The following is a 117568-nucleotide window of genomic DNA, read 5'->3' on the forward strand; positions in this document are numbered from 1 at the left end:
GAAAATCTTTAAAAATTGTAATAAACACATGTGCAATTTTGAGCTAAATGTACTTTTCTTTTGCTATTTTATTCTTATTCTACTACATTTGCAGGTAAATATTTATTTTGTATCGTATTCCTGCAGAAACGTGAATAATGAATAATATAATGGTGAATAGCACTTAATAGTAATAGTGAATAATAATAGATACATAAAATTGTCTCAAGAAGACCGTGGTGCCTCAGAGTTTGAAGATGAGTTGTGGTAAAATGTGCTTTCTATAATTTAGAGAAACCACCGCTACAACAAAGTGTTTTACATTACATGTCAATATAAACTACTGGTGGAGTGAGGAGCAGATTCCTGCAGAATGCATTTTTAATAGTTGACGGAAAGGGATCAGATAGCGAGTTGATTCTTCAGCTCCAATTTATTTGACAGCTACAGTTACTGGTTAACTTTAAAGGTTTCTTAAAAGTTAAAGGTTAAGCCTTCAGTTCACAACCTTTCAAAAAAGCAGCGTCAAGTTGGAGCCGCAGGTTCACATTTCTAAAGGTGAAGACCTTTTCTTTTATGGTTTGAGATGTAAATGAACCAATGTTTGAAAGAAATCCAACACAATAATACAAACATCTTTAGCAGAAGATATTTATTTGTCATTCCCATTAATCACATCACAAAACCAATAATTTGGACAAAAGAACCTTAGTTAGGAAACCAGAGAACTGAACACTCATTAATCAGTAGTATCTAGTAAAACGACCTCATCATACTTCTATTTATGAAATATCACATGTGCCTGCAAAATATTATGTTCAGATAGATCATGTCTGAAAACTGCTGAAGCTAACTGAGTTTTTTTCTCTTTGCTTTTCTCTTCTGGTGCAGCATGGTGACCCTCATCGTCATATTCTCTGCCTTCATCATCCTCATCTTAGTCTTGGCTTTCAAAAGTAAGACCCATGAATCCTTCTGAGATCCTGTTGTCATTTGTGGTGGCTCTGTCAGGCCCGAGGTGATCCATGGGCGTGTTCAGCACATGCTGTTTGTCTAGCCAAATGTTTCAAACCGTTTATGTACAGTATGTCTGTGTAGTTTATGTTGGTTTGTAGAGGAATCCATGGTAACCCTTAAGTAAGGAAGAGGTAGAAGCACATTTGTTCATTTAAACCTGTTTTATTATTTTACTATAAAATTATGGCTACTTTAGTATATTTTTGCTGACAATACCTAGAAACTTTATTTTTTATCTTGATTTTTAACAGCATTTTTGATTTTACTTATTCTGTTTGGAGTGGTTTTACTTCTTCCACTACTGGGTTTGGTTTCCTTGTTTTCAAAGAGATCATAACAAAAGGATTGTCATACAATTTAGACTGTAGACTTTTTAGATTCAGCAACAACAACATGTAACTGGGCAACCTGCCTCCTCATCCCACAGATTCCTCGTCCGCGGTTTTGAGCAGTGACGCTGCTCCCGTCGCCAACTTTGGCCAGGATGAGCTTCTCAGCTGTTATCTCTCTGTTCCTGCAACAAGTGCACAGATCAGCCTCACGCAGGTGTCGGTGACCTGGGAGAAGACAGACATGAACGGACTTGTTTACCAGTTTGTGAATGGAGCTCCGAATCTTGTGAACCAGAACTCCCAGTTTGCAGGCAGAACTCAACTCTTCCCCAATGAGTTGGCCTCAGGGAACGCCTCTCTGCTACTGAGGAGCGTGATGAGCAGTGACCAGGGGGTGTACACCTGCACCATCAGCTCCTCTGGTGGTGGAGGGAAGGTCAACATTAACCTCAGAACAGCAGGTAGGATGAGTGTTGGCAGTGTTTACTTTGAAAATGAATATCTCTGAGCACACTAGTTCCACTTTAACCTTCAACCCTACAGCTTTGTTCACAGCAGATTTAGATGTTGATATTCACAGTGGGACATATTGTCTGTATGTATTCATGATTTATTTACTCACCACTTCTACTGTTTCAGCCTTTTCAGCCCCGACGTTTACATTGTCAAATGGTTCCCTGGGTGCTGTGGCAAACTGGTGGTCCCCGAAACCAAACGTGACGTGGAAAGATGCTAATGAAAACGCCCTGGATGGAAACACAAGCTTCACACAAAACTCTGCGGGGATATTCAGCGTCGTCAGCACATTGCAGTCGGTCAATATGAGCAGCACCTACACCTGCAAGATTGCTAATAACTTGGTGGCTGCCGTCTCAAAGGCAACTGTAACAGGTACACATTCACAGTTCGATCGTGTTAAGTGTTTCCAACGAGCTCCAAACCTCTTTGTCCATGTGTCATGAACTGGAACGCTGATTCATGGTAAAGAAAGAAGGGGCTGTTAGAGAACCTTAAAGGAGCAGCCCGCAGATTTTACACAAGGACGAGGACCCAGCCCTGTGAAAACAGAATCATGTCTTCTGTGGGTTAGTGTTTCAGATTAGTTATTAAGAGGCAGTGGAGATGTCATGGAAGACTTACATTAACTGAGCTGCATTATGGGAAATGTAGTCAATGTAATCAATTCCTTTGACTGATCCATATCAGGGAATTAAGATTACTTCAGTACTTTTTGTACTTAATTTGTTTCTATCCTAAATCTACTCATGTTTTTCAGAGTCTGGTGTTTCGGGGAACTCGTACTTCGTGTACAGTGCAGCTTCGTCCCTGCTGGCATCAACGTACCTGAACATTCTGACCAGCATCTATTATCTGACCTGATTATAAACAAACAGGAAAACATGCATTAAACGAATGCTATTAGATTATATAGTTATATTTTTGTGTGTGCCCATGCAGCATTCAGGAATTATTTCAAGCAGTTTCTCATTTCTGAACATTACGTTATCTGGGTATTAACTTATTACAGTGAGTGTTGTTACCGTGTAACAGCGTTTAACATTATATTAATATTCAACTTTTACATTTTCTTCTTACAGGCTACATGTTTTCTCTGGTGGCCCTGAGCGCTCAATACGCTGCAACTTAAGAAAACTCATACAAACAGAGAAAACACGTGCAAAATTTTAAAAAGCGCTGTAAAATGAGGAAGACTGTTGTGTCTGTGTTGTTAAACTGGTGAAGTTTAGTTCATATGTTTGTAGATGTGCATGTGTTTTGTCTGTAGATATGAGTCACTGTGTTATGTCTTATTCAATAAAACTCAAATTTCCCAGTAGTCTGTGTCTTTACTTTGATGTAATTAGCATAAACCAGGATAAAGATGTGTTTGTGGACAAACTGGAGCAAAATAAATAAATAAAACGTCAAATTACAGCACAGAGGAAACAAGTGCCCCTTTTTGCCCCTGATGCGTCATAACATCAACTGATCCACTGATGCTGTCAGGAGCATGTTGTTTGTCCCACCAGTAGATGGGGACAGTCAGGAGTCCCGGACTGGAAGTGAAGAGTCAGGAAAAGTCTGTGGACCACCCCTGTTGGGCCGTGAGAGCTTTCCTATTGGTCTGATAGGGAGCGAGGTGTCATATGTCCCAGGGAGCAGTGAACGCAGCGCAGTTCTCCCGAAGAAAAGTTGGACTTTAAATCATCAAGGTGAAATTAAAACGTGTTTTTTATCAAAGTGCAGAAAACCGATGGGTTCGTTCTTCATGAGTGGTTAATATGTCGAAGACAGGTGGTGGAGAAGTTGGTTTTCCGCTCTGACTCTGGTTCGTGGACTTGTTGAGTCTCCTGGTGGTTTTCATTGGTTTGTTTTTGGCACCAGAACCAAAAACCATGTCTGAGCCTGAGCACAAGGAAAACGAACCAAACGGCGAGCTGGTGAACCCGAGGGCGGTTTGTAACATGTGCAGACGGTTGTACCGGGACCCTAAGATCCTCCCGTGTCTGCACACGTTCTGCTCGGACTGCATCGGCCGGCTGGAGCCGTTCTCCGCGTCTGCGCGCAGTCAGCGGGACGGTGACGCGGCGGAGGCGGAGAGACCCGCGGTCACCGTGACGGTGCTCTGTCCTGACTGTGACTTCGAGGTGGACATCCCCGCGTCGGGGCCGGCCGGGCTGAGCACAGACCACCTGGCGCTGGATGAGGTGTTCCTGGAGACCCTGGTGAGGGACGGGCCGCTGGGCTGCGACCTGTGCGGCGAGGGAGGCGCAGAGAGCCGCTGTGAGGTCTGCTGCGTCAACCTGTGCGAGTTCTGCTGCCAGGCACACAGGTGGAGTCTGTTGTCATCACATGGTCACAGTCTTTATTCTGTTGTTTAGTAGAATTGATTTTAATTCACTGTCACAGTGACAGGGAACCCTCTGCATCCTGTAGTTTAACTCAGCTGCAGTCTGCTGTCTCTCTGTTGAAGTGTTTTAGCAGTTCTGGTTCTGTTCTGTTTTCTATTTTGAATAATAAAGTTATACGCTAACTCTCCTCTTACAGTAGCAGAGACGCTTAACGTGAGAGCTCCAGCTACATTTGAACCCCATCTGAACATCTCCTCCTCCTTCCTGTCTCCAGGCGCCAGAAGCGAACAGCATCTCACTCTGTTCAGGCTCTGAAGGAGCTGAAGTCCCGTGGTCGTATCTGCCGCCCTGTCCTCTGCTCCCTCCACCCGGGTCAGGAGCTCCGTCTCTTCTGTGAGCCCTGTGACCTGCCTGTCTGCCTGGAGTGTGCTGCCACGCTGCACCGCGACCACCACTGCTGCCCCACACGTGATGTTATCAACCATCACGGAGGCCGCATCCGAGAGCTGGTCACTGGGCGCCTGCGACCTCGCCTGGAGAGACTGGAGGAGTCACTGCACAAGGTGCCACACCAGTGATTCTCGCTTTAAGGCCATGCTTTGATCCCATCCCACTGTTTCTGTGGATGACATTTAGAGGATGAGGTGGAGGTCGAAGTGTTTTTGTGTTCTTTTATGTGTCTGTATCACAGATCTTCTTCTTCCGTTTCCTTCACTTTGTTACAGGTGGAATTATCCCAGGAGGCTCTGCAAGTACGTGTGGATGCAACAGCCATCGAGGTGAGAGCGTTTGCACGAGGATATGCCAGCGCTGTGGAAGCCCACTGCCTGTCTCTGCTGCGTCGCCTGGAGGAGCTCCGTGTCCAGCGCAGGTATGAAGCAGCAGCCCCAGGTTTCATGACAGTGATGTGTGGAAATGAACATGTAAGTAGCATGAGGAGAAGTTTTCTAGAACCTTTATTCATCAAGCAGACTCCAACATATAGGAGGTTATTTTATTTTGCTGAATTACAGAACTATAAGTACAAAAACCCTAATGCAGTCGCTACTGTACTTAGTGCCAATGTTTATTTTGGCCCTCAAAACAATCTCTATATGACTTGACAGCATGTTGAACCTCTTCAAGTACTTCTGTCAGTACACTGTATTTAAAAACTAAACACTGGGTTTCTGCCGACCTCAGTGTCAACATGTTTATTATTGATGTTTTATTGTCTTGGCTATAAGCCGGGTTTTTATTTTTTACAAAACTCTTCTCTTGGGACAAATAAAATAGATTTTATGAAGTGACAACATATTGGCAACATATCCTGAGCTCATTGTTCAGTCACAGCTCATTGAGTTTGTAAAAAAACTAATACGCACTGTTAAAAATCGCAGCTCGTCATTCACACGGTCTCTGTTCGCTGTTCTGCAGAAACCAGCTCCACCTGCAGGGGGCGCAGCTGCAGCAGGCTCTGCAGGACGTGCGAGGCAGCGTGGAGTTCGCAGAGAGACTGCTGAGCTGCGGCTCAGATGCTGAGATCCTCAGCGCCAAAGGAGTGACCCTGAAAAGGCTGACCGGCCTAGCAGAGAGCAGCTACGACCCCCACCCTGCCGCTGTGGCCCCCGACGATGGCAGCAGCATCAGCTTCATGCCCAGGGAGCCTGCAGGGGAGGTGGACGGCTACCCAGTGGTCGGAGTGATTAACTCTAAGACAGTGGACCTCAGCAAATGCACCATAGAAGGAGAAGGTAAGTGTGTTTGGACGTCAGACAGTAAATGTTACGGTGGAGGTGGATGAGGGGGGGAACAGATTGTTGTTACCTTCCTGGGTGCCTTGAGTCAAAGACAGAAATTCTTCTGGGACTGAAGGAATGCTGAGATGAATCAACAGGCCTGAGGGCTGAAGGCGGTGTGCTGGGGGATGTTTATACAGCAGCACAACACACACACTACAAGTGGCTGCAGGACATTTCCAAGCAACAAAAATAGCTTCTGTTAAAGGCAAAAGACGTAGTTTAGCCTCCAGGGTTTTATAATGGAAGAAAAATACATGCATACTCTGAAAGGATCACAAGAGTTTGACAGACAGGTTCTATACTGTGTGTTTGTTTGTAGGACGCCTGCTGCAGTAAGTATAAGAGGAAATATCCAACACTATAAAGCAGGGTTATTTCTCACCGACGACAAACATTGTAATTCATTCATTAATGGACCATGAAAGTTGCCGCCCTGATAAATTGCACACAACACACATTGTAAGGCTAATATTGCCACATGGCACTCGTGTTGTCCTTTGTTCGCACCCTTCGAACACACAGTTTAGATTTGTAGCAGCTTGTCTCATCGACAGCTTTTCATTAAAGTGGTGTTTACCTGTGTGTGAAAAGGAAAACCTCAGCAAATAAAAGGGCTTCTCTACGGAGGCCTCCGGGCGTCAAATTGCACAGAGCATGTGTTGTTGTAATGTTTGCCTAAAGGTCAGTCATCAATGCGTTGAACCACATGTTTGTTGTGTCTGTGGTTTGTGGGTTATGTAGTATTTTAACCGTCAGTGGCCATTTAGCGACACTTCCTCTTTTTTTTAACACTTCTGTTTTTGTGTTCAGGACTGTGTTACACAAATCTGCAGTATTATGGGGAAGTTTTGTTTATTCATTTATTTTTCTTAGAAAGCAGAAACTGACGACACCCCCTCCCTGAGTGGTGGGTTTGGGACACAGGGCTGTGCAGCATTACTGTCCATAACAGCTGCATCTGAACTAAAGACAGCAGCTGGGATGTCCCATACCACATGTAAATTAGTTTATGTGCGTTTTTTATTTTACTTTAGGCTGAGGTGTGCGACCGTAGCTGCTTCTCGCTTTTATGCTAAGCTAATCTAAACACAGTCCAACTTCATGACGGTATAAACTGATATAAATCTCACTCTCAGAAGAAGTAAACATGTCTCAGGAAAGTTTATTTAAATATGTACTGCCACAAATGACTGTAGTCACTGTATGAGTAGCGGTGCTTCAGTTATCTGTTGACTCTAAAATGCCAGACAACAGATTTTTTTTAATTGTATTTGTTTTATTAGGGTGATGTCTACAAATTGCCTAATTAATAAAAGGTTTTATTTTACTAATACGTGACAAAAAAGCAGCAAATCTTTACAAATCAAAAAAGGGTTACACAGAATAGTTGCAGATTATTTTTCTGTTGATTGACTAATTGATAGTGTCAATATATATAGATAAATAATGTATATCATAATATTTGTACTACAGTGGGACACCATATATATAGAAGTAAAAGTAGCTTCATTAGCAACAGCAGCAATTCTAACAGCATCCAGTCAGTAATGAAAACCCAGCGTGGGATCATTAGTTATCAAACTGCTAATAGACTATGACAAGAAAGTGCAAAGCAACATTCATCACTGTGTGAACACAAACAATATTAACTTCAACACGTGTGTCCCCAGAGCCCAGCAGGACAAGTTAATGAAACACTAAATAATGATGTAAGGCTGTGGAAAAGTCTCGTCAGCAGCAGAGAAGCTCAGCTGTGTCTGAAGTAACACTTATATTGACTACGACCACCATTTGTTTAGAGGGAAAGTGGCTGACATAGGCACTCAGTGGGGGGATGTTTGTGTGTCTGTGACTGAAGTCTTCATGGCAACAAGACAGATGTCCAAGCGTCTCCATTTTGTGCTGTATATATAAGATGAAGAGCCTCTTTTAGTATCTGTATGGTGAATCGTGCTAAGGTAAATCATAATGATGCTGCAAACGTGGATGTTGTTTATAGTAATGTGCTGTTTACTGATCATCCAGTTCTCGTTGTAAATGTATTTTTAAAAACACCTGGAAGGATTTTTTTATTTCATCAGTCTGGACAGACGTGTGTAAACTACACCGTCACTGGTTAGTGGAGGTAAACTGTGTGTTAATGTCTGTTCTGTCTGGCCTCTTGTGTATCTGTGTATAAACCTCTTGTGGTTACAGGTCTACACCAGGGCAGGCAGAGTCAACAAGGCCACTTCACCCTCCTCTGTCGAGACTCAGCTGGAGAACAGCTGGCACGAGGAGGAGAGAACGTCTTAGTCAGCATCGTCCACAAGGAGAAGAAAAACTGGTGAGTACACGATGCTGTCTGCCTGTTCTGTCCTGAGCGTTTCTGTTCCAACACGAACCACGATGTGCACAAAGCAGATTTATAACTGTTCTTTAATTAAAAGCATCCTGCCAGTGTCCTCGCTTTAATTGGGGCACCATGAGAGCTTCTCGTCTTTCTCACAGTATATTTATAACGTTACTTAGCGGAGGCACTCCCTTATTGACCTACACACAGTTACACAAACTCCTTCTATTCATGCTGTTGTTTGAGTCACTTTGAATTGACTTTCTTTTTGTTGTATTGAAGCGATGCACGGATGTGCACGATGCACCACCTCTTATCTACAACAGCTTGTACATGCCTGCCTTTCTAATTAAGTAAATTAACTCTTAGTGATGCCAAAGCACTGACGTGTTTGCACTCTAACTACCTACCTGTAATTTGAGCAGCATGCATTAACAAACCACAGGTATTCACCAATGATCAGCTGTGGTTTTCATTGATAAAACTGAGTCCAGTGAGCATTTGTTTGTAGATTGTAAGAACAATCGTCATAAGAACTAGAGTTAGAGTTGGCTCATTTTTCTATGAGGAAAAACTTGAAGGATTTTATAACATCATGAAACATGGACTCTAACAGCTGTGGTTATCATTGCTCTGCTGACTGTAACTAAAGGAGGTGAAATGCATGAAACCAACAGAATTAGTCAGTTGTATGTCATCTGTTTGTTCCATCTGATTCTGCAGCAAAGTGGAGACGACGGTGATCGACAACAACGATGGATCTTACTCTGTTTCATACACACCGGAGGAGCCGGGGATGTACTCTGTGTGGGTTTGTGTCAAAGCCCAACATGTCAAGGTAAAGAAATCACCTGACGTTGGTCACTAATATGAGAATGCAGGGAATCTATGTCAAATTGGTATTAAGTATAACTCAGTTAACCTTTTTTTTTCTACCGATAAGATGCACATTTGAAGATAGTTTAGTCTGAAGCATCACTGAGCCGAAGCTTCAACAGCACCTCTGGGTGCAAACATCATCTCGACAACAGAGACACACACACTGATTCTTTGCCGTGTCTTCATGCAGGGTTCTCCGTTTGTCCTAAACGTGAAGAAGAAGTTCAGACAACACAGTGGAAAGTTTCACTGCTGCTGCTTCTGCTCCAGTGGAGGAGCCAAAGAGGCTCGATGCGGCTGCCCAGGAACCATGCCAGGTAGACGGAACATTATTTAGATGTCAATTGTTTACTTTAACGTTCTCTGTGGCTTAAAAACATTGTGGTATGGTACCGTGATCTGTTGTCTAACTGCAGGAGGATTTAAAGGCTGCGGTCACGGTCATAAGGGACACCCCGGGAAGCCTCACTGGTCTTGTTGTGGCAGCACCACAGAGAAGTCGGAGTGTTTGCCTCAGAGCGTGTTGGCTGCAGTCTCCCCTCGCAGCCACCTGCGAACTGTGGAGCTCTGAGACGAGACCTGTCAACATGACGCAAGCTCACAAACGATGCTGGCAACCGGAAGATGAGAGCGGAGGGGGAGTGAGGTGAGCTGACTTGAAAAGGTCAGACGGAGATAGTGGAGCTCACTGAAGACGCAGTGACCGAGGCAGGGCATTAAAGGTGCCGTGTCTTTACTACAGCCAGATATTCTGATTCATGTCACCACTTTAAAAAGAGGACAAACATTAACATGAGCTAAACACTCTCAGTCCACGTTTAAAGTGCCCTTTTCCTGTGTGAGCTCTGCCTGTGTGCATCCATTTAAATCACGTGTTAAAGAGCTTTAACTGCCTGTTAATGCTTCACACTTCTCAAAGGCATTGGAATTATTCCTTTAAATATCACTAAGAATCAGCAGACTGTTGAACTTTTATATATTTGTATTTTTGATATGCTTCAGTCAAGGAGAATGTACTATTTTCCTGCACTGTACTGTTTTAACATTTACATTCTTATCAAAAGTGAGTTGATTTTGCAAATTACTTAGTACTTAAGTATTTAATTCTTACGTTATTATAGCTACAAAATAAAGCCCAGGTAAACCAACAATATTTAGCTAGTTGCAGACACGTTGTTTGGAATAGTGTCTTATGCAATAAGTAAATTCAAACATAATTTAGTTTACAACATTGCCAATAGTTAAATTTTTATTTGTCCAGGCAAACTGGAAATCTTTGTCTGGCAGCTTCTGTCTAGTTTATATCTTGCTCACAACTCTAAATATTATTTGTTCACATAATATTTGTGTACTGACAAATAATATTAACATACTGATGCCTAGTGTCTGTTTATAGGTGCTTAAAATTTAAATTTTAATTATCGATTTATCAGGATATTTCCCTTTACTGTGACTATATTTACATGGTACACTACATACAGTACGTTTGTCTAATATATCAATAAGTATCTAAGTAGAAGACCTTGATTATTTTCCATTGATGAGTTAATGACTGTACTGTTGTACCCACAGCTGTTAAGTAACATTTATTCAAGTACTGTACTTAAGTACAATTTTGAGGTGCTGGTACTTTATTATAGTATCTCTATTTTTTATAGTATCTTTTTTTTTTTATTATTATTATTATTTTATAAACCTGTAGGATCTGCCTTATTCTGTGTGCCAGTGAGACATATTCATCAGCCCTCTGTGGGAAACACACTGACCCAGAAGGTGCAGTGAGAATAAAAAGCTGTTCCTCTCCTGGCGCCGTGTCACAGCACTGACTGAAAACCACTAACTCATAATGAGCCACTTAACGCCTTTGTGTATTTCTGAATGTGACTTATCTCGAGTGTGAGTGCTTCGTAAACTTATGCAAATACATGACATTAATCTTTTTGAATTGTGGTCCAGGATCTTTACAAACAGGGAACCTCTCAAACACTGTGAGTTAGACGGTGCTGTGCACATTTTGAATTCGTGTCTGTATTTTCATCTATATGTTAAAAGTTTTACCCAACACATCGGTTAAATACCTTTTAAATCAGTTGTTACTGAAGCTTGTACACTGGAATAAAAACATATCTGCCGATTTTAATCGCTGCTTCATTCTTTGATAGCATAAGGCCAGTGAAAAATTTAAAATCCAGTTAGATTCTCAAGTAGTTGTGTGCCAGAAGATGTGTATTCAGTGTGGTTTAAGCAGTTTATAATGTGTTAAACACTGCAGATATCCCCAAAATGTAGAAGATTTGAATAGAATTTAATAAAAACTAATCAAGAATGCAAAATAAAATGGAAGAGCAATGTGTCACATGTTAGAAACTCAACTTTAAACTGATTTAAATTCTAATAGAAACAGGTGAAGAGACTAATCCCTCTCTAAAACACCAGGTGGCAGGAGAGTGCTGCTTTCTCTGTGCCTGCTCCTGCAGGAACTAGGACCATGTCCCTCTGCTTGTCACATTAAGTTTTCCATCCCTGTTCTTACTAATCATTCATAATCAGCAAAGCCACCTTCAGCAGAGCTATGTTGAGTTCAGGGGCTCCTGATGAATACTGCATTTCCATGGAAAACGTCTTGAGCGGTTTAAGATTGAGTCTCTCACCGTAAATGTTTGATGAATGGGGGACTCGTGCCACTAAAACCTATCACAGAGGAAGTAACATCAGCAATGTCAGCGGTGACACTGCTTAATCAAACACAGTAATCAGCTGCAGCAAATTGGAAATGGGTGATTACCTGATGACCGTTCAGATTGGCAGTCAGTGCCGGGAGGAGATGGTTTACAGCCGGGACTGGAGGTCACTGCGGGCAGAGACACACACCTGAACACACAAACACCTCCGTTAGCTGAGGTCAGGTGTGGGGTAAAGATGATGGAGTGGTTCAAAACCTGCCGTTATTATGGTTTCTCCATTCTTTTACTCTTCCCTTCTGTCAGTGGACTAGTGGGAAGTAAACACACACACACCAGACTGAGCAATGATGGTGCACTGCAAATGGAAGGACGTTCACCGCAGCCATGAACCCCAGAGAGGAGGTATTATCCAGACCTCATAAACCTTCACCCACCACTGAGCTCTCAAGTAATGCACCTGATAATTGAGAGAACCAACGATCATGAGACAAAATTGTCTCGCTGACAAGAGACTTTTTTTTCATGTTTAATCTTTTATATTTTTAAGTCGTTATGGTTTGTCTGTCGCTCTAATCCAGAGACATTTATAGACAGTGTTAAATTAAAATGTGGTTTTAAAACAGCCTTAATTTGAAGGAAATGAAGGAGCATAACGATGAAAACCATAATAATAATAATGTATGCATGTACAGTATTATATGTACAGTTGCGCAACAGTAAACTCGTCTTTTTCTAGCGTACAGGAGGCTTTACTTTAGAATATTAGACCTCATATCTTAAGAGTTCGATTTAGAAATCATTCCTAAAAGAGACGAGGAGCCAAAAGAGAGAAGCTCCAGCAACTGTTATGTTGGATGTTGGATGTTTATTGATTTTCTCTTTGTCTCTGAAGAGTTCAGCATAAGTAAGAGTTGAAATAAAAGTAATTTTCCTACAAGATGTAAAAAGGGTCTATATTTTTTAACATTATTTCTGTTGGAAAGAGCACAACTGCACCATGATAAGTCAGGATTACCACTGCTTAGACTGAGATCACTATAATACCAAGACTTAATTTAACTTATATGTGCAGATGAGCCACTGTGGCTCATTGAATCAAGGAGCAGGATGGTCTCAGTAAGACCTGAGGACCTGAGGTGGGACACATCTTGCTTAATGCTTTTCATCCATCCTCTCTGACTACTTATCTACTAACTAAACTAACTTATTTATTTTTTAATATAGCCCAGTTTTTACAAATCACAAATTTCACCTAAGGGGCACTTCTGCAGATCACCACCAGGTGGTGCACTGCATGTCAATGTATTGCTGGAGCTGATCCTCCAGCCAAACTTTCCCTGTGAAGGACAGTTAGTGGTCAAAATGTTAGTAAAACATGATGTTGCCATCATTTAGATCTTAAGTGTCATGATAACATTTCAATGACTCAACTTTTGAACCCAAACACAAACGCAGGACATATTTAACAAAGATGGGAAAGAGAAATGGGTTGTTAACGATGGAGCTGCAGGCAACCTACCACAGCACCATGTAACCTCCCCTCCAGCACTGTGACAGCACCTGACATCCTCGTCTGAAAGAGGCTTTATCTGTGAGCTGCAAGAGCAGAGAGCTGGCTTCCATCATTGTCAAGGCAGAACACACACTCGTACAAACACTGCACAGTGAAGGTGACCTAATATTCACTCTGGGAACTTTACACATACAAACAGCACATAGTACATACATGCAGCAGTGTCTGAGAATACTCCATCTCCTCTAAGACTAAGAGACTGCAGCTCATTCTGGTTGAACACAGTGTAACGTCATTATAGACAAAGAGGTTAGGTCACAGCCATGACAGTAATACACTTACTGGGCTCTAAATGGAGCTTAACCAGCTCCCAGTGGAAAATAGTGGAGTTAGTAAAAAGCCAATAAAGCTTATTTGTTTGGAGGTGCTGTTTGTGGACACACCGCTGATGGAGCAATATGAGGACCTCAGATTCCAAACTGGACTTTTTAAAATAATTACAGCTATTTTAAGTCGATAAAGAAGGTTTCTAGCGATGGATTACACAAGTGGAATGTGTCTCACAAGAAAACAGAAACACATCTAAAACTTCCTCTTTTTAAAAGTGCATCACTACAAATGGCTACTTGACTTGTCTGCATGAGCCACAACATGAAATCCATCTGGTGAGTTTCATGTTGTGGTAGAAGGGAGTCATCAAGGGGAAAAATGTAATGCTGGCTATGACCGACAGGTGTCAACGCACAGAGCACCGCAGCTCGCTGTGCATGAGGCTGTGCAGCTGCAGACGGGTCCGAGTGTGATATTAAAATTCAACAAATGCTGCAGCTACGATTGGAAAGTTTGTTGTTTGTCTAGTTTAATTACGGGCAAAGTGACAGCAGTGATGACGATTTAAAGGTAAATGTATGTTTTTTAACTCCCAGATTTATGCTGCATCTACATGTTTCACTTTTTTTATCATCATCATTTTCTCTCCTTGTCTGTTCAGGGTTTGGTGTGTACTATGAAGTTTCCATTCCTTATCTCCTTTGAGGAGTTTTATCATTAGATGAGGCAGCTAATGCTTTCAGGAATGATGGCTGGTGTGAAGGCACAATTCACTTTTGAGTTTTACTGAAGTCACTGTCTGCTTGGAGCTCTCCTTATAGCCTGAAAGCTGTCTCTTATAGAGACTTAAATAAAAAAGTTATGTTCCTTTATAATTGTAGTAAAGTTTCCATATGTTTGGAAAGAATGTAAAATTGTAATAATTCACATTACAGGTTTGAATCAGCTCTTTGGATCATTTGTTGGAGAAACATAATCAAACATTACAGTACAAAGACGATGTGCTCCACCTAGCCATGTGGGCAGACTTTATCTACCCATCATGCCACACTCTTTACAGAGACTCGTGGCTTCCTGGCGTTATGGGAAGGTGCTGCATCGCACCATTAACCGGAGTGTCAACATCAAGACTGAGCTGTAGGTTCCTTCTCAGCACTATATGCAGTTATGGCTACTAGAGCGTAGGATTGACACTTCACACACACACACACACACACACGTCACTGTCTGCCAGGCTGCATTGACCTTGCTCACACACTGACAGGCGGGTTCCCTCAGGTGCTCTGATTATTCACAGGGTTAAAACTGTCACCAGTCACCATCCAAGTCTGTCAAGCAAAGAGCTGAAGGACAGGCAGCTTTTGTTTCCCAGCTGGAACACAGCATCTAATATCATGCCAGGGCCATCTATAAAGATTTTGTGTTCCTTTTGTTTTGTCTTCTGCTTGGTCTTCCGCCGTTGTACAAAATATATGGAATGAGTGTTTTGTCTTTTCAGCATTGTTCTTTGTGGGTGTGAAATATGTGATAAATCCTTCCCAGTCCAGCAATTCATCCCTCTGACAATGATAATCAAAGATACATTGAAGCAGAGGACACCCTCCTTTCTCTCACCACTCACCCTCCTCCTTTGCAACTTGGCTGTGATTTGGAAACTGTCAGCCTTTTTCTGTCTGCTCAGCTCTTTGGGGTTTTTTTGTGTGTATCCTTGCACCCACACCGGTCCTGGCGTAGAACCCAACCAGCCCTGAGCGGAGAGGATGACTCATAGTGATGCCTCACAGAAGGGAGGACTTCACAGTGATTACGACGCTGCATGCCACAACGCTGCCACTAATTCACTCACTGAGGGATGTCCTGTAAATCAGACACCCCAGTGGCTGCGCCGTAGCTGCAGAGAGCGAGGCTGCAGCCGGCGGCAGCTCAAGGACTAGTTGATGGACTCAGCAGCTGGCTGTCTCCACACTCAGCAAAATGTGGGGAATATCTTGGTGGTTGGACTTTATACATGGATAGATTACCTGTCAGAGAAAAGCTCACTTTGGTGTGTGGGCTGACAGCGTCAACGTGCAGACTAACTGCTTCCTAAGCTCTACCTCAATATGGAGATGTTACAGTAAAAGACAAAAGGATAAGAAATACAGTCCTTCTTTCCAACAAAGCTCTGTGGACGCAGCGAGTCACTGTAGACTGTTATCATGGGGAAAACATGCGAGGAGAAATAATGGGAGTCATGTGGAAGGAGGCCTATCTATCAGCCTGTCTATGAGTTAAATCTGCATGTATGACTCAATGCATTGACTGTTTGAAGCTAATTACAAAACTATTACAAAAACATTCAATGTAGGTGCATGTTTGTTTGCTAGCAGCTCTGTGACCATGTATCGACCTAAATGTTAAATTCAGCATGCTAATATGATGAGGGAAGATCAAAGTCTATTACTAATTAAAGATTTGACCTGATGATGTGCTGGATAAAATCTAATGACACAAGTCAGGGGATCACTACAGTCAAAAGGATTCAGTCATGCATCTGTGAATCCATCCAGTACTCGTTGAGATCTGTCCAGCTGGAACAACACTGCTATTCTGTCGACTAAAAAATCAACAGCAACATCACTTTCCAGACAGAGTCTCGACCTGACTTTTACCAAACAAATAGCCCCTTTTAAAACCAGTACAACAAACATTATGTGCTACAACTCAAGCTTTTCTTTTATGAACACTCTCCTACCACTGCTCAAGGCCTGCAGTCCTTATGCTTTCAGTCACCCGTCTCTGCATAATATCTACTTATGTTCAAATGGTCCGTTGTATGTTGCAGTGGTTGTGGTCTTGTTGGTGCTCTAACACTTGACAGAGTGGGTGTCCTCGTTCAGGGTCATCTTTGTCTTTGTGGCACGTCTTTGAGAGTCATGTTAATGGCCTTCTCCCAAGTCGCACCACAGGAGCTATTCAGCAGCCGGAGAAGTGTCATCCCTGAGGTTCCTAACAAATTATACCCTTTGCTTGTGGAGGAAGTTGAGAAAACCTCTGGCCTGGACCGTGTTCTTGGTCAGGTAGAGGGGAAAACTGTTCAGAGAGTGGAAAAAGTGAAGTGTCACCTCATATTTAGTAATGTCGCTGCAAAAGAACACAGAGGACTCGATGTCTAAACAGAGTCCAGTTATTTGTGTGATTGTTACACCATCAACAGTTGGGTGGTTTAAAGTGTGTTAACCTGTATTTAAAGTGGGATTGTTTTAACAAAGAGAAGGTAATTGGACTGAACATTATTTATGGAGATTCTATTTGTATAAATGACATTTTTGCACATGTGAATAAAATAAAGTAAAAATATCAGATCACGCTTCATTTTTACATAAACTGCATATGTTTTATTAAAAAGACATTTATTAGCATGTAAACTCCGACATTACATGACAATCTTTCTTTTGCCACATCCTATAGCTTACTTGTTTTAATATAGCCTGGATTGGAGTCAAACAAAAGTTCAAAATAAACTCGCTTTTCATTACTGCCTGCATAATTAGTTTTAGCTTAGTCAAATTAGAGCTTAGGGGAGAGAGGAAATAACCAGAAGACACTGTGTTGTTATAAAAAATCTGTTTAAGTGTGTAAAAGGTTGGTGCTGAGATATGCTTATTAACCTAATGACAGCATCAAAGACCTTTCAATTTAATGCCGTCCTGTTTAGCTCTTTACAGCCGAGTGAATAGCAGTTTACAACCAGTGTCACACAGGGTTGAGGCATGTGGCAAATCCTTCCTGTGCATCAGGTTTAAAACATTGAACTAAATTGTGATAAATCTTGACAGAATAATTTGTCTGTTCTCAAGTCGTGGTTATTAAATGGGTACCTGAACCCCTGGTGCCCCCAGCCTTTCTTTAAAGTGAGTGTTGCAGACTGGAGGTTAATTAAACAACTACAAAGAGGAAGACATAAAATGACCACAAAAAGGCGACTATAAGGAGAAATAAAGTGATGACAAAGAGAGAATAAAAAGAACCATGACACATTTAGAATGAAAAAGTTAAGTATTAACTAAATGACACTAAAGAAACTTAAAATTACTAGAAAGACGCATAAAAAGACAACACAGAGATGCAAAATGACAACAGAGATACTCAATATTACTATAAAAATACATAACATGACCACGACAGATGCAAAAAGAACTGCAAAAATACAACAAATTACCACAGAGAGATGCAAAATTATCATAAAAATACTAAAAATAACACCATATAGAGAGAGATTCAAAATGACTGAGTCATAAAATGATCATGATGACATTCTATAGGACTAAAACTATTCCAATAAGACACAGAAATACTACAAACAGATGCCAAGAGACTTAAAAAGACCACAAACAGACTCAAAAAGGGCCATTTGTTCGTGGAGGTTTACATTACATCAGTTTGAAGAGAGAAATTCAACTCACTAATTTAAGCTTTGCCACAGCAGAGCTGGGATGGAGGATGACATTTTAATAAAACATATGGTAATATGGGGGATGATTCCCCTCTGGGTAAGATGCCAACACACATGTAAATGCACCTCAGATGTCCAAATGTTTTAGAGGTAAAGTGATTTTATTTTTCTATGTCTGCACTTAAGAAGGATGTCTCACACAATCAGGAGATCTGTGTGGAGAATTTAACATTCGTTTGGAGCAAATGATGAAATGGGCTTGTCTAATCCTAATCTAATTATTTGATTAACTGATGCATTACAAGAAGACGGAGCATTAGAGGAAGGAACAATCTAACTTTAGTCTATATGACACAAACCTCATAAGGTTAAAGACAAATAATAAGGCGAACTAAACATGCACAGCAGTGTTTAAAGAATTTATTAAATCAATAGATAGTTGGGGACACCTGTGAGAGGGGAACCCACAATGCATAGTGCCTCTAACTAATATATTTAAAGCATTTCCATCCTCCTGACCCCCACACTGGGTTTCTTTACACACCATCACACCGTGCACAGCCTATGTTACACGTCTTGCTGTAAATTATACATTTAATTGTGAGACGGTCCCTAAACTGTGCACACTCAGTCTGATGCTGGATCCCCGATCAGCAGCAGCAGCAGCAGCAGCAGCAGCAGCAGCGGCTCAGTCCGTCGCTGCAGTCCGACAGAGCGGACGCTCGTCATCAGCCTCTCAGCCTCCGCGGACCGTTAGGTTTCAGGCTACGTCGCTGCGAACGGTTCGCCCGGAGCGGGTCACCCCGGTGTAACACCCGGTGGACATGAGGACACACGCCGCGGAGACGACTCCCACGAGGCGCACCGGGAATCCCGACTGGCGGAGATTTGCACCGAGCAAATGAGAAAGGTGGTGATGCAGCACAGCGGCGTCCTAACACAACAGACCGCCTCTGTCGGTTGATCGGCAGCTAGCTAGCGTTAGCACCCGACCCAGCTAGCTAGCCCCTCAGGAGGCTAAGTCCGTTTCCACCAAGCTGAGCTCCAGTTTCAACAACACCGACGCGTATGTCAGAATCATCGCTTCCGCTTTTAATCTTGAGCGCTGTGTTTTTATTTTATCTGCGCTTGTTCTTTATTTTATTTTTTTCTGCTAGCCAACCTTAGCTTGACAAGTTAGCCGCTTGTTAGCTAGCATTTGCATCGGCTAATCACCTCACACAGGCTGGCACGGACAAATAATTAACTTGCTGTCCTGTGTTCACACATACAGACAGAAAACTAATGGAGATTACTGGTAGGTAAACATGTCTCATTAGCTGGCGTGAGTCTGGGGACATCATTACGTTAGCTTAGTGTTATGTTACTGTACAAACGGGCTGCTCTGCTTGGTTTACACTCATCCCTCACATTAGCACTTGCTTGGCAGACTCAAACATTTGCATCCTGTCTTCTTTCCACATATTCAGTCACGGGTGGAGTGAAGCATGTGCCTGTCTGAAAACGCAGTCATATGAGTATTTGCCTTGAGGTCCACATGTAAAACTGCACAGGATGAAACGTGCATGCAGTGTATTTAGCTTGCATGTCCTGTCCCTCTTGGGAAGGGGTGCCACACGACTGTCAATTGTCATTCCGGTCGAATCCGATGGAAACTAATGGTAGAGGGATGTAGGCTGGTTTTGCTGCTCACTTTTATCACGATATACTGTATGTCTGTCTTAAGGCTGTGAGGTACTGCAGTGCAATAAACCAGCAAAACAACAGGCTGGCTTCATTCTGCAAAGTTAGTCCTGAGACAAATGCCAGTATACGCAGCTGGTTTGGTGATGGTCTCACAGATATTACACAGCCTCTTAATACTTTAAGCCCCCACAAAATATGCTTGTCATTTTTCTCATGGTCAAAGGATTAAGTGGTGTGTGTATGTGTGTGAGTGAGAGAGATTCTGAGGTATTTACTTTTAAGGTGATGTTAAATTCACCATAGCATGCTAGAGGTTTGTTTATTACCCCAATATTTCAGCTGTCACTTGATATATAACATACTGGTTTCTTGAGTTGTTGCCACGTGTCTGGTTGTAATTCAGTACTGTTGGCTCAATAAAAGCCTGTCGGAGAGGGCGTGGTGAAATGATACTAGTGGTTACATGAAGCATGTCTTCAAAGTGGAGAAATTACAGCTTAAGTAAAGACTTTAAATTGTATTATCTCTTCTGTCCTGACAGAATACGGTGTGTCCATGTGGAAGTAGGCTGGTTAAATAAGTTTCTTTGACTTACCTTGACAACTTTGTTTCCATTGCTAACTGTATTGTCCCTGATTTCAGAAACGGCATGACCATTTTCCTGCTGATCAGTCACTTCGTTACTGAGGGACCACGGCTCTTTTTGGTTTCTGGACTTACCAGTGCAGGGATGAGATAATAAAGTCAACCAGCCAGTGCATGCTGCTACAACAACACCTGTGGCACTTGTAAACCTACCCAACCCTGCCCCTAAAGCTAAATCCAATTCGACAGTGAAAACATGACAACGCCGGCTCTCCTGCCGCTGTCGGGCCGCAGGATACCCACTTTATCACCTGGCACCTCCTCGTTTCCGCACCACAGGGCTACTTTAAGGCTCTCTGAGAAGTTCATCCTCCTCCTCATTCTCAGTGCCTTCATCACCTTATGCTTTGGGGCCTTTTTCTTCCTCCCGGACAATTCCAAGCACAAGCGTTTTGACCTGGGCTTAGAGGATGTGCTCATCCCTCATATTGACTCACCCAAAGAGGGGAAGCATCCTTCAGGACAGGTGATCATACATGGACAGGGAGTTCATGATGAGCACAGACACAGGTAAGGACCTAAAGTGTTTTTGAGTGTGTTCTTAAACAGTATGGGTATGAAAGGGTTTAGATTTTTGTTATTTGAGCACATTGCATCACACAGATATTTCCTCCAGACCATGAATGCAGTTGTTGTGACTCTTATCAGTTCTTCAGCAGTTACACAGGGGTGTGGCAGAATTTGTATTGTGGCAGAATTTGTATAGTGACACGTATTCTCTACTCACACCCTTTGTCCTCCTCATCCCTTTGTCCAGCTGGAGTTATTGTAAATACTCTCACACCTTATATTTCCATTTGTGTTTAAATTTTTGTACAGCAGAAATGTTTATCGCTTTGGCCCCAGTGTTGTTAGTTTCCCACGGGAAGATGTGGTTGAACTTGAGCTAGAACTCACTGACTGTTTGAAAAAGCTTTAGTAACTGCCTGAACAGGATTGGAAATTATTGCTCACCATGAGCCAAATATTGATAAACCTTGGCTGCAGCTTTTGCACATAACGTTTGGATTGTCCAGCCTCTCTGATATCATTATGCGGCTCTTTTTGTTCCTTCCTAAATCCAAATCATATTTGGCTAGTCCAAGTCTAACGCCCTTCTTGCCCTGCCTACAAATATTATTCTTAACTAATACCAATTGCTTTGAAATAAATTGTTCCATTATGACTTGTCAGTACATTTTGAAATACTTCTAAAAACCATGCTCACCTGAGTGGAATTTAATTGGCTTATGCATGTAAGAGTTGTGTATTATTTTATGGTGACCAAAGTCTTCTAGCTGAAATAGGATGAACAAAATGCCAACCAGTAGGTGGAAAGGATAATTTTCTGGGAAAGATCTCCTCCATGCTGGTGAAGGAGGTCATTAGTTTTACTGAGTGCTGGGCTAGATGGTAAAAGCAATTTCTGCAACGGTTTCACAGTGGGGACCATTAAGTGTTGCCTCCTCGTCCCCTGTAGTGCCTTTTCATTTTTCCATTCTGAAAGCCTTCTAGAGCTTGGGGTGCTGCCTGCTTGAAATAACATAATTATTGTTGTCCAGCATCTCAGAAAGTGCAGACAGCATTGGGCTCAAGTGGATCTGTGTGTCATAGTTTTTATGATTTTACAAAGGTTTTCTCAAAACAAAGTTATGAGGCTTGTTTATAGAAGGTATGAGAAGAGGCTTTGTGATAGAAATTATAAGCATTTTAGTGCAAAATGTGACCAGGTCACATTTTTGGGCCCCTTGTTGTTTCTCCTCTTGATGCTTAATTTATTTTCATAAATCAAAATCACTATCAATGTACATTTTGAGTAAGCTGTCACTGTTCTTGTCTATTGCATTTGTATTTGTTTAAAAGATGTAGGTTTTAGCAGAGGTGTTCCTCAGCGTTCAGTAGGAGATAGCCGTCTGTATTTCTTCCTCTGTGATAAACTGAATCATGATTCATTTTATAGCCACTTTTCATCTTTGCGACCCTAACCCTAACCCATGTATTTGTAACTGCAGATTGCAGTCAAAGCTCAGCTCATTGGAAGTAATGACATGGTTTGCATGAAAGTCAGCCTTTTAAAATGAACAGATGAATATGAATTCATTGAAATAGTATAATGACATACATTAATAAGCATGCTCATTGAGTAAATTTTTCAAGAATGTGAAGAGAATATTAGTTATTGGCCTTGTCAGGGCAGACAGAGTGATGATAAGTTAAGGTTTTGAGAAGCAGGATTGTAGCTTTTATGCAAATTTAAAGCCTAAAAAAAGATTGCTGTGCCCTGAACTTTATGTAAGCATTGAACTTGTGAATGTTACATGTTTTTAGGCTTTTTTCTGCTTGTAGCAGCTTAGGGAAAGGTGTTTCTTTTTTTGCTTTTTGGTATAGCTGCCTCAGCTGTTCTTAAAACCCTAATTGTGTTCTCCAGGCGATCAGGGTCCACATAGCCCCCTTCTTAGAAAATGAGGCATACTAGCTCCTTTTACTACTTACAGTAGACCCTCAAGAACTTAGATCAAGATCCTTAGACTTTGTCCTCTCTGTGGTGCACAGAATTATCCAGTTGTAGGTTTAACTGGTTTTCAGCTGTGGGACTGAAAAACAGACAGTTATGCTTTAGGTGAACAGGGAATAACTCGCTAACCTTTTACCATTTAAGATGCACACCGACCTTAATACAAAACTGTCACGTCCTTGATATATGGTTCAGCATTTAAACAAAAGATCAGGTCACTCACCCAAAATAAAATAGGCTATATCTTCCCACTCACTTGCAGTGCTAGCTACATTTAGTGTAGTTTCAGCTTCTGGTTGTTCTGGTGGTGGAGGATTAAGAAGAATCCAGTACAATGTATGTTTAGGTTATTTGCTTTTTGCGTTTAGTAAAACATTCAGGACAAGACTCAGACCTAAATGCCAGCCATCCTTACTGAAAACAAATTGCTCCTTCTGTTTTACTTCCAGCTTTGCAGGAGTTATAGGAGGAGTACTGCTGAAATGAGTACTGGAAGATGATATTCCATTTAGATATTATTGCTACAAGCTAATCTTATATTGTCTCATTCTGCCCCATTTGTGATGGCAGTTATAAAAATCTTGGCATCAGATCTGAAAACTTTATTAATTACTTTAATTAAACCAAGCTGAAATTATCTGTGTTGCTAGAAACCAAATGGTATACATGGGAAAATGTAAAATAATATTCATATTTAGCAGTTGTGCTTACTCTGAATCAGTGAATGTAAGGAAAATCTCAACTAGTTATTTTAGAAGAGCTGTGTCACCATTTAAGGTATTAAACTGGTGTGGCATCCAAGATAATTGTTTGCAGTTCTTTGTTATATGTATTAAATGCGTAAAAAGGAATACCTGGCTGCTTATGAGTATTATCAGGATGGAAAGCCAGGATCGTGTAGTTGGCTTCTTGCAAGGTGAATCGAAATGAAACACCTTCGGATGACTGTCTGGAGTGCTAGAAATAACTTGGGTGTTAACCTCAACATACTGTGAGGGCAGTAATGATTCTGCCTGGGTTTTGTTTTGGTCTGACTCAAACAATATACAGTAGGAGTAGCCGGGAGCAGTACTCTTCATCTGAAGGGGGAGTGGGGCAAGTGGACATGTTGACAGAGGCAGTGACATTTCAGCAGCAGAATAGCCCCCAGGTGGGCATAGTGGCAATATGGAAGGCAGAAAAAAATCCTCTTGGTTTATGAACCAATGTGGACCGTCTTTGTCTTGCAGAACAGAACATAATTAATTATGTAGTGTAGTCACCAGGTGATAAATGAACAGGTGAGAGCATGTAAAGTTCAGATAAAGCAGTAATAAAAATGCATTCTGAGTTTGTTTCATCACAGGAACATGTGTGGCCAACCACCTACTCAAATTTGAGTGAAAAATTTTGGTATGTACAAACTCAAAATCATGGTAAAATAAGCAGTGCTGAGTATAGAAAAACAAATCAACATTCTCTTGTAATGTTATTTCAGTGTGCTAGCTGTAATCTCTGTTGTCTGAAAACCTAGACAGTGTTTAGTCCCCTCTTTACTGTCTAAGCTCTCCTGCATCCGTCGACTGACACATGGACTCGCCTCTTCTGCTGCACTGTGACGTGTAGCCAGCAAATGCCAAGGGTTATGGGAAATTATAATTTGTCAAGGCAGCTATAAAAGGAAATGTTGGCTATACAGTGATATTATGTCATTTTTCAAGAACTGCTGTACTTATCTCAACACACAACGTTCGTTACACAACAAATCATTGACAAAAACTGCAGTTTTAGTTATTAACGATGTAGAAATCTCAATGGGTTTTTGAATGGGGTTTTTAGGAGTTCTGGGTTCACTTCAGTTCAGTGGCTCCAGTTCGTCATCAAGCTTTCTGAACACAGACGTGATTAAAAAGCTGTTTATCGGTCTGATGGCACAGTTCAGTACTACACTAGTACTACTACTAGACTTTTGACACTAGTTGACCAATAATAAAAAAGATAAATAAATAAAAAATTAGGTTTCCAATCATTTCAACTTACCCGGTTTTATAGAAACTTTTTATTGCTTTCAGAAATACTCATCTGAATATTCGTTATGGTTTGTATTGATAAGATAAATAATATACTGTAATATTGATAATACTGTGTTAGTGTTATGCAGCATTCTGTTCCCCAAATCAACATTTCGGAACATATTCAAAATAATATGAATGATTCATTTAATTTAATAGGATATTTTATTACTAGTTGCTAGTACTTTAAAAAAACAAAAATCTGTTAAGTAAATATATGTAAATTTTGGACTACTGGTTGGCACATCAAATTATGTTGTGAGAAATTATGATTACCTTTAAAAGACTATGATTGACTGAAAAAGTGATCTGTTAATTAATGGAGATTATCATAGTTTCAGCCCTACATTTGTCATACTGCTTGTGGCATAATTATTAAACAATTATATTCTGGATTTTAGCCAACATGCTCAGTAGGCTCTCCAGGCTTGCAATCTGTTACCAAAATTCACCAATATTTGGGTGTTTATTTTTCTAGGTGCTAACCAGATGTCAGTTAGTGTCATGTAATGAAGATGCATAATTTTGTTTGTTTTTTTTCCCACTAAAGCTCTCAGATAGCATGGTGTTGGAGGTTATGCAGTTTTACTGTTTTGAAAAATGTATCTGCTGTGCAGCTTCATTTGTAGACCAGGGATTTAGGAAAGTACTGAAGTACTAGTGTTAGGATGCAACATCTTAACCACAGACAGAAGAAAATAGCCTCTAAAAGTTTAGAAATGCTCAAGTCAATACTGCAGTATGAGTCTGAATAATTATTTAACCCCATTGTCCAGTAAATATCGGATCATCTACAGTTTCAAATAGATCCAGGAATGACTGAGTGAAGGTGCATCTCTGCTCCTTCCTGTCTATTGTCATATAGTGCCATCCATAAACTAATGAGTCACTGAAAGAGATTCCTATCTGTGAAGACTATTCCAGTACTCCTCTCCCCCAAAAACTTTCACTTACTGCAACCAAAATCTTTACTGTAGAAAAGTGTCACTCTGTAGCTGTACTCCATTTCACTGTGGCAGCTTGTTATGTAGCAGCAAGGGCAGGGAAATCCTCTTATATGGAGTGTAGACACCACACGAGGCGGCTGATATTGTCCCAAAGAGCCCAGATAGATGCTGGCAAGGAAGACTATGTGCAAGCCCAGATTTCATGCTATTAGATGACCAATTTTAGAAAACTGGCTTTGAGTTTGAGTTGACATTTGATACTGGAAAAGTTAATAGATTTTTTATTTTCTTTTTTCAAAATAAAAGCTCATGGCACTTTTACTGTGGTAGGCAGTTTGGCATTACTGTCAGGGAATTTTCGAGTATGTGTAGTACTGTCTAAACAGACAAGTGGCTCTGTTATTGATGACGTTTAGAGCCATGATATGAATGTGCTCCTGCAGTTTTTGTGCATCCCTGCTACTAGCACATAGTAATACAGTAGGCCTTGGTGCTTTTGCACCATCCAAACCTATGCTATCACGATTAATACTTCAATTCCCTGTTGTATTTTAAATATGTAAATGAGTCATGTAATGTTCAAGCACAGCCACAGGTAGAGTAAAATGCACAAGCACAACCTCTGCACACAGCATCCCTCTCATAATGGCGTTTAGGGCTGTGTCTGCAAGTAACCTGGTTTCCCCACTTATTGCCTTGCCAGTTATTGTTAGTGTTGCAAGACCATAGCTTTGCTTTTGTGCTCTGATATGGCTATAAATCAGTATCACAGCCCCCTGGATTATATTTAAGGTCTGAGCCAGAATCAAAGTGCACTTATTTATCATATTTAGTGTGATCTTAGATATCATTTCTGTGTCTTCACGCTTCATTCGCCTGTCAGCTGCAAAGTAATTCTGGGTTGGTGTGACTGTTTGTGCCTGGTGTGTGTCTTTCTGTGTGTGTACAAAGCTCAGTGTTAATAAGGGAGCACCAGCTTGTACATGCAGCTCACCCCATCACACACACAAGTGCACACACTCCACAAGCTGGCTCAACCTGGAAAGAATACCAAGGTGCTGCAGTCATTGCAGAGGGCTCATGAAACTATCCATGTGGTTTGTAGATTCAACAGGGGTATAGCAATTTAATATCGGGTCCATAGTTCAGAGCAAATGGGGGACAGTATGCACCTCAGCTGCATAAAAGGGGCTCTTCACGCCATCAACTCTTTTGAATGGCTTTATGTCTAAAGGCAGGCTAAGGGCAGAATGCATCAAACTTGGTTTTGGATTTCTTTGAAGCTAAAAATGGGCTTTAACATCACTGTAATTTTATTCTATAACCATGATTATGTTTAAAAGACCAACCCTAGTGGTGCATTTGCCACAGTTCCAAATAAAATCTAAAGGCACATGTTGTTTCAACCTCAAAAATAGAATAAAACACTCGAGTGTTGCCTATATTATGTTAAACAGCATGTAAATGCTGCTATGCTTGATACAATTCATTGTCATATTTGCTAGTTTTTTCTGATTGCTTCCGAGTGGCTGGCAGGGCATGTTTACCTATATATTTCAAAGCAGTAGTAGTTTCAAACTTGGGACCACTGTGTTGATTTCCAGTAACTTTTTTGAAAGGACTCTAACATTGCTAACAGATTATGCTTATTCAAGGCAGAGTTAATTCATTTAACTCAGTTGTGTAAATTTACTGACTGGTCCATGATCTGACCTTCTGTACAGACATTCTTTATATTTTAAAAGCCTTAAATCAGATATGTAGCTTCATGTAAATTAAATTACTTATGTAAATTTAATAGGTAGGTTTGCACAAAGATGGGTGCATCTGTCCTCCCAGTTAAAGTTAGTGAAGATAAATGTTATGCGTTGGGTATGATCAATGTTTGAATTAATCTTTGTGCACCGAATGTGAAATTCTAAAACATATCTTTTCTAGTTTTTCCAGTCCTTATTACTGTACCCATTCAAACTCCGAATAGATGTCACCACATGCAGGATAAAATATCAAATATGAATTAATCTCTCAGATCCATGTTCATAGTAATTTCACTAAGACTTATCCTAATTAATTTGCCTGTTGTCAGGAGATCTCATCTAGTGCAGTTGGCATTAGAGCGTAGAGCCTGCAGAATGAGGAGTGGACTTCCATCAAGCATAATCTCCTCATTAACACTGCTGCTTTTTATCAGATCTGCTCTGTGTGCCTCTCATTTCCTGTATTTCTTTCTCTTGTTTTGTCTCCCGTCTTCCTTTTTTATGTGATCCTAATGTTGTGCTCTCTGTAGAACACAGCTGCAGCCTCTCTGATTAGCTAAAGGTGTGTGTGTGTGTCTGTCTGTTTTGTCATGCTTACCTTTCAGAGGATGTGTTTCAGGCTTTCATTCATTGTTATACCTGCTCCTGAATAGTTTCTGGTTTGAGTGATTAGCCTTCATTAAGTGAACAAGAAGAACAAGGCAGTCAGATCACCTGTTGTCATATTACTTAACGGTATACATTTAGCTCTTCATAACTCTAGGGCTGTCCCAAATAACATCTATCAGTTTAAATTCTAATAAATTAATGGTCTTATACAGAGAAAAACTAATTATAATATATAAAACCAGGTAGGTAGCACAGTTAGGAGAACATCACATACATTTCAGTAAACAAATAATTTCTTAACAATAAAATAAACCAAATAAATCATAACCAAATTTCAAGCTCAATAATCCTTAAGATTATCCTATTCTTCATGTTGCAAGCAAAGAAGATTAGTTTGTCTACTGTTTCTGGTGTGGTTGATATTATAGCAGCCATTTAAAAAAAGAATGCACATGGATTGAAGTACGAGTACAGTACAAGGCATTGTACTTTTTTTTCCCCATATCACTCAACCCTAATTAACTTTTAGTTTATTAAATAATCAGAGACTTTTTTTTTTTGATCATTAACACTTTGGATAAAAGCGCCTGTCAAATAACTAAATGTAAAAGCCAAAGATATTCCAGATATCTGATAAAGACAAACATTGGCACATTTGAGATGCTTGAAGCAGAAAAATGTTTGACATTCCTTTGTTTGAAAAATGACACCTGTTAATAAATTAAACAACTAAATTTAAAATTTTAATTTATTGACTAATTGTTTCAGCTCCACTGTCAAGCTAAAATGTACTTTTTGAAGAAAAACCATTGTCATTGCAGAAAGAGACGACCAACACAGACACACATGCCCACAGTCATGTCATGTATTTATGGAGGATAGTGAGTGTTTTTCATTTCGTGTTGTCCCACCATGGTGTGTAATTTAAAAAAGAAAATCCCAAAAAACAGAACTTTCCCAAGAGTATGATTGACAAAGCTTTACTGGAAAAACCAATATGTTTGGGCTGCAGTAGCAGAGATGAGCTGAACGGTTTTGGCAAATGACCAGCCATCCATTATAGGTCCTGTTTGCTTTGAAAATAATTACCAGTGGTACCACAGTTTGATTTTTATCAGACAGGGTTGCCAGAGGATCACAAAATCAGTTGGTGTTTTTTCTCTGTTCAAAGTTGGGATGCTGTGGTTTGTTAGTATGGGAACATCTATAAAATCAATTTCCTGCCATACAATATATATAAACTGCAAAAGACAAGAAAAAAGTGTCCTTTTGAAATCTTGTTTCTCAACACAGTGTTGTATAGGGTATAAAGAATAAAGTAGAGTTTGTCACAAGATCATGATACAAGTTTTGCTCACCATCATATTTCAGTCACACACAACAGGGTATACATTATACATATACTGCAGCTGTCCAAAAACAATTTCCCAAAGGGGATCAATAAAGCGTCATTATTATTATTATTATTATGATTATACTGAATCTTTCAACCTGTGGATTGATATCTTTAATATTAGGAAAATGATAAGTGTACGTAATTGTTCTGAAAGTATAATATATGCATGGAAAACAGAATATTTTTTCAGAAAGTATTTACCTCTTGGCAAATTGTAGGACTAGCCTCTGTTTAAAAATGCAGCAACATCATTTTCATTCCACAACTGTCACTTGTTGTGGTTTGTGAGCACCCACCACGCCTAGTATTTATGTGTCTTATTTATGTTGTGAAACTCTGCTAGATACAGGAGCTGCTGTTCTCTTTGAATTAGCAACAGTGAATTATGACATGTCATGCCATGTCATGCAAATAAAACCAAATGTATTTTTTATTCTCTGCCATTAATCTGGTGTTGCAGTTGTATCAGCAGTAGTGTCTTTCTGCAGCAGTCATCATACAGAAGATATACTTTTGCCAGTGAGAGCTTATGACTTTCAGGCAAAATTGCAGTGGAACAGACAGTAGGGGCTGTAATTTTGGAAAACTCATATGCAATATATTGGTTCTGATTTTATTATAAGGAAAGATATGGAACAGCCAGAAGTGTTTTTTTCCCCCTGATCTATATTGAAGTTGTCTTTCAGCAGTCATATTAATGCTGCAGAATATCAAAACGAGTTATCATCATGTACACCTGCATGCAGACTTTCCCTGTGCAGAGATGAGTACGACAGTATTTTATCACTTTTATTTTTTCTTTGTCATTAATTAGTTCTATTAATTATGGAGCCTACTTGGCATCCATAAAGACTTGACATCTTTTCCCGCAGAGGATTACATTTTGGCCATTTTGAAATGCAGGTTTTCAGGGTTTAACGCCTTTGGAGTTGGTCAAAATAAATCTAAAAACATGAATGAAAAGTCAAACTAAACATAGTTAGATCTTGTGACTTGTATGCGGTGAAAAAACTCTGATAGCAGAATTTCTGTACTTTATAATAAGAACAACAATTTAAAATTTGCTTCTAAAGTAATGACTTTTGACATGTCTTCACTTGACCCAAGAACTTTTATCAAATTACCATTGCAGTGCTTATGACGGTGCACTTTTCTTCACACTTCCCTCACAAGCCCCACTATGTAGCAGGAGCACCATCTATGATAAATGACAGCAGCAGCTATGATGTCATCTCCTTGTTGGCATATTTAGTGTCTGCGATTAAGATGTACAGAATATGAAGTTATGAGAGTTGCTGTATTGTAAGGTATATGGGTTACTTGCATTTTTTTGTTTACTTTATATACTTTAAGTCGATGAAGAATGAATAAAAATAAAACAGACCTGACTGGGACAAATTAAATTGCAGTACTAGACAACAGCATTTTGATCAACTTTATATTATACAAATGTGGATCAATATGACTTGACCATTCAAGACTGAACTGCAGACCCTGGTGCATTACCTCCTCTACCTAAATATTGTAAATTATCTCATGTTTAGTATGGGGGATACACTTTGCATGAGTAGGAAGGTATAAATTCCTAGAACCTCAGTTTTTTATAGGCTGTGTGCAAAATCTGTTGACTGACAAATTAGCAAAGTCTTACACTCAAGGTTAAAGCGGAACTCCCCTTTTTGGTTAAGTTATTAAACCAAGCAAAATACAAAACTTCCAAAAAACGATCAAAATTCAACAATGTGATTATATATTGAGTCATAGATGGTGGGTCTAATCAGTAAGCATGGTCCTCATAACATGCCGTTTGTAGAAAAAAATTCAACAGTGTGACATCAACTTCAGATTCTCTATAATTTGCTCTTTGAAGCTGTTTTGTGATCACTGAAAGAGGCATGTAGCTCCACCTAGAAGCAGATTTTTGCAAGGCATAGCAGAATAGCACAAGACCACTGTAGATGAAGGAAAATGTATGGTTAGCATCTCAATTTTAGTCAAAAGCAGTGACATATCGTTGTAGAACAAAATCAGTTGGTGATTGTGATGTGCTGTAAACCTAGAATCCTGATTACCAAATCTGTAATAACAACTTCAGCTCTCTTAAGATTGAATTGGTGCATCATTTCTGACCACTGATTAACCTACAACCTGTAAGAAAGAAGCAAAGGAAGCAGCCAGTTGTGGATGAAGGGTGGTTGGAACGGAGAACAGAAGATGCATGAAACTGTTGATGTGCTTTGGGCTTTTGTTTTTATTCTTGACATTACAAATTGATTAAAAGAACAAATCAGCAAGCATCATCTTTCTTGCTGGCCCCTTGTGTATGTGTTGGAGAGAAAGTGTATGGATCAGATCAGTAGTGCCCACTGGGAGTTTGCCTCATTCACTCGCTCCCATTTGCCATCTCTCTGGAGTGCAGAAGCGGTGACAAGACCACTTGAAATCCAGACAAAAGAAAAAGGGAGACACTTGTTTGAATTGGTTTGTATTAGTGCCGCACAGTGGGTTTTAGTGACAGATGAACGAGAAGAGATACTGCCCAAAAAGCACACAGGATCCAGGATAAGAAAGTGAAAAGCAGAGAGAGAAATGCAGAAAGAGAGAGGTTCTCAGTCTTCAGGAATGTTGGGACTGTGGGTAACTATAAAGCTTCTCACCAAATCCCATCCCTGCCAAGCACTGGCGCTACAGCCCTGCTCCGCAATGGTTCCCTGTCAGTTAAAGCAATGGGATCAAAGTGAGATTGCTCAATGCCAGATTTAGAATTGGCCCTTGAATCAAACAAACCTTCCCATTTCTAAATTCACCGGCAAATTCATCCTCCACTTTCTTTTCCATTCAGCACAGCCACACAAACTGTATCACAACCTTTTGACTTTGATAATAAATGTGACTTCTACCACAATAGCAGTATACTGGCTGGAGGATTTATGATTTACTTATGTATGGGAAATAGTATCTCTGTTCTTATGGCAGTTCTTGGAAGGCTTTTGTGGTAGTGTTGATCTATAGGGCAACCTGCATGATGGTGGGAATGAAACAGCTGGTTGCCACAATTTTGGCTTGATGTTACCTAATGCAATACTAATGCAAAGAAAAAAGCCTTTTGTTGTTCACAAAATTCCACTTGTGCTTTGTTTTTGACACGACAAAAGTGGGAACTTCTCTAAGGATGTTTTTCTCAAAAGATTTGATGATTGAATCTCTGAATACACTTTTAAAACGCTTATCAAGCTGGGCAGCAGCAGATGTATTTATTTCATGTACAGCCTGTTCTAACCGGCGGCTGTGGATGTGTGTGTTTTGTATGAAGGGATTAGTCAGCCAGTCGTGATGTAGGTCAGAAGGGCTGGATGTCAAAATGGCTACTGTATGAGGGCTGTCAGGGCTCAGGTGTTTATCTAAAACATACCATGTGTATATCTGATTGTTCTTTGATATATACTGTACAAAACCTAACATGTGGGTGAAAGGACAAATAATTAGACGAAGATGGATGAGGCAGTTGAAACATTTCACTACTCATCCAAGTAGCTTTTCATGAAAAGGAGAAATTTCAAATGGAATTGAGAGCAAGGGCTGTTTAGAGGTTGTAGCAAGTGCAGAGGACATTGTTTGGGCAAAAAGAATAGAGAGAATAAGGGAGACTACTATTCTCTACAACTTCAGTGCAGCTACTACACACCCCAACAGTTAAGATAGTGTGAGCACGTACAGCAGTGGAGCTTTCATGTGAACCAAGTGGGTCATAAGAAAAAACAAGACATGGAAGCTGTGTGATAGTTCATGTTGAAGGGAACCATGGACGCTACGGGTCACTAGAAACAATAATTCTCCTCTCTCCACTTACGGTGTCTATGGGCTTGCGGCAGATGGCTTGTCCAGACTGGTTGAAACTTGGGGACCATTCCCATGAGAGCTTTTTGCTTAGAGATGCTTGACAAGAAGGACACACTCTAGGCTCACACTTCAGATGGACTACAGAAACACAGTAAAAGGAAGAAATCGTGACTTGATTTAGCCACATGCATGGGTAACCTTGATTAACCCCACCTTCATACATTTGTACTCACTATGTATTCATTCTATGTGTTTCTGTTTGGTTAGTTTATTTTCTTCTTCTGTGGTTTTGTGTAGTTTCAACCAGTTATTTCTAAATGGTCAGAGGCCATTTGTTAATGTTCAGCTTTTAGTGTCAGATATTTGGTACCATGGTACTGGACACCACTCAGAGTAGTTCATATAGCTGATGACGTATGAGGATGGAACTAAAAACACTCCAACCCTTTCTGACAAGAGAGTGAAGTGCAGTGCAGCCTCTGATGAGCTCTTGGAAATCAGTAGTTGATTTAGTTTTTCAAAGGTCTGTCGAGGGGATGAGCAGCTGTGTGACAATTGAATTATACTGCAGTGCAGTTATCTGTGATACATCATAAATCCTAAAATGTAAAATAGGTTGTCAGTGAACAAAATAATTCATACAGGGGTTTTTGTCTTTCTAGAGAAATTTACAGGTGAGTCGAGTTGAAGACGTAGAAAAACTTCAATGGAACAAGGTGCAGCATGAAAGTAAAAGTGATCTTTTGTGATAGAGTTGTAATGATATAGTCAGCTGTCTTTGAATCTGTTCACAAGTATCTTTTTCATCTGGAAATTCTTCTAAACTTTATGAAGAAAAACCTATTCAGAAATTTAGATTTGCATTTTATTTTAATTAGTATAAAAATAACCAGCCTTGTCCTTTACATCTTTCTTTAGTATAAACATCATTCTAAATCTGCCTGGTTGAACACATTTTTAGTTGTTTCTTTAGACATAAAGGTCATCAGTTTATTTTAATTTAATGCATTTCTGACCTTTTTTGTGGGTGTTTGGTGGGTGCATTTTATGTTGCTTTCATCACTGAGCACAGCGAATAAACGAGGTAGTACTTGGTAAAGATATAGAAAAGGGCATTTGCACATACAGATACAAAGTATTAGGCAATAGCTGGGCTCTGGTGAAGCTGTAGTTACAGTACAGGTGTGTTGTGTTGAACACCTTTGATTCCTTGTGGAATCAAGGTGATCATGATAGACTCTTGCTGAACTGAGTCAGACTATATCTGCATAATGTTGAGCCTTTCTCAACTTTCCCCTGAAGTGTTGCTGGGCTCCTCAGGGGGTACTCGGCTACAAAGCCGACTCTTCGTTGACAATAATGGCAGCTGTTGCTAGTCCAGACTTCTGAATCTGTATGTGCTTTTGCCCTCTAAGCCTTTTGCAGAAGTTCAAAGTTGGATCTCAAGTTGTTAGCTAAGGCATCAGGCTTTTTTTTTTGCTGTCTGTCATAAACAGATGAACAGAGAGCAAAGGCAGGAGCTATGTACTTCTCAAACTGTAATATACAAACAGAAGAGTGGAAAAACTTAAAGCATTTGTAACTCAAACACTAAGCTGTCCCGGCTGTCTGACTGGATAATTTCACACCAATTTTACTCTTTTTTTTTTATTATTAATTCAGGATTTTAGCAGCAATGTGTATGGAACTACTGTACAGTTTGAACATGACCAGAGATGAAGCTGTGACAGCAGTCTCTTAACAAAGTCATTCAGTATGGGTTGAACATAAATTGGCATGGAGTGGGTCTTACTTGCGTCTCCTTGGGAAATGAGTAAACTTGTCTGCTCAGAGTGTGAAATGAGTCACAGTCAGTTAAGATAGCTGCGAGACCAGGAGTTGATGGTGCTGCAGCTGACAGGGTTTTCAATCGTCCCTGCAACCTAGGGATTTGACTCCGTTTGCATAAGTTGCACTTTCTGGTTCTTTCAACTCCAACTACATTGTTGTGCATAAACAACTGATATTTATAATAATAATACATTTCCTATGCATAAACTGTCGTTTGCCAATGTAAAAACTGCTTGCTGTAGGAGTCCAACTGGTTACTTAGATTTGTCTCAAAGGCAGCCTTCATGTTTGTATTTCCCTTTGCAGCTAGAGTAGCACTACATTGAGATTTTTTGCAGACACTAATAGCCCAGCGGTCTTATTCACTCGCATAAATGAGTAAATTAAGTAATTAAGACTTGACTTGGCTGTCTATGACCTCTATGTGTGTGTGTGTGTGTGCACGCCTCGGTTGGTTGCCATGGTTACATGGTACTCTAGTCTGTGTTGCTCTCCCCAGAGGCTTGTATATCCACGGCTTAAAAAAACCTTCTCTTAGTTACCCCACGAGGCAGTAGGACAACTGCTACTTCTCTCCAGTTGCCATGGAAAGAACCTGTCTTTACTGAGGAGCAGATTTCATGACGACACAGAGGATGAAACTCCAGTGACAGGCAGGAAAGCTGATAAAATGAGGAAGTGATTATTGGAAGCCTGACACAACCAATCATAGAGGTGGGATTGTATTGAACTCAGCAAAATGAAGCTGTGGAGTTGTGGGCAACATGAGAAGATGTAAGAAATGTGAAGGTGAAGGCGAGGCTTGGTGTGGCCATAATGTGCGTCACTTTTTGTCAGCGTAGTAGTGTCACTGTAGGTGTGTTCCTAATTTTATGTTTGTATACGCATGGAGCAAAGTAAGTTCCTATTAGGTCTAACCTCTTTATTTGTTCTTGTCAAACACCCCTGCATTTGATATATATACACACACACATGCAGATTCGGGCAGACATTAGACAGTCTAACATCTGCATCACCTAAATATCACATTTAAATGCATGTTGTGCATGTTGCTGAGAGCACACTTATTCATAGAGGCACAGAGATGCACACACACAAATTGCACTAAAACACAAACCTCATCACTGGCCTTGGTGCAGACAACACAAAAGGTCTATATGCGTGTACACACATGCATCACAGAGTGCAAAGACATGTTCCACATGCACTGACATTTTCTTTCTTTTCATAGCGAGGTGGAGGTCTCAAAGCAAGTCACACAGTAGCAGTCCCACATGAGCTGTACAATACGTGTGTCACACATTACCTCAAAGTAACACATCTGAAACATTTTTGCAAATGCACAGGCACAATCATATACACAGCAATTACCATCTTGATGTTGCAAAATATGTTTTCTGTCAATTAAAGTCACACACAGAGTTGCAATCTGAATATTTATGAGTTGTTTCCAGGGCGATGTTGTGTAACTCGGATACTGTTTATTTTGGTCTCTATTGGCCCCCCCCAGTCAGCATCAGGATAGAAGTATAAAATGGATGGGTTGTGATGTGTGAAGGATTAATAGTATAAAACAGCTCTCTTTCCTGGTTGTCTTGCACATTTATGTCATAGTTCTTTATCTAAATGCTTTCTTTCTCTGAGTTTAGACTTTTAAACAAACTGTGATAGACTGGTAAAATAGCCCCGCCGTAGTTTTTATGTTCCTTGACTAGAGGTTCAACAAAATATTGGTACACTTTTAGGTTTTTAAAAATTATTTTAGAGCTGCTTTGATATACTGACAGCCTCATATCCCTCTTGCTTAGCACAGTGAATGTGGAAACACAAACAAATATACTAAATATGTTATTAGAATTTCATCTACCAGGGTGGCACAACTAGCAGGAGAAAAAAGGGAACAAGACACTGCCTTTCGAGACACGACTTAAGTTCTCTTGAAGGGGATAGAGAGTAGTGGTGATCTAGCTATGTGATTATGATGGAAATGAGTTTGTCTATTAAGATTTATCTGCTGCTGTTAGAACTTGCTTTGTTGTGGTGATATAGTAGCACAGACTTGACATCATGATTAGGATTAGGTTAAACATGCAGCGCTGAACTATTCTAGTCAAACCAGTAAGACCGAACTGATTTCTTATTAGTATCTGTTATCCACAATAGCTTTTATGAAGGCTTTTACATTCATGCTGACTTTACAGCCATCTGAAGTGGCAAGTACAGTTAGTTTTGTGCATCATATGCCTCTATTATATCAATAAACACTCCCAAATACTTTTTCGTGTGGATGTTTTATACGGCCCAGGTGGTGCTGCATAGTCCTTTCAGATATCTGCCTTAATGTAGGCCGACTCACATCTCATTCTTTTCATCTTTTTCTTCTCCTTCTTATATTTTTCCTGTTCATCTGTATTGTGTACTGATGTACACGTGCCCATGTGAAACTCCTGAGCAGAGAGAAATCTATAAATCCTGACCTTCAGCTGCAGAAGAAAAGCCTATCTGAAAACAAGAATTCACTCAGGCTGAGAGCAGGATGACTACACGTCATGTGTAATGTAATAAATAACAGTTAATGAGCAGAGGATATGTTTTTCGTCCACAAACGCCACACTCAGCCACGTGCATCAACTCTTTTTTTCTTTAACAAGCGCATATGTCAAACACAGAAAGACAATGATTGTGATTACATCGGTTTACTTTGATCTTGTCACACACCAAACTTTAGATGTGGTAGATATTTATGGCAATCCAGGAAAAAACAAACAAATCTATAAAAAATGGACACACAAAGCCATCTTTCAATTAAAGTAAGTGTACCAACCATCACTGTTTTTCTCTTGGAAGAAGACAGAGATTTACAACCTCAGGCACACCAAAACTTATAGTCCAAGTTTAAACTGAACTTCAGGAGAAACACCATCAGATAAAATAAAGTAGTTCACATATACTGGAAGGAAAACTGACCAGCTACAATATAAAAAAGGCTTGCTAATATTTAAACAAACTGAAGCTTAGACATGTTTGGCATAGAGATCTAAATATTCTTCTTTATCAAAACACATCACTCATCACTCACTTCATTCCTGACAGAAGAGATAAGAGATTGTTTTAGTTGTAGATATAGAGTATAATCAGGATACCTGCACAACAGTAATAGAGTGGGCAGTGTTAAAGGTTATTATTACCATTTGTTTTAGTCTTGTAGCCATGGATCTACACTCCTACAGAAAAATGTGCACACACACTTCTCTGTATTGTTTTCTCATTTTCTCAGCGATGTTGTATCTCTGTGGAGGCTTGCAGCTGAGTCCACACAGATCACAGCAGTTCATCAGTTCCTCCCACATTTCCTGTGTTTATCACATGGAAGGTCATTAAGAAACATACTCACGTTTGTCCTCAGATGACAGTTATTTTCAAGATTTATTGCACCTGGCAACTCACATCTGACACATCTGAACGCTTCAAAATGTGGGGTGAATGGTGGCTCAAACTATCACTCATAAACATCCTTGATCTTTGTTATTTCGCAGTACCGGTAATTTTAGAACTGACAGCTTAAAGAATACAAAGGAGTTGATGAAGACATTAGGTGCTGATTCAGCTGTCAGGAAAAAATTCATCTTGTTTTTGTGCTTTCTAGTCAATTCATATCATCTTGACGTTTGGTAATTTAGACTTTAGCCTAGTGCTAGACATCAAATAAGGTAACACATAGAATAGCAGTCTTTTTTCAGGTTGATTTATTATTTATTTAAAGCCTAAACAAAACTGACATTGCTGAGCTTACTATAGAATACAAAGGTATTGTAGCCTTTCTTGTGCACGAATGAAACCATGTGTAAAATCATGTCCTTCCTCCCACACTGCACAAAGCTCCTGAATATAATAAATATTCATAGCACAAACTAATCATGTGATGATTAGTTAGATATAGAGTGTGGTCCAGCTGAAAAACAAAGCATTTATCATCTGATGTTTGCCTCTCCATGTTTCGGATTTGGAGTTTTTATCCCCAAACACTTCTGCCCTACATTAGTGTGCTATTCATTAACTTAAAGCACGACTGACATTGTGTATAAAAGATACAAAACCTTATCAGTATTTTTGTTAGTTTGTTTATAAATAGATGTTGCAGTTCATGAAATAGTTTGATATCAAATGTGTATATATTTATATTACTCACATGAATGTTTGTCTCATTTTTCCTTCTCTGAAACTTTGCATTTCATTAATCAGTGCACTAGAAGAAGTCAACAAATGACTGATCTGTATTTAATATTTTCAACACACATTTAGATTTTTTTTATTTTATTTAACAGCAAAAAAAGGAAAAAGTACAAAAAAAAGTACAGTGTTGTTGCCCTGTCACCTTTGCTTTTTGCTCAAGCACCCTGCTGCGTTTGTTTTTTATTACTGACCCATATCCTCATGGGACCAAGTTGTGTCAACGCATCAGGGCCTTAGATTTTCATATCAAACCAACGATGATATTTCTGTCTCAGTATGGCCAACTCACTCATTGCATTTGTCTGCACCTGTCTTATTTCCTGGTGCTGATTTAACAGTAGAGTGGTGCGAAGATGGGAAGGTTAGGTTTTCCTACTAATGGTTTTGTATTTTCCATATTGACCTGAATCAGAGGTGGATTAGTTGATTCCTTGCAGCTGTTCTTACTCAACCTACTGATTCTGTGACCATATGTATTAATATCTGAAAGCCGCTGCTCAGTGGCAGCTTGCCTCTCATCTGAAGATTTGTTTTTCTTGAGCGTTTACCTCTGTGGAGTTATGTTGACCCCTTTAGGGTCATTGACGTCACATGGATTGTTGTCCTACCCCAACCATTATGTGCGTCAACATGAATTGGTGTGTGTCTAGCTTTTAGGGCTGTGACACACTAAACCAGTGGATGGCAGATGGCCAATGGCAGTCTTTCAGTGAGGCAGTATTGGCACAATTTGGACCCATGTCAGTGGCTTTACACAATGTTGAATTGGCAGCAGAAGCTTTGAGTTAGTATTAAAGATGCCTTTCAGGAAGAAGGCAAAACAAGAACCTTAACAAGTCCAACTGCCATTGGGCAGCTTTGTGATAACCATTAGGATTTGTTGAAGAACAGCGTGTAGGCTTCATTCAGTCAGTCTGTCCTTGCTGAAGAACTAAGAGTAACTGTAACAGCTGTCTGCAGATATCACACTGATGTCTTGACAAGAGAAACAATGCAGATTCTTTTTTTGTTGACAGTCCATACCTGGCTGTGGGGATTTATTTTTTTGGGATGATGTCCTTGGAAATGTTGTGGGTTTTCCTCAACTGCTTTTCAAATGCAGGCTGTAGAATATGTCCATTATTTTTTCCTCTACTTTTCAGTCCAAGGTAAATTAGTCAAGAAGCTGCTATTGCTTTATCTACCTACTTAAGTTTGCAGCTGCAGTTTGTAAACCTTTCCTTCTTTCCAGCTCCAACAATGTGGAGTATCAGTTAGCTTTCAGTTTCACTTTTCTTTAGTTAATTTCAAATACAAACCCCTCTGTACACCTCATATGTTTCAGTCTTGATTAAAACACTCTTTGTATTAGCACCCGGGAATACTAGCAATCACTTTGTGGAAGGCAATATGAATACAAAAAATAATTAAAAAAATTCTCACCACCTGCCATTTTTCTGCCTTCTACAGGGAGGAGGAGGAGAGCCTGCGGGACAAGATTCGGGCAGACCATGAACGAGCACTGCAGGAGGCAAAAGAGAAGCTAAGAAAGTCACGCGAGGAGCTGCAGGCTGAGATTCAAACAGAGAAGAACAAACTGATGGAGGACTTGAAAAAGAAGGATGCAGGACCTAAACCCTTGCCACCTGTTCCCATGCCGAGAGTGGTGGGCGTCAGTGATGGAGAGCCACCAGAACCTGATGTCAAAGAGAAACGGGACAAGATCAGAGAGGTAAGATAATTGTTGATCTGTTATATAGTTATAAAATCTTGGCAAAATGAAGCAAGCAAAAGTTGCCTGGAAAGCCATTTGTTATGTCATTGTTTATAGGCCATGTGTTGCGTCCCTCAGTTTACCATAAAATAAGAGCCTCTTTCTTGCACCTCATCTAAGCCTTAGACCTTCTTTCAGATCCTGCCTTTCGACAGTTGCATCCTAATTTACATATCTGTGTTAACCCAATGATATGAGGTGAAATTAATGATAAGAATAAATGTTATGTGTCTATGAAGGGTTAACTGCTTTGTGATAATTTCTGCAGATATTTTTACACTGCAGGTATAAAAATAGTTTGAACATTTCTAAATCAGTGCTATTAGCTCACCTCTTTACAAACGTGGTCTGGGACAGGGGTAAGAAATAACCCAGGACTGGCATTTGGTCAAATTTAAATCCCATCGTGTGTCTTTGGACCAGTTTGTACTTGACTATAATGTACATCTGAATACATTTCTCTTGCCTGCTATCTGTCTTGGCGCCAGCTTTTATTGAAAGCAACAGCAAACCAGACGGACAGTGCCTGTGCAGAATGCAGATGGTGCTATCTGGTTTGGCTCTCGCTCTTTACACTAAGCCAACCCCTGCCTACCTCCCTCTTTGTGCTCTTCTTCTTCCCTTTCTCCCCTCTGCAAGTTCTCCTGCATAATTACCTCATATCATCTCTCTTGAAGCAGTACTTGGTGCTGGCCCATTCACTCCAAACTCGTCTTTGTCTCTAAATGTCCTTTTTGTTCCCTTCGTAATTACCATTCAGAGAGAATACCATACACTCCCAAAAGAGCAAGAAAGTAGCAGCTGTATGGGCTACAGCACAGCATTTCCCTGTTTTTCTGACTGCCTTGTGATTCCATGGAGAAATCATAATCACATACCATCTTAGAATTAGGACTATAGGACTTGCATCTATTTAAACTGTATTTTGATGTTGGACCGTCCAGTCCTTTGAGGAGTATCAGCATCCATCTGCTTGTAATCATTTGCATTTCATTTTAACAGTTAGCAGTAAATCAGGCAGTGGTTGTTGTTGACTCTTTTACCACATTACTTTTCATGGGATTATACCATCTGTCTGACTTGAAGTCTGATAAAAAGAGCTGAAGTCATTATGACACATCCGGGATAGCCTCTGTTCCATTAGCATGACCAACTTGACACAATTCTCCATTAAGCGTTTTTTTTTATTTTTTATTATTCTTTGCAAAACAGAAACATACTTTAGGATTTCATATTTCCAACCACTACAGCATAAGTTATTACAACTTGAAACATTTGTAAGTTTAAGAAAGTTAATCAATTATAAGGTTTTTAGCATCTGCAACACAGATTCCATGAGCTTTATCACTGTGTTACTGTTTTAGCTATAATCTCTATAGAACAACTTATTCAGTGTCCAGTCTTTCCTGTCTTTCTGTTATTGTAGACATGTCTATGTCTGCAACTGGTCGACACACTTGTGGACAATATTAGGGCTCATTGGAAATGGTGTTCTTTAAAGACCATGTTAGATTGTTGTAAAAAAAAAAGTGCCTTGCTGGAACTGGAATATTAGATGTTAGAAAGGGTTAGTTTCATGCACCGTTAATGGCTGAAGAGTCAATGTTTAGACTCTTTGCTCCTGGTTATAATTACTGGAGTGGAGTTAAACAATCAATTTTAATTATTTTTCCATTTTGCAGCTGTGAGGGCAATGTTTTAGCTGTGTGATGGTGCTGCCATTAAATTAACAACAAAACGATAGCAACAACTTCTGACAAAGGTTGAAATATTACTTTCACACAAACTTTTAAGGAGTTTGTTTAAGTATATCTAGGGATTTCAGTTCTGGGTTTTTTGTCACGTTCTATTCATGTTTGGCCCACACTTACAATTGTACAGCAGTTATTGACTTTGACTTTAGGACCATCACACTCTCAGTTAATGTGATATAGACATGATGACTCGTCAGACCTTAGTGGACTTTGTTAATACCAGCCTGGAAATCATTAAGTTTATGGGGTGTAAAGGTTCTAGCTTTTAGTCTTAAGAACCAGTCGTTGTCAGTCATTCTCAAAGAGAATTAATCACAGATACCACTGTTCTTACGGACGTAAAACAAAACAAAAAAACGGGTGGCCAAATATACTGGGCATCTATTAATATACTTGTTCTATGTGTTCTATGTGTCTAATATAGTCAATGTGGAAACATTAATTTTACCTATAATAATAATAATAATAATTATGGGTAAAAAAGTAGAATATTCTATGTTGGCTTTGTAATCTGCATTGTTCACAGCTCTCCATCTAGGATCTTATTGGAATTAGTGTTTTCTTTTATCCAGTAAAAATTTCACTGTTGTACAAGCTCCCAGTTGGCGTCCACTTTGATTTTGATGCAATAAAATGCAATTTCTCAAATTCCTGTTTTTTGTACACCAGCTTCTCTGTAGACCTGTGGTGCCTTTGTACATCCAGAAATAGAAATGAACTTTGTTTTTATTCCTTCCAAATACATATTTCATAGACGGTACAGAACACAAAAGTCTCCTTTTTCTCCACTTGCATTTATTCAGAGCTCTGTGCTCTTTTAATATTCTGCTAATTGTGCAACCCGGACATTAGTGGCCATTAAATCTTTGTCTGGAGATAGAGCGCTTTAGGGCAATAAAAGAAAAGGAATGAAATGAATTTGACTATTAACTGTTCCTTTACTATTCACCTGTCAGATCATGAGTTATAGTTGGCCCACAGCTGTTGAAACAAGCTGTTAGTTGCAGTTAATGAGCCACGTTACAAAGGCACAGTTCACCTCAGTCAGGTTTGTTCATCCATAATGCTGGAAAAACACTAGTTAGTCTAGACCGTAATGTAGAAATCAAAAGAATGTTTAATTTAATAGAATGAAATGTTTTCCCTCAGGTTTTCATTCTTTTCAATAAAGAGTTTTTAATAACCTCTATTTTTGTCCTCTCCTTGCCAGTGTCTTGAAATCAAGTAAACTGTATTCAGCTATGTTTCTGCTTAGCATAAATATGTAAAACACTTTAATTTAATTTGATTGACAGTTCATCACAGTTCAGACCGTTTTTTGTTTTTGTTTTTATTTTGAGACCCAAAAACTAGGTTCCAAATCTAGTTTATAAATAAAATATAAATTTAAAATGGTGGAACTATATTAATATCCTGTGGGTTATATCAACTAAAGCGATCATGTATTTTTCAAAGCTTGTCCTTAGTACTAGGTCTTAATAGTTCTGAGGAACCATTTGTTTTATTAAGCATCACTTAAGCATCTGGAGCATTGCAAATTTGATTGTACACGACATAACTCTACTCTATATTTCTTATAAAATTGAGAATTTCTCTCAAAAATAAAATTTGGGTAGTGTAGTTAATAAAATAACTAAATGTGTCATAATATATTATTCTAAAGTTACTGTGCAGGATTGCCTGTGAGTATGCCCTTCTCTACATACGCTTTCTAAATATAAGAAATAACAAAACGTGTGCTATCTCTGTAAAGTAAATGATTTGGTACTGTGGAAAATAAGTCGTTAATACTTATTATACTACATACTAAACTGTTAGTACATAGTCTGCAGGAACATTAGCAGCTTTGCCTCAGATATGATCATCTTTGGATGCTGAAACATCTGTGACTTTCATCTGTGCAGCCTGCCTTTAATTGAAATTTGATTGGTGGTAACTTCAGTGCAGAATCACTACACCAGACCTGAAAAGAAAGCACCCTTTCTTAAACGAATCTTGTGGCCTACTTTGGCTCATCAGTAGGAAGTACAATATTTGAATACTGCAGAACAGACTACCGACTTGGCTCTCCAGTAACTGAGCTGCAACTGTTAAATGAAAAGCAAACGATTACAGATTTGTGGCTGGCTATGCACTGTTGCGATAAAGCCCAGATAAGTCGATGGCCAAAGCAGTCTTCTTAGAGGGTGATCTACATGATGCTTCTGTCCAGATATATTGCTCCATAAAGACACAGTGAGGGTTTCCGATGCAGAGATGGCATCTACTTATCTCTCTCTTTTTCTCTCTGGCATCCTCCCTCATCCTCTCTCTCACTTGCTCTCTTTGAAGCCTTGACGGTGCCTGGCAGATGGCCTTGTATGTTGATTGCACACCAGGCCTATACTGTATGTGTGTGTGCAAGTTTTTTTTGTAGCACAGTTGCCTTCAGGGTAGGGCACAGCTCAGCTTTCATCCTTCCCTTGCAGTGTCACTTTGTAATTCTTCATTCAGTCTTTCTTTTCTGCTACTATTTAACCCATTATTCCCGTCATCTCCTTCTTCATAGTCCTTTCTTGTTTTTCCCTTAATATCAAACGTTAATTCTGACCATCACCTCCCTCTGCGGTCTCTTTGCAACATTTTCTTGATTTGTGTTTTCCTTTTGAACTCATTTGACAGCATCCTTGTAGGAATCTTCATCATCCAGCCACTCTTTAAAGACTCATAAAATCATTTCCATCTGCTCAGTCTAAGAGAATGATGTTGAGTATGTTGAAAGCACCCCCTTGCTTTGTGTTTTGTTTTGTTTTTTTAACTACTGAGTAACTACTGGATTGTGGCTGGGCTATAAATTATTTTTTGTGCTGACTCCTGTAATGCTTGATACTCTCTTGTAAGCCAGGCTTTCATAGTATGTGGTAGAGCGGTGACATTTGACAGCCCGTCCTCTTTACATAAGACATTATGTGTTTCTATGCATTAGGTATGGTTTATTATGTTAACAGAGCTCTCAGCTGCTCAATGTATTCCTGAATACTGTCATTAACCTTTATGAAAGTAGACCTAAATTTGTGACCTATTCTATAGGAGTAGCGTTGCTGCCGTTATGCTATAATACTGTTTAATGTGCTGCACATTTTCATATTGTAGGTATGATAACAGTAATCCTGTTTGCACTAAATTGCCCATTGGCACTCCAGTAGGAAAATGTTTATAGTTCAGGTCTAAGAAATCTGGAAAGAACTACATCAGTGTCAACAGACCAGCAGACAAACATGGATTCAATATTTCCTTGTTCTAACACGGATTAACTAGAAGCTTTCTGTCTTCGCATTAGCGCTAACGTGTGAAAACATTTTTAAAAGCAGTGTAAGTTTTTAGATGAACCATTTTACAGGTAACTGGATGAATTATTCAGTTAAGAGTATTCAGAGATATGTAGGCTTTATACCACTGAGAACATTTGAAAAAGAACCCATGCTGACTAGTAAAGCATACATACATATATTTCGAAAAGACAAAAAATCTTTAGCAAACAATTTTTGTTATTGTCTTTTTCAGACTTCATTGAAGCTGATTTCCAGGACCAAGCACATAATTAGCATCTTATCAGGTTATTATCGGCACGTTCAAGCATCTGCAAAAACACCTTTCAAGTCTCACTTTGAGACTGTTTTTCAATGATATTCCCCACGTGGCAGAACCTTCTACAGACTTGTTTTATACGTACAGAAAAGGAGATATCCTAGTCAAAGATAACACTACGGTTCCTCACAGTTGTACTTGAGGCTAACATTATACCACCTATAGTAATTTTATGATTAGACATCATATTTTTGAGGTTTTTAGGTCCAAACAACTTCTGTTTTGTCTGAATTTAGAAGTAGAATATTACAGGATGTCCAGCCCTTTATATCTTTTATATAACACGATGTCATAAAACGTGTTAGGCACATACAGTGATGAATTATGTAGGGAAATCTTTACATTTTACTCTGTCAATTTCTTTTTTTGTCATATTTTTTATTATCTTAAATAAGATTTTGGCCTTGAAGAATGCACTGCTTCTTTCTTCAGATCTTTTCATAGTATTTCCTTCCCAATATTTCTCAATTACATAGTCATTCTAAGGTAACAGGGATATTTTGTTACAGCTTGTGTCAAGGTCCTGTCACCGTGACTCTTGTGACACCTGATAAGACAACGCAATCTTGTGCAACATCATTTTAAACTGCTAGCAAATATATATATAATTCAGTAAACGCCTTACCTATACAAATGATATGAAAAATAATAACATGGCTCACTAGAACCTCTAAATGAAATAATGTCATGTTGATTTGTCGGCTATGACAAAAGTACTCTAATTTTCACCCCATTAGCATTTAGAATAAATAAATAATGTGATTTGTGGATTCCTTATATCACCTACAGACTAATTTTAGACAGAGGGAACTCAGAACTCCAGCTCTAACACGAGACCAGCTGACAGAGAGAACCACGCTTTGAAAAGAGCTTAGCAGTGTTTGATTGGAGAGCTGGTGGTTAGGTTCTACAGTGCATTTAAGGCAGACACTTTCCCAATCATTTACAGCAAATAGTATAGTAATAGTACAGTAATGAGCTTTGCCAATTAGAGCTCAGGTGAAGGAGAGAGTGTGACAGTGAAGCTGGCAGGACAAAATCACCCCTTAATGGCTCTGTCGCTCTGAGCGGCTGCTGCTCCAGCTTTGTGTCTTATTCAGCTACTAACAAAACACAATGAAATAAATTAAAATGGGTAATCCTATACCTGCCTGGATCAGTTAGCAAAATATACGCTTGACAGCGAAATAGGTTTTCTCTATTTACATCTGAGTATGGGCTTGGGGTTTTATCTTTCTCTGTGCATCATCAGATGACATCCTGACGGCTGCGAATCTGCAGCACACAAGGACACCAAGCAAGCATGCCACATTACTTGAATGATCACGTAGGGTAGTAAAAATCTTAGTCTTTCAATAACAGATGTTTGTCATAGAGCAAGGTGGGCTACAGTTGGTTTTTGTAGGGTTAGCGGAAATGTTGCATATGTGGGAAGTTTTAATTGTGAATTATTTAGTGGTGAGAGTAGGCAATCTTCATTACTAAATAAAAACTACATTTAATATATTAATATTGCTATAACCTGTTACCTGGCCTTTGACATTTTACAGCTGAGACGGTTGATGTTTGAATCAGCTACAGGTATGTAAAACAAAGTCAGAATGTGTTTAAAAATCAACTTTTATTTTCAGTGTTAAATAAATGCTTTTTGTGTTTTGTTGGTGCTTCACCTGCTGTAAGTCAACCACTTAACACCCACAAATTTCTATCAGTGATTAGAAAACACAAACACAGGAATTAAACCTTTGTTTTGCACATCTTGTTGTTACTTCATTTGAGGCTTCTTACATTGTACTGTGTTAACTTCCTCCACTGTATCATTGTAGGCGACTTGTTTAGTGGCTCAGTTGGTAGGGCAACCATCTATGATGGTTCAACTACTGGTTTCTCTTGATTTCTGGCCACATGTTAAAGTGTCCCCGGACAAGACACTGAACCCTGAGTCTTGGCTTCACCTTAAGGGAACTGCCTGTCCACAATAATTTCTCCAAAGGGATAAATTAACTATCAGTTAAAGCTTTACCAATCCTGGATTTTTACATGTGAGTGGTTGCAGTAGTAGTTGCTGTACAGTGAGAAAAAACACTGCTTTCTACCTTCATTCTTCTTTCCTTTTTTTTGTTTGCCGTGTTTGTGTAGCTGCAGACTGTCAGTATAGGAGGAGAGAGGAAAAGAAAGTTTGAGTAGTGAGTGACAACTTGTTTAAATTTCTACAAGGCACTTCAGTTTTTAGTTTCTTTTTCAGTCCGATATTAACAGAAAACTTTGATTTAAAAGCGAGGCAGCACTGCTCAGTATTCCTAAAAGAAATGCAAAATTGGAAAGAATCCCAGCTTTGGACCCATTTCTATCAGTTTATATCCTCTGAAAATCATGAAGTGATAATGAGTAATGAATGAATGATGATGAGACAGGGACACGTTACAAAAAAAAGCTGTCAAGTTTTTGTCGTGACATATCTCTTTATAGGATGTTAACCTAACCCAGGTTTGAAGAATCTGTTCATATTAAATCTTTCAAAATGAAAAAAAGATTATTTGATTACCATGTCCAGCTGTCTTTTCACCTCAAATATGGAATAGCAAGTGATTTTGGACACAACCTCTTATTCGCTTTAGCCTAAGTGCCACAAATATATTTACTGCAAGAAGCATTTTAGATGTCGCATTCTCGCTACACTCATACATCTTCTGTAAGGCCCTTACTTGAGCCAGAAAGGGAAGGCTCCATGGGGTGAGTTGGAAAGAGATGAGAAAGACGAGGGTGCTTTAAATCAGTCAAACTGACTCTGGAGGTCACTCGGAGCAACACATAACTCTAACCTAGCTCTCCAGTTCCCCAAACCTCCAAAAGCTTGTCACTGTGTGCACATTCTGTGGGAGCTAAGCTGATTTTAAAATTTCTTTCTCAAACAATGGTAAAAGTAATGGCCTTGCTCTCAGCTGCAGGCTCGAGGGGGATTTATGAATATTTCACTGCCATGGGGTTAGCTGTGTCCCTACATTGTAACTGTGTGTATGAGGCCAAGGATAAGGGTGCATGAATCAGAGTGAGCTTCTTTTATAGAGCAGGGAGCAAAACAGGCGATTCACTAACACTGTGAAGTTTGAAGCTTTTAATATACTGTGCAACAAAGATTATATAAAAGCACCTGAGTGCTATGCATAAAATATATTAAAGTATTCATCAAATTTGTATGTATATTGGTATGTTGGTATGTAAATAAAGGTCAAGGAATCTTAATGAAGCCTGCTGCAGCTGACGGGTTTGTTTGTCATGGTTGACTCTGGGGCAAAATTAGGTATTCAGAGATTTCTGCAAAGCAGGAGTAAATACATCATTAGAGATGAAACGTTATGAAAATTTAATATCTCGATTACAGTGACCAAAATCATCAGTAATATCACAATATTGTTGAAACATGTAATGTTCAATAAGTACTGAGATACAAACTGAATTCATTTGCAGGTATTATTATACTTGTCTCACTCACATTGCATTTAAGTCCATAAATACAAGGAACAGTGACAGTTGATAGACAGACAGTAAATACTGAGCAGTACTGTCTGGAGCTTTGGTTCTGAAGTCGTGATGCTGACCTCTGCAGTGTACTAGTTTTTAGAATTTGTTTTTACTGAAGCAGCTGGTACCAGAGTTTATACAGTTGTAAGTTAGTGAACAGAATGTGCAGCCATCACACATAGCTCAGCACGTATGTGAGGTAATGAGGCAGAGCGAGCTTGTAGTGCGTGTATATGAGAGACTGTTGCCAACTTTGGTGGATCCTGGAAATTAGTTTTAGCCTGGTTTGCAAAAGGTAACCCTTAGAATGGGTATAAGATGGATGACAATATGGAAACTACTCTCAGAACATAAAGGTTAAAATATTAACAATATAGGCCTGTTCTGGCAGACTTTTAAAATCAGTCTGCATTTGAGATTACATTAGGAAGTTTTTAACTCAATGAAATAGAGATAAAAACAAATGTTTGAGTAGAGCCAGCCAAATAAATTCATAAAATGAGAAAAATTCACAGTACATTTCTCATCAAACGCAGCACCACATTCGAGGCTTCACTTTTCATTCTCCAACTCGTCAGTCGGTAAAGGCCAGAGTGGGAAGAGAAGATTTTAATCTTGCTAACTCTGACCTTAATAATACAGGTCCACTTCTTGGCTGCCAGTTTGTTTCAGAGTGAGCTCAAGCGTATAATGTGGCATGATTAATACATTTACATTGGCAATGTAGAGACTGGGCCACATAGAAATAAGCAGAACACTGGAGGAGATGATAGACAACTGCAGCAACACTCTTCCCAATCTTCTGAAGCATAGAATAAAGCAAGGAATGATTTATTAAGTTGTCCTATATTCAGACACAGCTTCCATGTGATGGTAAGTGTGAATATATTGTACTGTTTCAATTGGAGACTAAACTGGTGAGATAAGTGTTCTGATTGATGATGACGATACAATATATGACTCTGGGTCACCTCGAGATAGCAAAAAATGTGGTCCAACGAGAAGCACATACAAACATACATTTGCACAGACTGTTTAACTGCTTGCTAAGGTGTTTAACTCCGTTACAAACCACAGCGTAATCTATGCATACTGAAATCGATAATGACTTTAACTCCAGGCAAGAAATGATTACTATTCCAGAGATTGGTGCTGCAGTTGAAGGGAAAAGTATACACTTAGAGATGCACTATATAATAATATCAAATGTTCACATACTCCTTTGCAGAATGTAGGCCAAGCAAGCATGAACTATGCCTATTGTAAATGTTAATGTGAATGAATTTGACAGAATGTTCATTGAATTTATATGGAATAGGTTTGTGGAGCAGTGCTGGAATGTTTAGAATAAAATCAGCATCAACAAACCATTGGACAATGTTTTGTCAGTGTTTTGCCAAAGTCAGTGTTGCTCATTTTAGTACTTGTGGCACAGTATGTCAGGACAAGTAGTAACAAAACAGTTTTTAAATACTTTTTTAAGACATTAAATTGTAGTGCAACAATAGTCAACTTAATGTGCTAATATTGGAACTCCACTATTACTATTGGAAAAAATGTCATTGTAATACATATTTACAGTACTGCCCAATGAACATTAAGCCATGAAAGGAACAGTGGGAATAGTAGGGAAAAAAAGATTATATATATATAATATAAAACTATAGTTTATATAGGCTATACATTTTTGAAGAAAGAGCAGCAGTGATTACAGCCATATGAAGCAGCTGCCACAGAAAAGACGATGAATCATGCAAAGGGACAGACTGTGTTTGTCTGTCAGTGTTACTTTGGGGAGTTTTCAGGGTTGATCAAGCTCTCCTCATCCTACACCAAAAGCTGCTGGTTGCTGTCAAGCGCCACAGTCCCAGATGTAGGGATTCACAGTGGGTACTAACTGACAAGAGACTAACCACCACCAGGACTCTCTGGGAGAAACAACTGAGTGTGACAGAGAAGCCAGCAGAGCACAAAGTGAACATGTGGGATGCCTGATGGAAATCTTGGGCGTGATATGGGTTGAAGATGGTTTTATTAACTCCAAAAACTCTTCCTGCAGTAGTTTGATAGGGGCGAGGGATTTGTATTTGGTTTAGTTTAAACGCAGCGGTTGCAAAGTCTCAGGGGGTTGGCAGTACTTTACAAAAGACTCTTCTTTAGCAGCTTAGAAACCACTCGAAAGTAGTTTTTTTTCCCCCACGGAATAACAAATGTTGAGTAACTATCTGCTGTTGTTTTTGTCATCTATTGTTCTGGTAAACACATTGTATGACATGAAGAAAGCTCACGATAACCTCTTCAGTCTCAAAACCTAAACCCATACATATCAATTTATTCCTAGACTATTAATGTAGCCCATGCTAACAGATAACTGAATGCACTAGTACGCCTCAAAACAATGTGTCATTTAGCTTAGATAATTTTACGCTAATGAAGCATTCAGACTTGTCTATATCTTATTAGCTGTGTGGGCAAACTTAACATGGTGATTTGTGATATTTTATTTGGGAAGTCGTGATAACATAAGCCCCTTGAAAAGAAAATCCTATCCACAGTTATTATTCCTTTGAAATAAATTCTACTGGAAAGTTAATCTGGCTCTGTTGGTGTTTTCTCCACTCAAAATGATGTATGATCCATCCCTTTGTCATTGCTTCTGGTGAAATCTAGCTTCAGGGTAACACATAGATAGCACTTTAATTTATAGCTTGTATCTCTAAGTGCTGAGCAAGAACATGCATCATTTAACAGAATTTGCTCAGCTGTATCCATGCAGCAGGCTGTAAACCCAACAAATTAGCTAAACGGTGTCCATGGTTTTTAGCACTACTCACAACATTTTAACATTTGATGCAGAGTTAGTATCATAGTTGCAGGTTTAACTTTCCTTGTCAGATCACTGAGCACTTTGAGTTTCACTTGACTTATGCAGTAATTATTAAAGAGGTTCAGTTGTAATGGTGAAATGAAGCAGCCACTTTTGCCAGTGTTAACCGGTTTTTCCCTTCCTTTCCTTGTCATTCCCAAGATGCTGTAATGGCAAGAGTTAGCTGGCAGAGTCAATCACAGGAATTTGTAGCTTAATGTCCAATTAGTATTCCAAGGTCCTTTAAATAAGCAGTTTGTCAACACTGTCAAGCACTCTGCACTGTTGTGCTTGTCCTTGGCATACGGGCCAATCAAAAGTTGATGAAGCATCCAATCAACAGATCACAGGGAGCCAGCCAATGCTTAAATGTCCATGTCACGGTGTGTATTAATGTGATTTACAGTCTTCGATGTGTGCATAGAGTGCGTCATGGAAAGCCATGAGGCCAAGAACACAATGAAACTCCTGGCCCTTGTCTTTATTAGCTTGGCTGCCTGCCTGGACCAAGGAGAGAGAGTTGGACAAGGATCTGGATATTCATCTCTGCATGGTGGCATAAAGTGGGAAGCAGTAGGAGGGCAGACATGCTGGCTTGGTAGGAGAGAATTACAAGGTGGTTCATATACTGGTATGTGTTCTAGATGTGTTTGTGTTACTGATGGCTTGTTTTATTTCTACTATACTGCCTGGTGCAGCACATAATTAGTTTTATACTGAGCTCTTAGGGGGCACACACAGATAGTCTGGCTGTTATGGAAATGGTCAATCTGCACACCTCGCTGATGAGAGTTACTCTGCAGTCCTCTTTCTTGTTCTTTAAGTGATTCCCATTGCCAGTTTGTTATTTTGTGGAATATGTGTATTGCCCCTCTGCTACTACTCATCGTCTTCTTGGTTCCCATGAACCAAATAGATTTCAGTCAGCTTTTAAACACTATCATAGTTTGGATTCTTTTATAATAGTTGCAGAATTCTACAAAAGCAGTGCTGTCTTAATTTTGTAAGTAGCTTTTGCTCTGCAAATTTCATTATTATTGCTGTTCTCTCTTGAGAGGTCCAAGGTTGAACATAGAAACAACCCTGCAGCATTGCACATTTACTTAGAAAAAACATAGAAAGATTTTGTTATAACAAAAACAATGATTTAAACCTGGAATAGAGATTTACAGAGTGGGGCCGGCAGTAGTCAAAAAATTTAATTTTGATAGCAACTGCTTCAGAAAAACAAATTACACATAAAAAGAACAAGTGTATGATAGAAGATGCAACTTAGTCACCATCGCTGTTATCATGGAGGTCATAATAGAAGTGATATGATAAGCTGACAGACATGTAGAGACAAGAGAGGCTGGCAGATGGACAGGCCAGAAAGCTGCCAGGTACACAGAGAAACACTGAGAAAGAAATCAACAGATGTCCATGGCCACTGACATGACCACATAGACAGAAAGTGTACTTTTGCAAGGTTTCTTAAGTCATCAGTGCCACTTGAGAAAGAGCTGTGGAGGAAGAAAAAAGGTTTTAAATTGAAGCGAGCAGCACTGCTTCAGTAAAAGCTGGCACTTTTTCCTTTCTTGGCTGTGTCATCTCCTCTCCTCTCTTCTGCCCTGGAGCACCTCTTCTCAGCATCAGCCTCCATGTCAGGGCTCATCTCACAATCTCTTGCTCTTTTTACCCTCACCCCCTCCTCCTCAAGCCTAAGTCTTCTTTCAAAGGTCGTATGAAGAATAGAATTTTTTTACCTGATTTACAAATGTATACAGATAATAAGAATTGGGAGAGGGAAGAAGCACCGCATTAACGTAAAATAAATGTTAATTAACTTATCATTGCTTCAGTTAGGATGATGATAAAGGGTTTAGCAGATTTTTTCCTACTTAATGATCATAACTACATTTATTCTCTGTATTGTTTGGCAAAAATCTGCAAACATGTACTGTTTCTTTTATTCATCTTAATGATTGGGAAAGTAAAACTACTTCACGTAAATGCTATTTGTATTGCACTGAATACATTTGTGGGTGAATTAACTAGTTTCAGTAACAGTTGAAATCAAATTATGTCCAAATTTTATCAATCTAATGGAATATTATGATGCTAATTTAAACCTCATCATCCAGCTTTCTCTTCCGAGCTATTATCTTCTACAGTCATATCCATTACGTGATTAGAGACTGAGACGCGCACTTGTCTTGCCAAGTCAGTATTAGACTTCATTGCTTGTAACACTGTGCTTTGTGTTCCTTTGACCCAGATGATGAAACATGCCTGGGACAGCTACCGACAGTACGGCTGGGGTCACAACGAGCTGAAGCCCCTCGCCAAGAAAGGGCATTCCACAAATATCTTTGGTAAGATAGACAAACTCTTCTCTCTCTCTGTTTTCACACATTGTTGTAAATCACACATAGATGCATGCATGAATGCACTTACACTGTCTTGCTCACACTCACACACATATACACAAATAAACAACACACACACAGTGGACAAGGTTATGTGATAATGCCTCCGTCAGGATGCATGTCACTTTGGGAAGAGTGCTTGCAAACAGAAACACAAGATTATTCAAAGCACAAGGAGAGACACATCACTGAAATGTCAGATAAAAGAAAATCACAATAAGTATTTGAGGTATTGCTACTATTTCACCAGGAGTATGTCGTTCAAGGTCTCAGCCATTCTGCGGCAAGGCTCTTCTCTTACAAAAGTTTTTAAAATGATCAAATGATAGATTATTGAATAGACAAAATTATAAAATGTAAGAAATGACCTCTAGATGTAAGGTCTTTAGAGGGACTGTAGACCAGAGCTATACTGAACACTGATCACTAGAAACCTAACTTCTGTCTCATCATTACACTCTTAGACAGGATAATGGCACAGGGGGATATGAATCTTCTGTGGAATACTTAGATGACTGGAAATTCAGATTGAGCTTCAGCCCCTTTGAACTGTATACAGTACTTTCAACTGTAAATAAAATGTAGAAAGCTTTTTAAAGCACCTATTTTTTATTTCCTGTTTAATTCTACAAATGGGGCAGTACTAGCTCAGGAGTCGTTTATGAACCCCAGGGTTAGTGGTTCGATTCCAAGTTTTTCCTAGCTACGTGTTGAATTCTCCTTGGACACGACACACCCTTGGCACCTCAAAGGGGCAGCCTGTCCACAATGCAATTTTCCCACTGTGGGACTAATAAAGGTTTCTAAAAAAAGGGGGTAGACTAATTACATTTTTTCCACGAAGTTTCATACCTTTTTTTTCCCAACATGGGTCCAAACACTATTTTCACTCGGTCATCTCCTTGGTTTACTCTGCTATTGTCCTATAAAAGAACAACCACATATATCATCTGTGTGAGCAGGTTATTGCATCCCATGATTACATTTTGTTGTTGGCTAGATCCAATTAGATCTTAATAATTATGGCATGAGCAAAGGAGAAAGTCAGTTTGTTTTTTGTACCCAACTAACCAAGTTGTCTTTATCTGTTCCTAAACCTTTCATAAGCTTAACTGCATGTTTTTTACTATAACCGTGATGATGAAGCCCTCGCATGCTGACATTATACCAGAGGGTTGGGAGAAGCGACCTCTATGGTTGTTAAAGCTGCTTCTTCTTTTGTCAAGTGATACCATGTCATCTTCTGTGGTCTTGCAGCTGCCACAGTGTAAAAATAATGAAATCCAAAGCCCACAGTCACAGTTAATAGACATATTTCCTGGTGAGCGATGGCTGTGTGCACTGCAGGCATCAGATAATGCCCATCATATGAGATGGCTGTGTGTTTTTGGCTTACTGTGAACTGGTTGCTTATTGAGTGTGTTCACTTTGTCATTTGTGCATTTTTCCCGTCCCATGCTTGAGGGAATCATTCAAACTTCTAACTAGTGTTGCATAATAAATCTAGTTGGTCTCTGTTTAAGCAGAGAAGTGTGGTCATATGTATGGTCACATGACTTTCCGGTTTGCAGTGTTGCCAGTTTAGCGACTTTACTTTAGCTACCCCTTTAGTAACTTGTTTTCAGAGAAGCAACTTGTGAAAAATCTAGTGGTCGCTTGTCTAGATTTTAACTAGTATGATTGTATTCATGATTGTTCATATTAGGTAAACTCATTATACCATATGTTTATTATATTATAATCACAATATTGGCCACAATAATCACCCAATAATCATATAAATGTATGCAGATTATTGGTCACGTTGACATTCTGAATAGGCAGTGCTAATTTTCAGGCCCAAAATCCTATATTGGCCCTTTGTGAATATGTGCAGGTGAAGATAGCTTCACGCTTGTTTATCTGAGTGTTTATGAGTTGGCAGTTTGACTTGTGTGTTTCTCTGGGTTTCTGTGTGCTTGTTTGTTCCTTAGGTTGATGGTGTGTGTGTGTGTGTGTGTGCGTGTGTGTGCGTGTGTGTGCGTGTGTGTGCGTGTGTGTGCGTGTGTGTGTGTGTGTGTGTGTGTGTGTGTGGTGTGAGGATGCATGCTTATGAGGCTTTTGTGTCAAATTGGAATGTTCCGTCTGGTGGATTGGCTGGAGGCGCCAGTGTTATTTTATGAGCTGCTGCTAAATGGTAGATGGATGCTGTTTGAGTGTGTTTCCATTTGTTGGTGTTATTGCGTGTCTGTTCATCTGCAGCGTGTCTTTGTGTGTTTGTCAATGTCAGTGTGTGTGTGTGCCTCCTTGTAATGGCTGAGCATCTGCCGGTTATTAGTCACAGGGTGGCCAGAAAAACACAAGCGAGAAACAAGGCAAAGAATCCAGCCTCACACTCTTCACAAACACAGTTCTATTATTGATAAAGTGTTTCCTCTCCTCCCACAGAACCTGACTATATTGATAGTGTGTGTGTGTGTGTGTGTGTGTGTGTGTGTGTGAGTGAGTGTGTGTGAGAGAGAAGAGAAGGCAATATACTCTATTGGAAATGCAGCAGTTTGTGGCTGTAACTACTAGGAATATTGACAGCTTGTTCCAAGGGGACACATGTGCACAAAGGCTTGTTGATTGGCTGGAAACGGCTGATTGACTATGAATAGTGGATTTAAATCGCTTTGTCATTTAAAGAGAGCACTACTCCAGTACACTTAAGTCATTTCAAGACATACATTGGAACCCTGAACGTCTCTAGATATTATCCAGAAGAGCTGTACCTTAAAACACAAATGTCTGAGTCAGTCAGCTCAAACATTATATAGACATTGTCTTTCCAGCTCCCTAATACAAAGTCTGTGTAATGTCTGGTTGAGCCCATGTGCAAATACAGCAGGTAATTGTCCAGAGAACTTAGTGAGTAAGTGAGTTAGCATTCCCTTCATTCAGTCAGTCATCTCAGCAAAACACCAGGAAAATAGGAAATGTGGAAATATTTCCCTTTGCTGAACAAGTTGTACCAGTGTTTGAGTAGTCAGACTTGAAGCTGGCCCAACACAAGCTTACAGTCTGCCTCTATTAAGCATCCCTTCCATGCAGTTGTTATAGAGACAAAGGGTGTGTGTGCTAACCCCACGCCTTAGAGCTCAACCATAATCTGTCCAGAGAGAAGAGGAGAGGCCAGAATGGTAACAAGAAGACTGTGCCTCTCATTGTGGCTCCAAGCTCAGATAACCTTGAGTACAGATACAAACATAGCCTTTGTCTCAAGGGTAAGCAGTTCAAGCAAGGATAACGCACGGCCTTGTTAATAAAACACAGTTCAAGCTAGGTCAGAAAAAGCACAGCAGTGTGAGACGGAGCCAGCATGTTACCTTACCACACTCCCTCATGCATATGCATAGGCACACACACTTAGGTGGAGTTGATGGCAACGACTCTGTCATGAAAAACTAGCAAGGCTGCTTTTAAAAAGGATGATGATTTTAGAAAAGGAACCAACTGCCAATAGTCAAATAAACCAAAAAACGCTATTCTTCATGGACAGTCATACATTAACCATGCACATCATATATATTTATTTTTTAATGTTATTATAAGAAAAATACATACAGAAATGAGTCTCAACCGTTGTGAAAATGGATCAACATATTTTTCATTTTTGTCACATGTACCATGAATTGCTGACATTGCACTGCACTTCTACTTATGTATGTGTCAAACTATAAATATGCTGCATTGATTAGTTGATGGAAAAACATGATAATTATTTAATAAGGTTTTCAAATGTTGGTTGGACAAATTTAATAATTTTAAAATGCCACTTGGTCTCTGCTGAGTGACATTTTCTGATGGGTATTTTTAATATTTTCCTATTTGATAGAATAAACTAATTGTATACAGTGGACAGTATAATTTGCAGATTAATTTATAATTAAATAATTAGTAGCAGCCTTAATAAACTACATTATCTTTACTAACCACAACATACTATAACTATATGAATCCTTTTGGTCACAGTAATGCTGTTGTCAGCAGTTCAGTTCACTCACATGAACACCTAACCGCGCACATACGTGGTAATGACACCCCAATGGGTAATTTTATGACGAACATCAGCCACTATTGATTCAGGCAGAAAGCTTTTGACCCTTGTTGAGGTTGTCGGGCGGTCAAACCGGAGGCCGGGCTTCAGCAGCGACTGAGGTGGCCTTATTTATTCTAGATCGACAGCAGAAGCTCTGATCTTTAAACACATTCAGTGTTTGCTGGAAAATGCTCTCAGGGGAAGCAGGTCACGTTACATTGATCAGGACTTCAGTGTGAGTGTAAGTCCACACCATCGTCTGTCCTTAGCTCTGTGGTAATAGGTGCAGTTTAGAAATAAACTTAAAAAACTTAAATAACAACAATCCTTATAATCATTTGTTATAATTCTGGCTTCTCAAATTGAGGATTTGTAACTTTCCAGAGTTGTATTCATATTGTGTTGCAGCATTTGTTGGACAGACTGTATCATGGCAGATTTTAGGAAATTCTGAATTAATTCATTAAAAAAAAAAACAAGAACGAATCAATCTGGGATGACACTACTGAATTAGTGGAACTTAAATTTAAACAATCTGTCTCACTGTATTATTATTCTACAGGCATTGACTTGACTGAGTCAAGTCAGTTTAGAGTAGGATTTTGGTTTTGTGTCTCTGGGTTGTTTCTTTTGATGAATTTCATTTGTGGGTTTACATGACATTATTGGACTCATTTCACTGGCTTTAATCTTGTCTGCAAACACACAAGAGAACCCACTGGAGAGTTCAAGTCCTGTCCTTCACACTCTCTTCCTACTTTATTGGTTTCCTTGTACGTTTGCCATCTGATGATTTTAATTTAAGCCTCTAAGTAGAGAAGCTTTCACTTCTCAGACTCACTGCTTTCTCCCAGAGGCAGTTTGACATGCTCACTGTACACGATATCATAAACTGCCTCAGGCATGCAGTTGCTTGAGGCCTGTTTAGTAGGAGGCAGTGGATATGATGCAAACCTTGGCTGGACACCTGGTCACTCTGTCTGCCCAGTCTTAGAGAGCACTTACTCATTACTCATGGTACTTACTTCATCTATTACAAGGATTATAAGGTTGTTTTATGGTTTGTGCATTGTGTTGCACATGGGCAGTTTGTCAGTGTGTTTAAAGTAACATACACACACTTTTTTTAAGGTGTTGCTTTATCAATTTCGTAAGTAATCTATTGAGTTTTTTTGTTACTCATCCTTTAATCACAAAACTTGAGTCACTGTTGGACCAGAGTAGAGATACAGTATTGTGAAAAAGTCTTAGGCACCATTTGCTTTGTTATTTTATGAACGATGACCAGTATTTATTTCTCTCTTTTTTGTTTTTTTAAATTAGAAACACAAAAAGTGGTTTCTTGGCGTTTGCCATTCCACAAAAAACATTTCTGGTCAAGCTTCTTTAGGCTGCTGAAGGACCAACTTAGCATCCACTTGAAGCTGCCAGATGCTGAACCAGGTCCTTACTGGATCTCTCAAAGAAGAAACTCTGGGAAACTTGTCCTTGACCTTTCCAGATTCCTTTACATAGGTTACAGTTATTATTTGTCACTTTAGCTAACATAATTAAAACAAACGTGTTTTGTTTTTGTATACTGTTTGTGTTTTTTTTCACAGTGAACATATTTACTATTTGCACTAGCTGTATTCTAATCAAGTCACTACAATATAAATAGGTATATAGTTGTAATAGCATTGCCAAACCAAAAAAAATGTGATGGTGCCTAAGACTTTTGCACAGTACTGTACTTTATTAGTAGTGGGTCATTGAGACATTTCTTTTTTTGGGCAGGAATTGGTTCCTCCTGCCATCAAGGGAGTTGGCTTTATATAGATTCTGTTTGTTTAATGCCTTGATCTGACCAAACACCAGATCAAACACTGCTTTGCTTTTCAGCTTTTCTAATCAATTGACAGTGATGGGTGTAATCTTCTGTAGAACTATTGAAGTAGTAGTCAGTAGTTATTTCCTTTGACAGTGTCTCTGCAGGGTTCATGTGAATGCAGTGATAACCATGTAGTCAGAAGTCTACCCTCACAGCCATGTAGCTTTTTTCCCAAGCATCTAGGTCATGTCCTCATATGATTGGCTCTCAGGGCGAAATAGTGCATTGCTTCCATGGCAGTGCACCCATGGGTAAAGATGAATGGCTCAGGCACAGCAAAGCGAAACAACGGAAATGACATATTTATGTGTAGCTATAAAGTCCAATCCAGAATTCAAGGTCCGAATTTAGTGCCATAAACTACACCCCTCTATGTTATGTGCACTGCCTTCCTGTCCAGTCATGGCTTTGCCATTTCTGTGGCCTCAGTTTGGTTAAAAATGTTTATTTCTTGTTTGCTATGGTCTGTGCCTAACTCCTGATTTAAAGCATTGCAATTTAGCTGTTCTGGGGGAAAGTGAATAAACAAGATGTATTTCTTGTATTTAATGTAGTTATAATGTTGAGAGAAAAGGAGAGACTGGTGAAAAAAGGAAAATACTGTCTGCAAAGACACTTGTGCCAGTTGTATAAAAAAGTATATCAGCCCATGTTGAGATATAGTCCTCACTGCGTGCAGTATCAGGATGAATTGATTGCAAGGCAAGATATTGAACAACCTGCAGACAGTAATTTTAAAGTACTTCCTCTGTAATTATGTTAAACTTAATGACAGCAGCATGCTGTCAGCTGGATGCTTTTCTCCTGAGCACCTTGCAGTCATGCACTAATGTATGCTGTTTTTTATCACATTGATTCCAGTAAGGTCTAAGCACCTACAGTAAAATGTTACTGTATATACAAACTAATAGAGAGTGGAAAACCAGTAGTGCAGTCCACATGCAAGGCATTTGGTATCAAAACTCCTTACAGCCTTTAACTAGTTTTGCTTTGGTTCAGTGTCACTACTGGTAGCATGAGACGATACCTGGAACTTACAGAGGTTGCACAGACAGTCCAACTCCAGGATGTCACATCAGTACGTACCATTGTCAGAAGGTTTGCACAGAGAAGATACCAGGAGACAGGCGGTTACTCTAGGAGAGCTGGACAGGGCCGTAGAAGGTCCTTAACGCATCAGCAGGACTAGTATCTGCTCCTTGATGCAAAGAGAACCAGATAAGGACTGTCAGAGCCCTACAAAATGACCTCCACCAGGCCACTGGTGTGAATGTCTCCTCCTAGATCTGGGAGGAGATACCCCTGGGCATCATCCATCGTTTCATTAGGAGCATGTCCTGACATTGTCAGGCATACATATAAGCATGTCGGGGCCATACGAAGTACCGAGTACAGTTTTGGGTTGCTGGAATGAGATTTCAATAAAAAGGACTAACCTGCGGCATAATTTTTCCACTTTGATTTCAGCCCTCTGTAGGTTCATAATTTTAATTTGCATCAACAAATGTGACATCCTTTTGTTCCTAAAACATCACCCAGACCATATCAGTTTATATTTCCACCATCAAAATCTGATGTGTTTTCAAAGTGTTCCTTTAATTCTTTTGAGCACTGTATAGAGGTTAAACAGTCTCACATTATTTTCATATTCAAATGCTTAAAGCCGCAGTTCCCCTGTCAGCTCCCAGATTAACAAATGTCTACTTTTTCAACCAATGGCAAATTTGAGCTGTGCTGGTCAATATCTACTTCATGATCAATAATTCGAATGACAAAGTGATGCTGCTCTGAAACTCTGAAACTGAAAACAACAGTGAGCTTGAAATGACCCCACATTAAGCTTGTTGCCCTTTTTTCTTCCCAGCCTGACGTGTAGACTCTGATGTTTTAATGACTCTGGACCCAAGGCTGCTTCTTAAATGAGAGATTAGAACTTGTACAGGGGGAAGACAGGGAGAGAAACGCATGCATTTTATGGCTACACACATACTGTTATTTTAACTGCTGTGTAGTGATGTCTAATGTTAGTTTTCTCAAAGGTAAAGATCCACTTACAACACAAAGAATGAAAGTAAAGGAGCAGCCTGTTAGCCCTAATATTATAGTAAGATGATGTAAAATTGAGAAGTCATTTCATCGTAAGTTGTCACAGAGAAAACCTACCTACCTTTTCATAATACAGTACACTGCATAAATGGAGTTTCACTACATACTGATCAACATTTAACATTTTGCCTCATATCATCTAAAACTTACTTAAATGCTTGATTATTTTATTTTTTCCTTTTAGTTTAACAGTTTTTATGTAAGACCAGTTCAAGTCTGATGGGCTCCCATTAGCAGTAATTGTCTAATCTCCATTTAGATGAGTGAGTCTACTATAATATTGTTAACTTTGAAGAAATTGACTGGCACATTTGCAGTGCAAATAGTCACTGAATTCTGCTCCCTACAAGATGTCGAATATTCTTTAGATTTCTACATCTCGTTCCTCCCCCACTTCCCTCTTTGCTTTCAGATTAAACTTTCAGCAGGGCTGCCATTGCCAAACGGACAGCGGGAAACAGGAGGATTTGCCTGCTGCTGAGTCCAGCAGGAATGTACATAAGCCCTTCAAACAAAGTATAAAAAGGGTGATGTTCCAAAACAAAAATTAAAAAAACCTTGTAAGTTTGTACCAATAGCCTTTACGTTTTATTTTCTACTCTCTGTGTGACCAGATGGTGATAAAGGCTGGTGCCACTGAACAATTGGATAGGTCACTTTAGAAACTGTACCCACAATGCAGATGGGATTGTGTGTCATAGTACTGACAGTGTTAGGGTCTCTATTATTGATATGACTACCCTGTCACAGAGTCAATGGAGCTGCCTTGGCATTGTGCATTGTTCTTTACTTAGGAGAAACTTCCTTCATTCAGTTGGTTGGTCCTCCTGCCTGTTGCTGTACATTCTGGGAGCTACTTCATATACAGCGTCATTATTCTGTGTTTTTGATGTCAACATTCAGACTCCATCGTCTTTTGTCAGTAGGTGGGAGCATCTGGATGGTGCAGGCTGTTTGTTTAAATAATGTAGTGACCTTTATGCCATATGTTCTCAGAGAATTCATTAAATATTGATCAGGCAATATGGTTGAAACCAGTATTATAACATTTTTACAATTTTTAAATGTATTCTGATATGACAATTGTATGCAAGTGGGCATCAGTGTGCAAGGTAATGTTTTATTACATGGAAGCAAATGCAGCCTCCTTTTTCCTTGTTTGAAAATACCACGGCTACTGTAAATTAATTGGCAATTACTTCACATATTCTCACAAACCCATGATGCTTCAACTCTCCATTTTCCATACTGTTTATTCACATACATACTAAATGTACCGCATATACTATATATAGGTTTAAAACATGTTGCATTTGCTGCAAAGTTATAATTATTTCCCTTTTCTTGGACAAGGCTTGGTAATTCTGTCACATTACAGTAAAACCAGTGCAGCCTGACACCCTTTGGCATCGGGCCTAGAGTGAGGCATGCAGTCTGAGATTTTTTCAGAGAGCTCATGTTAAGCTGGAGGGTCCAGTCTGACCAGTAACCCTCTGAGGCAGAAAACAGAACACAGCAGATGTTTCAGTCCAGTGCCAAATAAGTTGGTAACCAGTTTTCCATTGCCAGCCAGACTGGTCTAAATTGGCCTGGGGAGTTGGTTTGGCTTAGCTTATTGCTGCTGGGCTTATTACAAAACAGACTGAAATGCCACAGTGGACCTAGAGCAACAGAAGAAGATATGGGATTGACGCTTGCAATAGAACCTTTAGAAATTAGTGTAGTGGGCTGTGACAGTGAATGTAAACACTCTGTAATCTGACATGAGCTAACTTGGTGGAACAATGGCTAAAGGGTGGGGGCTGAATAGGAAACAGCTTGGTAATTTTGATTCTTTAGATAGAAATTAATTAAATTAATTATTATTGAAATTAATCTGTAAGATTTTGAAAGTAAATCCCAGCTGGTATCTTAAATAGCTGGAATTGTGCGTTGATTTTCCAATGCAGTGCATACATTAAAAAGTGAGGTATACTAGGGCTGAGGTAGAAACCAAGTCAGTATTATGCAATTTACACTTAATTAAACAAATTTACAAAACTGTACTGACTGAGTTTGAAATGTTTAAACCCTTAAAAAATGTGACTTTGCTAGCACAACTTTAAAGGACCAATTTTCTCATTGAAGTGTTTCTAGCCATGCATATAGGATTTATTCACTTAGTTGAAAAGATATCTATTCCTGAGGTTTTTGCTCAGCAGAGGTGAATGGAATTTTATTTCTGTTGATCACAGCACTAACATTTAATATTATGTTTAAACCTCAACAGTATCATGTTTTGCAAGAAACAGTGTCCCAGTTATTCTTAATAATGTGCAAACCCCACTCTGAACCCATTTTATTTGAACTGCTTTCTCATATGTGAAAACTGTGGATGACTTGTTCAGTACTCAGCTATACTAGACACTCTAGAAAAACTATTGCTCTCTTCTACTCTCAACCGTACAATTACAATTTTGAGGTGTTGGATGTAACAGTGAGAGAATAAAGGCAGAGCAATGTGGAGAGGCCAGTAGAGAAGGTTGTGTAGAGGGCACAATGCTAGAGACTGAATGGGACAGAGATGGAGAGTGAGAGCGAAAGCAGAGAAGCGTCTAGAGAGGTGAAGAGTGGGAATGAGAGTCGTAGAAATACAGACTATAGCTTAGCCCAGTTCATTAAAACCTTCCCTTTCAATTCTTCGGAGTCTGATCCTGCAGAAAAACCCAGTTACACACACATAACTGGGTTTCTCACACACCTGAAAATGAAGAGAAGCTTCAACTACTTTTTTTTTTACATTATTGTTTTTTTTAATTACCCAGAGTGATTTTATGCAGCGTTCACAGCACAACTACTTCCACACAACGATCCTTTCTGACCCACCATCCCACACATTCACCTGGAGCTCTCCATCATCTCCCGCTCTCCATCATCTCCCACTCTCCCAGAGCTGACAGGTTACAAGACAAAGCGAATGGAGACTGAATAATGTCACCACATTTTCCTGCCTTGTGTGAATTCATACTGCATAGCACTGAAACCTGCCGTCTAATGAAACTGGCACTGGGACTAAGACACACAGAGCACAAGTGTTGGAGAGAGAAGAAAGCCAATGAAAATCGGGAGAGAGAGGTGTGTGAGATTGTGGTAGATGGAGAGAGGAAGTTAGAGTGTAAGAGTTCACTTGAGGTAAAGAGATATTGCGGTATAAATTAAATCAAAGGAAAAGGAAGTTTGGTTTGTCTAGTGTAGATCAAGAGAAAGAGAATTAGCGCGCACAGACACCTTCTGTGTTCAGCTGCGTGTGAATGTGTGTACATGACACGATGACGATAATTCCCCAAATAAATAAACCTTATCCCGGCCAATTTGTCTCGGATAAGCAGGGCCTGCAACCCTAAACCCACCTCTTGGAAGTGCCAATTCAGCTTTATTTAAAGTACTTGGCGCTGTTTGAAAGGCTGCATGGTGCTTAGATGCAAATGGTGGAAACCAACAGCATCAGACAGTGTTGTGTGGAGAAGAATGGCAGTGAAACAATACAAGATCAGATATGTAGACGGCAGCAGGTAAAGGGAAATTTAACAATGGGAGAAAATAAATAGGCAACCAAAATACACCTAAAGGAGGGTGAAACAAGTATCCTTGCATCAGGGTTTGAATGGTGCGATGCATTAGGAAGATTAGGAAGAACGCATCAAGACAGTGATGGATGAGAACAAACAAATGGTTAGTACGAAGAAGGAAGAGATGAAAAGATTCAGGGTGTGATGGAGCAGAAAGGAGACAGAGAAGGGGAGAAATATCCAGACATCACAGTGAGGTGAACTTTTAAAAGTTGCATATGACTCATAGAAGAAGAGAGAAAGGTAAACTTGAAATTTACAGTCTCCTTTGCTAAGATCTTTAAAGTCAAATTATAAATTAGGGAGGATGATATGTTTTATAATTGCCAACCAGGTATCACTAAATAATGTGTTAGAGAAACCATTCCAAAATCAATGTGTGTCACAAGATCATGATATTGAGGTTGAGTAAATAAATCAACATTCACAGTGCAGGTTGGAGTAAATAAGGTAATGTCAGCAAAAACTAATTGAAATCAGGAGTGGAAAAATCTCAAATGTTTTGAGTTAGATAAAAAAAACCTGCTGATGTGAACTGAGATAGATCAAAAATTGTTTATTAGCATAACAATGGAAAGAATTTAGATATTCATCAATTCTCGAACATGACTCTATTGGTACAACACAGGATGCTCAGTGAAGTATAAACACGTTCAGAGAAACAGTCATTTGAGCTCAGTAACATGCAAATCATGGAGCATGGAGTCCATGACAGGACAACATGAAGATAATGAATAGGTAAAGTTTTAGATGTGATGTGATTTCAGCTATACGAAGATATCCACACTCATGTAGTGTCCAGTGTTTTTGCACCAATGGTTAAAAGAACATTTTAGAAGGAAAACATGGGTAGATTACATCATTTTAATATCACGTTTTATTGATAGTAGTGGCAGTGACTGCTCACTGTGGAACATTATTGTTGTAAACACAGAGGAGGCATTGCATTCAGGAGCTGTTACGCAAAACCTTGGCATCAAAGGAAAAAAAAAATCGGTTTCAAGAATTTTGACAGGCCTCTATCTTTGCCTCAGCGATGTCACGTTGCTATAGCTCGCCTAAAGCGTACCTGTAGGTGATGATAGTGACAGAAGGGAGGGAGATGGAGGTTGTTTGGTGCAGCAGAGGGGCTCTGCTCCACCAACAGTCAGGCCAATCTGTCAGGATCCGGCAGGCGGCCAGGGCATCTTGCTATCAGCCCTGCCTGCCTGACTGCAGTGTATTTTTAGAGTGATTTAGAGGTCCTTGTCTATAATGATAATAACACTGCAGTTTCTGCATGAAGCCAGACACTGTCCTTTTGAATGGAGTCATAGATAAGCGATGGCAGGGAATCTCAGGAATTCCAGCAGCACACGCTGATATGAAGCGAGTAAGGATTTAAAGGGCAATGCCACAGAATTTTAATACTCAAATGTGTTATTATATGTGCATTGAACTAAACCAAATGCAGACAACAGTAGCAGAGTAGGGTCAAGATTATCTGAGGAAATCTTGAAACATCTCGCTGCATTGTTACATAGTAATGGGGAACTTTCTGGTGACAACTTTATGCAACGCTTTATAGAGTTGTTTTGTTTTATGCTAAATGTGTTGACATAAAGGTATATGTTAAAAAAAGCTAATTGCTTAATGCAGACCTACAACTTTAGAATTATTATTCTAATGATAATATCAACCTAGGATGTAAGAAAGAGTTTTTGGCAAAGCGGAAAAACAAACTTAGGTATTTATACTATATTATAGTGTACATATAGTGTATAGTGTAATGATAGTGACACTGCTCTGTGTATTTCAGAAATTCCGATTTCTGCCTTTTAGAACTAGCTTATACTCTAATTTGCAGTGTTTCCCTAACTGCGTTCTACACCCATGGCCAGGATCGTGACACATTTTAGCTGTAATAAGCATGATATCTAAACCACGATTAGTAGAATGATAATAATAACTTCACCATTTCTCTTCTCTGTAGCAAGTTGCATTTTGTTGCAAATTCAATTGAGGCACGACAGTGTTGGGGTACCTGCTGTTCACAGTTGCATATTGGTAGAGGTCATGTCTCATATAATAGATTTTCCAATACTAATCGTGACCTTGATCCCTAAGAGGCATCTGGGCATGAGCCTTTTTACTTTGCAATGCGGTCGTACAGCTGCCTCCTGAGTGTCCTGATTAACTTCACACCAAGAGGTGTTGACTTGGAGAAGTGGAGAAGTCAAGAATTTCAAAATCTTTGCTGCACACATTAGTGGAGAGGCTGCATACTAATGACATGACACTGACAAATTTTTAAAAAGTTTTTCCTTTACTTTGGGAAGTCAGAGATATTCAGGAGATGGAACATAGATCAACATAACTGGGCTTTGGTTTTGCCCGGCGAATAACTAAAAATATAGTTTTTTTTTTTTAGTTTCTAGAGCCTAGTTTAGGCTCACATCTCCTTATGTTTTTCCTCACTTTCTGCTCAGTCTGTTCCATTTGTTTCATTGATTTTCATCTACCAGTCCTCATGTGCAAACCACATGACGGAAAATGACGGAACCGACCCATTTGTTGGGTTTTGTTGTCTGCTCTTCTCCTGTCACAGTGCCTCATTCTGGTTGGGTGATTGGGTGGGTAATTGCTTAAAAGAAAAGGCTTTAGCCCCAAGTGAGAGGTTATGACGCATGTGATCTGACACCTCACGGCAGCAGTGTATTTCATACATACCATCTCCTTGGCTTGTCTGTGGGCCTGTCTCAGATGGGTTCATAGCAGATTTAAATGTGTATAATACGTTAATTATATACAGTTATGAGCAATTCTTTATTTTTCACTGCAACAAATTTGTTTTTTCCTTTGTATGTTAATATGTCTATTGTGTTTGTAATTCCCACAAATGCACAGTTTTCATAAAAGAAAAATTGGCCAGTATGTGACTGGACAAAATCATTTAATTTTACTTTTTGTTTTCTCTTGTGCAGGTAATTCCCAACTAGGTGCAACTATTGTGGACGCCCTTGACACCCTCTACATTATGGGTCTGCATGAGGAATTCAAGGACGGTCAGGAGTGGATTGAACAGAATTTGGACTTCGGTGTGGTGTGTATATACCTTACTTTTTTTTAAGACATAAGAATATATAGATGCCGACTCTTATATTTTCACTCAGTGTGAAATAAGAGGTTGTTGCTGAAGAATGGAGAATTTTGCATTTTATTTCATACTTAGAAGAAATACCTTAGGAATCCATAATTCCAATGAAGGTCGATAGCCGAAAGCTTATTTTGGTCAATCACCGTGATGGAGTCTCGGTTTAATAATGAATAATGAGCCCTTAACATTGAGTTAAAAACAGCAACTGCAATATGAGTTAATTAGACTCAATTCAAAAATACTACTAATACTTAATTCTTGACATGGTTTTTAACAACAGCACAATTGGATCATAAATAAATGGCGGGATTCAAACTCCTAACCTCGGCAGTGTTACAGTAGCACCATAGTGTCACCAAAGAGCTGCACTGAATCAGTCCAGTAAAAATAATTCAAAATGGAAACTTGGGATTGGTTATATCACTGTGTAGTGTTCATCGAACAGTGTTGTATTTGATAGACTAGGTATTGTTTATTCAAACTAATGGGGTCAATAACAGCAAACGAAACTCATTATCTCTTAGCTCAGTGTCTATTTACATTCATAACCAATTTAACCAACATCTTGTGCGGTTCTGTCCAGTTCTGTTTTCATTCCCATTTCTTGAATCCCTCACATCTGCATTTCTTCCTCATTTATTTCTGTTTCAGTCCTCCTCTCCTATTACCAGCTCTTCTGCTCCTTTTCCTCACCCGTCAATCATTTCTATCCTCCATATTTCCTTTTTTTTTTTTTTTTTACTGAAATCCGTTCATATTGTTATAACCCTTTCATAACCCAACACTATCCTCTTCCTCTACCTTTTATTTTAATCTGTTTTCTTTTATAATTAGCTTTGTAGTCTTTGGACGAGACAAGTTAATTTCGCCCCTCCTAGTTTATTTTTACCATGCTTCTGTCCTCTCACTGTCCCTGTTTGTCTGTCTTCTGAATGTTTATTATTATCCTCCATTTTATTTTTTTATACTCTACTCTTCAGTTTTAATGATTTGAAATACAGGTAACCTAACTAGTCATTTATCCCTCCCTATCATATCGTTTGTTTCATTTACCTCATCTTTTCTCCTACTTTCTTTCTAATTCCCCATTATGGTAAAGCTGTCAGCCCTACTTCTTCTCCTTTGTTCTGCTCTGTCTCCCTCAAATTTCTCCTGAAATCATTAATCCTGTCCATGTATGCCTTCTCCTTAATCACCCTCACTCTTTTTCCCCTTCCTTTACCCACTGCCTCTAACAGTATCTGAGACTGAAGCTTGTTAGTCCCCCTACTGAGGCAATCACAGGGCAGCTAGCAGGTAGGCAGAGGGGATCTAACATCCTGACACTCGGAGGGCTAATTAACCTTAGGATCACTGTGGTAGAGCAGGGGAAAGAAGGGATAGGAGGAATCGGAGATGGTGAATAGGGAGGGATGAGGCTTCGATTGAATGAAGGGTGAGAGAGAAATTGGATCTGAACAGATGAAGGGAGAGAAAAGAAGGGACAGCAGGAGAAAAGTAAGACATTGCATTAGAGCTAGAGATGGAAGATAGAAAGGCAGAGAAGGGTGTGAAGATCAATCACGGGCTGAGGTTGTGATGTTTGGATAGATACAGGATAAATAAAAGAAAAATTAGAATTTGAAATACTGTAGGTAGTCACCGTGGCTGTAGGAAGAAATAAATATAAAGAGGAAGAAAAGAAAATACAGGAAAAGAGTCAATTTTGATATCAAGTGAAAGAGTCAGTGTCCAAATTTGGACACTGTGCACTTCTGTTATTTACTGAATGTAAACAGTCGGTACAAATCTCCAGTTTGTTTGTTTTTTCAGATTGTTGATGCCTGTTTGCTTTATACCAATAAATCCATGGATACAAATTGCTTTTGTTACTTATGAGAAAAGATGCTCTATTGAGCTTTACAAAATTTTAAACTTGAGCAAAAAAATGAAAAGAGAAAACGTGCATTTGGGATTGTAAAGCAGACAGTTATGAAAATAAAGGTAGATTAGATTACAGAAATGTGTTCATTCTGTTGTTATCAATCTCAATAATTAACAGTAAATTCAATATATACAAAAACTATTTTCCTAAAAGGGTTTCTGTAGCACAGGGTGATAGAGCCCCAGTAATAAAACCTGCTTTGTCACATGACATTTGTGCCTTTAAAAAAAGGGGGAGATTTATAAAATGTATAACAAAAGCAATAACAAAGACGGGAATATGAGACAATAAGAAATGCTGAGAGTGAGAGGTAGGAGAGGAGAGCAGAAGCTCTTTGCTAACACACGAGGGGATGGAGAGAAGAGATTAGAGGGAGGAGAAGAGAAGAGTGGATGAGACCTGAAGCTGGTGCTGACGACGAAAGGAGGCGTGTTGCCATGTTTTTATTAACCGCTCGGTTTGATGCTCTTACACCTACTTGTATTAGGCATTAGTACCTGGTTACTGTAATATTCATGAAATGTTAAGCTAGCTTAGGCTGAATCTTAGCAGTACGGCCACGGCTTTATATTCCCCGGCTGATAGAGAGCAATATTCTTCAAGCCTGCAGAGGCCTGGCAGTGTAATTGGAAGCAAAAGTGTTATTTAGCTTGACTCTTGCGAAAATCAAAGATTTGCTTAGCCCATAGGGTGCTGTCATACCCAGCCTCTCTAGTCAGTGCTCTGAGCCTGGACTAAGGGCATCGTCTGGATTTCCATTTAGGAGATTAAAGACATCACTCTCAGTCAAGTTTAATCACTCTTCTGTTCATGCATATGAGTGCAAGTTCCCTACCTGTGTGCTAGTTTGAGTCAGTTTGACCTTTTATTGTGAGACTTTTTGCCCCGTTCTCGCTTCATGATCAGATAGTTTGAGATTAGGTTTGATTTTGAGTTTAGTAAGAAAAAACTTGTATATGTATATTTTTATTGTGTGTCTACACCCTTGCTCCACTTCTCAGTTCAGCCACCCACCTACCAACACCAGCATATCTTCCAGCTCCAACACTAATGAATGATTAAATAGCTGCCATGTCAGGTTGAGCCAAGCTGTGAGTCATTGTTAGAGTCTCCAGTGTCCTGCTTGGTCCCCCGCACTGCAGCTTGCCCTCATGTGATGAATGTGTTGGCGTAAGATATGCATCCACAGCCAGGCTCAAAGATTCACCAAATTGATGGACTTCGTTAACTGACACATTAATAACCCTGGGTAAATTGAGGTTTCTATCAGAAGATGATGTAGAGATAAAAAGATAAAATAATAGTAGCTGTCAAAGAGTGCGTTGCAGTCTAGTTTAATTGACTGTTTTTAATTATACAGGAGTATAAGTTTTTAATTAGATTTTTTTACATGGGGAAAACAGTCTGTTTTTCCAGACATGAAAGAATGCAGAGTTGTCTTTTACGTTCTTTTGAAGGCAAAAAAAATCTGAATAAAGGTAAAAGAGGTTTGACAGTGACTTCCACAGCCTCGTGTGCTCCTGTCTCTTGTCACCTGAAATGACAAGTTGCTGCAGAATGTAATATTTTAAAGGAATCACCTGGATGACATGTTTTTCAATTGTTTCCCTCCAAACCTGTGAGAGTATCACCACACATTTACGTGCTCTAGTGAAAGGTGCGGGCCAAACTTTGTGTGAGAGTTTCCACCCACTATGTGAATGGAAATCCAATCAAACTTTAATTATTATAGCTCAGCAACACAAATCACAAATTTGCCTCAGTTGCCTTTACAATATAGTTAATATACAGTTACCACTGTCCTTAGGGCTTGGAAATAAGCAAAAAGTCCTCCCAAATAATCAATATTAACTGTGGGGAAAAATATGTTTGTATGCATTGGCAAGTGAGCGGGGGCAAAACAGAACTTAGCTCAAATTCAGTCTTGGCAAGTTGTTTGAATAGAGGCCAAGTTAGAATATGAAGTCAAGAGTAAACACAATATTTGATGATTAAACCACCGGCCAGTATTTTTACTATCAATCAAGTTTTTGATTATTATCCCAAATAGTTTGATCTGTAAATTACCTTAGTTTTTCATTTGGTGCTCGTACTAGTTCCCACTCTAGAGGCGCATATTATTTTTTTCCACTCAAAGGAATTGACTAATACTGTTGCTGACAACATTTCCGGCAGTTGATACATTGATTGTACACATTATTTATACATATGCATGTAGGTGAGGTATAAGATGACAAGCTTCAACTGAAGGATCGACAGAAGTAATTAGTTTAGGAAGAGTCAAAGCCATAATTATTTGAAATTTTCCTGAAACTCCAGAGGGAGAACCTCAGAAAAAGCCACTTTTACAGTCGTGACAGGATCCAATTTAAAGTAAACATTGATTATCTATGACAGAAAGCGGCACAAAAAGAAATGGTGTAATATACGTCTTGACAGACTTCTTTTTATATTGATGCATGGTGGATATTAATAGAGAAAGTAGAAAAGGTTGAAATGTGGATGCTAATTCACAGGGGAAATTCAGTGCAGTATGTCTTTAAAAGCTATCATATGATAGAGGATCAGAGAATGAAGTGACTCTGCTGTCCTATTTTGTAGCTTTATTCCAGAACAGTTCATTAAAATCAAACTTCTGTTCTTGTGCCGCTCTCATGCGTCATTACACAACCTACATGATTCCTCGCTGTCCTATCTGTGTTCACTGCAGGGATTTTAAAATCAGAGTTGTGTTATAGCTCTGCTGCTCACTGGGGGTTTGTTCCCCTAACTACAGTCGTAAATGGATACCCAGTGAGGCCGACTGAGAGATGGATGCTACTGAAGCTGGCCTTCAGCTTTACAAGCGCTTCCCATCACCTCACTGTCATCACTGGATATTGTGTTGGCTGCTGTGATGTGGTGTAAACCTCTAGTTCATTACTGGTTGATGGGAAAATTGTGCTCCACTGTTTCAGTTTGAAGAAAAATCCAGGGCAAATGCATATGCATTTATCTGATGATCTAGCATGTGCATTAAGTATGCAAACAAAAGCCAGGGAATAAAAATGGGGAGCATTTGAGATGTTCACTCAGCCACAGGTGGTGGGACCCCCTTAAAGAATAAGTGACGTAGGAGGGAGCAGTGGTAGTGAGAGCTATTCTGCACTTCATTCCTCGGACAGGACTCCTCGACTGCACAACTGCATACAAGGGATCTGAGAGAGGTCGCAGCTGCAGGTGACACTGGCACATTATCACATGTTCAGATTGTGTGCAAAACCATGTTAACTCAAGGTTGATTGTACACTAATGAGCCAAAACATTACAACTACGCCTGCTTAATATGGTGTTTCTACTAGACTTCTGAAGTTTCTGTTTGATATCTGGCACCTAGATGTTGGCAACACGTCGTTCAGGTTCTGTAAGATACAAGTTTGAGCTGCCAAGGATCTGACTTGACTTGATTACAGAAGACTCGCAGTTCATGAGATAGGAGGTTTGATGTTGGAACGAAGCCCAGAGTTTTCAGATATGATCCACGCTGCTGTGCACATAGACATAATGCTTTGGCCCTGAGTAGATGATAAATAAAATATGGTGGAAATTGTATCTTGGTGGAAGGATGGAGAGCAGGAAGACTGGTCATTCCCTATTTAATTTAATGGCAAAAGCTTGCCAGCAGCAGCAGTTTGACAGCTGTAGACGCTGACAGAAAGACCAGGAACCAGAAAGGGCTTATGGTTGGAGTAGGTTAGTGAAGGGAAACTGGAAGCTGAGGTCACATTACCTGTGACTTGTCCTCCATTGCTTACCCAAAATGGAGGGCACTGCAACAGGTGACTTGGACACAGGCTAGAGTCAAAATGTTTCCTCCCAAATTGACCACTGAAATGTGTTAACTGCTGTTGTTAAATGCATGAAGTAAGAAAAAAAATAAAAAAGAAAAATACCAAGAGGGTGATGAATTCAGTGAACAGAATATGTATTTTGTTGTTGTTGTTAAACTATAGTTTTTCAATTAATTTGGCTGAAAAGCCACCAACTGGGGTCCAACAGGGGCGCCTTTATTCTAAATCGAGGTCATTCAGAACGTACTTAAGACATGTACAGATAAAGTCACCTCCTCTTCAATATTTTCACTTCTTCTGTGAGAACAGATCCGATCATATTTGTATTTGAACAGTGGGGTGAAAGTACTCAGTGAGAGTAATGTTACTGCATCAGAGTTGCCATGGCATCGATAAGGCTGTAAAACACAGAGAAATGAATTTCTTAACTGTAATCTTTAAGCTATGTTAAGAAAAATAGGCCTCCAGGACCTCTGTGGTATCTTGCAATAAGGTGATTAATCTTTGGAAGATTTTGTTGTGATTTTACCCCAGATTTTACGAAATGTTGCCAACTTTAAACTTAATTATAGAAAGAAATGTGTTTTAACTGTCCTATGTTTATCCACACATTTGAAGGGTTTTCCTCACTTTAAGAGCTCTGAAGGGCTATCACAGATTGATTTGTATCTACGTATAGGCACATTCTTAAGGACTCTTTGCTTTTCTGTTGCTGGATGCCATAGGTTGCAAAATACCTTTTCCTTAATTAGGCTGCTTCATTTTAATGGGAGTTCTTTTTATGTGAACCTGAATTGTTATTAAATATGCATGTCTTTCTTTCGCTACCTGTGCATTTTGAATTTATCTTCACACAAAACTAAACAAACACAGTAGGACGAGAGATGAAAAAGGGCTCAAGCTGTGCTGTTGGTGCAGAAACCACCAACAAGCTCATAATAGAATCCTTGAGAGTGACATAAATGAAATTAAAACTCGTCATGAAAGAGAATAATAGATTAACAGAATAACAACTGGAATAATGTCTATTTCTTTTCTTGTCTGATGATATTTTGTGTGCTCTATTTATCCAGAACGCAGAGGTGTCCGTGTTTGAGGTCAACATTCGCTTCATAGGAGGACTGCTAGCCACCTACTATCTCTCTGGACAGGAAGTAAGTGCTCATCTTTAACATTGTGTGTGTTTGTGAGATTGTGAGTGAGAAGTGTTTTTGCAGGAACTTGATAAACATCATTAGTTTTTTTTCCCTGAATTGCAAAGAGAGGGCATGAGGGAGGATAAGAAATTGGGGTGGGATTAAGAAAGCATATAGAGATATAGAGAAAAGGGCTGAGGGATTAATTTGTGTTTTAATACAGGTATGTTAGGGATGAAAGGATAAAAGCATAGAGAGAAAATGATTGGCTTATAGGACCAGGAAAAACGGGAAGAGTTTCTTCCCATCTCCTTTCTCCTCCCATCTTTGTCCCAGCGCTTTTCTTTTCCTCCTCCACGCTCCCCCTCATCCGTCTTCTCCTCTCTTCTCATTAAGGTCAGCAGGCAGATTTTCGGTTGGGAGTTGAATCCAGCCTTGCATCTCTCTTTTTCTGTTCCACTTTTCTCTGTCTCCATCCTTTCCACTCTCGTTTTCATGGCCACCCAAGCGGTGCTCCCTCTGTAATGGGAGCAAATACATCAAATATGTGCTCAGTACAACGCCCACGTCCACTGCACTCTCCATCATAATTTTTATGTGGTCCTGGCCAACTGGTCTCTGAAGATTTTTTTGTTTGTTGTCAGACATTTTACTTAAATTCTGCCTGAAAACACATTCAGAGAATTTTTGTGTCGACTCTGTGGATGCTGATCCATTTCTTACCTTTTGTTTGTTTGTATCTCCTGGTTCTGCAGCTGTCAGAGATGCCCCGTAGTGCACCCCTAAAATACTGAAACACATGCAGTGTTGTGAGCGCAAGAACAGCTAGTGAATCAGAGAGTGCACAAACTAAACTGCAGTTTCAATTAATTATTTGACTGTGTGCGTCACTGAGCGATGTCGGCAGCGCTGTGTCTTATTATATTATTTACAGGAACTTTTTGCAAGTGTAACACACATTTAAAGTACAGCTGCTGTAGTCCCAAACAGCTTCTGAAGATGGGAAAGCTGTTTTTGTTTTCTTGGAGTTGGGCTAAAATTGTTAAAATAGTGTCCAAAGCTTATTCCCTAACATATCCACGCTGACATGTCTACTATAAAATGGTACACATTGGAAAATACAGTCAAGCTGTTATTGATGCTACTGTATATTTTATTTTACCATTATATATTTTATTTTTTATTTTACCATTTTATTGTAATTTAACATGTATATGTCGGGGTCAAAACATTAGAAACACCTACTATTATTATGCAGTTTTCTATGACTCCACCACCAACTGTGACCTAAATAACAAACATCTAGTAGAATCATCAACTCTCAGATTGCCCAGGTGTACCTAATAAATTGGTCAGTGAGTGTACACGTTTTCTGGGTGTGGGAATGACTGATGGAAAATGGAAATAAAGAAACTGCTGACTGCACATAATCCAAATATAACAGATAGATGGAAAATTGAAAGTCTTAAATATTAATTAATTAGGATTCGTTTTGCCTAAATTAAAACCATTTTCATTGTAAATATTCAAATTTCTTTGCCCTTTAAATTACTGCTACTGTCTGCTAGGGGTTTTCTAACTTGTTTTGTTGGTCTCTGACTGATTATGTGTCGCATATCTACAAGCATGTGATGTTGTTAGAGCTCGCTGCTCATGCCATCTCTTATTTAAATATGACAGATCTTGCACAGCTAAGGCATTAACCAGCTGACAGGTTTGTTATTGTGTGCTTGTTTAGTAAGAAAAATAACTTTCCATGATGAATAAATGTGATAAATCATTTATTATGACACATTTCACATTTGCTTGTATTGTTCCTGAGAGAAAACAGGACTTCCTTCATTTTAGGGTTTAGGAACTTCACAAATTCTTAGTCTTAAACATCCTAATCATTCAGTCTTGTCTAGATTCTAATCCTATACTTTGACACATGGCCTTAATATCACTTGTAATTTTACTTTGTTAAATAAAGCTAATTCTACGGCACAGCTTAGCTCTAAAGATTCTGTGTGATCAGCTTCTTTTTCTTTTGGATGTGGACAGTCTTTACTCACTTCATATCATCCAATTCAGATTAATTTCACAGTACTGAAGCAGAATCCTTCAGTATTTTATTGGCAGTTAGGATTTATCAAGTTAAAGGCAATTCTCAAAGTGAAAAATTAATTAAAAGAGATATAAATGCAAATGTAGGTTTTGCACAAAGTTCAAGTGAGTCTTTGGATTTTGTTCCACAGTTATATCCTGTCCAAATCCTTTGGGGTTTTCCTGAGGTGAAGAAAAGAACAAATGAATAAAGTGAATTTATTTGCAGTTTAATTTTTGCAGAACAGTTAGAAATTATTCTCAAAATAGTTTCAGTTTGAAAAAGAAGAAGTAAACAGCAGCTCAGAAAATGACATGTTCACTTTGTCAGGTGATTTAGCAAAAAAAGGCATAACTGACATATTAGTCATCTGTCAGTCGGTTAAGAGCCGATTTAATCATCTGCAGAAAGGTTTGGCCTTCTCCCACATTGAAAATGATCACTGACTAAAGTGGGTGATGCAGAGGTTGTGGGCTGACATTCTGAAAAAGTGATTTGTTCAATCACACTGAACAACAACAAAAGCTAAGTTTAATGGCGCCCTTATTCCCCATGCTTTCTCTCCCATTCCTTTGTTCAATTCTGCCTCCTCCACCCAAACCATACTCACTCATTCATCAGAGCCCACTCAAGTCGTAATGGGAGCAGTGGGTAGTGGGAAAGGAGGGAGATGGAGCATGGAAGGGCTCGAAGGAGAGGGTGGAAAAATTCAGACGACTGTATAGTGAGGATAAGTTCAGGATGTTTGGAGGTGATGGCTACAGATAAGAAGATGGGAGTGGAGAATGAAGGTGATGAATGGCCGACGGGGGAGAAAAGCAAGTGAGACTCATTCCTCATCTTCACTGGACGTGTCCTTGAGCAAGGGACTTAACCCCTCAACTGCTCCAGACAACCAGCAGCTGACTAAATTGTTTTTACTGGGCACATCCCTGGGGGAAATTGTGTGTAACTGTGTGAAAATGAAGCAGTGTCCACTCTCCGGGTAGATAGAGGTTAAAGTTATTAAAGCTCGGGGAGTTGAATTGGTGGTTGAAGGTGATGTTTTCAGAGCTTATCAGCATCCTTCTCAGCTGGATGTTGTTACAGGTGAAACTGTGATTTCAGGACAGATGAAATAAGTGAGGGATGGGTCAAATGAGGAAATGAACACAGCAGCTATATTTGTTATGTCTTGTACGACTCAGAACCCAAATTTCTAAGTATCCTACCAATCCTACCTATTTGATGCCTAAGTTTTACATTTTCCAATATTCAGTATCCCAGTTGTTTTGTTCATGTTTGGCACATAATGTTTACGTGGAACAGAGTCTTATTTGTTTTTCATTTCCCAGCAAACAGTTCTAATGAAACCCTGATTGTTTGGATGCTCCTTTGGTTCTGTACTGTTTTACTTAGTTTTACCACTTCTCCATTTTACCACCAGCTGTGGAAGACAAGTGAGCATGTACTGCGTAAAAGTATCCTCTGCAGTACAGGTGTTAAACTGTAATTGCAGCATTTCCATCATTAAGCTGTCATTTTACTCGCTATTAAGTGACATTAGTGAAAGATGCACCTGTTCAGATTGCAGACTAATCAGGATCCTGAGAAAATATGGCATGGTACACTGGTCTGTATCTACCTACTCAGAGAGCACGTTCAAAATATTTTTCAAAACCAGAATAAGAGCTTATATTTACATGAGCAAACACAAAAATTGGACACTCGCAGAAGTTGTTAGCAGTGATTTTGTTGTGAATGTAAATGTACTCAGCTGCAGCTGTGGAGAAACACGCCAGACAACCCCCATACAGAGAATGTGATGCTCAAGACTACAGCTTGTGCTCCAAGTCTCAGATCAGCAGGACCTTACAGGACCAGAAAGAGACATGCAAAAACAAATAGTAACCCGGGGGGGTGGTTTGTGTTAGAAAGAGTTCCTGTCCTAACTACAGCTTTTTTAGTATTATGCTGCTTATTTAATTAATTACCAAAGGAATGACGAACCAGTAATCCAATACAAAATTATTTACTAATGCAGAGATGAGCTGAGCATTGGAAGCTTTGAACCTACAGGTTCTGTAGGACCAGTTGAGAGCCAAGAAACTAACTTTCTGTGAAGTAAAATGAGGCCTTCTATGTACTTATCATCCATAGTTGCTGTGTAATTGCCTGTTGAGACATCCACATAAAGCTTTACCGTATGAGGTACAAAAAAAAAAAAAAAAGCCAAGGACATCCTCATCAGATAAAGCTTTCTAGTCATTTGATTTGTAACGCTGCGTGTGTCAGTCATCATCAACACTGTTGAAAAATCAAACACAGAATGAAAAGACGGAGAGAGAGAAATGAGGGGAGATCTGAGAGTAAAGAGTGATTGGCTAAATGGAGAAAAGATGAGAACCGCAGACTGAGCCTCAGAAAATCATAGAAGAACAAAGACAGCGATGGAAAATCAGAAAAGTTAGGAGCAAGTTGGAGATCAGCATTCAGGAGGAGTGTTGGCGAAGCAGAGCAGCATTGATGGATTGTGTTTACTCCTCCGTCTGTCTCAGCTTTATTCTTTTACTTTCTCCTTGTGTTTCTAACTCTTGCTCTGATGTCCTCACCACCCTCTCCTCTGTTTTCACTCTCTCGCTTCTGTTTGGTCACTTGTCTACGTCTAATTGGATCATTTTCTCTTTTCTTATTTCCGAGCCACTAATTCTCTCTTCTCTTTTTGTTGTTCTTATTTTTCAGTTTCTCCCTCTGTCCCTCCTTCCTGATGTTTCTTCTGCTCTTCGAATGTTTTGCCTCATCTGTGTTTATTCTCTTGTGTTTCTCAGCTTTCTCATTTTTCATTTACTCAACTTTGCCCGACGGTTTTTTGTTTTTCTTACTCTGTTTCTCCTTTTTTGCCCTCAGTCCTTTTTTGATTTATTTTTCATTTATTCTTCTCATTTATTTCCCCAGGTTTTACATTTCCAAACTCTTTTCACCTGTTTGCTGATGTCTGTTCAGGCAGAACAAAAAATAAAAACAGGTGGAAAATATTTTAATTAGAGATTCTGATGTGACTCACAGTTTCACAGTCTTTCTTTCAAGTACTAAATAAAGAATGTCCAAATCCTAGAATAGCAAATTATATTCACATACTGAATGTCTGTCTGGAATACATACATATATAAACAAGATTAAAGTTATGAAAGTGTAACCTTTAACATTTTTGGGTTTCCAGAACTAAATTTGAAAGAATTATTGATGTTTTTATGATGCCTTTATTTTGGGAAGATGGTTCATTAATTTTTTATAAAAGTGGGAAGTAGAGGGGACCTTAAGGATGCATTTTTCCTACAGTGATTGATGAATCCACAAAGTAATTAACTACATTTATTGGCAGATAGTAAAGTAAAAACAGCACCCACTTAAAAAAAAAAAGAAAAAAAAATCACCATGTTTTGTTCATATTGTGTTTTCTTCTTGCAGCTATTTTAGTGTTCAGTGTCTCTTTTCTAGTTTGTTCTGCCAGTACCTGCATCTGATTAGCACCCTGTGGTGTGTACCATCCTTTTTAAGTTCAGAAACTTAGCAGATGTAGTCACATTATACCCACCTTTGTCATTTCTCTTCCAGTCTAACACACTATTCTCCAGTTGTTACAACAAATCTGATGACAAAGCCCAGAGCACTGTATAGGTATAGGGTGTACCACAGTGTGCTCAATACGGGCAGGTATGCCAGCCAACAGTGTTAATTAAGTGGTTTATATAGTATATGTGTCTCTCTGGTGTAGAGAAACCATGTTACAGTGCTCTCTGTCACTGCTGCTACAAGCATTGCTTTGCTAATGATACACACAATTTAGGAAAAAGGAACTTAACCGTCAAACAATTGAGATATGACCAAAGCAAATCTCGTAACTTCTTATGTAAACACCAGAATTTGAAGAAGTGTTCTTGTTTACCTTCCTACCAACAGATGAGAACATCAGTACAGTTCTCTGAAGGTAATACCAAAACAGTAGGAACTTATTCAGCTAATGGTTAAACAGTACAAGTTCAAAGCTGCTATGTTTACAGAATAAAAGTATTTTCTGTGATTAACACATTTGGAATTTAGATAATGGTGAGTTTGCAGAATAAAACTATTCACAGAAGTAGCTCAGACCAGCAATAAGAGACTGAACTCTCTCATTTCCAACATTAGTCTTTGACATACAACTCTGAACTAAAACCAGGTGACCCATTCTTCAGGAAGGTTGCTGACGATACTTTCCATAGTACTTAAGTTAATACCAAGAAGTAGTTATGTCCACGAAAGTGCCTCTAACTAAGCTCGGTGCAACAATTAGTCAACTAAAATCAGTGGGCAAATTAGTGACCAACAAATTTAAAGGTTGACTAGTTGGTGATGTAAATTATTATTATTTTTCTTGTTAATTAATTATTTCTTTGCTAATCACCCACCTCATCACTTTTTTCTAAAATTTTCTAAATTTTCTATTAGTCCACTATCAGATTAGTTGCGACTCAGCCTAGTTGGAAGCAGATAGGGATCTGGGTGGGCATGAGAGGTGGTAATAAATTTAATATTTTAGTAATGCTCAATCTTAAAGTGAACAAAATCCACTGCACACTGTGAGTATTCTTTGGCGTTAATACTGAGCACATTTCCATGTTAAGAAAGTGCTGAAAGCTGTGGAGTTAACAGCTCTGTGTGGAAGACGGCTTCTTCTTTCAGTGTGACTTATGCAGTAAATACTGAATAATGGAAGAGAAGCTGAAACAAGTTGGGACTGGACTGGTTTATTATACATAATGAAACATATTTGTTATATCTAACACTTAACATTATTACTTAAAGGTTAACACTCTTTTTTAAGATTCACTCAAAGGCAATCCACAGATTTCTGCACATTAAAATCAGTATGCCCGTCTTGGGGAAGTACTACTCCCAGTACTACCAACAGTTGTATGCTGTCTTGTGTGGCTTTGGAGGATTTTTTTTCAAGTCTGACGTGATAAGCCTGTCTCAGCTGAAGCTTGGAGACTACAAATGTTTAACAGAAATCCTACATTACAAAGGCTGGACCTTTAAATCTGAATTATTCTACCAAGCACCAACAAAATAGTATGATTTTTAGAAGACTATATCTTGTATCTTCATATGCATGAAGTTCACGGCAGTTACTCATCACTTGAATATGAAATGTCTTCGTTCTCCTCTTCCTCTTCCTATTCAGTATTCTTTTATTTTTCCCCTTTTGCATTTATTCTCTTCATGGCTCATTTCTTCACATCGTTTCCTCAGTAAACTTACAAAACTATTTCTCACAGTTGCACATCCTGTGTCATCCAAAGAGCATCAGCAGTTAAGTGAGCATGCAGTATAAAATGTACACTTCAGGCAGGCACTATGTATGTACCATAGATGTGCATAGACTTGTCACAGCAGGGGTGGCACTCTGAAGCATCTCTCAGTTATCCTGCTGAGAGAAGTGCTGATCGAAGGTTAAAAGTTGACTGTTTCCACAGGGAGGTCTTCGTTATCAATTTGATCTGTCAGTCACAGGAAGAATTTTAGACTCTGTCTTCAATTTTGACCAAATTTATAAATTATACATGTTCATTTCCTTTTTGAAATCAGTTAAACAGGACACCATAACTTCCAATAAAACATCCATCAAAGATAAATGTTAATGTTCCTGCAAACCAGAAAAAGGAAGGGGACAAGAATGACAGGGATGAATTGAGCGAGGAAGAGCAGATTGTGCAGAGAAAGGAGAAGGTCAGGAGAGCAGACTGAGCCCTGTAATGTAGGATAATGAGATGACGGTGTGTTAAAGAAAAGCTGCAGACTCTGCATGCATAAACGGCACAGCATAAACCACCCTCGATGGATGGACGCTTGGACAGAGAGGAGGAGATAAAAAGATGGAGAATGACAGAAATGGAACAGCAAGCGAAGGAAAGGATGGTAGACAGATATAATGATGGTGATGAGAGAAATAAACAGGAAGAGCAGGATGGCAGAACAGAGGGAGGGCTTCTGTGGTCAGGAGAAAGGCGAGAGAGAGAAATAGGAAGCAGAAACTGAGGAAAAGTTAGATTAGAGGAAGGTAAAGAAAACCCCAGTTGAGGTGGAAGGGAGCGAAGGAGATCACAGATGGAGAGGAAATGTTTGGAGGCATGAACAACAAAGAAAAACAAAGGGCAAAAGAAAAAGAGGGGAGAAGACAGACAAAACAGCAAGGTGTGGAGTCGAGGAAACGAGAAGATGGGAAGGACAAGTTAAACGGCAAGAACATAACAAGTCTTCCTGCTTTTTGTTTTGTATCTACCACCAAGAGTCGATATTTGAAAAACCTCTGTATTTTTGCTCCTTTCCTCAGATTCAGTCTTGTCAATCATTTTTGCTCGTTCTCTCCCTGTATGTCTTACAATATTCCACACTTTACCATTTCTCTCTCACTCTCTTTCTGCACTATGATATGAAGCTAAGCTGTCTCTTGTCCAGGGATTGGTGCCTGCAGACGGCAGCAGATCCACTGGCTGTCTGTTTGATCTCACCGGGGAGCATTTGACTGCCACTCATTTTTTGTCAAACGTTGAGCCTGTCAAACAAATTCAGGGCATCGTACTCCCCTTTTGACTGTCACTACACCGCTGCCCAGTAGGAAGGCAGGGACAGACACGAGATGAAGGGAAAGGAGAAGATTTGCTAACATTTTGGTGACAAAGAACAAGGTGGCTCAGTGATCCTATTACACTCTGCACACTCAGGCTTTGCTTTTGATTTTTGGTTCAATAGAATATTTTAAACCAATAAGTAAATTGAAATTTCATGTATAAAAATGATAGTAACATCAATATTTTGTTGCACATTGTTTACATCCAGTCACTGCAAACAAGAGATTTCTGCTCAGTGAGACTTCTGCAACTGCATTAAGTCTACTCCAGGTGGATTTAATGTTCTGCTGTATATACAAGTAGTGCAAAGTCTGTTAAGATAGCAGAGCATAGAAGAACTCTGTTTCTAGCAACCGTTGTATACCTTCCTTCTGGGAATCCTTTTTCCCTTAGCAGATATTGCTAAACCAAGATGGTGAAACAAACAGCGACATTTCTACACAGCTGTATCAGTTCCACTCTGCAAACTAATGACTTACAATTCCTGCACAAACTGGGGTAAAAGTAAAAGATGATTGAAAGATCTGTCCTATTAAAAATGGATTTATTTGATTCTGATTAAGTCAGAGAGGTGTGGAGAGGAGGAAGAATTGGATGCACAGAGAGGAAAGAGATTTTTATAATGAGATGACAAGTGGGAAGATGTGAAGAAATGGACCATTCACTGAATCCAGGAAAAGAGAGAGGATGTATGAAGTAAAAGGGAACACTGGTGTTCAGTAGTTCATATAAAGATCAAGCACAGTTGATCACCATCGTCTAGTGGAATTAATATGAAAACAAACTGAAACCTTATCGTAGCATCAATTGGGATGATTCCAGACATCCCATATTTCTAGTTTGTTGTGTTTTCAGTAGATTTTCTCTGGAGGAAAAGACGCTAACATGGCAACAGTATAGTCTAAAGAACTAAAGGCCGATACAGTAGAGACAGAATAACCACATCAGAGAAGAGTTACACAGCAGAAGAAGTTGTCCGGTTTGTTTCAGATTTACAATATTGGAGGCAGAAGGCAGAATAACTTGTTTCTATTAATTTTCAATGTAAAGTATCTGTCAGAGCTGACAGCAGTCAGCGTGATGCAGCACGATGGCAACAAATGAACAATCAGAGAGCTAATTTACTGACGGTCTTTGACTTTTCTCTGTGTCGGCCCATCTTTGTGCATCCTGCCTTTGATGCAGAGCCACTGGATGCTCAACAAAATGAGCAAATGGATCAGCTGATGTCGAAGTGGCATGGCAAAGTATGAAAATGTCACACATTTAACCACACACACACACACACGCACACACACACACACACACACACACACACACACGGGGTGACTTAATCCTGTCTGTGCTGCTGGCCCCCGGGGTTCTTCTTACCAAGCAGGAGCATTCAGCACATTTCACAGTCTACCCTTTAATCCCTTTAGGAGGCTCCGTTACATGTCAACAGTGGCCTACTGCTTCCACCAGAGACTGTGTGTGTGTGTCTGCTTGTTTGCAGTATCTGAGCAGATTCTTCATTGTAGTGTGAAATATGCTGATCATATTAAGTAATTTACCCTGATCTTATTAATTTTCACTCTGCATATTTGTTGTGGAGACCATTTGGTCGGGAGACACAAAGGTAGTGATGAGAATAATTACTATTACTTTGAATTTTAGATTGATTGTTATATTTTACTTCATAAATAACGTAAGAGATGACAGAAAAGTGAGGGACTCATAAACCAGTAATTAATTCCTCAGATGGAGTTAAAAGAAGATTGGTCAAATAGCATCTTCAGTGAAATCTGATTATACAAGTAGTACCTAGTTCAGGATGTTTGTGCATATAGATCATTTGAGGATTTGTTAGAGGAAATGGACCCGATGGAACCCAAACTAAGCTCTGTCACTGCTGGTGGATTTGAATTTGTTGTTAGCAGCTCTCACACTTTCACATGATGTAAGAGCTGAATTTATTGTACCTCTACCGCGCAGAAGATGTTTGAAAATGTTTTACAACGGGACAGATTATAGCATATAGCATGATGTGTAGTTTACTTCTACAGCAGCTTCCTTATAGTGAATGTGATCAATGAAGAATTAATAATTACAGTGTATTGATTTCTTTTATTGAATCAATTAAATACTAGGTTTGAAAAAAGAGGATTATAAGAAATACATTCTTGGTTTGTACAGTGCATGTGTTTCAGTCTAGACTCTTAAATCAGAGGCTGCTCTACTTTACAGTGATTTCAGTCTCACAGCTCCTCCACAGTTTACAAATCATATCCTCATGTGTAATAAGTGGATCATTGGCTCAGTTCAGGACAGGTTTAAGTGGCAGATTACAGCTCTCCCTGTCCCTGGGACATAACAGTGATGTACAGTTTGGCAGATGATGTCTTATGTTGGTCCCCTGGGGGAATCTTACCTCTCACCGTTGGCATTGTTACTGTCGTTCTTCAACATGAAGGTCACGAAACCATGCTCTAAATCTGTTGTCTGGAAATTTGGCCCATTGTAACAAATAACCCGACGGCTTCTGGCCACTACTAATCCTGAAAGAGGGCAAAAACAGAGGAAAGAGTTATTGAAAGGCAGGTAATGAGGAGAGAGGACACTGCTGTTGTGTGATTAAAGAAAGGAGGGATAAGTGGAAACAGGCAGAAGGGGGGATGTGCCAGCTATTGTCTCCATATGCACATTAGAGCTCAATATTTAGTGGATTTTTGATAAAGACATATCTGTTGTTTTTGCACTGTGTTGTCCTGTTGGCTGACATTCACTGGATATGCATATTTACCACAGTGATAAATTAAACTTTCATCCCATCCATATCATGTTAGTGTTTGTGTGTGCTCCCAGATTACTGCTTAACCTTGATTTGCCTCCCAATTGTGTGTTTTAAATTCTTTATGCATGTGTGTATGTGGTGACGGAGAGAGTACATCCTTCACTGATCGATTTTGAAGTGTGCTGTAATGCATTTTAAAAGGCTGAACACTAAAGCTGTCAACCCTGCAGGGAGAGATAGAAACAAGTTGGGAAATGCCAGACAACGAAGTGTCTGGGTTTTTTTTTTACTTCCCCAAGGATTTTTTTAAATTCTCAAACCTCTCACTGTCCTGATCTTAACTTCTTGCTATAGTAAATATTTTGTTAACAGGACAGAACGTCAGAAAAAGGCTGAATAAGTTTCAACTTTGAGGAATTTATAATTATTCCTGTTGATGAAATTATTGCTGCACACAGAATATGAGATTTTGAGAAACATTGCATTCAATATTTGACATATTTTCAGTGACGACGTGTGTACATATGTGTTTTCCTTAGTTTTATTCACGTGTAGGTGTAGCTGGTTATTTGCCACACTCATAGTAGTGCAGTGGTTTGTTGCTACACCTACATTTATGTGGAGTAGCTGGCAGTGTGTTGTAGAATTTCCCCCGAGTAAGTTTACATCAGATGAGTTCAACAACACAAGTGAAAACAGACAGAGCAGCACTTGTCTTAAGTGAGATAATTCTCCATAGTAATATAAACAAGATAAGGAAATGTACAGGCGCTAATTAAGCAGGCTCTCTCTGGTCTTCCTCCTTCTCTCAGCAGGTTCACTTCCTTTAACGACCAACAACACAGCCCTTGTTTCTTCAGATAGCCTGGCTGCTTTTTTCCTGAGAGCTCCCTGCCTGTAGATGAAACCAGTGGAGGAAGATGATTATCATTAACTGTAGCGCTTTATCTGTGATGGCAGCTCACTGTCTCCTCTGATGGGTCGTTTGGATCTTGTCCCTGCTTGATGACATCAGCGGCGGGATTGCCAATAAAAGATAGTGGTGTTCATTAAAGGCCTCAGTGCAGCGGGCACACGGGCCAAGAATCAGTTTGTGATGACTGAGCAGATATGAGCACACACCACGACCCGGCACATACACAGAACTGATCCGACTTCACTTACTGTGACAGTTACTGTGTTTGCCAGCTGCATACGTGCACTCCTTCTCTGTTTGGTTGTAGCTGCTGTTTCCATAACTTGCAATGCTAGCATTAGATAATCAGCCAACTGTAATTAAAGTGATGATGAATTAGTGATGTGTTTTTTTACAAAGGAATTTAAATAGGTGCATTAAAAGTAAATTATATATCCTTTGTTGTCCCAGGTTAATCATGCCTTCACAATCTGCATGTTTATGTCTCACAAACAAAACACCCACAGTTGACACCCAGACATTAGTAGTGGAGCTGTAGTGGATGTATTTGTACATGCAAACATTTAGTAAATCAGGCCCTAAGTCTTCTGTAAGATGTTCCACTGTCTGATTAAGTATTCTGCAAACACAAGTGTTGTTGCCTCCATTTACATTGTGAGACAGCAGGAATATTCCAGGTCTCGCTAGAAAACTGCTTAGTCCTGACAGATTGTGTTGAGGAATCAGCCTCCGCCTGCCACATTTCTTTTTATGCAACGCTTTGCTTGACTGCTGTCTGCAAGTTGTACAACTCTCTTTGTGTGTTTATCCCACCAATCTCCTACAGTACATATACCCTGATATAGTATACTGCAGAATTAAAATCACAGGTATTGGACAGTGTTGAGCTATGTATTTCTTTAGAAAGTGGATGGATCAACACCATCACCGTCCAGTTTCATTTCATTTTCCATTATCTGCAGCTTCAGGGCACTAAAAAGACAGATAATCAACTCTTAATATAATACCAGAATTTATACCCAACTCAGTTTTACATCTACAAATGCTTCACTCTGTCAATACTGCAGCAGGTAATGTGTGCTACTACACATTGTTTCCAGTTGGTTCAGTTGTATTAAGAGTTTCTTCAGCATATGTTTCGTAAAGGCTGTGTCTTTATCGATGTGACTGCTGTGGATCAGTCCGCTGTCAAAAACCAGTGCAGCTCTTAGAGCCCATGTCCTGCTGTGAATGTGTGGTTTACTTTCATTAAGGTTTGCCATTCATGCTGTGAGCAACTGGATGTTTTTTTTAAATAAGCTTTCATGTTTTTTACTTAAACGTGGCAGCTTTCTAAGACAACATATTTTTGAGACACTACTTTTCTGGTGGAAACTTCTTTTTTTCTTTTTCTCTTGGATGAAATTTGGGGAGAAAAGAGGTACACAGCTTATGTAGGGATTAACAAAAACTAACTTACCATGTGTGCAGGAAAATGTGTTTGTCTAGACTGCTGATCTGTGTTTATTTTTTCAGTTGAATTTCATAATGAATTTGTCCCCTGAGCAGTTTTACATCATTCAAAGTCAGATTTTTAGCTTTCAGCATATGCCCACACCCAGATAGTTCGCCGGCAGAATAACCTTAGTTGCCTTTTATCTTTTTGATTGGCATGCTGAGAAAAGAACAAAGGCTGCTGCAGATTTTTCTAGGCCTTCATCTGTCAGACGAGTGCAAGAACTTGTGTAATCTCAAAATGAACACATGTCCGTTCCTCCACATCAGTCTGTATAAATTAGACTCCAGTCGCGATAATAGAAACCCAACTCTGACTGCGTACTTTGGTCTCTCGCTCTGCTCAGTTCATGTAGTTTGACCTCCAAGCTTTTCTTGCAGACATCTCAGCGGTATTCTGCACAATTTCATATTACTGCAGCACAGCTTGAAGGAAGGTTTTGCATATGTGAGGCTGCCAGTTTCCTCCATAAATCTGTTTAGCGCTGACACTTTGTTCGCCTGTCTCCTGGCGTCTCACTCTGCCTCATTTGCCATCATCCTGTATTTGTTTTAGTTGATCGCCGGTTGTTTTATGCTTGTACGTCTCAGCTGTTTAAGGAGAATATTAAGCAGAAAAAGTAGATGGACTGTTAAGTACTTTAAAATTTTAACACTCGCTCTGTTTCTTTTAAGGTATTTAAGATGAAGGCTGTCCAGCTAGCAGAGAAGCTGCTTCCTGCCTTTAACACCCCCACAGGAATCCCCTGGGCCATGGTCAACCTTAAGAGGTTAGTGACACCCTCTACCATCCAGCACTAATCAGAAGATGTGATTCAGTTTGCTTATTGTCTTATTACTATTTGAAGGTTTTTGATTTGTTTTTTTCCACAGTATCTATGTGAAGATGTAAATACACATGTGAACAATAAAACTAATGTTTTATGGGTTAAAAACAAACAAAACAGATCAATTGAAGTAGAATGTGCTCAATTAGCAAACTGTATATTGTGAATGTGAAATTAAGTAATTACAGATGTATTAACAAAAACTTTTGTGACTTTTTCGGATTAAATTAGGTTTAGGGTGACGTATTAAGAAGAGCTTGTCAAGCTGTTATGTCAGGAACCAACTCAAACTCACACCTTTGATAAGATGAGACATTCATTTTCTCAATATACACATGGCAGTGATGAGGACTGACCCAACACACACTGAGTAGAATCAGAGGAAAGTTTAACAATATGTAATATATGTAATGTAATAAATGAATTCACTTGGGGGGTTTCAAACTGCAATACTCTCACATAGAACTTGGCACATTGTTTTTTTAAAGCTCCGACACATCCACAGTCCACCTACACAGGTGTCTTTTACCTGTGTGGGTGTAAACTGTGCTGTTGTAAGGCCAGGACAACCTAATTATGAGTTGTGTGTGACCTAACATCTGGAAACACATGTTAAAAAGTTTTAAATTCAGTCTCTGTGATAAACAGCAGCTTTCCCGTCTCGGCCTGAAGTGAACTAACCATAATATTTCCTTCTTATTTCTGTTTCTCTTGTCAGTTTCTGCTGTGTGTGTGAGTGCAGCTTCCTGCTGTATGCACCAGCAGGTTGTTGAGCATGTGTGTAGAACAAGTGAGGGCCTAATTCCAATTTGTTAGAGAGCGGATGCTTTGTATTTTGCCAGAATTTCCCACTAGACAAACAAACGCTCACACACAGAAAAAAAAAACACTGACACCAAATGATACTTACACAGATTCCTCTGGGAGTAATGGTACACTCATATAAACAGAGAACGCACAAGTGACACATCTGTATCCTTTTTCCACTTGATGGGACACTCAAGGTGCCTGTCACACAAACACACACCCACAAGTGGAAACCTGTTAATGGTACATATGCACTCATGTAAAATTGAAGCACTTCCAGATGCCTCCTGTGCTACATACGGTCACTTATGAATGTCATTTACCTGCTGCAGCTGAGGCATCCTCCTTCAACAGGTACTGAACCTGTAACCCAAGCTATAACCAATCAGTCAAGGTGTTTATTTATTCAGGATATTTATTTTAACATTTCTCATTGTCAGGTTCTCACTGCAATTTGTGACATTAAAATTATTTTATAAATCTTAAAGTTAATTAAAATACGCTATTTACTGGAAAATCAATCTACAGATGATTTTCTTTTTCCACTTTTGATGGTATCTCACATCATTTGCTTTAACTGTGTACATTTTTAGTGTTGTATTCAAATTTTGTTCAGTCGGTTTTATGCCTCAGTCCCTGACGGTGAATTGTTTTCTTCCCAGACTACACTTCTAGCATACTATTATGCTGATCATAAATTGTTTCAGAGTGAGCTCTTGCATTCAGTTCTCTCAAATGACCATGTCACTGTCATTGTGGCCACAAACAACAAGTGTGATTCATAGAAAAGCTGCCTGAGCACTGACAAAGCAGCAGAAAGACTCTACAGTTGTAAGTAGAGTGGTCCTCTGTGGGTTTTTTATATGAATGAAATGAAACTCTGTTGAATCATTAGTCCTAATTGAAACTTTTGTCAGCCCAAGCAGACGTCATTTTGTTCTTTGAGGCAGTAATATCACTTCTTTAAATTCAGAGTATAAAACCTGTTTCTTTGTCCAACCCTCCCTCTCTCTTTCGCTGTTGTTCTTTTACTGCACATTACATTAATCTCTTCCTCCACAACTCCTCTTCATTTCCTTCACCTCCACCACATCTTCCTTTTCCTCCTTCTTCTTTCCAGTGGTGTTGGTCGTAACTGGGGCTGGGCGTCAGCGGGCAGCAGCATCCTGGCTGAGTTTGGGACCCTTCACATGGAGTTTGTTCACCTCACCTACCTGACAGGGAACCCCGCCTACTACCAGAAGGTATTATCATTTTTCCAATAACTGTGAATTTATTCTGTTATATTAAAAATTGAGTTAAAAAAATGTTTGCGTCTGCTTTTCATCTCAGGTGATGCACATTCGAAAGCTGCTAGCCAAAATGGACAGACCCAATGGGCTCTACCCAAACTACCTGAACCCCCGCACAGGCCGCTGGGGCCAGCGTAAGTACACCTTTAAGATTTCACAAAGTAGGAAAAGAAAAGGGTTTTCAGCAGAAATGATGGTATCAAGTCAGTGCTATTGTACCCTGTTTAGTGGTTATACGTAAATAAATAAAATGTTAAGTTTAAGTGTCATAGAAATATATTTGTTTCCAACATTTAATGTGTGAAAATGTATTAATTCCTGAATCCCTGACTTACAACCTGCCAGTTAGGAGAAGTGTTAAAATGTTCCTGCAAGCTTCAAATGATCATGTACTCAGTAGTAAGTGCTACGAAGAGAAACTGGAGGAATTAACACTAAGTGAAGAAAGGAGGAGAAGTGCTGTAGAATGGATCTTCTTTAATGAGAACAAATTGAAGCGAGCAGAAGAAGATGGAAGAGGGGGAACATTGTATCCCCAGTACATTGATTACACCTTGGCGGTCTGCCCGGGGAAATTAACAGCTCTCTCAGTGAAGTTAGATGTGCCGTGACACAGTATTCTTAACTCTGAAATCTGTCATTTCTGGTTAAAGTAATTTTCAACTAATATATAATTAAAGCTGGTGAGACACTGCGTTATTGTTGTAGATACACCTAGGGTAATTTAATCTCATCCAGCTTGACACATGGTGATGGACAAACAAGCAGCATAATTATCACGTAGAGTGACAAAGTGCCAACTTTAATTGAGGAGAAGCAGAATAAGAACCACAAATGATACAAACAGTATAGCAGTACATAAAAAAACAGTCAAATTATTGTTTTTCAGACTGCAACAAGCTAATCCTCTGTGTTCCTACTGAGTTTTGGTAGCTGTTACTGTTTCTCTGGTCCAAGCTGTTGACAAGTGATGGGACCAAAATTAGCAGTCCTGTGCTGTGTCGTCTGAATTAGATAAATCGAGTGGATTCCCTCTGTAGTTACAGCAATTTGTTTACAATGGTCAACAACAAGACAGTTACCAAATCTTGGTGGCTTAATTCATTAATTGTGATTTTTAAAACAAAAATGCCAAATGTTTTCTAACTAGAGCTTCTCCAGTGTTTCTCTTTTGATTTATGGTTTTGGACGTTTAGACAAAAATCAAGACATGTATAGATGTCAACTTGGAATCTGGGGAATAATTAGTGTTTTAGCAGCACCTAGTTCATGTTATTATGTTATTATATACAAGCTAGCCTTTTGGCCTCCTGCTGTTGTGTTTGATTTCACAAACACTAAAAATAACATGTCCAGATATAAAGTTTATTACAGAAACACACTCACTCAACTTTAGATTTCTGTCTATGAAGTGCTTCCTCTGTTTTGACTCACTGTTTGCCAGCTTTTAGTTCTCTGTAACTTGTCCCTGATCGTCAGAGTCAGTATCTCCATACGTGGTGTTTTTCCCTACAAGTCACAGTCCAGTGGACTGAACCTGAACCTTTCTACTATTGTATATCGTTATCTTTCTGTCTTTGCGTTTAACATCTGTGAAGTGATGACTGTGGTTTCAATAATACGTCTTTGCTCTGGCCAGTCCGTAGCCTTCAGTGTTGTCATATCTCCATATGGTATCGCCACAGCTTGCTTGAAACGTTGATGAAGGTGCCGATTAAAATAGGTGCCGGGTACCACCCACAATTTCTCCGTGTTTGAAAACTAAGGATGGAGCACCATGTCTGTATCTCTTACTTTGGAATTGTTTATGATGATGTCCTGATGGACAAGAGGAACAATTATAGCTACAAAAACTGCTTCACTGTAAATATACTTTCCTGTGCTGCTGAGTTGGGCCTTACACACGTCATTCAGTGTCCAAGAGTATCGTTCAGAATATTTTATATCATCTCTCAGAGCTGCTCTCTGAGTGCAAGTTATTTTCTACCTATCATTTCTTTTAAGTTTTCATCCAGGCATTCACAAGGGAATATTAAATATTCCTTGTTTATTTTTCAGCATTTCAGTGGGGAGAGTTTTGAACCTGAGAAGTCATTTAACAGAGACTCAGATGCTGAATGACAGATACGTAGCATTCCAAGAGAATATTAAAACATTGTGGATATTAAAATATTCCTTTTTGTGTGTGCACTTGCCTTAGAAGTGTTTTTTTAACTGATTGCTGTAATTTTTGCCCCGTCGATCAGATAAAACTATCTCCTCCGAGTTTTCTCTCTAGTTTAGTGAAAGGAAATGAAAAGATGAAATCTGTTTAAAATTGAATACATTTTATGTTTTTATTTGTTCAGTGAGGTGAGGTGCTACGGTAAGAGAGTTCCACATTAAGTCTATTCAATTTCACAGCTCTCACAAATAAATTAGAAAAAAGGCAACACACAAACACAGACAATACACAGAATCCAAAGCAGCAGACAGTACCGCTCTTAAAACAAACAAAAAAAGATTTTAATAATTCCCATGGTCCAGCAAGATGAAATCTCTCTTTTATTTGTTTTACTTGTTGACAAAACAAATGACAAACACTCATGGGTGGATGGACAAATGGAGAGGCTCATTAATGGATGGATAGGTGACTTGACAGTCAGACTGATGCACTTGTAAGTGCACAGACTCTGGTCCAAAAGCAGGCAAAAACAAATGGATAGAAGATGGAGGGGGGCAGGCTGACTGATGGATGAATGAGTGCATTAACAGATGGATAGTTAGCTTGCGAGCTGCATGACTAGGCAGGTGCTGACAGATGTTTTATTTTGCTTCTGCGTCTGTGTGAGTCAGGACTGATACTGCCATTGTGAGTCATGGATATAGAGAGTGTGTGCATCTTTATGCATTAATGTGAGCAGTGTTTCTGTGCACACACACTTCTTACATATTGATCTCCAGCACTTGCGTGTTCCTTATTTGTATACGCGTGTGTTCTGGTCTCAAACACTGGTACATTAATTAGCTGCCTTAACCAACACTGGTTTAATTAAAGCTCATATCATCTCCAGCCTGAGCTGTTGCGTGCCCCCTGAGCTCTGCATCAGGAGGCTGCAGGATACAGTTAAAAGGAAGCTGAGAGGCACGTAATAATGTAAGACTAGAAGGGGCTCAGAGCAAAATGAATGTTGATGGATTATTGCAAAATAACAAATGATAAGGTAGCGTAAAGATGTTGTCTTCACCATATTTCTGTGGAGCTATGAAGTAATCAATCAATTCTAATGTTTGTTTGTTTGTTTGTGCTGCAGCTATACAAAATGTAGAGCCTTTAGTAACAAAAGCAGTCGGTTTGATTTGTTAATGATGAGTTTTGGTCGCGTATTGAAACAAAATACTTGAATAATCATCTTTTCCCTGTTGTTTTCTTTATGTTGTGTGTTTTCTAACCACAAACATCTTATTATCCTACCCACTGTCCTGTTAAATTTGTTTTTGCACTTGGAAAGTGGAAGTTTGTTTAGACGTTCCCTGTAGACGATACTTTACATTTTATTTCAACACTCTGATGACTGACTCCCTAACTCCCAAAGGAGAAATGCTCAAATCACAGATGGGGCTCAGCAGTGGCCAACAACATCCATCTCCCAGCTGTTTAACTGACAGTGAAGCAACTGGAATTACTGAAACTAATCAAGTTGTCAAATGGGGACTAAGGTTGGTAGTGTCAGCTTGGACCGAATGAGTATTGTAGCAACATAAAATCATTTTACTCTAATACTGTTTAAGTTCCTTGTTCACAGTTAGGATTAGATGATAGTTAAGAGGAAGGACTTTAATCAACCATACACACATTAGTGAAGCAACAAAACAGATCTCAACAGTCGTTCACTCTGCCGTCATGATGCGATGATTATCAGTCTCACATTCATGAACACAGCAAATTACAGTATGTTCAGAGTCTCTTTTCAGATAAATACACGGTGTACATAAAGTGTTGTGGGAACATATTTCTTATTTGCATATTTTTGAACACCTGTTGCTGCTGTAGAGTCAAACAGAGACATGCCACATCCATTTAGATTAATTACAGGACCATTTAGATGGAGCTTTCTAGACTGGAGAGCAGCAGTGAAGCTGTCTCGTGTTAGATTTATGAGAGCTGGTATCTGGGCACAAAATCACCACAAACCGCCAGTGAAAGTCTGTCTGCAGCTGGAGGGCTTTTCTGCAGTGTAAGCTGCTGTGGCAAGTGAACAGTTATCATTTGGAGGTTCTTAAACAGAGTAATTAATTAGTAAAATACTGAAATTTAGGGTGCATTTTGATGATAAAACCAACTGTGACAGGCAGGGTGACTCATCTTTCACCCTGATGATAATGTGTGTGGGTGTGTGAGCCTGTGCCTCTGTGTTTAAGACAATGTGTGAAACGTTTGAAAGGGTTGAAGCATGTATCGTGTGCGTGTGTGTGTGTCCATTATTTGTAGCATGGAGGTGTGTAGACAGTAGTTAAGACAGACTAATGAGGAATGAGGCTGCACTCCTCTTTCTTAATGAGATCCTGCTGTGACTGACAGTCTTATTACCACACACCTCTCTGTCTTACTCTAACGCTGTGCTTCCTGCACACACACACACACGCCACCTTCTCCGTCTATTTAACCTCTTCGCTGACACTCGTCTTCACTCAAACATGCACACACACGACAGTCTGTCACGACTTTCGCTGCATTTCCATATAACGTGTTTAATTATTTCCTGAGAGAAGAAATAAATCTGAATTACATCATGTTACAAAGGCTGAACTCTCCAGATGTACACCCTGCTAAAGTTAAAGTAAAAATGTAATCAGTTCCATCATGTGTCACACCACTGGGATTTACAGTGGCAAGAAACTGTATTATCAGTATTAGACAATATTATTAATATGTTATAAACAGTTTGGTATCAAATCATGACCAAATTGAAAATATAAATAAAAAAAGTGCAAGACAAATAGCGACATTAGAGGTTTCACTTACTTTTTATGACCAATTTCACAAAGAAAACTTTACTTATTTTACTTTTTCTTACCACAAACATACTGTACAGTAATAAGTGTTTGCTTTTGTTGCCTGTGCATCTGTTGTTTGTTTTTGTACCTGATAATCACAATATCTGTTTTCTTTGTTAGCTTATACTCTCACACTTTTCTGTTGCACTTTCTCTGGCTGTGGTACAGGGACATGACCACATTCCTAATCCCATCTACAGAGCTTTGATTGGCTGAGTTGTTTTCCTACTGGGAAAACAGCTGTCAGTGAGCACAACTGCAGACTTACAAAAATTGAGCCTGTGGAAAATTACATTTTGCTTTGGACCAAATGAGCTGTTAATTCAGATTAATTTAAAAACACGCTGACTTTTATTTATGGCAAACTTAGATGTTGGCATCTGTGCAGGATTTATAAAAATTATTGTCAGTTACAGCGTAGAAATAACTTGCAGTGCCACACTCAGAAGTATCCACAGCTGTTTTTAGTATTACCTCAGCAGGCTGTGCCCTTGACCTGTGTTTTAAATTGGAGTGCGTTTGAAGCTTTGTGAAGACGTCTCCCTGTGTGTGTGCGTCTTTGTGTCTGCGGTTTAGTGTGCTTTTGAAGCTGCCTCCTCAGCAGACCCTGCCTTTGATTGACAGGTACTCCCTGCGTGACCTGGATCCTTTGAATGGCAGAAAAATGATGGAGAGAAGAGGAGTTGAGGGAGTGTGTGCATCTGTGTGTGTAGGCGGATGCTAAGTTGAAAGAGTGTGGGAGGTGATTGTGAAACAGTGAGAGGTAAAATACAAAAAAGATCAGAAGTTAAATGAGCACTCCCTGTTCCAATTTGTATTTTAATCTGCATCTTCTTATTATTTCCATCTTTATGTTCACAAAGACTTGTGTGTGAAAGGGCACTTGGGGCTGTGTGTGTTGTTTTGTCTTTCTTCTGTGATATTGCAGGGACAATGTTTGAAAGAAGTGGTTTTACTTTCATGTCATGCCGTCACTTCAGATGTGTTTCCACTTATTTTATTGTAAAAGAAATGAAACAATGGCCTAGTCAGTCAAAATATTGGAAAATACAAGACAGATAGCAAGACGATCTCCATCAGGAAATGATTATAATCTAACCAGGACGAGAGTCTGTTTATTTACAGGCTCAGTGGTGAAAGCACATCATAGACAAACCTGTCCACAGTGACAGCATGCAGGACATTTGCAGGAAGATTTGTGCTGTATAGGAGTGATTGTAAAAGATAAAAATACAGTAAAAGTCTTCAGATGGGTTCAAATATTCAGTAAACAAAAAAAGGAAAAAAACCAAACAAAGTCCACAGCCATCCATCTCTTCGAAATGGTGACAGATGTTCTTCGTCTCACATTTCAAGGTCTTTGTGGTTAAAAAAATTGCTCAATTGTGGCTGTGTTGCTGTGAAATTATTCTGACTTTTTCCGAGCACTTGCTATCTCTCCACTACTTATGAATTATTCTGTGGCTGAACAGAAGGCAGTGGGCTACAGATAGAGGATCTCCGTCCTCAAGGAAGAGAGTTCACTCCAAAATAAGTTACTATAACTTATTTAACTTCTGTGTATCTGTCATATGTACTGGTGGGTAAATCACAAAGTCTGTTCATCAGCCAAATTAACATATTGAATATAAGCAAACATAGCTCAGAGCTGTTGCTGCTTCACCACACTGCTATGAATGGAGACAGAGAGATTAATTTTTTATGGCATTCAGCAATGTGTGTCCATAAATCCATCCATCCATTATTTGCTGCTTATCTTGATGTTTTCACCCCTGAAACTAGTGGTTCTACACCTATGCTGATTTCTGGGACCTATCTGAGCTCCTCATCCTGTCCGTAGAGGTGAATGCAGTGTAATATATTAGAAGCTTCAACTTAACTTTCCTTTCCCTCCTCTTGTGAAACACCTGTAAGAGAAAGTAGAGTTCCAAGGTGAAACACTGTTGTCATCAAGATATGAAAGTGTTTTTCATTCAGCTACCCGAGTCAGAAATACCTGCCTGTCACTTCCAGTACTTCACCAACCAAGTAAGATAATTTGGCATGAAAAAGAGCCACCAGAGGAGGGCTGATGAGCTGCCAGAGGCTGGCAGAGCAGAAGGACTCTGAATGAATACAAAATATACCAGCATTCATCCAGGTCTTACAGTAATTTCCAACCCTGGATATAATAGTGTGAGTGCTGTATTTGAAGTAGGGAAGTAACTGAAATAACTCTCTTCATGCTGCATTGATGAAAACATTTCATTTAGTACACATGCATCATTAGCTGCCAGAATAAAATTCCTAACACCCCCGAGAAAGTTGGTGTCATTGTGAGTTCTTTAGCACAGCTGGTGCTGCATTACAACACCTGCTAATTTGCTTACTCATATTGTAAAATGTGTCGAACATACATCTATTACAGCAAAATGTCAGTGCAGTGAGCGAGGTGTGTGATATTAACAAAAAAGAAAGCTTTAGATATTTTCAGACATTTTGTCGTTAATTACCTGCAGTTTATGCGCCAGAGTGTAGTGATGTGAACCACAACAACAATTTGTCAGAGTTGTCAGACTGTGTAATTGGTGACTTTAAATTGCCCACAAGTGTGAGTGGTTGTCTGTCTCCATATGTCAGCCCTGATACTTTAACACTAATGCTCTAGTTGTCATTGTCATTATAAATACCCAAACTCGGTCACCTTTACATGTGCTTTCACAAACAGGAAAACATACAGCACCACTCTGCCCTCAGTATTGTCTCCAAGGTTGATTGTGAGGTTTGTGACAAAAGATGAATAATTCATTGCTTCTGTTTCTTCTTTATCGTTCTCATTCCCCATCTTCCTCCCCCATTTACCTAGGGGCATGTTAATCACATCCAGAAAAGGATCTGCTTAGATGAGACACAAAGCATCTGTTCTGATATCAAATGATTACACAAAGCTGAAGAGATTTATACATTAGTTATACATTGGGGATGAGAAATATTTCACTTTCACTCAGAGCTGAATAAACCTCTTTAATGCATGGATGCTTTTGGGAAATATAATGCTTGTTGTAAGAGTGGCTTCAAAGCATGTCTTAAAGGGTAAAAATGTAAACAGGTTAATTTATATTATTGTGATCATTTATTATTTCATTACGCTTCAGAAAGCTGAAGAATTTATAGTATTATGTTTATTGCTGTAAATCTTGGATGCATAAATGTCTTTTCTTTGCTATTACTGTGAAACAATGTTCTTAAATTACCTTTGAAATAAACTAAAGTGTCAAAAAAAGTCATTGAAGTGGGCTTAACCGGCCACTGGAGAAATAGTTTATTTACTTAGTGTGTAGGAAGTGACTGCTGGCTAGGATCCCATCTTCACTACATGGTGTCCTGCAAATTAGGACAGCCATGAAAGCTGTGTAAACTTCCAAAGGACGATTGGGGACATTGAAATGTGAGCACATCAGGGAAAGGGTAAACAAAACGGGAAATGAGAGGAAGCATGCTGCCAATATATTGAGGGTGTAGAGAAGAAACACCACCTTGGGTTGGATAGATGCGTTTGATGCCACATGTTGCATTCTGCCGAGGACTTTAAAGCAAAGTTGAACAGCTATCAATTCATTTGGTCTTTTTTATTTATCAATATCTGTTCTTCTCCTCATTTGTGGCCTATTATTATTCCATTTAAACCCCTTTCTTTTCCTCATATCTCTCTTTCTCCAGATCATACTTCAGTTGGAGGACTCGGGGACAGTTTTTATGAGTACCTGCTGAAGGCGTGGCTCATGTCAGACAAGACAGATACTGAAGCTCGCAAGACATATGACGATGCTATCGAGGTACAGTGCAGAAATTTGCACAGATGCAGTGACTGAGCAAAGAGAAACTCCTCTGCAGCCATTTATTGTTGCACTGTAAAGAAATACTACTAACATACAGGAAAAGAGAATACATCACATTATTTTTAAAGAATAACTCTCACCTCAGACACTCAAACTAGAAACAGACAAACTTCCCTCGAAAATAATATAACTCCAGGCCCAGAAAATATCATCAGCGCACTGTCTCAGCCCTAATTATAGTTGTCAGTGGTTATAATTTTTTGAAATACTGTGACCAACATTGCCTTCAAAACATTTACTTTTCTCTCTTTGCACAGTTTTAAACCAACATTAGAGGCTGTAGCTGGTGTAGACTCCTCTGTTAATTCTTTAATAGTCAGAGAATGAGCAGAATTTCAGCTTCACCACTTTGTTCTGTTTGACCGTCCTCACATGATGTTAATGCCCCATTCACACAACTTAACCCCATTAATACATTCACACATGCTTACACTTAATAATTCAGTCATAACCTCTGTCCACTTTCCCACCATTATAAATACTTTGTAATTCCCCTTTCCTGACCTTATCTCTTCAAATGTCCTTTTCTAATCCAAACACATAAATTCCTCTTGAATCGTTTACATCTCTGCCTGCATACAAATACTCACACACACACACACACACAGACACAACTGTAATACACACGCTCCTAATATTGCATTTAAAAACTCTGTCCACGTTCTCACTGCTTTATTCCACCTTTTGGACTCTATTTTTTCACAAATGTCAACACTTTTCTTTAAATGCATAAATCTCCTGTATTCTCATTTCCTTTTTCTACAACTACCCTCACACACACACTCGCACTCCCTCCCTCCAGGCCATCGAGCGCCACCTTATCCGCAAATCCAACGGCGGCCTGACATTCATTGGTGAGTGGAAGAATGGCCACCTGGAGAGGAAGATGGGCCACCTGGCCTGCTTTGCTGGCGGCATGTTTGCGTTGGGCGCTGACGGCTCTCCTGATGACAAGGCGGGACACTACCTGCAGCTGGGAGCTGAGATTGCACACACCTGCCATGAGTCCTATGACAGGACAGGTAAGAAACACAAACACATACTAGTATAAATTCTCTCCTTAAGCTGCAGTACTAATATACAGAGTCTAAAAATACAAATACTCCACTAAGTGTAATACCAATTGGCTCCACGTGCACCTCTGCAGAAGTCCTTGTTAAGTTTAATAAATGTACAGAATAAAGGACAGAACTCATTTAAAACCTTCTTTCTAAAATATTCATCTGCAAATTCATCAAGATTTACTTCACGTCTTCTGTACAGAAATTCACCCTTTAGTTCTGCACATAACTACTTACTGAAATCGACAGCGGAGTAGAGATTTGTCTTTAAACAAAGCAACCTGAATAGTCTATACTTAGAATATAGAAACTGTGTTTTGTAGAGTTTCTTATATTTAAGCCATGATCGGCTCCGTTCTCTAAATAAATGTCAAAACATACTTGAATTTTATTGGATGTATTTGGTTAAAAACGACTCTCTGAACCTTGGAAGTAGAGTCACAAGCAACCAAACCGTTGTCCACCCAAAGGACAACAAATTCACGTTATTTGTCTTTAGGAGTTATGGTTTTATTACAGACTGGTAGATCAGTTAGTCATGCTCTTTGAGCAGGTATTACGTTTTCAGTTGCTGGGAGCGTAAACATATTATCTATTCAACAGAGACCTTTCAAAATACCTGCTCGGGATGTTTTCCGGCAAATATCAATATCTGTCAGCAAAGAAATACCACTGTGTGATCTTGCATCATGATTCTATGTGTAAGCCGTGTGAATGTGTGTACGTGCTTGTGTGTGTTGTAGCTAGGCATCGTAACGGTGCCTGAGCAGAAGTTGCCGTGGCAACAAATTAAGATGGGAGAGAGGAAGTGAGAGGTGAGGGATGGAGGAGAGGGGGAGAGAGAAAACTTTGTGGTGAGGTGACAGAGAGTTTGATAGCAATGGTCAGGTTGTCTGAAGTTGGCCTGTGAGTTCTTAATGAGCAGTCATTGGTGTGTGTGTGTGTGTGTGTGTGTGTGTGTGTGTGTGTGTGTGTGTGTGTGTGTGTGTTTTAAGTGTTTTAATCCTTTCAGAGAGACAAGACCTGTCACTGCTTCATCAGCTTCTTAGTAATTTTCCACATTTACACCTAATTGGCAGGAAAACGAGTTTGAAAAAGGATGAAAATAAAGTAAAATCAATGTTTCTGTATTGCTGCAGCACACACACACACACACACACACACACACACACACACACACACACACACACACACGCTGACTTGTATTCACTGGAACTGAACCATAAAGACAAAGGAGCAAAAGATAATGTCTCTCTCTTCTCTTCTGTGTCCTTCCTTGCTTCTTACCTTACTCCTCTGTTTTGTTTCCTTTCTGCTCTCCCTCTTTTCCTCCTTTCCTCCTCCCTTCTCTACTTTTCTCCTCCTCCCTGCAGTGTTGAAGCTCGGCCCCGAGGCCTTTAAGTTCGACAGCGGCCTGGAGGCGGTGGCTGTGCGGCAGAATGAGAAATACTACATCCTGAGGCCGGAGGTCATCGAGACCTACTGGTACATGTGGAGGTTCACCCATGATCCCAAATACCGACAGTGGGGCTGGGAAGCAGCACAGGTACTGATCAGGCATCGTTTTCTTTGTACAGTGTGAAGACAAACAGTCAAAGCTCATGGAGGTGATTTCAAGTTCACTTTGCCTGGATGTTCTCCACTCTCACTTTTTAAATCATTATATATATTTTTAAATATGCAATCTTCTACTAATGTGAAGTAGATCTTACAAAGTGGAACATATGGATCTCATTTTCAAAGCTAGGTGCAGAGCAGAGAGTACAGCTGTGACAATTACCCAGGCGAACGGAGGAGAAAAGTACAGTAAAGTACAGCTTTGGGTGATATTGGCACTAATGTTGGAGAGTCTTAAAAATGTGAATGTTCATCATGCTTTGTGACATGAGCTGAGGCATTAAAAGCACCGTTATGCAACTGTAGATGGAGAAGCTGAAGGTTTCCCTGTAGTTCTTTTCTTTTATAATTATAGAAAAACTTTTTCCTTTTTCTTTCTGGTAACAAACAACGTTTACGTAGATAATTTTACATATTTTACCAGTCAACACAAACTACTACTCTTTTTTTATTTTACTGTTGTGGTTTGAGGTGAGTAAATGTCCAAACTGTTGAACATATTCTATTTTTAGCATTTCATTATTTTCTCCATGTCCATTGGAAAGTGACTGTGTCTTAACAGTGAGCTGAGTTGTTCTAACTATGATTTAGTGTCTAGTTTTGTGTCAGAAGGTCATGCTGCGCCTTATTATGAGCGTTCATTTACATCTCTGCTAAAAGCATGTCACCAGAGAAATAATGAAGTGTTTTCATGCCACTTCACTGTGACTTTATGCTTTTAAGTGAAAATCATCGACAACCTGTGGCAGGTAGTTGTTTGTAGCCTCATGTGAACTAGTTCAGGTCCCCACTGCATAATAAAGGGACTTTAAGTGGTATGATGCAGCTTCTTGTTTTGTCTCTTCGGGCCCGACTGGCAGTGTTGTAAGGTATGAGAGGATTTAACCTCACAGTAAAGCAGGTGTAGGTTTGTGTCCATTAACATAGAGGCGATCGTGACTGCTGGTGCAATGTAAAGCACCGCTTTTGTTATGAGTCTACCTGTAGGTGGAGGTGAGAACTTGTGAGTCTTTCAGGTGTTAATACTCATTTATTTCTCCTTTTGTGATTTAACAAGAAATGTTTTATTAAAATAGATTCCTCTTTATCCTCACTCCACTGTTCCACTTCTCCTGACAGAGGATTAGCGAGCTTGTCTTCTACATTTAATGTTTCTTTACCGTCTAAATCTCGTCAGCCTTTTGCTCTTTTTGGCCTCTTTCCTGCCAATCTTCATGTCACACTTCCCTTCCATGATTAAACAGTGCGACTACTTCTCTTTGTTTTTCTGAGTGCCTGTATACACACTCTTGCAAATAAACTGTGTGCAGTGCGTTTGCAATGTGTTATTATACTGAGCATGATTGACACTAAAGAGAGCTGCTGCTGAAGGGCTCATCTTTGCATCTCTTGCACACAAACATACTAATATAAATTGCTCTTTGTAGAAGATTTTTATATAATAATTTATGTTTTGTCTCTTAAGATACTGCACACAGTCCAACACAATAATGAACGTTATACATTCAATACAGGTGACTAATGTACGGCAGGGTCCAAAAGCCTGAGCTATTTTCACAAACACCTTAAAATAATTTGTATGTATGAGGATTTAGAAGCACAAAACGTCCTCAGTGTGCTCCCCAGATTGTTCATTATTAATGTGGCTCATATTTAAGTTTGACTTTTAAGCACCCAAACACAAAGAATGCAGGCTTAACATTAGTGTGTGTGTGTGTGTGTGTTGGTGTGTGTGTGTGTGTGTGAGAGTGTGTGTTTGTGTTACAAATGCTTTCGCCGGACACTGCAGTGTGGATCCAGAAGGGCAAATACACATCAGGTGCAGCAGCCCATGAATAACAGGAATTATGGTCCATACTCCCTGCAATGGAAATGCGCTGACAGCAAAGTGGTCAGTCGAGGACAGGAGAGAGGGAGAAGACGTGTGCGCTTGTCTGGCTATCATTGTGAGGACCAGCATGAATTTTGACCATTGGATTGAGGACGTTTTATGAGAATGGTGTTTAATTAGCAAGTTCAGGGTTAAGACTAGGTTTTAGGGTTGGGGTTAGAGTTAGGTTTTGGTTAAGGTTAGGATAAAGTTTAGGACGAGTCAGTTATTAAAAATTGAGACAGAGTAGATTATCACGGCCTATGCGACAGTAGGGGGCTAGGGAATGCATTATGTCAATGAGTGTCCTCACACTGACATACAAAAGTGTGTGTATGTGTGAGAGACTAAAAGACAAGGACAGAGATAATGCTTTCAATTACATGCGTTAACACTGAAAGTCGATAAAGTATGAGCAGGAGTGTAATGCAGCCAGAATTTTTATGGAGGCACCAATTTCACTATAACAAGTCCTCATTGTAAATCAATAGAGCGCACAGGTAATGGTGCGCTGTCGGCATGACCAGCTGGACGACCGCTGCATTTGGAAGTGTGTGTTGCTCACTTGTGTGTATGTGGCTTTGTGCACACTGAGAAAGCACCTGCTCTCAAATGTGACTTGTTTTCAATTAGAAGACACATTGACATTCATCAGAGCCAAAGTAGCACCTGATGTTTGCAGTAGGGCATCGTCAAGGTGTTCTGAGGAGGAACAGAGCTATTATGTGTTAATATGTGCTTTTCTGGTTTACAACTCTTTTAAAGAAAGTGTTTTTGCTCTCTTTATCATGTAGATTTAGTTTTAAGTTGATAACATTGACATTTTTCAGTCTTTCTGACTGGTCCTGTGTCTGTTAGCTGCCGTCTTCAGGTCTGTCCACAGGTGTTTAAAGGGGGCAGTCGCACTTGTCCTGAAGCGGCTCCAGTCTTGTCTTGGCTGTTTGCTGCAGGTCATTGTTGTGCTGAAAGGTGAACTGTCATCATCTCGGCTCTCATACGCTCTGGAGCAGGTTTTCGTTATTCTGCTGCATTTATCCTTCTCTCATCTTTGACCTGTCTCCATATCCCTGCTCCTGAGAAGTCACCCTCTCACATCGCATTATGTCACTGTGGAGGTGGTTTTAGCAGGTCATGATCAGTCGGTCGTTCACTAGACGACGCTTGGAGTTCTGATCAGATGATTCAGTTTTTGCCTCATCAGACCAGAGAATCTGTTTCCGCGTGCTTCTATCCTGTCTTATGAATGACAGGTTCCTGAGTGAGTTGATTTAATGACCATCCTGACTAACTTAAATGTTTGATGAATGCTTATTTTGGATTTTATTTTATTTTTTTGTCAGTAACAATGAAGAGAATTCAAGCGCTGAACAGTTTAATTTTCTAGGCTCTGCTGGCGTCTGACTGGCTGCGTGTTTCTTTGTTTTTGTTTGTGGTCAAACACTAACTCACATCTGTCTTATTTAAGGAATGTGAGCTAAATCCTTGAAAGCGAAAGAGATTGGATAGACAGAGGATTTACATTTACATCGCAATTAAAACCACCTACAAATGTGGCTCACACTGTGCCTGAAAAGACTGGGCGCCGTGTTTCGTTGGTTGAAGAAAACCATCAAATCCACAGTAATAAGATTCAGCGTCTCCCTGAATGCTCTCAAGCTGTTTTCTTAATCGCAGACACCTGCATAATAAAAAGAAATCAGAACAACTGAAAGCAAAAGATACGTGTAGAAAGAAACGCATCACATTGCCAATCAGCAGGTGTTTTTTTTTTCTCCATTCGAATAATATCTGCAAGTGAAGGTGCAGCGACAGTGAACCCCTGAGAGACCACCACGGCTCCTGCCTCATGTAAAAACCTCTGATGTAGCCCAACATTAAATGTTCCTCTGCATACTTTGTGTACAAGGACAGAAAGAACATTTTAAAGAATAAAATGTAAATGCAGGAGAGACAGTTTGTGGTAATCTTCTTTCTCTTTTTTCTGTATGTGTCTCCCCAGGACTTGTTCTAATCTGTCACAAGCAAAGAAATTAATTATAGCATGCTTTTGTAAGCTTATTAAAACTGTGCTCTCCTCCCCCCAACCTTTTCTCTTTGCCCTTTTCATTCTTCTTCTCTTCGTTTTCCTGCTTCCTCCATGTGTTAATCATTCTTACCTTTCTTCTTCCTTTTTTTTATCTCTTCTTCCCTCCTTCCTCCTCTCCTTGTGTCCTCCTCTCCTTGTCTCCTCCAGGCCATCGATAAGTACTGCAGGGTGAGCGGAGGTTTCTCAGGGGTGAAGGATGTTTACTCCTCTAACCCGACCTACGACGACGTGCAGCAGAGCTTCTTCCTGGCCGAGACACTCAAGTAAGTGAGCATTAAGAGTTGGATTAATTAGGTTGATAGATCGTCAGCACAATTGCTAATTAATTAATTAATCATTTTTGTGATTAATGATATGATTTGGTGGGTGGGTAACGGGTTGCCTTATTAGAAGGACTTGATTGCCACAATTATGTGCTCATATTTTTCAGTAAGTGAGAGAAAAATACAAAAGCGTCAGCTCGTCGGCCACATTAACGAGACATTCTTTTGAAAGGGCAGGTCCCAAGCATTTGTTCGTTCGTGTTAATCAATCAATAATTAGTCATTAACAATTTATTAAAAATACATATGATGATTAAGTTCTAGGGAACACGGTCTTCATTTTGCATAAATCCATTAAAAAAACAGGCAAACAGGTGAAAGCTGCTTCACAATTAAACTTACTTTCTCAGTAGTTTTATATTTTTACACTGAATTTTGTTTCTTTTTTTCTTTTTTTTGCACTTGACCACAGATCACTTACAGTATTTTCTGCCTGTATGATTGTTGTTTAAATTAGTAATACTCTTCAGCATGCAATAACACAATTAGCACACTGGTATCTGCTGTTATTTCTTTCCATTAGAGCCCTTTACTCTAACCACAGTGGGCAGCATCATGCTTTGTATGCAGCCACAAAATATGGTAATTAATGCAGAGGGTAGTCTCATGTCTCTGTGGTTTATCATCATCATCGTCATCATTGATGGAAGAAGGGAGAAGAGGCTCTGAATCCTTGCCGTGACCCAGAGGGATAAATGAAGCCTAGTGGCTCTCTGATTCCCTCTGCTGGTGGTTTTATGAACATAATCTCGTCCCAGCATCACAGTATAACCTGAATTAACACAGTTTAAACAATTATTACTGTCAGTCAAAGTCTGACTGGTCAAAAATAATCAAAAAACAGAGCACGCTGCTAATCTGATTGTTGCCAGGAAGCAGGAAGACCTTTATATTTAGTTTTAAATGTGTGTGAAATTAACCACAAAGCCTCAAACGGCTGTGAAATGTGTTTTTATGGTGCATAAGTCATTAAAGGTCACCCCCCTTCTCACTGGTAACTTTGTGAGACAATGACATTTGAATGTTTCGGTGTTTTACAGCCATTCGTGTCTATCTGTTCTCAGTCCTAATCCTAGTCCTGCTGGATGTGAGCCAATCACATTAAAGGAACATGCCACTAAACAGCCTGTGGATTGGCTGATCTGCACTCATTCACAGCATGTGAATTTATGCTTCTCCACCAGGGTGGTTAGGTTAGATTAGATTAGGTTAGGCTGTTATAAATCTAATCGATTATTGTTCACATGCAGACCTTGGATGACCTCTGTGTGTGTTTGATTAATGCTAATTACATTTCATAAAGAGTTACAAACCCAATTTGTAATAAAGACCGGAGCAAGTTTTAACCTAAAGATAGATATATATTTATATATAATTAAACTAAAGAATCTCACACCAGGTGGCTGCTTTTTATTTAGACCACATTTTTCTGTCATGAAATCCTGAAGCAGAAACATTTTCCCGTTTTGAGTTGTCTGCACCTTTAGGCTGACACCACTCGACCTTAAATACTTTGTGGTTTTGAGTCGCAGTGATTTCATTCATTTCTTTCTTTCTTCTTTACCTTCCTTACCCAATCCCTTTGTCCCTTTTCCTCCCCCTAATAACCTCCATTCCCCACACACAACCCCCCGCCCCTCCACCCCCCTCAGGTATCTGTATCTGTTGTTCTCCAGCGACGACTTGTTGCCCTTTGAGAGCTGGGTCTTCAACACAGAGGCTCATCCACTTCCCGTCCTCCACCTGGGCAACATCACCCTGCCTGGCAGTGAGCCGGCTCAGCGATAGACAGACAAAGGCTCCTTCTCCACCACAGCACCAGGGGGTGCCACCTGTCTGCCTAGCTGCCCGCCTGCCCCAAAACTCACCTACCAACACTGGACAAACTTACATTCAGCTCTACAGACTGAACTGCTTTTGGACTGCAGACATCCGCTGGAGGAGACAGACAGACGGAGACAGAGCCTCTTGCACAGACCACTGCAGAGCGGAGAGGACCAGGTTGTCGATCCTCCAGCTCTTCTTTTACATTTTACTCTTTGGCTCCTTCTGTCTTCTCTGCTCTCACCAGGAGGACGGTGGGTGTGCTGCTCGGCCCCACCTTCGGCTTGAATGAACTCTTTACTCTGAAGGACTGAGCTCCAAGCTGGAGGCCTGATTTAGTTTTTTGTTTTGGTTTTTAGTCTTTTATTTGACCAAACATTCTTCTCGTACAGACTCAAGCTGAGGCACCGACAGTGCACATGGGGCCTAGTGAAGGATCACACTGCAGTCACTTTGACGCTGTACTGATGAAGTGTCATTTTTCCAGGCAGACAAACTGCACAGGGTCTGTTAATAAGGAGTCATTTTCATTTGGATAAATCCTAAACAGAACGCAGGTTGACTCGGTTTCTCTCTGACCCATCCCTTCCCCAGTCCACTTCCTGTCTAATTTCCATCAGATGAACTTTGACCTGGAACTGGCAGCAGCTCGTCACATCATCAGTGTGATTTCGAGTTGTGGCTACAGTCTCAACACTTCTACTTCTCATTTTTTTCCATAAAAATGGACCATTATAAATGAAACAGTAACTACATGAGGACAGCAGCATTGTCTTCATCTTCACCTCTTCCCGCCTCCACTTCTTTCCATTTTCTCTTCCGGTTAGAGCCGCAACTTTTCCCCAAAACCATTCTGCTGCTACTTAGCTGGATGCTGCTTTTTTAAATCTCTCTCCACATTTTCTGATCACACTATTACAGTCTCTTTGCAGCTTATCAGCCCAGTTTCCTTTTCTCCTGTCCCATTTTCTTTTTTATTTCCCACATTGTCATCAATCACTCATCACATCATTTTCAGGTCGCACACTGTGGGGATTTGTATGGAATTGTATGATGAAGAGGAAAAAAAGAGGTGTAGCACTGACAAGGGCTGAATAAATGAAGACCTTTCTAGTTCACCCTGCTGAGCTGCTAAGTTGTTTTCTCTGCTCGGCCTCGTATCACCAGATAAATTGTAAAGCATTTTTCTTTTTTTATCTTAGATATGATCAGCTTTCTTTACTACTTTGTCTATTTTCTGTCTCCCATGTCAACTTCCACCTTTTCTCTCCACCATGAAAACATCGGAGGCCTTATTGAAACCTTGATTTCATGATGTCTGAATTTTGGATAACATCTTTAGAAATCGTTTTCAGCATCAGGATCACATTCACCTGTTATAATTTACTGTATATAGCTGTGAATCTGATTCCCAGCAGTGTTAATTGTTCCAAAAACAGTCCCTAACTGCTGTACACGTAGAGCTGACTTCCTCCATATTTTTGTTCAACTAATAAATAGCATTTTTAAGTCATACAAATATCAAAATCGAGTTGTGAGGAAGAATTTCAGAACCAGCACAAACCTATCTCGTATGTCTTCAAAGGCTCTGATCAGTCTGAACATTAAACTTTGTTACAGGGAGAAAAGGAAACTTTCTCGCTCCGTCTGCTGCGATTTAACAAGATTTTGGCCTTGTTGCGAGAAGTCAGCTCCACCACGCACACGCTCTGCGCTGTAGTATCTGTCTTACTCGAAGGCAGCGTGAAACGTTTACTGCTCCGATAAGACCGTCTGTTACAAGTATTCTGTTTACAACCAAAACAAATGAACAATTCTGAATCAAGGTTCAAGGAACAAACACAGACACACGCAGGTATGAGGCCGTTTATGTATCTGTATGTAAAGTAAAGCATTAATTTATTTTTGACTAATATGACCTTGTGACCTTTCAGTGTCACTAAACTAGTTGCAAACACGATACCAGATCTCACCTGACACTGCAGCTTAAAGTAATAGGAAAATGCAAACTGTCGCACAATATGAAGTGAAGGCAAATACGAATATAAAAAATGATTACAGCAACAATTAGCTTTTTTAAAAATCACATTTTCTTTATAAAATCACTTACTGCTTCTCCAGCGGACACCAAGCTAAAAACAACAGATAAAGGCTTTAACACTCTTTCATCTGGAGTCAAGACACATCACAGCTTTCTTTTTTTCTTCTTATCTTCTCTCAGCTTAGTGAAACAGAAACAGTAGTACATATTGATATTTAAACATCTTTGGAAATGATTTTCAATTGATAAACAGAAATATTTAATGTAGGGAGATTTTGTAGGGAGGTGTGTGTAAACTGTCGAGCTTTACACCTTGTATGTTGATGCACATTTTCAGTGTCATTCCCGATTCTTTTATCGTCTTGTTGCTTTGGTTTATACAGCCACAGTCAGGGTTTGCATAAATAAAGAAAAATAAAAAAATAAATATAAAATGGCTAAACTGGCAGGAACACGGTCAACTTGGATGCAACATCATTCCCAGCTCCAACTTCCAACTTCCAGGCTAAATGGAACACAGCACGAATTCTTGTTTAATCCATCAGATTTACTTTTATGGCACAACCACAGTCAACATTTTAGAGGAATTTCTCTTTATCATCCATCCAGCATCATCTCCACTCAGTCCTCATTAACAGTCCATTCATGCAGTATAGTTCCTGGCTCTCAGCTTCTGTTCCCCAGTCTCTGACATCATCACCACTTGTACCTGATAAGGGGGAAGCCCAAGACGATATCTGGGCAGCCATGGAGTCGCTTTTGAAAACTGAGTGTTCTGTATTTGTATTTTTACTTAACTAAAAAAATGAAATTAAACTATGTGTAAATATGTTTAAAACTGAGACACAAATTCAATAAAGATGTTATCAAAAGTGATAAGAAACTAGGACTATATTGTTTTGTTTTGTTTTGTTTTGTTCTAAGATCAGCTATGGAATAAAACGTCAGCAGCTAATCATACGAAGCTTTGTGTCCAGATTTATAAGGCAATGATACATTACACTGTGAACAGCAGGTTTATATACAATTATCTGATAAAGGTTTATTAAATATTTTGACATTTCAAACTCATAATTTAGATTTACCATAGTTAGTGGAAGTTAGTGTGGTGACAACATGATGACAGCTGCTGCTCTGTCTCTCCTCGTCACAGTTTATGCCTCTTAGCACGTCAGCATGTGTTTATTCTCAAACGAGTTCAGTTTTATTAATCTATCCCATTCCTTCCGTCTGTACCAGGCATTGTAAGTTTGTCAGAGGGCTCTACTCCAAAGTTATGTGTAGCCTGAGATGCTAGCAGAGAGCTCACACATGTGCATAGAAAATGAAAATCCTAACACCAAAGGTAATTCGTTTCAATGGTTCACATGTTCTTAATATAAATATCAATACTGGGGTGTTATTATAAACTGAACCTAGAGAGCAACGTTTTTTGTGTGTGACAGGCTTCTAATTAGTTTCAAAAGTGAAGGAAAATAAATTAAAGCCATTTGAAGCCTGCAGTTACTCAGAATTTCCGCTTTAATGAATGTAAATATTTGATTTGATGTGTTCTGTCACGTATCGTGGTGTGTTTGTTCTGCCAGAATGTAATATTTTATATTCATGACAATCATGAACTCTACAGATGCTCTGTGGGGATTTTCTTTCCTCCTCACGACCACAACCAGAAATGAAAAGTGACGTCTGTTTATGGTTCCACCTACGAACCCACGACCACCTGATTTCTGGTATCAAACTTAATTTCATTGCTGTAAACATGATTTCTATGGAAGAGACATGGCTTACCCCAAAATATTTAGCATCCAGGATCAGACCTTCTATCACCAGCAGGCGAAAGTGTTGCATTTATTTTCAATCCTGAAAGTCTTTTATTACTATCACATCAGTAAACGTAACTCTCATTAGGTTTGAGTTATTTCTGCTTCAAGTGTTTACATGTGCAGTAGAAACTAGTACTTTTTGATTGTTCTGTTAATGAGAACATTCATAACCTCAAGGTGTTTGAGTCAGACCAACCATCCATCCATTTAATAACATTTGGCAAACAAATGACGCAGTAATCTACCATAATTCATTAATATAACCAGTGTTTCAACCACAACTGGTCTTTTTGAAGATGTTGGTGTCAGACAGCTTTTTATCTCATCTGACATCTGATATACTGTACACATCCTCCACAGAACATCCAGAAGTACATCTTAAAGAAGACTATACATTTTAGAGCATCTCCAAGAGAGTTTTGGAATATAGCATAATATTGAGAGTGGTCAACAGTCTGTGTGATGAAGTCCAAGCACATTTGGATTCAACAACAAGATAATGATCCCAAATATAGGAGCAAGTTGACCTCAAATGGCTCAAAAGGAATAAAAGACCTAAAATTTGAACTAGCTGCTAAGTTCAGAGGGGTTATTACTTTTTCACTTTGGTGATTTAGGTATTGGTCAAATGTTTTGGCTTCAACAAACACAATTACCATTTAAATGTTGTATTTTTTTGGCTGCCTTTGTTATGTTAGATTTTTTTTTCACAGCACGCTACATTGATAATTAGAATAGTAGCGTGCTAATGTTAGCACTACTGGACACAGAGAGTATTGTATTGTTGATTATTAGTCCTGTCAGTTTTCTTCACTTCCTAATTCCATGTGTTTCAAATTTGTCTCTTTACTCCATGATGCTGATAGTTAAGCCTGAGTAGTACAGTTAAGTCCTCAAGTCAGGAACCATCTATATCTGTCACTAAATACACAATGCTGCTGTTCCCAGGCAGCAATGCCAACAAGATATTTTACCTGCAGCTTGAGAGGATTTAAAACTGTGTGAGTTGAACAGTTCCCAGGTTCCAGCTGGGAGAGACTGAGTCAGCACTCAAGTCTGAACTGGGTTACTCGTGAAGACTAAACTCTGCGACATTTCAAACCCAAATGTAAAAACCATCTGTATTTTACAGACACTTATCCTTTTGGAGCGGGGTGAAGCTTTACCTTTGTTGTTCTTGACTCTCTGGGCCAATTCAGATCAGCTCCATTGAACACCATAGACTGGCAAGGCTGTTTCATGGTATTAAATTAAAGTATTTAAATATTAGGTTTATTTAGTACCTGTTGGCAGATACTTAGTTTGTACACCTGCCAATGCTTGGCCTCACTGTGCAGCTTCATACCTTCAACTGGTGGGTACTAAAAAAAGTGTGGATGATATAAAGTCAAGGTTGCCGTTTGTCTTTAGAAATTTTTCCTGGCACACAAGGAATTTTGTTTGTCTGAGATAATCCGAGGGAAAGTGAACAGGTGCTTCCTGCTGCTAAGGTCACTGTGAACTGGAAAGCTGCGATCCCAGCACATAAACACCTCCAACAAGTGCTATATCGATGCATATCATGAACATATACAGCAGGTTAAATTATTACTTCCGTCTGTGAAGGGATCTGTGTTGTTTGAAGCCTGTGTGTTTGTTTTGGTTTGGCAGGTGGAGTCATCCAGGGTTAGTAGAGTTTAATGTGGTATCTTGCAGTAAATGAGATAAAGCAAACAAAGTATATAGTATACGTAAATATAGTAAATATATTTATGTGGCTGCCTGTTATCTTTAGAAATACTGGCATTAACTCAAAGGGCCATAACGTGGGTCGGATACTATTCTGTTTGCTTGCTCGGTTGGGGTCCGATTGTACGTGGGCTGGGGGGAAGGATTGTTTTTAACACCAATGATTAATCAAAACACCATAAAACCTCAAGATGTGCAGCCTTTGTTTTTATT

The 117568-nt window shown here is 39.4% G+C and overlaps 3 protein-coding genes across 4 annotated transcripts in view; all 3 read left to right on the plus strand.

Annotated features, from left to right (window-relative positions):
- vtcn1 (V-set domain containing T cell activation inhibitor 1) overlaps positions 1-3127 on the plus strand; it is a 3331-nt gene extending 204 nt beyond the window's left edge. The window contains exons 2-5 of the mRNA XM_026376986.1: positions 871-935; positions 1424-1789; positions 1968-2219; positions 2605-3127. Of these exons, the coding sequence (XP_026232771.1) occupies positions 871-935; positions 1424-1789; positions 1968-2219; positions 2605-2708 (787 nt within the window). The 3' untranslated portion in view covers positions 2709-3127. The remainder of the gene's footprint in view (positions 1-870; positions 936-1423; positions 1790-1967; positions 2220-2604) is intronic.
- A 303-nt stretch (positions 3128-3430) lies between these two features.
- Positions 3431-11312, plus strand: trim45 (tripartite motif containing 45). The gene is made up of 8 exons (XM_026375735.2): positions 3431-4161; positions 4455-4743; positions 4906-5051; positions 5597-5913; positions 8158-8287; positions 9017-9131; positions 9363-9489; positions 9589-11312. The coding sequence occupies exons 1-8, from the start codon at positions 3725-3727 to the stop codon at positions 9741-9743; spliced, it is 1716 nt and encodes a 571-aa protein (XP_026231520.1). The 5' UTR covers positions 3431-3724; the 3' UTR covers positions 9744-11312.
- A 7488-nt stretch (positions 11313-18800) lies between these two features.
- Positions 18801-114687, plus strand: man1a2 (mannosidase, alpha, class 1A, member 2). 2 transcript variants are annotated; one of them, XM_026376461.1, is made up of 14 exons: positions 18801-19200; positions 20463-20975; positions 41072-41333; positions 55402-55498; positions 70160-70278; positions 77160-77240; positions 91817-91911; positions 93896-94019; positions 94108-94201; positions 102804-102919; positions 103785-104004; positions 105417-105589; positions 109764-109879; positions 111592-114687. In XM_026376461.1, exons 2-14 carry the CDS (start codon positions 20662-20664, stop codon positions 111725-111727), a joined length of 1947 nt encoding a protein of 648 aa, XP_026232246.1. In that variant the 5' UTR covers positions 18801-19200; positions 20463-20661; the 3' UTR covers positions 111728-114687. The 2 variants fall into 2 exon arrangements, with proteins under 2 accessions (XP_026232246.1, XP_026232247.1); XM_026376462.1 differs by having other exon boundaries at positions 18801-19044.
- Positions 114688-117568: the final 2881 nt, after the last annotated feature.

Source organism: Anabas testudineus, chromosome 21 (assembly GCF_900324465.2).
Source record: "Anabas testudineus chromosome 21, fAnaTes1.2, whole genome shotgun sequence".
Classification (NCBI taxonomy): Eukaryota; Metazoa; Chordata; class Actinopteri; order Anabantiformes; family Anabantidae; genus Anabas; species Anabas testudineus.

Excerpts from the sequence above, each read along its gene's own strand:
- trim45 (XM_026375735.2), top strand. The coding sequence starts at position 3,725 with ATGTCTGAGCCTGAGCACAAGGAAAACGAACCAAACGGCGAGCTGGTG. Across the intron at positions 5,052-5,596 it reads GAGCTCCGTGTCCAGCGCAG|AAACCAGCTCCACCTGCAGG; the intron begins GTATGAAGCAGC and ends GCTGTTCTGCAG. Across the intron at positions 9,490-9,588 it reads CTGCCCAGGAACCATGCCAG|GAGGATTTAAAGGCTGCGGT; the intron begins GTAGACGGAACA and ends GTCTAACTGCAG.
- man1a2 (XM_026376461.1), top strand. The coding sequence starts at position 20,662 with ATGACAACGCCGGCTCTCCTGCCGCTGTCGGGCCGCAGGATACCCACT. Across the intron at positions 70,279-77,159 it reads AGAATTTGGACTTCGGTGTG|AACGCAGAGGTGTCCGTGTT; the intron begins GTGTGTATATAC and ends CTATTTATCCAG. Across the intron at positions 91,912-93,895 it reads GCCATGGTCAACCTTAAGAG|TGGTGTTGGTCGTAACTGGG; the intron begins GTTAGTGACACC and ends TCTTCTTTCCAG.